The sequence below is a fragment of the Amborella trichopoda genome, chromosome 5 (assembly GCF_054954075.1).
Source record: "Amborella trichopoda isolate Santa Cruz 75 chromosome 5, AtrichopodaSantaCruz75HAP2 v2.0, whole genome shotgun sequence".
In the NCBI taxonomy this organism is placed as follows: Eukaryota; Viridiplantae; Streptophyta; class Magnoliopsida; order Amborellales; family Amborellaceae; genus Amborella; species Amborella trichopoda.
The window spans coordinates 41,742,031-41,886,209 of record NC_142340.1 but is presented as its reverse complement, the minus strand read 5'-3'; the positions used below and the strand labels follow the sequence as shown (position 1 = coordinate 41,886,209).

At 33.6% G+C, this 144,179-nt stretch overlaps 5 protein-coding genes and 1 long non-coding RNA gene across 31 annotated transcripts in view; 3 read left to right on the top strand and 3 right to left on the bottom strand.

Moving 5' to 3' along the window:
• The window catches only part of LOC18424992 (auxin-induced protein 22D), a 2,299-nt gene extending 446 nt beyond the window's left edge, over positions 1 to 1,853 (top strand). Inside the window, exons 1-3 of the mRNA XM_006829543.4 lie at positions 1 to 81; positions 497 to 596; positions 1,526 to 1,853. The exon at positions 1 to 81 is cut by the window's left edge and continues 446 nt beyond it. Coding sequence (XP_006829606.1) covers positions 1 to 81; positions 497 to 596; positions 1,526 to 1,601 — 257 coding nt within the window. The 3' untranslated portion in view covers positions 1,602 to 1,853. The remainder of the gene's footprint in view (positions 82 to 496; positions 597 to 1,525) is intronic.
• Positions 1,854 to 27,403: 25,550 nt separating this feature from the next.
• LOC18424993 (auxin-responsive protein IAA2) lies at positions 27,404 to 35,435 on the top strand. Its single transcript, XM_006829544.4, has 5 exons — positions 27,404 to 28,006; positions 30,081 to 30,283; positions 31,981 to 32,098; positions 34,991 to 35,052; positions 35,128 to 35,435. The coding sequence occupies exons 1-5, from the start codon at positions 27,573 to 27,575 to the stop codon at positions 35,163 to 35,165; spliced, it is 855 nt and encodes a 284-aa protein (XP_006829607.2). The 5' UTR covers positions 27,404 to 27,572; the 3' UTR covers positions 35,166 to 35,435.
• A 374-nt stretch (positions 35,436 to 35,809) lies between these two features.
• On the bottom strand, positions 35,810 to 59,698 carry LOC18424969 (subtilisin-like protease SBT3.5). Of its 15 annotated transcripts, none has more exons than XR_016056327.1 (10): positions 59,586 to 59,698; positions 58,898 to 59,001; positions 58,643 to 58,740; positions 57,692 to 57,847; positions 45,613 to 46,277; positions 45,435 to 45,532; positions 42,755 to 42,982; positions 38,160 to 38,274; positions 37,520 to 37,669; positions 35,810 to 36,536 (listed from the first exon to the last, which is right to left on the bottom strand). XR_016056327.1 is itself a non-coding variant. In XM_088867952.1 (10 exons), exons 2-10 carry the CDS (start codon positions 58,972 to 58,974, stop codon positions 35,965 to 35,967), a joined length of 2,199 nt encoding a protein of 732 aa, XP_088724078.1. In that variant the 5' UTR covers positions 58,975 to 59,001; positions 59,586 to 59,698; the 3' UTR covers positions 35,810 to 35,964. The 15 variants fall into 15 exon arrangements, 9 of the variants coding, with proteins under 9 accessions (XP_088724078.1, XP_088724077.1, XP_088724082.1 ...); XR_016056326.1 differs by having other exon boundaries at positions 58,898 to 58,989; XM_088867952.1 differs by having other exon boundaries at positions 37,520 to 37,709.
• Positions 59,699 to 67,168: 7,470 nt separating this feature from the next.
• Positions 67,169 to 82,195, bottom strand: LOC18424971 (subtilisin-like protease SBT3.9). Of its 12 annotated transcripts, none has more exons than XR_016056324.1 (10): positions 82,088 to 82,195; positions 81,432 to 81,738; positions 81,191 to 81,288; positions 80,290 to 80,445; positions 75,121 to 75,785; positions 74,941 to 75,038; positions 72,713 to 72,940; positions 69,529 to 69,653; positions 68,662 to 68,851; positions 67,169 to 67,844 (listed from the first exon to the last, which is right to left on the bottom strand). XR_016056324.1 is itself a non-coding variant. In XM_088867948.1 (10 exons), the coding sequence occupies exons 3-10, from the start codon at positions 81,264 to 81,266 to the stop codon at positions 67,273 to 67,275; spliced, it is 2,106 nt and encodes a 701-aa protein (XP_088724074.1). In that variant the 5' UTR covers positions 81,267 to 81,288; positions 81,432 to 81,738; positions 82,088 to 82,195; the 3' UTR covers positions 67,169 to 67,272. The 12 variants fall into 12 exon arrangements, 6 of the variants coding, with proteins under 6 accessions (XP_088724074.1, XP_088724075.1, XP_088724072.1 ...); XR_016056325.1 differs by having other exon boundaries at positions 68,662 to 68,847; positions 69,529 to 69,643; XR_016056320.1 differs by having other exon boundaries at positions 81,432 to 81,535.
• Positions 82,196 to 85,754: 3,559 nt separating this feature from the next.
• On the top strand, positions 85,755 to 86,263 carry LOC148782111 (uncharacterized). Its single transcript, XR_016056319.1, has 2 exons — positions 85,755 to 85,880; positions 85,956 to 86,263. It is a non-coding gene; the product is annotated as an uncharacterized LOC148782111 (long non-coding RNA).
• A 510-nt stretch (positions 86,264 to 86,773) lies between these two features.
• On the bottom strand, positions 86,774 to 107,306 carry LOC18424972 (subtilisin-like protease SBT3.5). Its single transcript, XM_088867945.1, is given in 11 exon segments — positions 86,774 to 87,365; positions 88,353 to 88,542; positions 88,993 to 89,107; positions 93,666 to 93,893; positions 96,322 to 96,419; positions 96,500 to 97,164; positions 105,347 to 105,373; positions 105,376 to 105,501; positions 106,249 to 106,346; positions 106,505 to 106,596; positions 107,194 to 107,306. Coding segments are annotated over 11 exon segments (2,286 nt in total). The 5' UTR covers positions 107,269 to 107,306; the 3' UTR covers positions 86,774 to 86,793.
• Between the last annotated feature and the right edge of the window lie 36,873 nt (positions 107,307 to 144,179).

The following is a 144,179-nucleotide window of genomic DNA, read 5'->3' as shown; positions in this document are numbered from 1 at the left end:
GAAAAATGGATCTGAAAATGTTTAATGAGTATTCAGAGCTCTCCAAAGCGCTTGCTGCCATGTTTGGGTGCTTTTCAATAGGTAAGAGCATGCCTTTCATTTTTCTTTTTCTATTTTCTCTGTTATTTGCACGCTTAAAACTTGTCATGAATCCTGAAAGCCAAATAAAATTCATGTAGCTCTGCCCTAATAGTTGGGATAAAGCTCACATGAGGTTTCTATATTTTTTTTCGAGGGTCATATAAATTCTTAAGAAAAAGTGATAAGACTTTTAGGTACTACAATTTATTTTAGGTTTTGGAATTAATACAAATTGGTTTTGAGAGAGAGAGAGAGTCTTCATGGAAATTGAATCTATAATACTGCAATATATATGGGAAAAAGTTAACTTTTGTAAAAATTTGGTTTATCAAGTATTTCTATGAGTAATAATTACGATGATTGATGTTAAAAGATACAGTGCATAATGGTGTACCAATTTTAATGTAATTTTCAGGCATTTCAAACGCAAAAGAGGAGAGGAAAAGCTCGGAATATTTTCCAATTTATGAAGACGATGATGGTGACTGGATGCTTGTAGGAGACGTCCCATGGGAGTAAGTCTCTCTATCTCTCTTTCTTTCGCACTTAATTCTCTCTCTCTCTTATTTCACTTGTGACTCTGGCTCTCTTTCATTCACATTTAATTTTCTCTTATTTCACATGTAAGTCTCTCTCTCTTATTTTACATTTAATTCTCTCTCTTCACATCTCTTACTCCCTCTCTTATTTCACATGTAGCTCACATTCAATTAATTCTCTTTCTCTCTCTCTTATTTCACATTTATCTCTCTCTCTCCCTCTCTTATTCCACATTTAATTATCCCATTAAAGGAAAAGATAGGATTAGCTCTCATATGAACATATGAGCCCAATGGTTCAGATTGAATTTGAACCGATCTAATGATCACAGATGTATAGTAGTGTTTGAATTTTATTTATTTTTCTATAAATTCAAACCACTTGACATTTTAAGTGTGTGTTTTTCTCATCAAAGTGCACCTAATAAAAATATAAAAAAATTATTCGTGAAAACAAAAATGATCAAAATACCTCCCGAAAGCTTTTAGGGATATTTTGATCTATTTATTTTATGTAAAATATTTTTTTGATATTTTTCGAAGATTCAAATATTTTTGATGAACACATGCTTAAAATTTCAAGTGAATTGGATTTGTGAAAAAAAAAACTAAAATTCAAACACTACCGGATATCCGTGATCGTCATATCGATCCAGATTCAATCTGAACCGTTGGGTTCATATGTTCATATGAGCTAGTGGACTAATCCTATCTTTCCTTTTAATTAATTCTCTCTCTTATTTCACATTTAACTCTGTCTTCACATCTCTCGCTCCTTATTTCACATATCTTTATCTCTTTTTTATTTAACATATTGCTCTCTCTCCCTCTCTTTAAGTCACATTCAATTGCTTCTTACTTATTCATTTATATGTTTATTTATTTGTTTATTTATTTTTATGTAGGATGTTTGTTGAATCTTGTAAAAGGTTGAGGATAGTGAAGAATGATGTTAAAATTCGAAAGTTTATTGGAAATTAGAGAGTTTGTCCCTGCTTTTTTTTAGCCAAGAAGCATAGGAGGGAATTTGGCTTCTGATGTATTCATTTTGCCGTCTTTTTTTTGCACATGAAATTAGCAATATACAATTATACTTTGTTGTATTTGTGAATCATTAAAGACCATATGAGAAAATAAAAAGGAATGGGACAAGAAATAGAGAGAAAAAAAGTAACAAAAAGGAGACATATATTTTCCATAATTTTAATGTCATTACTAGTTGTTTGAGGGGCCTTGCTCTTGCTCTACTTGATGCATATTTTAAGCTCAAGTTGTTTTTATTTTTTGCTCTACTTGATGGGTTTAATTCTGAGGTTCATACATTTATAAGTTCTGAAAGTTGATATCTATCGGGAGGCGAAAGGTTATTATATTTCCACTAGTGCATGGAATATATATGCTTCCCCCTCCATCCAGCCGTCCAATTTAGATCAAGTGAGCCACTGACCGTTTGATCTAAGATTTGACGCCTTAGAGTATTTTAATTTTAGTTTTTTTCTACAAATTATAAAATGTAGTATGTGTCATCATCTCAATGGGGCGTATCTAAAAAAATAGTAAAAATAATTTTTTGACAAAATATGATGATCAAAATTCCTCTTGAAACTTTGTGAGGTATTTTGGTCATTTTGTTTTATTGAGGATATTTTTGTTATAGGTTTTATAGATGCGAAAATTCCTCCTGAAACTTTGTGTGGTATTTTGGTTATTTTATTTTATTGAAGATATTTTTGTTATAGGTTTTACAGATATGACTTTAAGGGAGGAGTAGATGCTCACAATTTGATGTAAAAATAGTTTGTAAAAAAATATATAAATAAAATAATATAGAGACGTGACATTGTAATTGGGACCATTTGTGCTGTCGATTCAAAATGGACAGTTGGATAGGGATTTAGAATGGACAGTTAGATAGGGAAACATAGGGATTTTGTGCAGTAGCCCTATAGAGAATATGACAGTTGGAAAGGGAAACATAGGGATTTTGTGCAGTAGCCATATAGAGAATATGATGTCCTTAGAGATTATACAGTATTGAGATGAGTGCAGCTTGATCGTGTTGAAAACTTACCTGAGAATTTTTTTTTTTAATTGTTTTTTTCTCATTTTGATACTCTTTATTTCGCAGTTTTTCTGGTGGATGTGCATCTAGGTTTGTACATGTATCATATTTCGCCATTTTTGAAGGATGGGGTTTCTGTGAGTCCCTAATCTAACGTGTGCTTGTGCGGCCCCCTTCAAAAATCCATCTTATAGATGGATTAAGATTTAAACCTCACGAGATGCATGATTTAGCCATGATAATATTAAATATGGAAAATAAAATCTTTTAATCTACAAAGTATTTTTTGAAGGAAAAAGTTTATATAAGGGTGAGGCCCTAAACAATCAAATTAAGGCACACCTCAAAAATTCATTAAGAAATGTTGTTTTGATGAATAAACTTTAAGAAGTATGGACATGAGAAAAAAAAAAGATTTCAAGCTTTGAAAATAGTGCATATTGTAATGTATTAGACCGTCAATTTTCAAGATATTTAAGTATTCATCGATTTGCTTGACCTATGCTATTTTTAAAATTTTAATTTTATAATTAGAGATAAAAATTAAATTCAAGCTATTATAAAGATTTTTGATACCGAAACAACATATTTCTACACTATTTGAAGGTGTGCCTCATTTTGATTGTTTAGGGCCTTAGCCTTATACAAACGACATCCTTTTCTGAAAATCAATTGGAAGGTGGTCCTGACTTACAAACCCTTTATATTAGTATGAAAAATATAAAGGATTGTATACTATCAAGTTATTTATTTTTTTGGTACAATCACTTTTAGCCTTTGAATGTGAAATCTAATAAATAGAATTGTGTCACAACATTGGAAAAATTTTAGTTTGGACTTTGTACCCAAACAATTGCCACATTCTCAACCACCCGATTTCAAATCTAATAGTTAGTGATGATTGCGACCTCTTTGTATCAAAGTAAATGATCTCATTGTACACATTTCCAAAAATATAATGTGATCGGTCATCATAATAACGTTGAGTGAGAAGTTTATCACCATTTAATCAATGGCATATTGGAAGATGGAGGGAGAGGGGGATATACTATTTAACAAGTTGGTGCGATTCATTCCCAAGCGTCCAACTCACTAATGGAACGGTGATTAACCTCGTAGTCACCATAATGTCTTGGTACAACCGCCGATGCACCTTGTGGGACTATAATTGTACCTCATTTCTCCATGATTTTCAACACGTGTGGACCATAACGCTTCATATCTAATTTTCTAACCTCGAAGATGAATTTTTTTAGAACGAAGGAGATTCGAGGCCTCAAACGATTCTATCTTGATTGTCATTTCAATTTTCATCTCATTAATCTATTTCTGGTGATAAAAATGGATCTGAATATATTTAGACATGTTTTTAAGCCCTCAATGCATCATGCCTTGCATATGCGGCTGCACACAAAGTCCAATCAACGGTTGTAAAAACCAGATATTATACTTTAGGAAAATTGTTTCATGCGGGTTGGATCGCATTTCTACAATATGCAGCCCAAGGTATAAACCATCCATCTTAAAGATGGAAGCAAATAGGTGGTCCATCTAAAAACAATTGAAACTAATAGTCCAAATGTTTTCTTCATAAAATTATTATTTTTATTGATGAAAATTTATTTATTTATTTATATTCATGATTTCCATGTTAGAGATTACATGTCCTTAAAAATTAAGTCTGAAAATCCATCTCAAAAATAGTTTTTTTAAAAATTGGGTCTGAAAATCCATCTCAAAAATAGATTTTTAAGAGTCGACTTCTAGATGGACTCGTAGAAACCGTGTCCTATACTTAACCAGTATATTATGGGTTACTCTCACCGCAAGAAATGGTAGTCAAGTGGGACATAGAGAGAGGCATAGAGGAGATGGTACTCATCAGGAAAAAGTTTAATAATATAAAACTAAGAAATTTTAGTCATATGCAAATTCATAATCATAGTCAAAGCCTTTTCTCAACTAGTTAGGGTCAGCTACACGAATCTTAGTCTATTATTCTGCAAGCACACTAAATCGTATTTTTTTATTGAAAATTCATCGTTAAGATCTAAAAGATATTAATAATTTGTGAGTAGTAAATGATCATCATCATTGTTAAAGCCATTTTTCCAACTAATTGGAGTTGACTACACAAATCCTAATCCACTATTTTGCTCTATTAAGGCCGTACCCTCCTTGAGGCCATAAGAAGGGTGATGACCTTTAACATTCTCTTAACGTATTTCAAGCCCAAGTAAAAAAGGTTTGGTTGTGATAGATAGGCGGCCAATATAAAATTTTATCAAAATTTCTGGTGGTGTTATGAGTAGTAAATAAATATAATAATTTTTGTTATAACTACTACAATAAATAAATAAAATAGTCACTCCTTCCATCCAATATATTTGAGATATTTTCTTACAATCTTGGTATCCAATGCCAAATTGGCACACACCCTAAACGCTTGATCTACTCCAACATTGCTCATACTCATTCTCAAGCAATTGGGTCCCAAGGTAGGTGACCAAGGCACTCTAAAATTAAAAAGAAAAGCATCAAGTTTTTCCTATACTCTCTCAAACGTATTCATCCAAAACAAACTGGCTGTTATCCACTGTACCTAGGATAAAATATAAAATAAGGATTTTAATAGAGCATACCTAAAATGTGGTTCTCTCATATCCCTAAATCTGTAAAACTCTTTATGTCGCATTCTATTGATGCTTGAAGTTCTAAGCCAAGTTAATTTGAACTGACTTTGTTTCGGCCCCAATCTTTCTCAGTCTAGACCTAATTCGGTCCTGATCAAGAAGATTTGAATCCATTATGCTAGGTTCATAGATCCAATAGTGTGAGAGACAAAAATGTGTAGACTGCTGATAATTTTATAGGGAGTAATTTCAAGTCACCTTGTCACATTAACACAATGAAACCATACTTCCAGAAAATCATGGTTGTGGCAATCATGTTTGTGGTATTTGGATGACCCCAAATCTGCAGACACGAAAGATGAGTTGTTGGGTTTCAATGAATTTATAAATGCCAAAGATATCTATAATTAAATGGAAATATTATTTAGACTAACTTTCTTAAGTAATACGAGGGTATTGACTCAAGAATATTATTCTTCCAAGCTTTAAGAGTGTAATTTAGTAGTTGAACATGTGAAAAAATGATTATATTAGGCATGCAACTCAATAATGTTGGTTATGTTTAGGACTGAGAATTTACCTGGTTTGGTCCGAAACCCCAAATTTAGATCCTATGCGGATCTGAGTATGGATCCAAGTTTTGGATCGAAAATTTGATAATTTGGGTTGGATCCGGGTATAGGTGGATCCAATTTGGATCTGGCCCAATTTTTTTGAAATAATATATATATATATATATATATATATATATATATATATATATATATATATATATATATATATATATATATATATATATATATATATATATATATATATATATATATATATATAAACTTTTGTAATTATATTTTAACTTCGTAATATACAAAATTGGAACTGATATGGATCTGGATTCATATCCGAATCCTGTATATAGTTTTGGATCCATATCTAGATTCAAATATTCTAGATCCAAATGGATACAGATCCGAAGTAAACTCTTTGGATCCGAATCTAGGATGATCCAAACCCAATCTAAAAAAATCTCAGCCCTAGTTATGCTTTGACAAATAATAAAGTCCAGAAAACACTTAATAGTTTGCCTAGTTCATTGGAATTTGTTGAGACTACACTATCTTTAAACTACAAAAATCTAATACTTCAAAAACCTAGCTAGTGAGTTGAAGTTTGAACGGGGATGTAGATATTTAAGAAGGACCGATGGACTTCGCATTGTTCAAACTTGAAACCCTCATAGTGGAGAGTCTTCTTACAAAAAAACCTTATCAAAATATGGAACAATAATAAAAGGAAAAACTTCAAAAATAAGAACAAGAAACCCATATACTATGGACTTAAGGATGTGTGTTTCATGTATGGGAAGGTAGAATACTTCAAATCCCAGTGCCTAAAAAAGGTTGCACCCAGAACACCCTTCCATGGTCATTACTACTTGTATGTAGTGATTGATTGCTTGATTGCCGATAGATATGTGGATGACTCGTGGGTGCCAGTTAATACAAATCCATGTCGAGAGAGGATTTTGTGGATTTTAAGGAGTTTAAAGCTAGAGAGCATGTCATCTCTATGGACAGTGATTCCCAGTCTACTGTATTGGGTATTATCACTTATATGTTGGCCACCACAAATGGAAATTTATTTCTTCGATTAGATACTCTTTATGCTCTTATGCATTGTTACGTAATTTTGTCTGGAGGCTTGATGCTAAGGGATATGAAATTCATTTCAAAGATAGAAAAGATTCAATGGGGATTCATATGAAAATTATTTTATAGGAGAAAGCCCGAAGATTCATTTTCTTTTGCTTATGTTGATGTGTGTGATAATGGAAATTTCTTTTTATGATATATGAATTTGGGTCTTATTAATCAAAATAGAATTTCTAGACTTGTTAATGAGGCCTTGGTTCCAAAAATGATGAATTTAGATTTCTAAAATTGTCATCCATCCTTATAGGGAAAATGAGTAGAAACCCTTTGTTAGGGTGACTAGATTTATATATTATTTATTTTGATATTTATGGACCACTTAGTGTAGAAACTCATTGAGTTGTGGAATATTTTATTTCATTCATTGATAATTATTTATAAGTTGGTTACACTTATCTAGTCAGTAGAAAATCCGAAGCACTCAATATGTTCAAAGAGTTCAAATCAGTGGTTCAGCAATTAAATAAAAGAATTGAAATCCTTAAAAAATAAAAAGAAAAATATTGTTCTATTTTGTTTGATAATTTTTGTTAAAAAAAAAGAGGACAATATTCCATAAAACTATACCATATATTCCATAAAACTATACCATATACACTCCAATAAAATGGTATCACTCGAAGTAGTAATACAACACTTTTGGTCATGATGCTATTAACGATGAGCCATGCTAACTTATCATCAACCTTTTTGGGTGAATCATTGTATGTTGATATGTACATATAAAAACACATTACCCTAGATAAGGGGATTCTCTAACACTTGTACAAAATCCATCAAGTCCACAACTAGAGCCTTCCTAGACTTGCCCTAGACCCAAAATGTGGCTTTTGCCCCACCAAAACACCCCCTTTCTAGCCTAAATTGCATTTGGGACCACATCCACACTCCATTCACCCTAAAATACAAACAGGAATTACCAAATAGGTGTGAATCCGACCTTGATTAATTAGCCCTAAAAGACATGCAACCAAAACCTTCTAAATTAAGTCATACCATTAAGTAAAACTTCCTAATTAGGCTAAACCCCCTTTAAAAACTTCAAACTCAGCCTATGTCTGCTCATAATACTCATCAAATCAGCCCTAAACCTAATTGAAGAGTCCTTGCCCTAGATTAGGCCATAATCTACCTTTAATTACTCGAAACCCCAACGACTCAATAATGCACACCTCAAGACATGTGGGCCCACTATGATGGGGAACCACCTTTGGCTAGGGGCCCATTAGAGCCTGTGCTCCTACATAGGTCACATGATCGAAGCAGGGGCAAGGTGAGATTGACGATCCAGATTAGGCCTTCACCTCTCCTAGGTTGTTATATACTTGAGCCAATAAAAAATGCTCATTTGACTGAGTTTTAACCATATTTTTTCGAATTGCTCTGAAACTTTGCCACTGCCAAAAAGAATTCTTCTACCCCTCAAATCTAAAAACCCTAATTTTGAAGCCTTAGACCTTTTAAACCTCTTTGAGACTACAATGGCTAAAACTCAGACGTTTTTTTGGCCCTCAAACCATCAAAAAGTCCTGAAAAGTGGGTTTAGGACCACTCGTAGGCAGAATCTAGACCACTATGGTCTTCTTGGCCTCAAAGACTTCTCTCCGTCTCAAAGAACTTGAAATCGATTTTATCTGATTGAACACTCTAATCACAAAGGAGAATGGTCCCCTCTGTCCGACACACTTTGTGTGCCCCAACTCTGGGTGCCGGGCTAGGCTTACAAGTAGGCCCACTCTACGTTTCCCATTTTCTTTTAGTTTATATTTTGTCAAACTCTTTCTCAAAAGCCTCCCCCCATTTTCTCTGTTGTTCTTAAACTTCTCTTTGGTTTTTGGCGATCTTTAGCTGACATGGCATGTGGCCTGCCAAAAGAGCCTTTCTTAGTCAATTTTTCATAAGCTCATAATTCGAGGAACACTTTCTATCTACCACTGATCGACATTGTTCAAACACTGATTGAGGTGAAGGGATCTTGCTCCCTCCATGCAAATTTGGGTACAAACAATATCTTAAAAGGAGTTCCCGCAATTTCAGTAGTGAAAGCCTTTTATATATTGACATTACTAGAAGTAAAACGCAATTGAATCAATTGAGAATTCGGAGTAGTATTGCTCATGTTCTTTTCCCAAGCCATGAGAGATCCAAGTTATAGGCTAAAACTAAAATATACTTATTTATAAGGTGCTTTGACATCTCTAAGGGTTATAGTTTTTATGATCATGAGACTAAAAGTTGGTTGAGTATTTAGATGTATATTTCGTAGAAGAATATATCAAAATAGATAAATGTAATCTTGTAGATATACATGAGTTAGTAGAAACAAATAAGTGAATAGAAACATGGAAAGTTTTTAACATAAGGTGGGAAATATTGATAACTTCATGGATAGTGGGAGTGATGTCCTTGAACCTCTCTATTGTAGACGGTAGAGAACCTCGGAGGAGTTCTAGAATTACAATTGCACCGCATCACTTTAAAAAATGTCAAAGTTTTATTTACGTAGACACATTAGATCAGTACTAAGACTTAGTTTGTCAAGACATTATTGAACACTCCAATTACAAAGAAGCTATTGATTTTGATGAATCTAATTCTTGAATTAATGTTATGAATGTAGCAACGGATTCTATAACTAAAATCCATGTGTGGGAGTTGGTATTTTTCTAGCGGGAGAAGATCCATTGATTGTAAATGAATTTTAAAAGAAAACTAGAGGATGATGGTAGTATTGATAAACATAAAGCACAACCTGTTGCTAAAGGGTATAACAAAAGAAAGGTATAGATTTTGTTGGTACTTTTTATCCTGTAAAAAAATTCATTCTATTGGAATTTTAATATCCAATGTAGCCAATTTTAATTTGTAAGTATTTCAAATGGATGTTAAAAGTTCCTTTCTAAAAAAAAAATTAAATAAAAAATATACTAGTTACAATCCAAAGAGTATACTATTAAAAGTAAACAAAATAAAATTTGCAAGGTAATAAAGTCATTATATGAATTGAAATAACCTTCTAGTGCTCTGATCAACACTTAGATCTTGCAGTCTAAAGATTGGAAGGTCCTTGTTCAATCTTGAGACATTACATATCTTGCTTATTATCTTTAAATCATGGTAGCATGTTAATTTAGCTTCTTGGTAATGGTTGTAGTTCCTCATATTAATTTTTTCCATATGTCAACGGGGTAAGAACAAAATCTTTGATTCAGTGTTGAGGCTCTGCTACGTTGACCACCCACGTCAAGGGTGCATGACTACTCCTATCATTTTGTTATTTATAATTAAGCGATCATAGAATTGTAATTCTTACATTATTGTTTGTTATTATTATTGTTGTTGTTGTTTATAATTAAGCGATCATAGAATTGTAATTCTTACATTATTGTTTGTTATTATTATTGTTATTGATGTTGGCTGTTTTTGTTGTTAATGATAATTTTTTATTTTTTATTTTTTATTATATTTTATTATACTTTTTTTTTGGAATGTAAGAACTTGGAACCCTTGAGCTTTGACTGCCCTAACCCCGAGGCCAAGAGCACAAAACCCCATTATTGCCCCTAAATATAGGAATAATAGGAAAGAGAAGAAATATGCACCTCTTCCCCATAGATACCTAAAATTTCAAAATATCTAGAGCTCTATACAAATTTTAAAATTGATAAGACATGCCCCTTGTTTCCCAAAACCACTAGGAACCATCTTATCCAAAAGAAATAAAATTTAGTTCCTATTGACCTACAATTTCAAGAAGAGGGTAGTTGCAAATTGGGAAGTCTTATGGTTGTGTGTCACATGGTTCTGATTAGAAAAATCCACCCTTTTTGAGTCTTAGATTTAAACATTGTGTTTGCCTGGTTGACTCCATGATAGACATTTGAGCCCTTTCATGCATGAGAACATGCTAGGGTTTCATTTTTCATTTTTAATTTCATGGTTATCATCATCATTATAATACCCAGAGCTTGATTTTTGTCTAAGATTAGTTGATTATTGTGGTGGCACACCACCCTTTTGTACCCAAAGAGACAATCTCATCGTGTTGTTTTGCACACTTTTTTTTTTTACTGTTAGTGAGTGATTGAAAATCACTGGTCTGACTCAGGAATTGTCCAAATTTTACCAAATTGGAACGCTGGGTCATTTAGGGATTGTATACTATGAGACTATTTAGCTTTGATATAAGGATGCCACAATTACTTGCAATCATCCGATGTGAAATTTGATAGTTTCGGTGTATCACAAAGTTTGAAAAAATTTCTTTTAATGAGCCTGGTCAATGGAATAAATACAACCATCCAATTTCACATCCGATGGTCAAGATTACTTGTGATCACTTTGCACCAAAAATAAATGGTCTCATTGTATACTTTCCAATATTACTACAAAACCAACAAACCATGTTAGCAAACATTTATAATTACTATTACTATTCTTCTTGCATATCATATTTATTAGCATCATCATCAAGGAGAAAGCTTTGCAATTCACATGCATACTTTGTATAGAAATGGAAATTATTTTGTATTCTCATATCGTATTTCTTTTCTAATCATTAAAGAAGGAAAAGGTTAAAATATGACCTTGTGCATAAGTAAAGCCATGTCTCTAAGTGTCATAAAAATTACAGTTTCATCATTGGAAAACTTTCTAATCGATCATCTCGACTTTGAATATTATAAATGTAAAAGAAAAAGGATTTCAAGTATTCAAAAATAATGTATATTGTAATATATTACCTATGAAAAATAGTGTTCATTGAAATATATTACCTAGACCATCCATTTTCAAATGCCCAAAAACTACTAGATCTTTATTATATCTTGAACTATAAATTTCATAATTAGTGGTTGAAATATGTTTTAGAGCAATCATAAGGGTTTTCATGCCCATAGTGTTTTCATAACAAGTTTATGGGTCTTTACTTTTTTTTCATAATGCCTAGGCCTAATGGAAACCACATCGTCTAAACACATCCTCTAAAGAATCAGTCTAAACCAACTAGAAGTTTTGTTCATTAAAGGCTACCATAACATGGATATACATGTCCATGGTCATTTGTGCGTCACATTTAGAACAAGACACTTGTGTCTCACACCTCATAAACCTAGCCACTTTTGTTTTTTTGGCTTTTTTCCCCTTAAAATCTCACAAGAAAAATACTTAATGCTCCCTAAAACTCCACCTTACCCCTTTTTTAAATGGTATAAGAATATGTGTTTTTGAAAAGCTAATTTTAAGATTGATATTTTTGACACTCGTATTTACATCAAACGCTGAACCATAATAGCCAAAAGATTGAACAGAGTAATGATTTTCTTATGATATGCTTCCATTTTCAATACATTTTGAATTTTTGAAAAATCATTACTTTTCTTCCTGGTGTTAAGTGGGATTCTAACTTGGGCATTATTGATGAAGCCGTTACACCCTAACCACCTACCAAAGGAGCTACTTAAATTTTCTCCTTTTTAAATAACCAGCCCAATATAATTGATATGGGAAAAACAAGTCATTTTTTTTTTTCATAAATGCCTACCTGCCTCCTTCCTATACCTCGGATGCCGATACAACTTTTCATTTTCTTATTATGCTTTGAGAGAGAGAGAGACAGAGAGAGAGAGAGAGAGAGAGAGAGAGAGAGAGACGTGCAATGTATATATATCATGGTCAATTTTAAAGAAAAATCCACCATTTAAGGGTCTCAACCTTTAGATTTATTAGAAAAATACACCACTCAAGGATGCCATGTATATATATCATGGTCATTTTCGAAAAAAAATCCACCATTTAAGGGTCTCAACCTTTACATTTATTTGAAAAATCCATCATTTAAGGGTCTCAACCTTAAGATTTTCAAATCTTGTCCTTGCTTAGTTGACTCTTGGGTAGACATGTAAGGACCCCTTGTCCCAAAAGAATACTTTAGAATTTATTTTGTCTTCATGGCCATCATGATTCTCCTCATTATCAAACTATATAGACAATAGAGCCTTAATCTTTGGTTAACTCCAAGATAAACATGAAAACCTCTCTAAGCCAATGAGGTAATGTCACTCTGTTGTTTATCTTAACAATTTTATTGTACGATTTGAACTATTTACTTTTGGGATAAGGTCAAAAACATTCATAGCTGTCGAATGTAAAACCGCGTATTTAAGCACAATTGAGGATGTACCATATGACTGCGCCAGAGTTCTACAAATCTTTTCTAGTACAGTGTGTATAGAAATGACACCTTCAAGCCATTTAATTTTATATGCCGTGATTTGGTCTTTTTTTTTTTTTTTTTGGATACTTTTATGTATAAAACATAATTGTCTCATCGTATATTATTATTATCATCATCATCATTATTATTGGGCCCCGGCCGGTTACCTAAGTTGACCAGTATGAGGCGCATAGAATTGTTGCTAAAGAAGTTAAGTTTGTCATGTTGTCATGATATAATTGAGAATAATTTATTCGATGTTTAAGTTTTGCCTAAATTTGGTTGGCTCCGTACACATAAACGATTCCTCTTGTCCTAAGATAACATGTTAATTTGGACAATACAATAATAATAACAATTGATAAGGATCTTAGAGCTCTTGTAGCCTCACTTGACTCAAAAGTGCACACAACCATCCCCCATGCCCCAACAAACCATGTTATCAATCATGCATAGTAATTAAATGGTAATTACGTAATATTATTGTTAACTATATTTATATCATGGTATAATTATCAATATTTGTGGATTACACCAACATTTAGAGGTTATTAAGCACTGCATGTGGCACATGCAAAGTCAATAAGTGGAAACAAAATAAAGTTTTCAAGTAGTTAGCATGTTTTTAATATTAGAGAATCAATGGTTTAACATTTTTTCTAATCTTTTTAGAGAATCTAACAGACTTATATTAATTTAATGGTGCAAGAGCCTCATGCTAGAATTCCGTATTTGTTTTTTTTTGGGTGATACGAGATTCAACCCTTGGACATTAGTGTATGGCCCTTTGTCCCCCAATCATTATGACCAAGAGACTACCTATTTTTAGATTTCCATAGGCGATAAAATTTAATACTTCCTACTTACCAAACATTTGTGACTAACGATTTGAGAATAGGGCAAAAAGCAAATGTATCCAAATTAATATTGAAGCATACCCTCATTTCCTTAGGATTGGGCATGCGCCGAATCGCATCTATTAGTAGTGTACTCACAAGAATTTCGATCTCTGACTTCATAATGTGACATCTTGAGTTCTATTCTTGCTATATGTAGAAAATTCCTTCCGTACTAAATTGCCCCCTTCTTTTTCCCTCCCTCCCCAAAAAAAAAAATTGTAATACTTAAATGTGTTTTAAACAGATAAATTGGGATTGGACTTGGTCTCCATAATCGAGCAGTTAGTTTTGATTGGATTGCCCGATTTGAGGCATTTAAATAAAAAAAAAAAAAAAAAGAAAAAAAAAATTGGGATAATCAGAGCAATTCTGAATTTTTATTTATATTTATATGCCCGATTAAGGGTATGTAAATGAAAAAAAATCGCTCACCATCTAAATCCTCGATGATTTTCAATGATAACCATTAATTTTCATCGGTTCCAAGAGGCTTTGATGAATGCCATACTCCCAAATTTTAAGAACAGGCGTAATTTCGATGGGCTGTAGATAAGGAAATTGACAGTTTCTTGCCATGACATTGTTTCGGATAGGAAGACAGCGTTCCAGCATGATGTAATGATCCACATGGTCCTCATACCCATTAACAAGGTCATCACCGTCCAATCAATAGGTTGGACGCTAATGGAGGGCAGTGGGCTGCAAATAATCAATTTTTATCCCTATTTTTCTATATTATTGTTGTTTGACACGATTAGATCTTTCATATTGGAAAAATTAGCAGAGTTGTATAAGTTCTGGTAATTTGATGCGCATTAGCTGGATTTCGGTGGTAGGATCGGAATAAGGAGGTTTAGAGTATAGTGTCCGGCTTTAACCACTTGGATGCCGGTCGGTCCCATTACATTTCTACTATCTGCCATAGACCCTTTCTCCGTGAAGGATGCGGTCATGCGGGATCACAGACTCACCCGTCCGAGTCCATGTCCTCTTAGTCTTAGTCTCAAGCTCAAGATCGGTCCAAGTTGTTCAATCCACCAAACTGTTTATTTGTCTTCGAACTCATTGGCTCAAGCTCAAGCTATAGATAAAAGAATGTATATCTGTCTTCTTAGTCTCAATTCAAAAACTACATCCGTCCAATTGTGTTGTGAATTCATCAATCAAACTACACTTTTCATGAATATTTTAAGAAATATATTTTCATCAAATTTATGAATTTTTTGACAAAACTAACACTTTTATTATTAATTTTCAACAAGCAACATTTACAAGTTTTATATCAGGTCGTCAAAGATGACGAGGTCCAGCAAAGAACTCCCTAGTTTGGCAAGACGATCAGCCGCTTCTTTCGCCTTACGGTACACATGAGTAAAGGATACATTCAAAACTACACATATTTGCAAAATCTTCAACCAGAAAAGTTGTAGGACTCATGGCCCCTTTTACTCCCTAGTGCATCACTTGATAACTTTAAGAGAGTCTCCTTCCACCAATATTGCACCAACAATTCCCTTATTGTGTATTATCATCAAACCATGCATAAGAGAGCAAAGCTCGGCCTGATTTGCTGTTGAAATCCCACATGGACTAGCATAAGAGAAAATATTTTGCGAATCTCTCAAAACTCCTCCCACCCCTGCTAACAATTTTATGAAATTTGGCTCTCAAAAAGTGATGGGATCTTCATACAAAAAAAAAAAAAAAAAAAAAAAGGGGAAAAAAAGAAAAAGAAAAGAGGATAACAATAGGCTCTCCCAATTCTTGTATGAAATGTTTACTTTAAAACTAGCTATTTACTGGAGTGGCAAATGGAATAATGGCCCTCACCCTTTGCTTGGGAACTGTTGCTTATTCATGGGAAAAACAACTTTGTCCTATCCCTAGAATCACTTTCATTTCCAATGGTAAACCAGTAGCTTATCTTTTTGAATTATTTCCAATTTGAAACCGGATAAGTATTTCAGCAATTATGTAAGGCTGGCAAATGGGCGGGCAACAGGGGTGGCAATGGGTTGGTCCACTTTGAAACCGGATAAGTATTTCAGCAATTTGAAACAGGGGATCCAACCGGACCCGAATTCACCGAACTTGGACCTAGACTCGAAAATATAGTGTGAGACCCTGACCCGACCCAAAAATTATAATATCTATGTATTTAGTTATATTTAAATATATTGGGACCCAAAAATTTCACCGGACCCGGACCCGAACCAAGACCTGGATCCGGATCCGATCGGACTCGGATCCAAACATTATCCCAAACCCGAATAGTGTTTGGCTCCAAGATTTGAACCCGGACCCTACCCACAGGGTCCAATTTTGGGACCCATACCCGACCCGGATTGGGTCTATCCCCTTAGATCCCAGGTCAAGTCCGGGTCCATTGCCACCCCTAGCGGGCGACCCTAGAGAGCCTGCCAGCTGGGCCCAGACCCCACAAGAGCAGGCCAGCTGGGCTCGAGACCTTGGAGAGATGGCCAGTCAGGCTCGGCCAAAGGGTCGGCCCCATTTTTAGGATAAGTAGCTTGCCTGGACCCGAGAAATTAAAGGTTTTGAAGCTCTAAATTTTTGCATTTTCCCAACTGTTAAGGCAACCCCATCACTGAAAAAATTGACAAAGAGAGTGAACTCAACAATGCTCGTGCAATGGCCCATTACACAACAAAATCCTCCACATAAATGACTATGAACATCATGAAGAGATATGATTCAACTCATTTATACTACCTCCTAACTTATTGTTGAACAAATAAAAGCTCATTTGAGCTGTTATAGGTCTCAGTATAACCCTCTTAAATAGTTATTGCTTAACCAAAAGGTTTGTAGCCTAGTCATTTTACCAATACTTTTTGGTTTTGAACCAATGGGATTGTTCTCATTCAAGAACAGGGGCTTTTCCAAAGTGAAAGCTCTGGTCTGAAATAATAAAATAATTTCCGAAAAAAGTGAAGGGTATTTTAGGTTTTTTAAACTTCTAAGACGTGTCGGTATGCTTCTATTGAGCATTTTCATCGTCCAAACAAGAAATAATTATCAAAGGCCCGGGGGAAATCCACCCCGGTTTGAGAGTCTCCTCCAAGATCAATTATTGTAAGCAATGCTTTTTAACTCGTCTCGGACCTTAGATGGCCCGTGGGAAGCCGAGTAACTTAGAAAATGTTCCAAAAAATAGGAAAATATAAAAAATACAGCACGAGACAAAAAACGTCCACAAATCATTATGAAAAAAAATCCAAATTGCATATACAAATTTTACACATTAATTCTATATTTTTATGTTTATTTTAAATTTTTTTTTACGTAGCTCCAGATGCACCAGGCTCGTCAAGGAGCCGAGTGGACTCGGTTGAGTTTAGGGTTAGAAAAAGTTACAAAAAAAACCCTCAAGACCTCACTTTCTATGCAACTTATCCCCAACCTAACATTGTCTCTCACTTTTTTTTACCAAAAAAACTTTTTATGTAAATACCCCTTAAGAAAAAAAGTTTATTTTTTTTACACAAAAAGGCCCTTCCCGTACACAAAAAAAAATATTCTGACCAGATTTGACGTTGACTTTTGGACCCTAGTAGCACATTACCGGAATGCACCATCGCATGCCGAACCGCCCTTTACAGAAACTTACGTAACGCACCGCCTTAAGACAACTATCAGACTGAAACAGACTACTACTGGACCACCCTATAAATAGTGCTGGAGTCCTGGAATCTAGTAGCATCTACTACCGGATCATTTACAATTACCCAAAATATCTACCGTCGGACCGCCCTTTACAAAGTGTTCTACTGCCGGACGGCAGATAGAGGAGAGAGAGGAGTGGGTCAGGAAAAAGTAAGAGAGAGTAGTTTGAGTATTTTTTTATGTTTTATTTAATTGGGGTGGTATTTATATAAAAAGTGTATTTTGGAAAAAAAAAATGAAAAAAAAAGTTAAGTTGGGTCTAAGTTGCATAGAACGTGTACTGTTGGATTTTTTTAAACTCTTAGGTTTTTTGGCCATAAAGTGCCTGGAATCACGATTGTACTCGGTGATTTTAAAAACATCACGATTGTAAAGACTGTCCTTCACCATGTATCTCTTGGTACAAACAATACATTTCCCGTGTAAAAGATAAAATTGCATTTATCTGTATTTGGAAAATCGAATTTTATAATTACCAAATGCAAACCATAGTTAGTAAGTCGGGTAATAACAATATATCGGTAAATCAATAAATTTGTAATCAACTACATAAGTAAAAAATTTAGGTAAGTTAAAAGACTGAAAATTTCTACTTTGGCTTAAAAAAATAGAGTGAAAAAATTAGATGAGCAATCGAATTACAATTTGCGGTTATTATGATGGTACAATAAAGTCTTTGAATAATAATTTATACCATGACTTGGTAGCATTTATGTTATTTGACGAATAATTTGTCTATGTTTCTATTCAACACAATAATATTGTATGATTTTTCCAGTATTATTAGATAAAATATCCAATGATTTCATTGGGTCATATAATGAAACGACATGACAATCACATTAATTAGTAACATAGATTATATCCAATGTGACCATTTACCTCACAATTACTTACAACCATCAGATGTAAAATCTGATTGTTTGGGTGTGTCGCAATATACAAGAAAGTTTCTTTTGAAGTTTGAGCTTGATCAATGGAATAAACATAGCCATCTAATTTCATATCCAACTATCAAGATTAATTGTGACCACCTTATACCAAAAATAAATAATCTCATTGTATACTTTTCCTAAATCACAAGCACAAATGGAGGTTTATGAGTACCATTAGGGAAAAAGAACAAGAACCTTAGTACAAGATAGCAGTTAACAAAAACTCAAAAATTTATATATTTGAAATAGTGGATCATCCAAATTGTTGAGGTGTATACACCAATGAAATAACATTACTAAAGAAAATGGGGATTGTATACAATGAGACCATTTACCTTATCTACAAGGTGGTCACAATTACTTACAACCATTCGATATGAAAGTTGATAGTTTGGATGTCACAAAGTTTGCGAAAATTTCTTTTGAAGTTTGAACTTGGTCAATAGAATAATTGTAGCCACCGAATTTCACATCCAATGGTCAAGATAAATGTAACCATCTTATACCAAAGGTAAATTGTCTCATTCTATACTTTTCCAAAAAATTAAACCAATTATAATTAAAGGATTTCTTGTACTGAGAATGGGGTTGGGGTTATAGTTGTAGTACCGCTGTCCTAACTAAAGTCTAAGCTTTCATTCTCCCCTAAAGCATTAAAAACCCACCAACAATTTCAAAAACGGGTAGGGGCTCGTCATCCCCACCATAGTTTGAAAAGCCACCCGATCTAACAGGTAACCGCCCGGTTAGATCGGAACAGGCCATGCCGGTTTCGATTTCAGGCGGTTTGGTGATCGGCCGGTATTTTAAAAATAAAAATTCAAAAAAACGTCTATAAAATCCCAAAAATAATGAATTTGATTTGTAATACATTTTTTATACTTTTTACATTATGGTAAATATTAAAAATTATTTTCGTCATTAATACTCACTTCTAAAATCCATTTTTTTTAATTAATTTTCAACTTCATTTCATTTGAATATATTTTGTTTTAATCATTTTTTATATGCTTTTCATATTTTAGTACATTTTTTTACATCTTTTTCATTTTTTTCAACAATTTTTTGGCCGCTCGAGACTTGCTAGGTTAGAACAGTTGAATCAGCCAGTTGATCGGTCCATGTCCGATTAACCGTTCTAGTTTGATTTTATGAACACTGATCCCCATTGAATTACCCAAAAAAAAAAAAAAAAGGCTTTCTCTTACTCATCAATTTGTATGTATGCAAATTCAAATATTTTAATCCTACTTGTTTACAGAAAAGAAGAGCTTTCATTAGTTTACTCTTCTTCCTCTAACTCTATAATTTTTTGTGGCAATATGGTTTTTGGGAGAATATTTATTCCTAAAATACATTGGGAACATTTCTTTTGGTATACGGTTTTTCTTGGGAATATTATGTTGGTGAAAACTTTGACGAAACCTTTTTTTGTTTAAATCAAGAATATTGATTTAATCCCACTCTTCTTGAGCTTATCTCAAAAATATTTTAAATTAACGAAGAGAAGGGAAGTTTTAAGATATTTTAAAAATGAGGACATTAAAATCAAAACAAGGTGGATGTTTTATGAGAAAAAAAAAATACAAAAATACACACACAAATACAAAGAAGTGGGCTAATCCTATCTTTTCCCTCTATATATATATATATATGAAATGATCCTATAAACCCTCCCCTACCCATGTATATAGAACCCCAAAGGATCACCATTAAATTTGGCAAGGATCTATAGAAAAGTCACCCACACCCATGTCACAACTTTTCTATAGATCTGTGCCAACTTTAATGGTGATCCTTTGGGGTCCTACACACATGAGTGTGGAAGGGTCCTATAGGATCATTGCTATATATATATATATATATATGAAATGATCCTATAAACCATCCCCTACCCATGTGTATAGAACCCCAAAGGATCACCATTAAATTTGGAAAGGATTTATAGAAAAGTCACCCACACCCATGTCACAACTTTTCTATAGATCTGTGCCAACTTTAATGGTGATCCTTTGGGGTCCTACACACATGAGTGTGGAAGGGTCCTATAGGATCATTGCTATATATATATATATATATATATATATATATATATATATATATATATATTCCATAAAAAGAAGTGTTTTTTAAAGATTTTTTGAAAAATTCAAACTTCTTTACGGATTTTAAAAAGTGGATATTTTGTGAAAATCCGTGTTTTAATTGGAGACCTTTTCAACTATGACCAAAGTTAGCAAGTCATGAAATTAATAATATTTTGGCCAATCAAAAAATGGGGCTTGGTTCAAAAAATCTAAAGCCAAAATATAGGGCAAAATACAAATCTTCAAAAATTAGGTAAATTAAGAAATCTTGAATATTTCAAATTTGACTAAAAAGATATGGTGAAAACATAAGATATTTATAGAATAGTTTTTATTGGTTTACAACAAAGGAGAGTTTTTATTGGTTTACTCTTCCTCTAGCTCCAAATTTTTTAAGGACATATGGTTTTTGGAAGAATATTTTCTTTAGAATACTTTAGTAGTAATTTTTTCGGAATATGATTTTTCATGAGCTAACATTAATGTTGGATAAAACTTTGATGACAATTCTTGTTAAAAACTATGGATCTTGATTTAGTCCCACTCTTAGTGAGTTATCAGCATATCTCAAAACCAAAACTCAAAATAATTTTAATCAATAAGGAGAAGGAAAGTTTCAAGAAATTATAAAAAAAAACGACATTAAAATCAAAATAGGGAAGAAGTTTTTTAAATTTTCTTTACGTGAAAAGTAAAAAAAAAACAGACATTTACATACGTTCTATTCAAAAACCGTATTGGATCGGCAATCCGACACGGTATATCGGTTGGATCGGCTGGTCTCAGCCTTCAAAAATTTCCAAAAATCACTATAATTTATCAAAAATCTAGATTTTTAGGTTTGTAAAAGAAATAGTAGAAATTGCATTATATTTTTTCATATATATATATATAACGAGAGAGGCCCAAAGTTTACTCTGGCCCTATTGAAAAAATGGGACAATTTGTCTTATACCGAAGAGTTAATGAAACTTAAACGTATATAAAAGCCTCACGGTTGTAGAGTGTGTGCACACTTGAAGGTTGGTGGTGCGTACAATTAGTTGGTGGGATACAATTAATTGGTGGGGACAACGTGAAGGTGATGTCACTTGGTGGGGCTCTATTGGTTAAATGTGTCTTTTGTTTTTAAAAAAATTAAAAAATAGACTTACAAAAAAAAACTTTAAAAAATGTATTTAAAATTTCCCATTCAAATTGGTTCAGACGGGTTGACACATATGGTCGGTTTCTCAAAGAATTGGCGGGTTTGGCAAGAGATCTGACCACACTCGACTGGTTTCAGATATATTGAGAGATCCAGAACAGTATTGATAATTCCTAATATGGATCGGAATTACCAAATTTTCAAACCTTGATTATTTTAATATCTTTTGAAAAATTATGAGTTTTTAATAGACTTAAAAATATCTGATACTTCTTGAAATAATGGTGTTTTTAATCGGAGACTTATTAACCACTGTAACCACCGGTACATTCCCCTCCCCCCTCCCCTTCCTCTCTCTCGTCTACTCTTCTTACTAGCATAGCATAAAGCCATGTGTGTATTTTATTTTCCCATTGGACCGTACTGTACATTACTCCCCTGTGTTAAATATTTCCTTGAGACTTTTTTTTCAGCTTAAAATTTTGCAATCCACTTAAAAATCATTAGATGATTATTTTCAAAAAAAAAAAATTCATTTTAGATTCGTAAACTACTCATAAATATATGGCTTGGGCCTGGCCCCATACCTTATTTCATGAAATGTCAAGCAAGGCTAGGCCAAAAGCCAATAGGGCGTCCTTGGCAAACCTCCCAGTAACTAGGGGAGGCAATTGGGCTGGGTGGTCCTGCCGACCCAATGAGTTGACCCAACATGGTTCGGTTTTGGACTCAAATATTGGACCCAATGGATCAGTCTAGTATCGAAATGATCAGTTAATTCGAGCACGAGTCAAGGTTAACCCCACTTGAGCCAATATTTATATATAATATATATGCATATATGTAATATAATTTACAAAAAAGTATACAAAGAGACAATTCATTTTTAATAAGAGGAGGTCACACTCACTCTTGTCAGTTAAACTTTAAATTAGGTGGCTGAAAGTGTGTTATTGATTAGACTCAAAGTTCAAAACAAAAATTTTGAACTTCATAATATATCTTAAGTCATAAATTTTGACATCTAATAAGTATGAGTAATTGTGATGTTTTTACAAGTATGAGTAATTGTGATGTCTTTACAATAATAGTAAATAGTCTCAATACAATCCTTACTTTTATGTACTATGAGATATGAATAATGATCCTATGAGACCCTCCCACACCCATGTGTGTAGGACCCCAAAAGATCACCATTAAAATTGGCACATATCTCTAAAAAAGTTATAATCTAAGTGTGGGATTTGACTTTTTTAGACCCCTGTGTCAAATTTAATGATGATCTTTTGAGGTCCTATACATATAAACGTAGAAAGGTCTTATAGGATCATTCTTCATAAAATATTCATAATAAAATTTAATCTTCTTTTATCGATACCAGATCTGACCCTATCATGAAGGTTAGATCCAGGTCCAACGACTTGGACCCATATGGCTTTGGAAAACGTCTAGGTGCAGCTAATACTCCTGTTGGATCAAGCCAGATCAGCGTCGGCCCAAACCCATCCGAGTCATTAACACCCCTACCCCAAAAATGTCTCACTTCTTGTCCCTTATAATTGGGTGCGTACGTGTGCATGTGCGCATACGTGAGAGAGATGACGAGGGAAAATGTGTCAGTTATTGACACTATGAGAATGGAAACCAAACCTCATTTTCCCTTGGATCAATGCCACCAAAAAAGGAAAATAAAGAAACACTAATCATAGAAAACAATAAATTAAGGAAGAATAAAATAATGTAAGATAACAAATGGTGCCTTTACTTAGAGATGATGGTTTAGACTAAGTGAAAGATACTTCATGATCGAAATGTTTTCCTTCCAACCAACACATGGAACCCAAAAAAATTAGTTTTGTACAAAATATAGTCCAATATAAATATATTAAGAATTAAATAGTTGAGGTATAAAAATATGCCTTAAATTCCGGCCGCCAAGACCAGTAGTTCAGGCCGGAATCCTAGTCCTGCCACTGGTTTTTGACCGGCAAAGAATCGTTATCCCGACGAAAATTGTGGGTATTAAATAATTAATTGCCTTTTGAGGGCTAACTTATTGAGGGGTTAGATAATCTAAGAATTAATATAAATTATGGCTTTGTCTCAAAAATGGCAACACAATCACATGGTGAGTGTGGGACCAGGCTCGAGCACGTGGTCCATTTGGGTCCGAGCCCATTGACCTAATGGTACCCACCTTTGGCTCTACAATGGCTTGGCTTCATATTCTCCATTCAATGGCTGATACAAAACTACACCTATTTTAATGAGAAAAGGCTGTTCTTTTATTGGTGGGGACCTTTTTATGAATGATTATTAAGTGAAAGATGTCTTTGCCCCAATGATTTTAGACATTTGGCCTTGTCCTTATTATTGTTGGAAAGTATTTGGGATAACCTTAATTTTATCTTTTTTATTTTTTACTTTTTAGAATAGTATCATTTTTTGTGTTTCCACTTTTTTTGTGCTTTTATTTTTGTTAAGTTTATCGTGCTACCATCTAGGTTTTCATTCTCATTGATGCGTTCGAAAACTACTAATTATTTTTAAACACGGGTATGGGCCTACATTCCCTATTGATCTACCAAAAAAAATGAAAAAAATATCTCCATATCTCATATTTTTAAGTTTTATTTTTTGATAAATCCAAGGCTTCAAAAAATATCTTATTACCTTTTGGCTACTTTAAACCTATTTTTTAACCTAAACAAATGTGAGAAAGACATGTTATTTCTAAACTCAATGATTTCTCTCTCTTCCTTTATATACACCATGCTTCTCTCTTTTTCTCGTCCCATGTTTCTCCAAACACCTCTCTCTCTTCCCGATAACCTCTCAGCTCCATGAAACTCTTCTCTCTTTAGAAGTTTGGGAGGATGACTTTTAGAAACGACATGTACTTTAGATTTTTTTGGCTTAAAAAAAATGTTTAAATTAATAAAATCTACAATTTTAATGCCCCAAGATATCTTTTAAAATATTGGATCTATTGTAAAATAAAACTTAAAAATAAAAGATAAAGAGATATTTTCTCAAAAATTTACCATGCTACCAGCACTATAGTGTGTTATACTACTCGTATTCATGTATCATCCAATCTCTATCATGATCGGTAGAGATGATGTGCTCTCATGGGTAGATGGATGACAGTTCTACCATGCGTCCCTATTAAGGAGGACGGTGGAGCATACATATCATAATACAATGTATTACACTACATGTAGTATAGTTGTGATAGTTTACAACTATGTATATGGAATTAGTTTGGACTTAATCGGTTCCAAGATAGTATAGATCTCCGCCTTTTTTCTTCTTAAACCCCTTTATATATATATATTTTCTTTTTGTAAGCCTATTTAATATCTTATTAGGTCCCTTCTATCTCGGGACTACATGAACCACTATTTTTTAACTTTAGATGGGGTTTCTATGAGTCTATCAACATATGTACACATGCATTCCCTCTCTAAATTTCATCTTAAAGATGGTTTTTTATCCAAAATTTTTACGGATGGATGATATAGGCCAAGGTGATGATGTATGTAAATAAAATATTTCTTTTTAGAGTTTTAAATGTATTTTTTTTAGGAATATAGTTTGCACAATCCAAAAGTTGTTTTTTTTCAATGCAATTTACCCAACGTCCATCTTGAAGATGAACGTTTGCGAGTCAGCGCGCTCTTGAGTCTGCATACTCATACAATGTTTTTCCTTTAATTTTTATGTTATTTTATTAATTTTTAACATTTATCTGGATAAGTGAATTAGATTGATTCAAACTTACCAGACCTATTAATCTTTTTTTTAAATTTTTATTTTTATTTTATTATTTTTTAAAATATTTTTGAATCAATAATTATACCGATTTAAACTTGATACAGACTACTCGATCGAACAATCTGACACGGATCTTAATAAAAGATCTCGCACGCCTGTTTGTAGGACCAGATAGATGTATCACTCTATGTGCTTCAAATGTATGTGTGTTGAGTGGTAATTGGTGAAGATTTAGGTTTACACACTCACACTCTGTGGGCACGCGTTCTTGTCTATATGCTGTACTACACAACAAAAGCGACTTTTACAATTCCCATTTTTCGAGCTGAAAGTTGAAGGGATTGTACCATAATTGTCTTTTTCACACAAAGGTAAAAAAGTTTATGTGATATCTATTAGTTCCAAATTTACATGGAAAATTTTGAAAAGATTTTCAAGTGTCTTTTGTTTTCTTTTTTTTTTAAAAAGCGGACCCGTGAGTCGAGTCGTCCACCCCTGATCGCAGTACAGAATGACTACATCGGTGATCTAGATTGTTCTGAAATCCTTTGGATTTGTGATCTAAATAAAAAAATAAAAAAATTAATAAAAATAAAAATAAAAGTTTATAGGGAAGGAATTTAAGGGGGGCGAAAGACAACATTAGATAAGCTTTATAGAAAAAAAGAAAAACAAATGAAAACAAGGCTTTAGGGGTAATCAGGACGGGACCGTACCATTTCGAAATCTATAAGGTCCCAACCAATTTTGCATCTAGATCAAGGACTCGAATTGTAAATTGCCAGATTTTAAAGCACCGGTGATTTTTAAACCTGGAAATTAGGCTTAGACTTAAGTGGTTAGCCACGTTTAGAAGTACTTGAAGTTCGATTTCTACTACTTAACTACCAAAAAGAAAATTTCAAAACTGATACCCCTTCAGCCACTTGTTTTACATTACACGATTGTAACTTGTAATAAAAAATTATCAAACATATACCTCATTTATAAACTATTTAATATTTTGCCTGTTTTTCAATTTTAACTAAGGATCATCTATATTTCGATACATCTATATTTCGATTAAAGTTTTGAAGCTACATTACTTCTTCAGCCACCTATTTCACATCTACATGATTCTGACTTGTAAAGATGAACAAAGAAATTATCAAAAAATATACCCAACTTATAAACTATTGAATATTTTTGTCCATTCTACTGTTTTAACTTTGGATTATGTATACTTTGATAAAATTAAAATAGATAAATTATGACATAGTTCATCTTTTTAATTAGTTTGATAAATTTCTCAACAAACAATCCTATTAAGTAACTCTTAAAATCAAATTTAATAAATTAAATTTGGGCTTAAGCCCCACTTTCTTATCTCTCTAATTAACAGAGTAATTAGACCATAAAAATTCATTATAAAAAATTAAAATCCCTATAAAATAACTTTTTCTCAAAATAACCATTATGCCGTGATTTAAAACTCTCTTGTCCAATACTATTAAAATTGAAGGACATCGTTATCATTACAATCTTTTTTGAACTATTTATGTATAACTGTACGAATCTTGATCTTTCATTTACCGCCCGTAACCGAAAGAAGACAATTTCGCTAATTTATGAAGACACTAGGAGCATTATCGTCATTCACAAAACCAAAGTGGCTCGAACCAAGTCGAGCCGAGCCAATTAAGCGTGTGAACCAAACAAAGCCACACACCCACTAAGTGTCCGGCTCCACGACTCCCAAGGTGATCATGACGTCACGCACGTGGAAGAATCACAACTAATAACAACTGTCTACGCGGCGATTTATGCACCGTCGATCCCGGAATCCAGAACCGCATCTGTTTATAAGTCTCGTCACTTCTCATCAACGGAAAGAGAAGCACAGCACACAAATTCTGAAGCTCTCTGCGCCGGGAAACTCGGAAAAATCGTCGGGAAATTCGAATTCCGGCAGTGATTCAGTGGAAAGATCACCGGGAAACGAGAAGTGCGGCCTTAATTTCATGGAGACGGAGCTCACCTTAGGCCTACCAGGGGGAGGGAGAAACAATTTGGAGCTGGAACTAGCCGGAAAAAGTCAGCCAGTCAAGAGGGAAGCTGAAATCGCCGGAAACAGCGCCGGGAAATGTTTCCCTGCTAAGAGAGGGTTCTCCGAGACCGTGGATTTGAACCTTAGTTTTTCCGGCAAGGAGGAAGCTGAAAAGAAGGATTCAGGTCCTGGAAACACACGAGTGGCCAAGTAAGTGGATTTCAAGTACTTCTTCAAGTGTTTTTGGGGATTTCTTGAATTTTAGTCGGTTCTTTGAACTTTTTTTTTTCGCTGGTGTTGTTGAATTTCAATAAGGATGTCATAAAAGAGAAGGGTGCAGTTTGTATAAAGCCGAGGCTCTAAACAATCACCGTAAAGTACACTTTCAAATAGTATTGAGAAATGCGGTTTTAATATTTAAATCTTTGAAACAACCTTAAAATATGTTTTCATCTTTAATTATAACATTAAAAGCTTTAAAAAATAGTGCAGATTGAGCCGCAAGAAAACTTGAAAATTTTGAAAATCGATAGTCTAAAAATGCATTAAAAGATTAACTATTTCCAAAACTTGAAATCTATATTTTCTTGTGTCCATGCATGTAGAGGTCGCGATGATCAATTTGAAGATATTTGATCATCAAAACAACCTTTTCTAGTGAGGTGCGCCCAAATTTGATTGTTTAGAGCCTCACAGGTATATAAACTTTTTGTAAAAAAGAAATGCGCTTTCATTTGATACTAAACTTTCCTTCTTCATTAACGATGGAATTGAAGTGAAAAGCTCATATTACTCCGGTTTTCACTGTTGGAAAAATTATCTAAATACCCCTATTTCATGAATACATATTAAGACTTCTGGTATGTGTGAAAATGCTATCATAAACGTACTTTTGTGGAAGTATTTTAGCATAAAAAAAAACTCTAACATGTGATTAGATATGAGAGTTTTTTTTAATTTTTGGTGAAAAAAAACATCACCATAAAAAAACTCCGTTGCGTGATTATATTTGGTGAGAAAAAAAATCACCGTAAAAAAACTCCGTTGCGTGATAGGGTGGAGTAGTTCTATCTGAAAATATTTTCACCCATATTTTCAAACATACTAAGTATACGAGGTGAAGTGAAACTAATTCTTTTGGAAATTAACTTAGGCATTTTTCAAAAAAGGTATTTTAGTCCTTTCCTAAAAAAAACCATTGGTGCCACTTTTTTCTAGTTTACCCCAACTGTAGTTTTTCAAAAATTGTTTCGTACCGGCTTGACTGTATTTTTACATGTGTGCAGGCCAGAAGTATAAAGCATTTATCTTTGATTCATCTAAAAACGATTGGAATTAGCAGTCTATATCTTTTTTTAATAAAACTAATATTTTTACTTTTAAAAATTTATTTACTTTTTCATATTCATTATCTCCATACTAGAGATTTCATATCTTTACAAATTAAATCCAAAAATCTATCTCAAAAATATATTTATTAAAGGGCCCGCATTTCCACATGTACGGGATTGGCCCGGGTGCTAACCAGGTTCGTAATTTTTTCCTAGTTGAGGATCAGTTTGGTCTTTTTTCCTCTAGGTGTACCCTTCAGTTAATTGGATATTTGTATCATTTTCAAAGAAAATCAGGGCAAGTTCAAGTAAAAATCAAATGTTGTGGTGCTCAGGGTCATCACCGTGAATTCAGTGGTTGAACGGTCATAGAGAGAGAGACGGACACGTCAAAGAAAAATGATTCAATTGTACGTTCACTCTCTCTACCACCGTCCAAGACACTGGCTAGACGGTGTTGATCGTACAAAAAAAATGACGGTACACGTGCGCCCCGAAAGAGACCAATAATTTGCCAGAGTGGGTTTGTTTTCTTATGTAAAAGTCCACAGAGAGATAGAGACCGCATTAATTTCAAGCGTAAATGCATTGTTCGTTCGTTTTCTCAGGAGCAGTGCACAGAGAGATAGAGACCCCATTAATTTCAAGCGTGTATGCATTGTTCGTTCGTTTTACTGATTTTGTTTTGTTTTGTTCTCTTAAGAACCAGAGAGAGAGAAAGAGAACTGAATTGTGGAGAAAGAAAGCAACATTTTGCTGTGTTCGTTTTTTTGGTTCTCTTAGGAGAGAGATCAATGAATTGTGGACTTTGTGTATAGAGAAAGAAGAGAATAATTAGCTAAAATGAGAGTGTGTTTTGTGTGTGTGAGAGAGAGAATAATTAGCTAAGAAGAGTGTGTGTTTTTGTGAGAGAGAGGATAATTTGCTAAGAAGAGTGTGATGGGAATGGACAGGGTTCAAATAGTGGGGTGGCCGCCAGTGAGATCATCGTTTAAGAAGAACAACAACAGTATCAACAACAACAATGAAATTGCGTCATATGTGAAGGTGGCGGTTGATGGGGCACCGTATCTACGGAAGGTGGACTTGCAAACTTACTCCACCTACCAACAACTCCTCACCGCCTTGCCCAACCTATTCGCCTGCTTCACCATTTGTAAGTCCTTTCTCTTTCTCTCTCCCCTGTGTCCGAGTTGTCCGTGCAGACTCGGTCATCTTTAGATGTGATAATAATAAAATACAAGAACTGACAGAGATTGATTAGTTCCTTCACTCGGCAGTTCTTTTACTCCGCACTTTGTGAAGGCGAGGTAACTCGGAGTCTGAATAGACTCACAATTTGTATTTGTACGCCCTTAATAAGTGAACCCTCTCAAGCTTGAATGTCCATTGCTCCGTGCACCCGGAGCATACTGCTTATATAGCTGAGTGCATTAGAGAGAGAGAGAGAGAACGAGGGAGAGGTTCTTCCTCGCACTTTGGTATCTTCCATAGTTTTTTTTTTTTGGATAAATTAGTTGGGATTACATTTTTGTACTTTTGGAAAGTGTCGATTTTTTTTTTAGAAGTAGAGTAATTTAGGTATGGACTCTAAAATTTTAGATAAAATACAAAATGCTCTATTTATATATAGAAATTACAAATAAGGTCGATCAACCTTTTTTTTTGTATTTGTTTTAAAAAATGCCCCACCTGTCAACTTGAATTTTGATCTTTTTAGTTTTTTATTCGTTTTAGTAGGGCAGTGAATTTTGATCTTTTTAGTTTTTTATTCGTTTTAGTAGGGCAGTGTCTTACTGATCGAGGCATTGTCCTATGAACGAAAAATTTAAATAAACTAAAAAAATTTCCAAATTTGGGTTGACCCGGAGATAGTTTTGGATAAAATAAAAAAAAGCGGGTTGACTGACATTCTTGATAATTTATGCATATAATTGGAGGATTTTGTATTTTACCTCAAGTATTATGTATTCTACCTAAAATTTTAAAGTCTTTACGGAAATCACTTGTATGTTTGCATTGGATTCTCTCAGAACGATTAATTCTCTCACTACTTGGGGATGTGAGGAAGGAGAGAGAAATCAACTATTCTTTGCTTTTGGAGGGATAGTAAACCATAGTAAAAGTAACCGCTTGCATGTGATACATGGTAGTCACAATTAATCTTGATCATTAGATGTGAAATTAGATGCCTGTATTTATTCCATTAATGAAACTTAAATTTCAAATGATAATTTTTTGAATTTTATGACATGTTCAAGCTATCAAATTTCACTTCGAATGGTTGTAAGTAATTGTGACCACTTTATTTCAAAACTAAATGGTGTCATAGTATATACTAATACATTGGTTATAGATCTTCTCAATATTTGGGTTTGAGGTAAAAATTCTCAAATGTAATCTCTCTTGTACTATGTAAGACATGAGAATGGTGCTGGGTTTGAGGTAAAAATTCTCAAATGTAATCTCTCTTGTATTAAGTGAGACATGAGAATGGTGCTGGGGTTGTGATGGTAGTACCTCATGAAATCCCAGTTAAGGTCACAACCTCCATTTTTACTAATACTTTTAAGAGTGATTTAAGGATTTTAAAATTTTAAATAAATACAAAAAAAAGATTTTAAAATTTTAAATAAAATAAAAAATGCTTCAATCATATGCAGAAATTATAAAAAAAGGTCGGTCAAAGTTTTTGGTGGCAAAGATGCCCTTTATAGTTGCTCCTTATTTTTTTTTTGGGTTTATTTATCTAATATTTATATTTTTCAGCTCAAAGCGAGTGGCAAAGATGCCCTTTTTAGTTGCTCCTTATTTTTTTTTTGGGTTTATTTATCTAATATTTATAATTTTCAGGTCAAAGCGAGTATTCAAGTGAAAGTAAATTAGTGGACATATCAAGCGGCACAGAGTACGTTCCCACCTACGAGGACAAGGACGGTGATTGGATGCTCGTTGGAGATGTCCCCTGGCAGTAAGTTTTTCTTTCGGCTAATTATATTGTTTTCATTTACCATTATTAGAAAGATATCGTAATCACTTTTCAGATTTCATTGGGTACGGCTTGTAATGAAGATTGATAATTTTGTTTTTTGAATTTTAAGTCTAGTCTATAATATACTTACAATCACCCGATTTATAATATTATGCATAAGAGATTGTGATATTTTTTGTTAAAAGTAAATGGTCTGTTTGTATATCCAATACAAATTTCAAAAGAAAAGTCGACGAGATTAGGAAAATTTTAGAAAAAGGTCTTAATTTTTTTAAAAAATTAAAAACTAGTAACATATATTATATATTTTAAAATCCCACTTTTTAAAAGCACACATTACTTTTCAATTTTAATTTTTTCTATACGTCAAATTGATCTTAAAATTGGTATGTTGATACTTTTCACATTCAAATACCTATATGTTTTTTGTAAAATATCTCAAAATACCCTAAATATTTTGGTGTATTTTGTCATTTATTATTTTTACTATTTCATTAGATACTTATAAGTGTGTGATGGTGAGAATTGTTAGTGCATCAAGTTTGAGCTTCATCTGTTGAATTAAAAAGTTATGAAACCAAAATACGATTATACTGTGTATATTGGAATATTTTTAAATTTAAAATATTTTCCGTAAGTTTCCCACAAAATTGTCTCCATTAATTTTTTAAAAAATGATGAAAACGATTGAGATGGAAACCCACCTTATTTAAGGGAAAAAAAGAGAGCAAGGAATTAATTGAAAGACACTATAAAAAGGATGGGGTTTTATGAGTCGACCAACTCATATGTACACACTCTAAAATTCATTTTAGAGAAAGATTATTTATTTATAATTTCATCTAGCCAAGATTATCATGAATATAATTTTTTTTTAAAAAATTTAAATATAAGTTTTTTAGTACTTTTTGGTGCATCGTTTATATGAAATCCATGGAGGGTAGACTTTATACAAGGTCCATGGTGGATGTTTATATAAAATGATCAAATTACTTTTATATCCTCACTATTGTTGCAAATATGATTTTAAAAAATAGTGCATCTTGCAACTAATTATCTAGACTGTCAATTTTCAAGATATATATATGTTTGTAGATCTATTTGATTTTAAATATTTTTGGAGTTTAAAATTTTATAATTAAATATGAAAGTAGATTTTGAGATAATTATAAGAATTTTTTACACCAAAATTACATGTTACGATAAAATTTGCAGGTGTGCCTTAATTGGATCGTTTAAAGTTGCAAGCTTATAGAAACTACACACTTATGGGAAAAAGTTTATATAAGGTTGCAACCTCAAGGTGTAGAATTAAAGATGAACCTAAAAATCTATCAAAAAAGGTTGTTTTAATGTTGAAAAACCGTCTAAGTGATCATTTCGGCATTGAGATGTATGTATATGGCAAAAAAGAAAGATTTTGAGGCTCATAAATAGTGCATCTTACAACAAATTATCTAGACCGTCTATTTTCAATATTTATAGATCTACTTGATTTTAACTATTTTTGAAGTTTAAAATTTTATAATTAGATATATAAGTAGAGTTTGAGATAATTCTAAAATATTTTAACACCAAAATTATAAAATTTGGAGCTGCGCCTTAATTGATTGTTTAAAGTTTCTAACTTTAAAGAAACCACACCCATTACGATAATAGCCTTCATATGATTCTAATATGGCGAAATTAACCTTGTGAACCCATTTCATCCCACCTTTGATATGCTGCACGCATATTTCATATATGACAACAACGCCGTTGATATGTTTCTGAAAAGACAAAATGACAATAACGCGCTTGATATTTTTCTTGAACGGCCAAATTACCGCTGTTAATTCGACACCCTGCCTCTCTCCCCAATAATGTTGTTAATAATGTCGGTAGACATCTTCTATATTTTTCATCAAGGTTTTAATAATTTTTTCAAATTTCTATTCCTTGATTTTTAAAATTTTTATTTGTTGATCCATAGTTGTTCTCTAGAGGGGCGAATGGGTCTTGGGGCGGCAATGGAGCCGGACCAAACCAGGACCCGAGGGGTAGACTCGATTCGAGTCTGGGTATGGGTCCAAAAATTGAATCCAGCCTGTCCGGTTTGGGTTTGGAAATATTTTTCCGATCCTATTAGATGGAATATTTAAATATAGTTAAATATATAAATATTTTAATTTTTGGGTCGGATTCGATCGGGTTTGGGGTTGGGGCCATATCATTTTTCAAGTCTGGATCCGATTCGCCCGGTTGCCATCCCTATAAGGGTCACGAAACTATGTTTGTAAACCTCGTTTTACAATAATACCCTTGAATCAAATTACCAAATTACCGTTGTGATAGGACCAATTATCCTTTTGAAATTAACAATTTTATAATGTCCGTATGTGAAAAGCTATAGATTTTTTTTTTGTTTTGAACCATAATGCCTAAACCTCGTTTTACAATAATACCCTTACCCTTGAATCAAATTACTAAATTACCGTTGTGATAGTGTTCTTTTGAAATTAACACTCCTATAATGTCCGTATGAGAAAAGCTATTGTTTTTTTTTTTTTGCTATTGAACCATAATGCCCCAATTAATCGTTTTGGGATCCTTTTCTTTAAATAAAAAATGGGAATCCGCCCTAGCTTTTCTGAGGTTCGGTTCCGATTTGATTCATGTGGCTCAGACAATTTTCGAGATGGATGAGTCCGTATTTATTAAAAATTGAAAACATAATCTAAAGAACAGAAAGTAGAGGTGATCGTGGGGTTCAACCAGTAAGAACTAACTACCTAATCCCGATCTGTCTCAAGAGATTCCAAGTTAGATCGACAAGTTCTGAAACTTCAAAGCATGGAGAGTCTAATCATTTTCTCGCTCTCTAATCTACAGAATGTTTGTGGAATCATGCAAACGCTTGAGACTAATGAAAAGCTCCGAAGCCATGGGACTAGGTACTCTCTCTCTTGCTCTCTCGTAGTCAATTAAAAATGATCCATCCATGAATGTCGAAACTTTGAATGTTGCAGCTCCAAGAACCCCTCAGAAATGCACCAACAACGGGTGAAGAGAGGCCCGAAGGAATGATTCAAAGCATGTACAGAGAATCAAAAGAGATTGGCTTTCTTGTCTATTTTCGTTTGTTTTAAACTTTTGATCTTCTAAACTACAATGTGGCTAAGTAGAAAATAAATTCACATGTACCTGTAATCCATATGAATTAACAGTGTGTTAATATGTGTTGACTTTGGATTGATTTTGTTTATAGACATGCTAAATTCAGTTTATTGTTATCAATAAGACATGATTTATATGGCATTCGCATATTAATCCACCATATTTATGTGCCTCATTTTTGTTACTTTTTTTTTAAGAACTTTTTTTTTGTAGTAGATCTTTCTCTCTCCATGTATGAAAGAAAATAACACATTGTCAATATGTTAAACTGTTGTATTATTGAGCCCTATGCTTCAATAGCGGCACGTGAGATTATTTAAGTGTGTGGTTCACGTAAGGTATCAACCTTAAACAATCAAAATAAGGCACATCCAAAATTCTATTGTTAGATGCAATTTCATTTCCGGAAACTTGCTTGAAAATCTACTTTAGTAGCTAATTATAAAATTTAAAGCTCTAAAATTAGAATAGATCGAGCACATCCATAAAAACACTTAAAAATCTTGAAATAGATCGTCTAGATAAGATGTAGTATTTTTAAGACTTCAAAGTTTTTTGTTCATGTTCATACAACTCGAGGTCGAGATGATCAATTTGAGGGTTTTTCAGTGTTTGAGTAACATTTTCGAATAGATTTTTGAGGTACAACTTATTTTAAAAAGCACTTAGTTAAGAATATTTGTTGAACTTTAATAGATATCTGCATAGGAGTCGTACATCACCCTGCGTACAGCAATCGGGCTACGAACAAAGTGCTCGCCATCACTCCAAATCAAACTCCCAAAGGTATAGTCCCCCTGCATTTGGTGTACCACTGTGAAGGTCACCTTGAAAGGAAGCACTTTGGTTGCATTATTGAAGTATAAAACTGCAGGTTCCACTACTACTTTCACACCAGTAGGAGACAAAACCATAGCTTGGTAGACTGATTGGACCTCACCCACATTGGTAACCTTTCTTGTAATGGTCACTGAAGTTTTAAGCTCAGGAATTACAATAGAGGGTAGGTTTAGATTTGGTATTGAGGGGGGCTCCTTAGGGCAGGAGATTTTTTCTGAGGCGACGAATGAGATGGCAGAATTGTTGTAGCCCATGGCACAGAGGAACATGATATGGTCAGAAATATCCATGTCATAAATGAGACCGGGATCAGCAGCTAGGTTAGGGATCACATGGCCACCACCGTAGTCGAAGGGGTCGGCCACCTTGCGGGGACTTCCCTCTGCTAGCATTGGCTCTTCATTTTTGTCTATTGTTGATGCTTCAATTGGAACGTATTTGCAGTCAATTGATTGTAATATATATTCAAATGATAGATATATGATCATATGCATATACCTGATTCTATGTTTTTTTTTTTTTTTAAATCCACAAGGCATACATTTTTGTATCTCTTAGTTTTTTTAATTTTACAATTTATAATTATTTTTTCTTTAGCACAAGTTAATTAAGGTATATGCTAAAGAGCATGAGGGTCCATGTGGCTTCTAGTGGATTTGCGAGAAGCCATCATAAACATCAAATTACTACCTGGATAGGCCATTTTTTTTAGCAAATAACCAGTAGCTCGTCATTTATTTTTTAGATAAACAAGGGCATTTTACAAAAAGATTGTATACTATAAAATCATTTACTTTTGGCAAGAGAAAAAAAAAAATGAAGAAGAAAAATACCAGTAGTTGCAAATGTGAAATCAGGCAGCTATGTGTGTCATTTTTTCCTTCCAAAACTAAACGAGTGACTCAACCAAACAGGTAAACTCTGGGTTTTTAAGGGGTTAAACAGTTGTCCAAATTAGTGATGAAAAAATTTCAAAGCCAAATTGGATTCCCCTAAGTCAGGTTGGGATCTGGAGCAAAGTGATTACTGTTCGAGGAACCCCATAATTGCTCCAAGTCTAGTAGTTATTAGCTTTCTGTTTCTTTCTTTTTTCTAATTTCATTGTAAAATATAGCTTGATTCAACTAGGGAATGCTCGAGAGCCTAAATCTGAAGCAAACCTTGATGAGTCAGAGCCTGATTCGAGTTTTGAAACACTGGGTCAAAACCAATACCAATTTGAACTGGATCCAACTTGCAACTATGAGGGATTTTCATAAATGGCTTAACATGGTCCTTTGTCGGATGGAGAAAATGATATCAATTGGTATGGGCATCAATGGTTAGGTTGTTGACAATTGAAGCTCTACATCTTAGGTTCAAATGCCAAAATTGATCTTTCATAAGTGAGAGAGAGAGATGCACCAGTGGTGATAAGAGCGGATTTTATTGCAGCAGGAGACCAATTAGGATAGATAGACTTGAGCAAAGCGACTAGGCCGGCTACATGGGGGCATGACATTGAGGTTCCTGACATGAATACAAACTTGTCGCTTGTCGAGTCTGACGTTGGTGCTGCAGCCAAAATGTAGACCCCAGGAGCAGTTATATCTGGCTGTTCCATGAAGAAAAACAAATAGATCTCATACTGTCTCAAAGTTAAATGGGCTTATTCTATGACATTTGTATGCCATTGATTTCATATGATTCACCATGCATGCTTGAAGGTTGCATTCAAAATACAATTGCCTCTTCAACTTTGTTATTTATAGAAATGCATATACGCACCATTTGTTTAAAGTTAATCACTTGTGCAATAGTAGTAGGATGGCTTGAAAATCATGATCTTGAAACCAAAACTAGATTTTGTGATCAAAATTTTTGTATGAGCAATGTCACCATGGTAAAAAATTTAGATGAAAGGGAATCCTTTGCAAAATTTGTGCCTAAACTTGTCCATTTTTGGTATCAAATTGTTGAAAGCACAAGATATTGCTGCTATTGTAACATGAGTATGGTAATTTTTTCAATCACCTTAAAGAGAGAAAAGTGAGCAACCATTTACCTTTAAAATAGCTGGAGATAAGGAATTGGGTCCTCGTGAGGAAAAGATGGCCACTTTGGGTGATTTTATGCTTCCTATTAATGTGTTTGAATGACTTATCTTCACCACTGGAGAACTGCATGCCACTGATCTTTTAATTCGAGTTTCAAAACTTGAACTAGGAATCAACAATTATTTTTAAAATTCATTACACTAGTAGCGAAATTTTCAAGGATTTAATAGGTTAGTAACCCAACTTCGATTAGGAACTTTGAACCCAAGATTGGAATAACTCCATTTCCATTTCAGAGAAAGTATATAAAAATTTCATAAATTAGGTCATATGCATCTTTGTGGATGGCTTGAAATTCTCCTTCGTTTCTCTAGTTATAACAGTAAAGAATAAGTATTCACAATGTTCTTTCTTTGAGGATGATTAACTTAATCCCACAAGGTTTTGGTGGTGAGTAGGGTGATCCTCACTTAGGGTTTAGCTCTCTTTCTTTATGTATTATGCTAAAACATCTTATGCTTTGACGATCCGATAAAAGTTCATTAAATTGTAATATGTAACTAATTATTGAGAATTTTTTTGTTTTGGGTGGAATGAGACTCTAAGCTCATTGTTGTATATCATTAGAGCAGACATGGCTATATTTGTAAACATTAATCTATTGTAGGGTAAGCTCATATGACTACATTGATAAAATATTTAACATAGATTAAGAGGCCATGTATTATGAGAATTTGCAATTTAAAAGTCCATTTAGTAAGGGAACCAAGTTACTATTAGTATATTCATTTACCGTGTAAGCAAGTTCTCGCATTACATAGAACTGCAATGGTGATCATTGTTGGTGTCATTATTGTATCTTGCAACGTGACTATCTTGATAGGAATGTTTCTTGTTGTCACAAAGTCAATAAATAGTTGATCATCTATACAATAACAGATGCTCACCTTACTTCATTATCATCATCAAATTCTTTTCTCAATTTTTTTGGGGTCTGCTATATTTATGCTTGTCTGCTTTTCTGCGCTATTCAGAGTCGTAACCTCAATGAGCCCATAAGTCTCTATATCTGCTCCTCAGTGAGCCCAAAAATATCTATATCTGCTACCTTTACTTCAAAAGATAAAAAGGTATACCACAATGATGTCTAATGGAGTGGTATATTCTTGCCAATAGTTTGAGATACTATTAGAGCAACATGTTTGGGTGCCACTAAAAATCTCTCATAAAAATTTCCAAGAGGTAGAGCCTTGAGAAGGACCTATGCTATTTTGATTACCAGAAGGTCCATTGAAACAACCAATTATCAAGATATGGTGTTCAACAAATCATGCACATATGAGTATAAAGCTCTTTCAGAGGAATGAAATGGGTATAAAAAACCCATGGGTCTTAAGTGAAAAACAAGGAAGTTCTGAATAAGTTATTAAACTGTCTCACCACACGAGAACATTTGGTCAAAGTTTATAGGACAAGTTGACTGTCGAACAAGAACCGTGATCAAAACATTTATAGTTCAAATTCAAATAACAAATGATTCAATCTAAGCGTCATCGGCCTTTTGAATTGAAGAAGGAATGGCTAGAGATCAACAAAAGTTGGACAAAGACTTATGTTCTTCAACCATATCTCTCTTAAAGTCTATAAAACCACTCTAGTCAAAGGGAGGGGATCTTTTGGACACTTCGGAACAAAATTCATCCAGAGGGAACTTAAAACAACAACAAGCTAGTCCACACACAAAGAAGCAAGCAAGCAAGCTTGATTACTAATAGTAATTGCAGCTTAGACTCAACTTTACTAGGTGAGTCTCATTAAACCATTTGGCTTATGTGAGGGTCACTTTTTATACTACATCCTTTGATACAAGGATGGTCCTTGTTTATACAAAATGAACTGGGATGTAAATTAAATAATGTGGCTAAGGTCCCTTAGAAATCCTCCCTAAATCCAATGTTCAACATAAGAAACTCATGATCCGTACCGTAACGATCAAGAATGAGTTTCGTTTTCCCATTTATGTGTTCTGTAGTTTCATTTCAGTTAGAGTCATTTCTTCATTAAAATCTTTCAGGCACACTTTTGGGCAAATCACAGCTGTAGAATGCAACAAATGTTGGCAAGAGTGATAACTATGTGAACCAATAATTCAAAATTCTTCGGCCTTGAATGGGAATCGATTGAGTTGGATCAGAACTAGGTGGACAATTCCGATAGAAAATTCTAGAATCCGCCCAATACATCCGATCATCTGTTTTCCTTATTTCTTTGCGAATTATAACCTAGCCCAACTACTAGCAAAATCAAAATTGGACCCTCGCCGACTTAGGGTCCATTTCCAAATTTTTTTAACACTGACTCCCACTCCCTCTAGGCATGTTCAGAAGAAAAAAAGGGCAAAAAATGTTCTCAAATGATTTTCAAATAGGATTATCATGACTACATGACCAATATAATCAATGCAATATATTTTGCCTTGAATGTCCTTTATAAGAACAAACTATTGAAATGAAGCATTCCTTTGTTGAAGTCCATTATTTGCTTGCCCAAAAACAAATGGACTGTATACCTCAACTATCAATCCTAGAATTGGTTCATAGAGCATGAAGCATATAGGCTCTTATATTTTTATTTGTTTTAATGATATTCTAGAAGGATGGAATTCTAAGATAGAGGGCAAGATAGCTTGTAAAATATGATAGTGAAGAGAAGATAGCTCAAACACATCAGGGAAATGCTTTCTGGACAGCAGGCGATTGAAAGTATTAGAGGTGAATTGGCTCGTTAAGTTAATCAATAAGTGACAAATGTAAGGGCCCATTTGGATGTACTCATTATCACAATAAAGTTAGTCCAGATAATAGGTTATATGTTTTTTAGTTATGTCCATCATAATATATGAGATCACCTTATAGGCATTTATATATATAAGTTTATCTTTTTGAGAAACTGTTTTTACTTTATTCACAAAAATTGCTGAACATCATATGTCATGAGCTAGAAATAACTAAAAATTATAGAAAATCACTAAAAAAAATTAAATAGTTAAATAATATTATGCAATTATGTACCAAACAACTAACAAAATAACACTATTCAGAGTATATATTAATTTTGAAAAATGTTTATAAAAGGTTGAAGCCTTAAACAATCAAATTAAGTGCACCTAAAACATTCATGAGATGATAAATATTTCAATAATAAAAATCCCTCAATTCGATCATCACAATCTCCAGATGTATTGATACGAGAAAACAAAATAGATTTCAAGTTTTGGAAATAGTGCATCTTGTATCAACTATCCCCTCAATTTTCAAGATTTTCAAATGTTCATAGATCTGCTTGATCTACACTATTTTTTAATCTTTTAATTTTATAATTCAAGTTGAAATAAATTTTAAGGTCATCTTAAATATTTTTATACTAAAACAATATATTTTAGTAATATTTGAAGGTGCACCTTAGTTTGCTTGTTAGGGCCTCAGCCTTATACAAACCACATTAACTAATTTTAGATACAATTAAATATTCCATAGAAAATTAAGAGTCATCCAAATAGGACCTAAGAGTTTTTACCAAAAAAATAAAAAATAAAATAATAAGACGATTTTTAACACGAAGGGTACAAAAAGGAAATGACGTACTTGGTGGATAGCAGCATATAGGCGCGGATAGGTACATGCTAATGTCAATCTAAAATTTGCCTTCTAGACATGAGAAGTTCATATATCTTTTAAATAAAGGGGGATGTGTATTTAGGTCACATTGAATATTTTTACATTGAGAAAAAATTAGACAGCACATGTAGAGAGTAGAGATGCAAAGAAGCGTATAAATAAGACACAATAAATTTTTTTTATTAACAAAACAATCTAATGTAATTGAATACTATGAAAGACCTTTTGATGGAGTATCATTGGATTTATTGGAAATCAGAAATAGATTTTTGAATACGGTTTGGAATTGGTTCAGAGTGACGAAAGAGGGGTTTGAGGTTTCTAAAGTTGATGTTTTCTATAACTTGGAAAATTTGATAAATTACCGCTTCCTTAAGATTTGATCGAGATTGATATGGATCTCTCCAATAGAAGGTAGCTTTAAGCTTAATTTTGATGGTTCTTCGTTTGGAAATACTAGGAACGCTGGAATTGGTGGTGTTTGTAGGGGTAGTGAGGGGTCTGTATTATTTTGCTTTGTTGGCCCGTGTGGGGTTGTAACATCTAATCACGCTGAATTGGCTGCCTTATTACAGGGGTGTTTGATATGGAAAGAGAAAAGTTTGGGAAATGGGTTGATTGTTGAAGGGGATTCTCTCAATATTATCAACTGTTGGTCTCTCAATATTATCACCATGTTTGCAGGGAGGCTTTCTTGGCTGCTGATGAGTTGGCTAAAAAAGGGGTGGATCTTGATGGTTTAGTTATTTCCTCTGTTCTACTTTAACCAATTTATTTTTGTTTTGACTTATTGCAATAAAAGTTAAATACTCTTGTCAAAAAAAAAAGAAAAAAAAAAAAAAAAAAAAAGAGAAAAAAAAGAACACTAAGCTCTCAAAATGTAACTGACTCTTTAATAAAACATTATTTCTAAGGAGTGAGCTTACCTGGACTTTTGGATGTAAGAAAGTATCTGAGTGCCAACTTGGTAATCTACTTGAATGCATGGAATTGGTGTGCATGGAGTTAAGAGGTTGTTTGATTGTTGCACAAAGATGGCACCTATTCCCCCCGCTGAAGCAACTGCTTGGGATGCTTGGGTAGTGCTAGGTGCGAAACAGAGAACAACCTTCCCTTTAGCTGACCCAGGCCTTAAAAATCCACTCAAGCATCGCCTGCATATTCTTAGCATTAGAAGGACTCCACTCTTTGAAGTTCAAAAAAGGAGAAAAAGGAAAGAAAGAAAGGTAATTGCTGTGTGTGTGAATGTTATAAATACCCAATGTTCTCGAAACTGATACACAGTTGATTCATTGAGGACATTGGATTTTAGAAATATGAATTTGTATAAGAAAATATATATGATGAGACCATTTATTTTTGATACCAAAAGCTCACAATCATTGTCAACTATGGGATGTGAAATCAAATCGGTGGTGATGTGACAGTAATTAAGCACAATATCCAAAACAAATTTCTCGAAAGCTGTGATATATTTTAGTATGGTAGATTTCATATCCAGTGGCTAAAAACAATTGTGACATTTTTGTACAAAAAATGAATGGTTATACAATCCTTTTACATAAATATCACTCCAACCACATTTTACCAAACAAATATCCTTACCCGTTATAAATTATTTCCTCCCTTTAGGTGTGGTATACAAAGTAGTTAACCTCTTAACACTCAAACCCAGTTCCCCCCAAAAAAAAAGAAAAGAAAAAGGAAAAAAATATAAAAAGGTGAAAATGATTTTGAAAGGGGAAAATTGTTATTAAATCACAATGTTTCTAGAGGTTAAACTTACTCAAAATACTAGAAAACCATAAATCTGCATCCAAAACTTTCTTACAATTTAGGTTCGAAAGTCATTTTTTGAATAGGTTAGGATAATATTTGAAAATACAATGTAGCATCATCATATTAGTATTTACAGTATCCCTCAGTAGACTATGGACAACTCCCCCTTCCTTTCATTCAATCAGTCCCATTTATTGAATACTAAAGGGGACTTTCTCACCTTTTATGGTTTTAAAAAGAGTGAGGTTTGTACAAGTTGCCCACCTCGCAATATATTAGTAAAGTGCATTTCTAGATTTTGCCAGAAGATGTAATTCCGATGTTGAAAACTTTACAATAGATTGAAAATCTGTATTCAACTTTTAAAATTTTTAAAAAAATGCAGATCGAACAGATATATAAATACTTAAAAATCTTGAAAATAGACATTCCAAAAAACTTGTTAGAAGATACACTATTTTTAAGACATGATATTTTTTTATATATCCATACATCTTGAGGTCGAGATAATCAATCGGAAGGTTTTCCAACTTCATAATACTCTTTTGTACTTGATTTTTGAGATGCACCTTAGTTATATCCTACAAAGTTGCAACCTCATAGGAATTTTTTCCTTTAGAACATAGGAAAACTAGTTTGTGAATGAGACAGGGAAGTCCCAACACAGGCTAGGTGTTGGTCCCTCAAGGGACTCTTTGGACTGAGCCAGACTTCAATTTGTGTAATATACGCAGGACAAATGGACCATTCATAGGGTTTAGTAGGCTGGTTTCAACACAGCTTAACTTGGCTAGTTAGACTGAGATTGCAATTAACCCAGGTTTTGAATGGAACAATCAACATTCAGTGGCTAGGTAATTAAAACCAGGTGTCCAACTCAAACAATTGAGCAATTGAATTTAAAACCCAGTACGTTGGCCCCTAGAGTCATTGCTCAAGGTCAGGGAATGTTTTTGTGTATTTTTGTGACAATTTGGCCCTAGGTTAGATGGATGGGAGCCTTGTTGGGCCTAATTTGACATCATTCTACCCAACTTTGAAAAACCTCTAAGAAAAAAAGGGTGCCTTCCTCTTTAAAGAAAGAATAGTAAAAGCATTGCAGTGAGTCTTGGTTTTTTATTATTATAAAGGGTGTAGTTTGTATAAGGCCGAGGCCCTAAACAATCAAAGTAAGGTACACCTTCAAACAGTGCCGAAAATATATCTTTTTAATATCATAAATCTTTATGATGGCCTAAAAATTTATTTAATCTCCAAGTCTAAAATTTAAAGGTTAAAACATAGTATAGATCGAGCAGATATATGAACACTTGAAAATCTTGAAAATTGATGGTCTAGATATGTATTAAAAGATCCACTATTTCTAAAATTTGAAATTTATTTTTTCTCATTTCCATAAATCTTGAAGTCGAAATGATGGAATTGAGAGTTTTTTTTTTTAAGTTCGAAACAACTTCTTTTAGTGATTTTTTGAGGTTTGGGGCCTCACCTTTATATAAACTTGTTATTTTTATAAATGGACCTTAAATCTCTTTAGAAAACATAGTTCCAATATCATCTCCACCTCGATTATTATGGATCTAAAAAAAAAAAAAAGAAAGAAGAGATTTTAGGGCTTAAAAATGGTCAATCTTGCAAACCTTTATCTAGATCCCCGTTTTAGGTGTTTATTTTACACTATTTTTAAAGCTTAAAATTGTGCAGTAGGAACCTTTACAAGGTTTTCCTGAACTTGATCTGCTTTTTTTTATGGGGTTTTAAGCAACATCTTTATCAAAATTTATGTAAATTTTCAACCTTATCAAAACCATCTCCTTCTTTACATACCTAGCTAGAGGTCCAAAGCTACTATTTGTAGCAAGGCTCATTGATTCCTCCAACCCAACAAATGCTTCCAATGTTTTCTCAGTATTCATGGCCTGACCCTACATCACAACAATCAAAATGCTCATGTGAAAAAATTGTTTTCGAAGATTAAGTTGAGATTCTCCAAAAATTTGAATACCAAGAATGTACGATTGTTCCCCAAAGTGATGGCAGTGGGGAATGCGCGATCAATGGTGCTAGCAGCAACTGTTATGATCCAAGGTGCAGTGTTCTTGACTGTTCGAGGTTCAGGCCCTTCATTTCCCCCTGAACATACGACCGTGATTCCCCGAGCCATGGCATGGAATGCGCCAATGGCTATGCCGTCACCTTCGTCCACATAAGAGTAAAGGGGTAGAGTGCGAATGCCAAGGGAAATAGACAGGACATCAACCCCATCATGGATGGCATAGTCAATGGCCTTCAGTATGTCTGCAGCGGACCCGCCTAACGTCCACAAGGCCTTGTACACAGCAAGGCGAGCAAGCGGTGCTCCACCCCGGGCCACTCCAACCGCTAGCCCACGATACGTTGCGGATGCTACTGGAGAGCCCACTGCTGTGGAGGCACAGTGTGTGCCATGGCCATTAATGTCACGAGCAGACACTATCTCGGTAGGGTCAGCAGTGGACACGGGTTCTCCTAGCTCGGCTTCGAGCCCTTTGACGAACCAACGAGCACCGATGAGCTTGCGATTGCAATTTGATGAGTTGAATTGCTGGCCTGGTTGGCAGATTCCCTTCCAACGGCCAGGGATGGGATCCATGCCCTTGTCATTGAAGCTCTCTGACTCAGGCCACACTCCTGGAACACAACTACGTTTTAGTTAGGGGATGCAATTTCTATAAAGCCTAGGCCTTATGAGAAAATGTAAAGCCTCACCTCAAAACCTTGTCCACAAAAATATTTATGATGGCTCTAAATTCTATTCATAATTATTGATTGTAGAATTTAACAAATGGTACATATCTCAAGGACCTATGAACACTTGAAAATGGAGGGTCTCGATGATGTGATACGATGCACGTTATTTTTAGGGATTGAAATACTGTAAATAAAAAACCTATTTATAGTTTGGGATACTTAAAAAAAAATCGTACTTACGGCAAAAACACATCTAAATCATATAAAAAATTTATATAATATTTTCAATTTTTATTAGTTTTTTATTTTTGATATGTACAAATACATATAAATCATATAAAAAAATTTGTATAATATTTTCACTTTTATTACTTTTTTATTTTTGATATGTAGCATGTCTTTTTTGATCAAAACTGCAAGGCAACCTCGGAGGAAGGTCAGCTATACTAATTCTGACTCAACACTACTAATGAATGGATCCAATGAATCCACTTGAAAGAAATTCCTAATTTATCCACTTGGTTTCAAATTTGGAGCCACCCAAAGTCATCTTTCCCTTTGGTTCATACAAGCAAAGGATGAGAAACACAGACAATATTTCGTCACTACAAAAAAGGTGATAGTAATGCCACCATTAACCGCTTAATATAGTAGAAATGCTTGTCCTATCGAGACATAATTTATAACTTGCTATCCTCTTGCCTAGTAGGCAAAGATTTAATTTATAACTTGCTATCCTCTTGCCTAGTAGGCAAAGGTTTAATTTATAACTTGTTATCCTCTTGCCTAGTAGGCAAAGATTTAACTCTTGTGTTAAGTGAAAAGATTGATTCATTCGAATCGACACGACAATCCACAAATTTTACCACTAGGTAATTTACACAAATCATTATTTCTTCTTTCATGGGGGTTTCTTTGTTGTATGCCCTAATTTGCACATAACTCGAGGGTACTCGACTGAATCCCTCACATTGTTTAAAGGGAAAATGACATGGATACTCCTCCCAACCAGATGTGGGGAGGGGATTATCCGTCCAATTCATCAAAGGATCCATGAGGTTTTGGAGACCTGAAGGTCTAAGTTGATCATATTTGTTAAGGAGGCAGACTACATCATTTTCCCTTATTTTTCTTGGTGTCCTTTCAGATACCAGAGCCTCTAGCTCGGCTTATCCTTACGACAGGCTCTAGCTAGTTGAACTGAGCCTCATTGGCGCAATCTGGGTCGAATTAATAATCAAGCGAAATTGGGCTGGGCTGATAGATCGGGCCAGCCCCACCCTGACATTATTTCAATGAATAGACAAAGTGGGCCTTTGGCATGTGGGAAGACATCTTGTTTGAATGAGAGGTGTAAGATTTAACCCCAAGAAGTTCGAAGAAAGTTTTAAACTATTTTTCTTTATTAAAATGCACTAAAAGTTGAACTATTCGGCATTTTACCTTAAGCGTAATCTTTTGTCTTAAAACCTATTTTGATGTATCATCTGATGGGCTACTTGAAATTTGATGAAGAGAATGCTGAACTATGTGTAATCAGATAAAAAAACTGGCGGTAAGAAGTTCAATAGTTCACATTTTAAGTATAGTTTGATAAATTTCCCCTTTCTTATTTTTTATTTGGGGGTTGGGGTGGGGGAGGAGAGGAGGGGGATTGGTGGTATTCCTATATATCTTAAATACACAAATCTTGTTGTAATTTTAGCTTATGACCGTTGAAATAAAACCAGCCAACTCCAAATATTTTGAAAAAGGTTCTAATGATGATGAGGATAACAGTTGGAATAGAACCAAAAAATTATAAGAAACAAAGTTATAAAGGATAGTTCCAATTATTAGTTTTAAAGATGATGATTAGAAGCTAAAAAAATCTGTGTATTGTATATATATAAGGTCATTCTTTTTTTTTTTTTTACAATTAATAGATAAGGACATTCTTGCCCTTTATTTTAGTAGCAGCAGCAGCAATAATAGGGTTGCTAATGAGAAACAGGCCCGTTTCATGATTACTTGGACAAGAACAAAAACTTCTAAAATTATGCTAATGGACATAAGCGTAAATAGTACATATAACTTGATTAAATGAATCAAAGGTCGCGTGTCATGCAGGTCACTATATAAAACGGACTTTTGGCCTCAACTTTTAATTAATTAGGGTTTCGATGGTCAACACTAGTGCTTAAAAAAACGCCGAGCCGAACCGGATTCGCCCTGTTCAACTCGGGAATCGTCATGGACGGATCAAATCGGTGAAAAAAATAGGAATCATCCGGTTTTAGAGAGAACCGGATAGTTCTGCACAGTGACTCGCCGATTCACTGTACGGAATCGGCGAGTCTCGTACAGTGAATCGGCGACAGTGAATCGGCTAGTCCCGTATAAAAGAACACAATTTTTTTTTATTTTTTTCTTGTATTGTAATCCATGATAGATTTTTTTGTAACACTTGATCGATTTTTTTTGTAATCCATGATCGAATTGTTTTTTTTTTTTTTTTATTCTATGATCATGATCGAATTTTTTGTAATCCATGATCAAAATGTTTGTTTTTTTTTCTTGTAATCCATGATCGAATTTTTTGTTTTTTGTTTTTTTTTTTAACCCATGATAGAATTTTTTGTAATCCATGATCGAATGTTTTGTAATCCATGATCGAAATGTTCGTTTTTTTTTTTGTAATCCATGATCGAAATGTTTGTTTTTTTTTTCGTAATCCATGATCGAATTTTTTGTTTTTTGCTTTTTTTGTAACCCATGATAGAGTTTTTTGTAATCCATGATTGAATTTTTTGTAATCCATGATCGAATTGTTTTTTTCTTTTTTTGTAATCCACGATCGAATTTTTTGTTTTTTTTTTTTTGTTTTTTTTTGTAATCCATGATCGAATTTTATGTAATCCATGATCGAATTTTATGTAATCCATGATCGAATTTTTTGTAATCCATGATAGAATTTTTTGTAATCCATGATCGAATTTTTTGAAATCCATGATCGAAATGTTTGTTTTTTTTTCTTGTAATCCATGATCAAATTTTTTGTTTTTTTTTGTTTTTTGTAACCCACGATATAATTTTTTGTAATCCATGATTGAATTTTTTGTAATCCATGATCGAATTGTTTTTTTCTTTTTATGTAATCCACGATGGAATTTTTGGTTTTTTTATGTTTTTTTTTTTTTTGTAATCCATGATCGAATTTTATGTAATCCATGATCGAATTTTTTGTAATCCATGATCGAATTTTTTGTAATCCATGATCGAATTTTTTGTAATCCATGATTGAATTTTTTGAAAATTTGTGATTTTTTTTTTTTAATCCATGATCGAATTTTTTTTTGTAATCCATGATAGAATTTTTTGAAAATTTGTGATTTTTTTTTTTTAATTCATGATCGAACTTTTTTTTGTAATCCATGATAGAATTTTTAAAAAATTTGTGATTTTTTTTTTTTAATCCATGATCGATTTGTTTGAAAATTTGTTAATTTTTTTTTTTAATCCATATTATTCAAAGAGAAAATGAGGGAGATGATGATTCTGTGGCTACCCTATCCCAGCCATATTATTCACATATCGAGTCCCAACAGCATTAGTGTAGGGATGAGCACGACAGTACAGGTGAGCATGAAAGATGGATAAGCTTCGGGGATTTTGGATTGGGAACACAACAAAACACTAACACTCAGAGATTTGGGAATAATCAGACGCCTGCTAATATCGACGATTCGTTTTTAGATTGAATCAATGAATTGTTAAACGAATTCAATGAATGGAACCAGCGTGACCAAGAGGAACAATAACGTCGTCTATCATTTTATTTTTAGATCATATGTTACTAATTTATGCTTTATTGTAGTCCATGTATGTTGATATACTTATTCTATGATAATTCTATGTTTATCCTTTTGTGTGATGTAAATTAAATGATGAATGACGGTTCATGCAGAGAAAGAACATATCAATATTCGCATATTCATTCAAAAACATGAAAATTCTTAATGGAGTACCCTCATTTCTTATTGAATTTCAAAACAACAATATTTATAATGAATTTTAATAATTTTTTCGGATTTTTTTTAAGCTTTATTCAGACAGATTCACCCGATTCTCGATCCGGATCGCCGATTCACCGATCCGAATCGATTTTTTGGGTGCCCGATCCGGGTCACCGAACCGTTTTTTATACCATTGGTCAACACTATGTCTCACTCCCATTTCCGAATGCTAATTGGCAAAACAAAAAGTAAGTAGGGTTTGTTTCTTTTTCTCTCTCCTCCCAAACATTATGAAATGTAAAACATAATTTTTCCAAATGGATTTGTAAATCTTACGAAATTTTAGGAAATTTACAAAATAATACTATTATGTTTTTTATATTAATTTTTTTTGTATTTTTATATATTTTCTATTTTACAATCAAGTCTTAATTTTTCATTTTTTTTTCTTTATTCCCAAACTATTTCTAGCTTAGACATCCGATATCCGAACTGCGGTCTTTCTTTTTGTTTTTTTTTTGGTGAAAAACTCATTTAGATGTTGAACATTCAAATCCACTCGCCCACACCTTATGAGTTTGGACAAGTGTCCGATCCAACCCATGATAAAAAAAGAAAAAGCACAAAAACAGAAACAAGAAAAAGAAGAAGAAGAAGCAGACATGTGGGAACTCAGTAATTTGTCCTATTTTTAGTACAACACTAGTTCAGATAGTGGATGTTCAAACTTATTGTTGGGTTTATGTGGCCTTTAAAGGTTTTATGAGTGCTTGTAAACTGAATTGGTATAGTGGAATATTAACTCAGTGGGAGTGTAGCCGACCGTGGACTATACTAAGCAAACGATGTTTGATGATACCGATATGTGCTTGACGATCTAGGCCAGTCAGTTCGGGAAAACCTATGTTACTTGGGGATAAAGAACAAATCGAGAAGGGTTATAATGGGTTAGCCCTTGATGAGGTCGGAGCATATGCCGAGATGAGTGAGCCAAGGGACTGTGTGACCCTTGTGTGTAATGGTGGCCTACAGAGACAGGGGCCAAAGCCTCATCCATGTGCCATTACACGACATGCATATCGATAGACTTTCGGGAAAGCCAGAAATCCACTTTTTAAGGTGAAGCGTATGCCTGTGTGAGAGATACCCCTATGGGTCATAGAGCTGTGATCGCATCAGGTCTAGATGACATTGATTGATATTTATGGGAAGACCTGTAATCCACATAATAGGATTGCGACCCCTTGGCTCATCGGCCAGACTTTGGTGACCCACTAATGAGCCTCTGCTTGGACTGTGGGTCATGGAAAACACTAGATCGGTCTGATAAAACAAGTGTGGTATGTAATCCGCAGTTGAAAGGTGGAGTGCTCGATGATTGTTGATTCAATTCCTATACCATATGGATCTTTTTCTCATCAAATTAATTTAATTGTGTTTGTTTGACGATAGAAATTATTTAGAATTATTATTTGAATTTTTATGAATCACTGGATATTTTATTTATAATTTCTGGATTAATAAAATTAAAATATTGATTTTACAATGGTTTAAATATTCAAATAATATTCTAAATTTTTTTATTAATTTTAAAAATATAAAAATACCATGGGAGCCCTATTGCTCACATGGGCATATCATATTTCTAGAAGGAGGAGCTCATGAGTGCCTCCCTTGGGTGGCACGCCCCACCCTTATTTTCTTTCCTATTTTTGTGGTTATATGGTATGTGACCATATGGTTGGAAGATATTGACTTGATATATCTTTAAAAGATTTTGTGAAAAGATTGAATAGACTTGTGCTATTTTATAGTATGCATAATATTTTGATTAACTTTATTTTATCTAATTTCTATTGATGGGAAAGTAGTTTAAGAAAAGGGGATAAGGATTCATGTATATTCCATAATGTTGATGACCCATCTATGAAATTGATGATTCAAATATCTCCCCCCACAAGTCACCGTTGATCGACGGTCTAAGTTCAATCTTACAAGAAGAGACAAGCTGAGGAAAACCTTAAGAAACCCTAATCTTGTTCAAACCTATAAAAAAGTGATTGTCTCTACCCAAAATCTTTACACCTTATCTTTCTATCTCTCTCTCTTAAGAAAAGTATCTCTCTCTCATGAGAGCCAAAAAAGGGCGCATGTCCCACTCTCATCTTTAATCTCGCTCTCCCATATTGTGAAAGAACCTAAAAGTTTAGGTTATGAAGTTCTTTTCTCTCTTATCTCTCAACTATGAATTTATGGGTAAGGGTTTTAGGGTTTAGCAAAAAGAGAATCCATATCTCTCAACCTAGGAAGGTAAGGGAATTCACCTAGGGATTGAATCTGTGATCAAAGGGGTTCATGTTCCCTTGGTGTCGCTTGGCCTAAACTTGCTTTCCCGGTTTGAGATTGAAGCAAGATCGTAGATCCCGCACCATCGGATGGTGGTGAATCGGTGTGGGGTGTAATAAGCCCGGTTGAGGTGATCTTCGACACTCTTTTATTTATTTATTGTAATCTTATTTTTTCTTATCAAGCATAGTGCATTGTTATTTTAATGCCAACAAGTTTTAAGATCTTGGTTTTATTGTTATGTTGATTTTATTTTGAAGTATATGTTGCTGTAATAAGACCACTTGTAAGTGATCTTTTGCCAAAACAAAATAGGCAAAATTAAAATAAATATATATATATATATATATATATATATATATATATATATATATATATATATATATATATATATATGTATTATTCCCCGGTAAAAGATCACATAAGTCTTTCTTTCTTTGCTATCAGAGCTATTGATACTTGATGCCATTAGTTATATTTTCTCTTTATTGAGTTTAGATCAAGTTTGAAAATGAGATATAATAAAATAACGCTAATGATTTTTGTGGTCAAGAAATACATCCACGGTTAAGAATTACTGAAATATTCCAACATCGGAAAGGCACTCTGCATAATGGGTATTTTGGGCCATTTAGGAGTAGTGATATGAAAAAGATAATGAGGTATTTTCCTATTACATACTTCAGTGATATTGTGTGTCTTTAAGAGTAGGATCTTCCTGCAAAATTTCAATGGGAGATCCTAAGGGAATTGAGAGTTATGAACTCAACAATGAAGGGTGTCAGTTCTGACCCTACAAAATCCAGGAACTGTCTATTGAGTTGCGTGATTTTTCCCACCAATCATATGATTTTATTGCTCGTTGAAGTTTTATTGTGACTTATTGCAGGGTGTACAAGTGTTGTTTTCTACAATGAAAACTATTTCCATGACTTGGAAGTCATGATTTTATTTATATTCTCAACATAATTTTTTATAGCTCACACTAGGTTTTTAGACTTCCATTATGAGTCTAGTTTCTAATGAAATTTATTTGATAGAGAAATATCTATAGTAAAATAGGAATACAAAATTTGGATTGAAGAGAGGTCATCCAGAATTTTCTGCAGTTTGGACAAACATCCAATCCAACCCACGCTAAAAAAACACACACAAAAAAAGAAAAAGCACAAAAACAGAAACAAGAAAAAGAAGAAGAAGAAGCAGACATGTGGGAACTCAGTAATTTGTCCTATTTTTAGTACAACACTAGTTCAGATAGTGGATGTTCAAACTTATTGTTGGGTTTATGTGGCCTTTAAAGGTTTTATGAGTGCTTGTAAACTGAATTGGTATAGTGGAATATTAACTCAGTGGGAGTGTAGCCGACCGTGGACTATACTAAGCAAACGATGTTTGATGATACCGATATGTGCTTGACGATCTAGGCCAGTCAGTTCAGGAAAACCTATGTTACTTGGGGATAAAGAACAAATCGAGAAGGGTTATAATGGGTTAGCCCTTGATGAGGTCGGAGCATATGCCGAGATGAGTGAGCCAAGGGACTGTGTGACCCTTGTGTGTAATGGTGGCCTACAGAGACAGGGGCCAAAGCCTCATCCATGTGCCATCACACGACATGCATATCGATAGACTTTCGGGAAAGCCAGAAATCCACTTTTTAAGGTGAAGCGTATGCCTGTGTGAGAGATACCCCTATGGGTCATAGAGCTGTGATCGCATCAGGTCTAGATGACATTGATTGATATTTATGGGAAGACCTGTAATCCACATAATAGGATTGCGACCCCTTGGCTCATCGGCCAGACTTTGGTGACCCACTAATGAGCCTCTGCTTGGACTGTGGGTCATGGAAAACACTAGATCGGTTTGATAAAACAAGTGTGGTATGTAATCCGCAGTTGAAAGGTGGAGTGCTCGATGATTGTTGATTCAATTCCTATACCATATGGATCTTTTTCTTATCAAATTAATTTAATTGTGTTTGTTTGACGATAGAAATTATTTAGAATTATTATTTGAATTTTTATGAATCACTGGATATTTTATTTATAATTTCTGGATTAATAAAATTAAAATATTGATTTTACAATGGTTTAAATATTCAAATAATATTCTAAATTTTTTTATTAATTTTAAAAATATAAAAATACCATGGGAGCCCTATTGCTCACATGGGCATATCATATTTCTAGAAGGAGGAGCTCATGTGTGCCTCCCTTGGGTGGCACGCCCCACCCTTATTCTCTTTCCTATTTTTGTGGTTATATGGTATGTGACCATATGGTTGGAAGATATTGACTTGATATATCTTTAAAAGATTTTGTGAAAAGATTGAGTAGACTTGTGCTATTTTATAGTATGCATAATATTTTGATTAACTTTATTTTATCTAATTTCTATTGATGGGAAAGTAGTTTAAGAAAAGGGGATAAGGATTCATGTATATTCCATAATGTTGATGACCCATCTATGAAATTGATGATTCAGATCTCTCCCCCCACAAGTCACCGTTGATCGACGGTCTAAGTTCAATCTTACAAGAAGAGACAAGCTGAGGAAAACCTTAAGAAACCCTAATCTTGTTCAAACCTATAAAAAAGTGATTGTCTCTACCCAAAATCTTTACACCTTATCTTTCTATCTCTCTCTCTTAAGAAAAGTATCTCTCTCTCATGAGAGCCAAAAAAGGGCGCATGTCCCACTCTCATCTTTAATCTCGCTCTCCCATATTGTGAAAGAACCTAAAAGTTTAGGTTATGAAGTTCTTTTCTCTCTTATCTCTCAACTATGAATTTATGAGTAAGGGTTTTAGGGTTTAGCAAAAAGAGAATCCATATCTCTCAACCTAGGAAGGTAAGGGAATTCACCTAGGGTTTGAATCTGTGATCAAAGGGGTTCATGTTCCCTTGGTGTCGCTTGGCCTAAACTTGCTTTCCCGGTTTGAGATTGAAGCAAGATCGTAGATCCCGCACCATCGGATGGTGGTGAATCGGTGTGGGGTGTAATAAGCCCGGTTGAGGTGATCTTCGACACTCTTTTATTTATTTATTGTAATCTTATTTTTTCTTATCAAGCATAGTGCATTGTTATTTTAATGCCAACAAGTTTTAAGATCTTGGTTTTATTGTTATGTTGATTTTATTTTGAAGTATATGTTGCTGTAATAAGACCACTTGTAAGTGATCTTTTGCCAAAACAAAATAGGCAAAATTAAAATAAATATATATATATATATATATATATATATATATATATATATATATTATTCCCCGGTAAAAGATCACATAAGTCTTTCTTTCTTTGCTATCAGAGCTATTGATACTTGATGCCATTAGTTATATTTTCTCTTTATTGAGTTTAGATCAAGTTTGAAAATGAGATATAATAAAGCTAATGATTTTTGTGGTCAAGAAATACATCCACGGTTAAGAATTACTGAAATATTCCAACACCGGAAAGGCACTCTGCATAATGGGTATTTTGGGCTATTTAAGAGTAGTGATATGAAAAAGATAATGAGGTATTTTCCTATTACATACTTCGGTGATATTGTGTGTCTTTAAGAGTAGGATCTTCCTGCAAAATTTCAATGGGAGATCCTAAGGGAATTGAGAGTTATGAACTCAACAATGAAGGGTGCCAGTTCTGACCCTACAAAATCCAGGAACTGTCTATTGAGTTGCGTGATTTTTCCCACCAATCATATGATTTTATTGCTCGTTGAAGTTTTATTGTGACTTATTGCAGGGTGTACAAGTGTTGTTTTCTACAATGAAAACTATTTCCATGACTTGGAAGTCATGATTTTATTTATATTCTCAACATAATTTTTTATAGCTCACACTAGGTTTTTAGACTTCCATTATGAGTCTAGTTTCTAATGAAATTTATTTGATAGAGAAATATCTATAGTAAAATAGGAATACAAAATTTGGATTGAAGAGAGGTCATCCAGAATTTTCTGCAGTTTGGACAAATATCCAATCCAACCCACGCTAAAAAAACACACACAAAAAAAGAAAAAAAAAAAAAAAGAATAAGTCACTTGTCCTATTTTTAGTATAACACTAGTTCATATAGTGGATGTCTGAACTTACTTGGCTCGTTTTTTTTTTTGGCCAAAAGAATGTTAATATATTGAACACTTGATTTCAGTGCTTATGCAAAAACTTATTGGTCTAAACATCCAACCGAAGTCGTCTTTCACTTGACCCGGTTCGGATGTTGGACGTCCAAACTGGGGTTAATATGACAATAAATAAGTAAAGAGGTACTTCGGCTTAAAATATAAAATATACAGAACTTTTTTTAAATGTCAATATTACACTGAATTTTTCAATATCTCTTACTAAACTTGTAACTTTTCTAGTTCTTGATGGTTATCTGAACTTTTACGGTAGGATTCAAGGGATTAGGCTCTTTCTTAGTAAGCACACGATGCATGGCGTGTGAAAGTCTTGATGCATTTTTTAATTAAGATGTAAAAGATAGTATCTTTGATTTTTATTGAGGTTAGACTATTCGTCTTTAATTTTGGGGTGACATATTATTAATATTAAATAATACTAATGGAAAAAGATGTGAAAATTTAAAATAATTAAGGGAAAGTTTGGGATAGGCACAAAAGACGTCGTCAAAGTCTATCCTCGTGCTTGAAATTAGTTATTGACCTAAGTTTTTTAATGAGTAACACCCACACTTATATCATCTCTTTTTTGGGTGCAATAATTTATTTTTCATTTATTTTCATAAGAAAAATTTCTACAATATTTTATTATATTTTTGGAATTGAAAAATAGAAAAGATTTGTATGTGTCAATCTTAAACTATATAGTGGGGCGCAATTCAAAAACTCATAGGAAAGTGGATATAACAAGAAGGATTTTAAGTCTTAAAACTAACCCACCCAATTTTGAGATGGATCAAGAACTTTTGAATCATTGATTTAATTCCCATCCTATCGATGGCAAAAAAAAAAAAAAGGACAAAAGAAGAAGAATAAACACGTGCCTGTGTCAAGAACGCCTACGATGATCCCGTCACCTGAGTTGGCCTTATGAAGAAGGGTTGATGGTAACTTGGGGCTGAGGCCAAGGAAGTCCCAGCTTCTTGTTGTGTGTAGCTCGTACATGTGGTTTGGTATCACACGTATCACACCTTCAAAGCCTACATCATTCACATTTAAAATGCATGTACCATTTCAATAATAACAAAAATAATAATAACAATAACAATAACAATAATTTTCGATGGTCATATCAAAGTGTTCAAGAACACAAAGTCCAAATTTTCCTTTTACAAAAGTTCAAAGAAAATGATCATTCCTTGTATATGCTCTAGATGTCATTCATATATTGGGATGGAAAAACATACAGAAGAGATCATTTACTTTTTATACAAAGAGATCATAAACACTTTTGTCCGTAAGATTTCAAATCAGGCGGTCGTAAGATTGTTATTGACTAGATAATTCTTGAACTTTGTGTGTAATGCCTAGAAGTAATTATGACCTCCTTTTATTCAGGGTCTTATTGAACTTTGTGTGTAATGCCTAGAAGTAATTATGACCTCCTTTTATTCAGGGTCTTATGGTATATGTGGGATAACCTTACCTACATGAAGGCACCATGGCCATTGGAACATCTTACATGGGCTTTATATTCTTAATTCAGAAAATTCTTGTTGTTGATTTATGTTCCTAAGAGTGAAACCAGTGTTAAAAAAATTGAGTCAGCCAAGGTATTCGAGATCTGGCCGAGGCGAGTTATATTTAAAGTTTAAACATATTGTGTATAACTAACTCGCCTCGGTCCATGGCCGAGGCCGAGTTACTCGGATGGGTCCGAGTTGGCTCGTTCGAGTTTTAAAACTATAAGTGAAACATAATAACTGCTGTTAGTACTGATAAATTCCGTTTTCTCCAACGATCCTAAATAAAATTATTTCATCACTTATATTTACCTGAAAGGATCTTTGCTTGATTTTCTGTTAGCCTTGCAGCAAAGCCTGAAAAGCCATGTCTGTAGCTGTACACCATTGACTCCCGAGCTGCTTCTTCGCTACAAAAATATTAAGCGGTAACAACTTTTACATGGAAATATTATCAGGTTAAATTTTATGTTCATTTTAAGTTCGATTCCTACCCCTGAACTGCAAAAGGGAAAAAGAAAAAAGAAAAATCTGGGCAAAGGCAAAGTCGGCAATTTGAAGACACACCTGCCGAGCAGTGTTGTGAGTACGCTATGGTGCAAGTCCCGGACAACATCGGGATCTTCATGGTGCTTCTCTCCCATGTAGACAATGTGCACCTAAAACACCCTCTGTGATTACTTAGCTGTGTTATCTAAACTTAATCCTCACTACTACGGAAAATTTGTAAAGGGATTCTTAAGCCAAGCCATTTCTGTGTGTTGTCTAAGCAGAGTAGTGGCTGATTCATATCTCTGGTTATGACTGGAAATTGGATCGCCCATTGTGCATCTTGCGGTTCTCAAATTAAAAGCCCTGTGTGCTTGTTTGTGTATGTGGTCATATGATCGTGATCGATCAGAACTGTACATAAATTTTTTTTCAAAAAAACATATTTCTCTCAAAAATAAGAGACCCCTGTTTCTGCAAATTTGAAAATTATAAGTCCGAAACAACGGGGGTTCAAGTTGATAGCTCGTGTTGAAGGCACCCAAATTGCAAGCATGAGGTTGTGGGCTCTTCAAACCCAGCCAAATTACCAAAACTGAAAAATAGAAAGGACTATGATCCTTATGTATAATACTTTATCGGAAAATGAAATTACAGTCCATAAATAAGTAAATAAATACAAAAATCGCTAGTCATGAATAAAAATAATAGAACATAGAATGGAAAAAGTGATTAAACCAAGAGTCATTGTAAGGATAATCCTCACATTGCTTGCTGCTCCCACACACTTCAGAAGTTGTGGTACAAGAACTGAGAGAAATAGAAGTTGAAGGAATCCCATCTGGTGTGCGCGCTAGTGCCTGTTCATTCGCTTGTTATACAAGAGAGAAAGTTGCAGCAATCCATTTATAGGCCACATATATCGGTATTAATGTTATAAATAATCCAGAATATACGTGAAGCTTGAGCAGGTGATCAGGAAGAGGAAAACGACCCTTTTGTTTTTATTATTGATCTTTTTTTTTCTTGGACAATTTAGTGGGGAAGCCTTTCCAAAGTTCAAACAAATAAAAGAGAAAGTATGAATATTCTTTCTTTTGTGGTTGGGGGTGGTTAAGATTTACAAAAAGTTAAGAGAAAATAATGCTCATTTTCACTGATACTACCACATGTATTCCACTAACACTGTTGTATTGGTACATGTGATCTACACCATATGAGCTCAGCAATGGATGGTGGAGATGATAGCTTCCAGACCCTGTAATTTTCGGCTCATATGAACGAGCGCATCGCTATTGCCGTCCATTTGTGAGTATTGATGTTGGATCGGACATGACATCACATTGCTAGTATTATGCACTTATCTTTTTCTGGGTAAAGGGAAACGTTTATATGTGGCCCAACAACATAGAAGTTATATGCGATCTTACTTCTTAGCCGTTCGATTAAGCTATGATTGTTCATACCCCAATGTCATGTTAAACATTGATTTATTTTTTATTTTTTTTTCTACAAAATATATTTCGATGAAATTTTTGACGTCCCATCACAAAAGTAGGGCGAACTTGAGAAAAACAAAAAATAAATATTTTTTATAAATCTAAATGACCAAAATACCCTTTTAATTTTTAGGGGTATTCAGATAATTATTCATCATCAGAATTATTTTATTATTATTGTTATCATGTGTGCCCTTATTAGATCTATACTCCAAATTTTGCTTTAAAATAATTATTTTATTATTATTTCAGGCTACTTCGGTCAGAAAAGAAATACCTATATAAAAATATTTTTTTATTTAAAATTTTTCCATTGTATATATATATATATATATATATATATATATATATATATATATATATATATATATATATATATATATATATACACGTTATTTATATTAAATTAAAAAAAAACCCTGAAGTCTTCCCTCGAATCGGCTGAAGCACCAAATTACTTCATTTTTCACACCAAACCGAAAAAAGCTCTAAAGCGAATACGACAACATTGCAATAAATATAGCTTTCTCCTACCCTTTTGAAAAAGCATTTTTCTCTTACTCAAATTTCCAGCATTAACTACTTTCTCTATTTGGAAATCAATTTCCAGTAATAAATACATTTTCCCTTTAAAAATAAAAAAGGCAACTTTAATACTTTAAAATTTTGTTATTTTAATGTATTAAATAGGTGACATCTCATGAAGACTTCGTATTTTCAGGTACCCCAAAGACTAATTTTCTAGTACATTGTTTTGCACAATAATTTTCACCGGTGTGAGCAAATATTGTCTTGAGACGCCAATCCTTTGTGATTTTTAAACCTCAACAACTTGGAAATTTTCATCCGCTGAAGACGCATCGTAGTTACAGGAGACCATTCAATCGAAAAAAAAGAAAACAAGTGATTGGGTGAGATCACACGGGCAAAGAAAAAGCATAGAAAATGAGTGTTTAGACATGGTCAAAGGTAGGAAATTTATTTTTTGCAGCCAATAATTGGTAGTTAATTTATAATAAAATGATGGATGCTTATTTATCCTAGAGGCTTTTATTGGTTCCTGCAAAAAAAAAATTTCTTTAATAAATGACTTTAGTAATTAGTCATTGTCAAATTAATCCTTAGATGTTGACTTCCCCAAACATTTTGTTGAATCATTCTAAAGCCAATTTGTGTCCACTGATATTCAAATTTTCATTAAAAATGGTGGGTGAAGTTGCCTTTTCGATATCTATGGGACTTTAAGCTGAAAGGGCCACGACTACCTCAATTACCTCTTCTAAAAATGGCGCCTAGACTTGGCTCTTGCATGAGCATACTTTTCATTTGTTCCCTTTTATGGAAAATTTGTTGAGGAAGATATTTTGGTTATGCAATTTTACGATCTATTTAAGAATTACATGTTATAAAATATTTACGTACGGACCCTAAAATTCTAGGTAAAATATGAATATTTGCAAAAATTACGAAGGTTGGTCAACCCAATTTTTTTTTCTTTCAAAATTGCCCATTGGTTAACCCTAATTTTGATTTTGATTTTATTTTATTTGGTTTTTTCGTTGGTAGGGTAATGCTTTAAACTAAAACAAATTAAAAAAAAGTCAAAATTCAGGTTGACCAAGGGGTGATTTTGAAAAATTAAAAAAAATACGGGTGACGGACCTTTATAATTTCTACATATAAGTGGAGCATTTGATATTTTAACTAAAATTTTAGGGTCCATACGTAAATCACTCTTTTAAATATAATTTGATCCTAAATTTTAGAGAATATATAATCTTTAACATGGTGATCATTGATATGAAAAAAAAAAAACAAAAAAGACTAGAAACAATAATTATATTAAAAAAATATTTGGATCAAGTTACAATTACTTTTAGATAGACAACCTATTTGCATCCATCTTGAAACTGGATATTATAAAAATACAGTCCGGCCCGCATGAAACAATTGTTCTTTTTTTAAAATTAGCCGGCATAACCTTGCCCAGCCTAGTTAAGCAATGCCACAAGTCAGCATTTGCGGCCATACTAGCAGGCTTGTGGAAAGTTTAGGTTGTTTTAAATAAGAAAAACTTTTATATAGAGACGAGGCTCTAAATGGTTTGTATGCTCTCTTTGTGGCTACAAAAGGGGAAGAGAGAAAATGGGATTTTGTGGATTTTTCATTACTGATTTGCTAGAAATGATGAAGGGAGAGAGAGAAGATGAGGGTTTTATGAGGGAAGGAGAAAAAGGGTAAAACAATACAAATGGTTCTTCAAAGAAACCTATTAACACCTCGACTTAATAGGCTCCCAAATTTTATTATTTTGCACAATGGACTGTTCAAAATTACCATACCCAACATGGTCTATTTATTTGAAAATTTGATGAACTTCATTTAGCGGGTAGAATTAATAAAAATTAGCTAGTCAAACTGGCCAAACATTGTTTGGACTAGTTTTCGATCAAGCTATATTTTTACCTTGGACTAGAATGGTTATCTGTTGACGATCTAACCGGTTAGACCACCATTAAGATCCGGTCTTGATAACTATGATTTGGATTTTGGACTCAATGTTGTCTTGAGTCCAAGCACTATTTCGAGACTCGGCCAAGTAACTCAGCCTCACTCTATAGAAGAGGCGAGTTTGCCCCGAGTACATTATACATGAGTTATTAATATGTTATATATGATGATGTAGTCAATTTTTAACGTAAACATTCAATTAATGCTCTGGTATGCGTGCATTAGTATGGTCCATGACTTACTTCCTTAATGAAATGCTTTCCTTTGGTTTAAACCTTCTATTTTTTTTGGTTAAAGAAAAAACTGGAATTGAAAAAATTATTTAGGAAAAAGATTCAAACATAATACCTCTTACAAAGGGATATTATAAGAGTTTAACACTTTAACCAACACACCATTGAAATTTTTTTGTAACCAAAAAAATATATCTATTATACTACTACCTTCCAAAACAAAAAAAACAAGAAACAAAATTTGAACATGAACGGGTTGAAGATTCAAATCCAAATTATCCTGCATGAAGGAACCCTAAGAGCGGTGGACCTGACCATCAAGTCATTTAACGCTCAATGTTACAAAATTAAAAGTTATAATATATATAAATTAATTTTTATGTTTTTTATTTTTATTTATTTTTAACTTAAACTATACTCGAGAGAGTTACTCTGATCTGCTTGAGTAACTCAGTTCAGACGAGGCCTGAGTACCTTGGCCAAATCAATTTTATGAACACTGAGTCCAAGTCATCCATCCATTGTTGACTGAGTTAGCCACAGGCTTGGCGAGTTTCTATGGTGCCAACCCTAAAATATATAAATTGGCAGTGTTTGGCAAGATGTGACACTTTTATGGAGTTTGAGTAACACAGGAGAGTCGGAGTAGACTGACTCGAGTATAACATCGACGTTAGTAGTTGAACACTTCAAGCTTCAATGCACATTCCTCCGATTACCCGGCGCGTATTACATACGTAGCTGAGTGTATACGAGAGAGAAAAATGATTGCCCTAGTGAGAGGGAGAGTGATAATTCCTTTTTTTTTTTTTTTCATTTTTTTTTAATTTTATTTTTTGAAATGTATATTCTTTTTTTTGGGTAAATCTCTCCCGTACCTTACAACGTTAAAGTTAGCATAAGCCTTTTTTTTTTTTATGGGTGTGGTTTCCATTAGGTTGAAACTTTAAACAATCCAATTAAGGGGTACCTCCAAATTTTATCATAACATGTAATTTTGGTAAAAAAATATCTTAAGATTATCTCAAAGTATATTTTCATATCTAACTATAAAATTTTAAACTCCAAAAATGGTTAAAATCAAGTAGATCTATAAACATATGAAAATCTTAAAAATTGATGGTATAGATATTGTAATGCACTATTTTTGGTATATATATATATATATATATATATATCGATGTCGAGATGATCAGTTAGAGGCTTTTTCAACATTAAAACAATCTTTTCAGATGCATTTTTGAGGTGCATCTGCAATTCTACATTTTAAGGTTGCAACCTTATATAAACTTTTTCCTTTTTTATATTTTTATTTTTGGACAAAGTTTCAACATGATATTTTTTGTAGTTGCTCGTTTTTCTGCTTATTTATATATGGGTGTGGTTTGTATAAGGTTGCCACCTTAAACAATCTAATTAATGCGTACCTCCAAACATTATCATAACATGTAATTTTGGTGTAAAAGATATTTAAGATTATCTAAAAGTCTATTTTCATCTTGAATTATAAAATTTTAAACTCCAAAAATGGTTAAAATCAAGTAGATCTATAAACATGAGAAAATATTGAAAATAGACTGCCTATATTTGAAGTTTTCAGATTAAATTTTTTCCTTTATATATTTCAAGTTTTCAGATTAAAACCAATATTCAAGTGACAACAATTAGTGGACGTATATATACGGCACAAAACATGTCCCTTTGGAAGTAAGTTCTCCTTTCTACAATTTTAGGATGACATAGAAGAGAAGAGTTTCGATGCTTGCCCTAGAAGAATATACTTCTCCCATCCTGTTGTCCAATTTAGATCAAGTGAGCCACTTATCGTTTGATCTAGATCTAATATTTTAGAGTTTTTTATTTTTTTTATTTTTATTTATTTTATTACAAATTATAAGAATATAAACTCTGGTATGTGACATCATCTCAATATGGCTCACCTACAAAAAATTTTAAAAAATATTTGATAACATAGAATGACCAAAATACCCCAAAAGCTTTCAGGGGTATTTTGGATATTTTATTTTACTTGGAATATTGTTTTTATATGTGCCATTTTAAGAGAAGAGTGGATGCCCAAAATTTCATGTCAAAATTTTTTGAAGAAAAAAATTTAAAAATAAAATAGTGAAGAAGCGTGACATTGTGATAGGAGCCATCTCAACCATCTATTTAAGGTGGATGGTAGGATAGGGACAAGTATATATATTTTGTATAGTAAGGGGAATATAGAAAGCTTGTCCAAAATGCAAACAAAGAAAAATACAAAGGTGTGTGATTACCAAAATATTCCTCAATATCTTAGAGGTATTTTTTAATTTATTATGTTAAACTGTGTCTATAATATTTTTATAGGTGTGTGATAAAACTAAAAAGTAAAAAGTATTTTATGCTCTCAAAACGTGGGATTGAAATGTAAAATGTAAAATATTGGCTTATTCTGAAATTTAAAAAACAAAATTTCCCTATAAATTTCCTACTAAATTATCTCCATTATTTTTCAAAAATGATGAGAATGCCTAAGATTGAAAATCATCTTATTTAAGAGAAAAAAAACAAGGATTTAATGAAGAGAAACAATATAAAAATTTGACAAATACGGTATTTATCTGAAATGACCAAATTATGCTTGTAGTTCATTGTAATTGTAAATATTTTTTCGATATCGCGAAATTAACCTTACGAACCCATTTCGTGTGCACCTTTCACGCGTATTTGACATATGACGATAACGCCCTTGAGATTTTTCTTAAAATACCAACTTACCATTGTGAATTTGATGCCCTCTCTCCAGTATTTAGAAATCTTCTATTTTTTTTCATTATAATTTAGAAGCCGGTGACTCGGATTGGGAATTAGTTGGGCCGATTTGGATTCCCCAAGTATTGAGAACCCACCAGTTTTTAATTTATTTTCAATTTTTTATTCTTTAATATTTTTAATCTTTCTATCTGATTCGGATTTGTTCTCTAGAGAGGCAACCGAGTCCCAAACTGCGTTTTTATGCCTTGTTTTAATATAATTTCCTTAACCAAAATACCCCATCAATGACGAAATTGTTGTTTACCCTTTTGAAAATGGCACCTTTATAAGGTCAAGGTGTAGCACTACCTGTGATTTAGCTAGCGGTCTCGATTTCCATTCTAACCAATACTATTGAATCGTAATGTCTGTTTAAAAAAACTTGCAGTTTTCTTTTGCTATTGGACCATAATATCCCAAATATTCGTTTTGAGGTCTCTTTTATTTGAATAGATAATGGGAATCGACCTGAGCTTTATAAAGATTCAGTTACAATTTGACTCATGTGGCTCAGGTGATTTTCGAGAGGGATCAGTCTATATTTATTAAAATTAAAAATATAAGCTAAAGATCAGAAAATCAAAGTGTGCATAATCCCGATCCGACTCAAACGATTTTGAGTCAGATCGACAAGTTCTCAAAATTCGGACCATGGAGCTTCTAATCATTCTCTCATTGTCTCTAATGTACGTAATGTTTCTGGAATAATGCAAACTCTTGAGACTAATGAAAAGCTCCGAAGCCATTGGACTAGGTATTCTCTCTCTCTTATCCACTTAATTCAATTTCTTGTGATCAATAAGACAAGGTTTATATGGCTTTCATTTATTAATCCACCATGGTTGTGTGCTTTTATTATTTTCCTTCTTTTTATTTCTCTTTATTTATTTATTTATTTTATTATTATTATTATTATTATTATTATTATTATTATTATTATTTTTATTATTTCTAATAGATTTTTCTCTCCCCATATACGAAAAAAACTAACAGACATTGTCAATATGTTAAACTGCAGTATTACTTAGTCTTATGCTTCCCCATAAGGATGGTCCTCCAACAGAGGGGGTTAGTTAAGTGTGTGGATTACATGCGGTATCCACCTTAAACAATCAAAATAAGCATTCTCAAATTCTATTGTTAAATGCAATTTCATTTCCGAAAACCCTTATAATGGCTTGAAAATCTACTCCTAAAGCCAATTACAAAATTCGAAGCTCCAAAAATAGAGTAGATGGTAGACCTATGAACACTTAAAAATCTTGAAAAGAAAGAGTCCAAATAATGTGTTACGAAACACAATATTTTAAAGACCAAAAGCCTTTTTATTCATATATTCATACAACTTTTTTCAATAGATCTTTGAGGTACATCTTATTTAAGGTAACACATAGTTTAGAATGCAGGTTCAATATATATCTGCATAGGAGTCATAAATCACCCTGCGTACAGCAATCGGGCTACGAACAAAGTGCTCACCATCACTCCAAATCAAGCTCCCGAAGGTATAGTCCCCTTGCATCTGGTGTACCACTGTGAAGGTCACCTTGAAAGGAAGCACTATGGTTGCTTCATTGAAGTATAACACTTTAGGTTCCACTACCACTTTCACACCAGTAGGAGACTCAACCATAGCTTTGTAGACTGAGTGGACCTTACCCACATTGGTAACCTTTCTTGCAATGGTCACTGAAGTTTTAAGTTCAGGAATTACAATAGAGGGTAGGTTCATATTTGGTATTGATGGGGGGTCCTTAGGGCAAGAGATTGTTTTCGAGGTGACGAGTGAGATGGCAGAATTGTTGTAGCCCATGGCACAGAAGAAGAGGATATAGTCAGAAATATCCATGTCGTAAATGAGACCGGGATCTGCAGCTTGGTTAGGGTTTACATGGCCACCACCATAGTCGAAGGGATCGGCCACCTTGCGGGGATATCCTTCTGCTAGCATTGGCTCTTCATTTTTGTCCATTGTTGATGCTTCAATTCGATTAAATTTGCAGTCAAATGAGGGAAACATGATCATATATGCATATATCTGATACTACGTTTTTTGCAAGAAGCCAACATAAACATTCAACTATTTCCTGGATACGTCAATTTGTTTTTTATAAATAACCATTAGCATGTTATCTATTTTTAGATAAAGCAAGGGCATTTTACAAAGAGATTGTATACTATAAAATCATTAACTTTTGGTAAGGAAAAAAAAAAAAACTTGTAGTCACAAATGTAAAATCAGGTGACGAGGTGTGCGTCATTTTACCCCACTAAATCTAAACTAGTAGCTTGACCAAACATGTAAACTTTGGGTATTTAAGGAGCTAATCAGTTTGTCCAAATTAGTGATGTAAAAATTTCGTAGCCAACTTGGATTCCCTTGAGTCAGCTTAAGGTTGAGAGCCAAGTAATTCCTGTTTCAGGAACCTTATAATTTCTTCGAGTCTCGTTATTTTTAGCTTTTTTTTTTTTTTTTTTTTTTATCTTTTTTTCTAATTTCATCGTGAAATAGAGCTTGATTCAATTAGGGAATACTCGATCCATCGTCAGAAAATCTAAACCAAACTCTGATGACTTAGAGCCTACTTCTACTTTTTGAAACACTGGTCCAAACCAGTATAATTTGAACTTGTTCCAACTTGCAACTATGAAAATGGCCTAGCATGTTATTTGTCGAAGGGAGAAAAAGATGGCAATTGGCATGGGAATCAATGGTTGGGTTGTTGACAATTGTAGCACTACATCCCGGGTTCAAATCCCATAATTAGCATTCCACGAGAGAGAGAGAGAGACTCACCAGTGGTGACAAGAGCAGATTTTATTGCAGCAGGAGACCAATCGGGATGGATAGACATGAGCAAAGCGACTATGCCGGCTACATGGGGGCATGCCATAGAGGTTCCCGACATGAACATAAACTTGTCGCTTGTTGAGTCAGGCGATGGCACCGCAGCCAAAATGTTGACACCAGGGGCAGCTATATCTGGCTACTCCATGAAGCAAAACAAATAGATATCATACTATGTCAAAGTTAAAGGAGCTCATTCTATGATATTGTATGCCATTGATTTCATATGATTCACTATGCATACTTTCCGGTTTCATTCAAAATACAATTGCATCTTCATCATTGTTTACAAATTTAACTAGGATTGGAATGACAACTTGTTAAGTGGTTTCATAGTCATTCCCTTTATTTTTTTTGAACACTTAACAGTTTGTTGTCATTGATTAGAATTCAAAGGTACATCACAATACATGTACAAAATTCATCCCTTACACAAAATGGCGCGATACTTTGCCAAAATCTTGGTTGCATAGCCTATTAGATTTATATTTTATGTACACATTATAAGTGTTTCTTATAGAAATGCAATTAACCACCATCTATTTAAAGTTAATTACTTGTACAGGAGTAGTAGCATGGCTTGGAGTCCATGATCTTGAAACCAAGACTGGATTTTGTGATCATAGTTTTTGTATGAGCAGTTTTGCCATGGACAAAATTTTAGCTGAAAGGCAATCCTTTGCCAAATTTGTGCCTAAACTCATCCAGTTCTTCTATCAAATTTGTCGAAAGCACAAGATTAATTGCTGATATTGTGACATGAATTTGGTAATTTGTTCAATCACCCTAAAAAGAAAAAATTGAGCAACCATGTACCTTTAAAATGGCTGGAGATAAGGAATTGGGTCCTCGCGAGGAAAAGGTGGCCACTTTGGGTGATTTTATGCTCCCCACTAACGTCTTTGAATGACTTATCTTCACCACAGGAGAACTGCATGCCACTGATATCTTAGTTTGAGTTTCAGAACTTGAACTAGGAATTAATAATTGCTTTCAAATGCAATTACACAAGTAGCATAATTTTCAAGAATTTGATTGGTTGGTAACCAAAACTCCGATTAGGAACTTTGTACTCAAGTTTGTAATTCCATTTTCATTTCAGAGAAGGTATAAAAAAATTCATAAATGACATATGCATGTACTTGTCCGAGGATGGCTTTAAAATCTCCTTAGTTTCTCTAACTCTAGCAATAAAGAGTTAAGTATTCACAATGCCCTTTTTTTGCGGAGGATTAACTTAATTCCACAGTTCTAGTATGAGTAAGGTAATCATCTACTAAGTTGAATGCTCTTTATGTATTATGCTAAAACATCTTATATTTTGAGAATCATATAACAGTTCGTTAAATTGTAATATGTAACTCATTATTGGTATATAAAAAAAAAAGGAGAAAAAAAGAAAAAAAAAAAGAAAAAAAGAAAAAGAAAAATGGGTTAGCAATGTGACTCTTAGCACATTGTTGTATATCATTAGGCAAGACATGGCTACATTGATAAATTGTAATCTAATGTAAGGCCATATGATTACATTGATGAAATGTTTAACATAGATTGAGAGCCCATTTCTTATGAGAATGTGCAATTCAAAGCCCTTTTCTTATTAAAGGAACCAAGTTATTTGTGCCCTACAATGACTGGTAAAGTCATACAATGAGTGGTAAAGTCATCACTATTGGAACAAAATCTTATGTCCATGAGACATCTGGGGACAATTATGCCATGATTGGTATAATCATTTACCATTTAAACAGGTTGTCGTACCACGTACAACTGCAATGGAGAATGTTGTTGGTGTCATAATTGTTATCTTGCAACAAGACTATCTTTATAGGTATGTTTATTTTTGTCATTATCATCATAGAAGTACTTTCCCAATTCATTTGGGGTTGGCAACATAAATCTTTGTCCGTTATTTTACTCTATTAAGAGTCATACTCTCAGTGAGGCCATAAATTTCCATATCTGCTCACCTTACTTCAAAAGGTTAAAAAAGTATACTATAATGATGTCTAATGGAGTTGTGAATCCTTGCTAATAGAGTGAGCCACTATAAGAGCAACATGTTTAAGTGTCTTATGCGGCACTAAAAATCTCCCATGAGCATTTCCAAGTGGTAGAGCATTGAGAAGTACCTATACTATTTTGATTACAAGATGGTCCATAGAAACAACCTATTGTGTAAACCCCAAGACATGGTTTTCATCAAATCATGCCCAAATGAGTATAAACCTCTATCAAAGGCATGAAATGGGTTAACCCATGGGCTTTAAATGCAAAACAAGGAAGTTATGAATACATTATTAAACTGTCTCATCACAGGAGAACGATTTGGCTTATGTAAGAGTAATTTTTTTGTTTTTTCACTAAATTCATTAATACAAGGATGTTCCTTGTTTGTACAAAATGAACTTATATGTAAACAAACAATGTGGCTAAAGTCCCTTAGAACTCCTCTCTGAATCCAATATCCAATAAAAGAAACTCAAGATCCTTAATGATCAAGAATGAGTCCCATTTTCTCATTGTTGTGTTCTCTAGTTTTGTTTCATTTAAGGTGATTTTTTCATTAAAATCCTTCAAGCACACTTTTAGGTGAATCACATCCGTAGAATACAACAATGTCGGCAACAGTTACAGCTACGTGAACCAATGATCCAAAAACCTTAGGCCTTGACTTGGAATCGACTGAGTTGGATCGAAACTAGGTGGACAATTTCGATAGAAAATCCCAAAAATCGATCAATAGAAAATGATCCAAATGAAACTTTTCCATTTTCTTTGCTTATATATTATAACCTAGTCCAACTACTAGTAGAATCACAATCGGACCCTCGCCGAGTTGGGGCCCAATTCTAAATTTCTTAAACATTGACTTCTCTAGCCGTGAACAATATAATAAAAGAGAAAAAAAATGTTATGAAATGATTTTCAATTAGGATTATCATGACTACATGAACAATATAATCAATACATTATATTTTTCTTTGAATGTCTGTTATATGAATAGACTGTTGAGATGAACAAAATCTTTGTTGAAGTCAATTATTGGCTTGCCTAAAAACAAATGAACTCTATATCTCAAGTATAATCCTTGAGAATTGATGGTTCATAAAGCATGAAGCATATAGGTATTGCATTTTTGTTTTTAACGAGATAATGATCTTCAAGAAGGACAAAATTCTAAGATAGAGGGTAAGATACCTTGTAAAATATGATAGTAAAGATAAGATACCCTAAAAACATTAGAAAAAAGCTTCCTGGGCTGCGGTGGTTGAAATTATTAGAGGTGAATTGGCTAGCTAAGTTAATCAATACATGATAATTGTAAGGGCCAGTTAGGATGTAATCCTAATCACTGATAATTCATTGTTTCAATGAAGTTAATCTTGATAATAAGTTATAAGTTGCCATCATAAAGTTATTTGAGATAAACTTATAATAAATCACTAAAAAGTTAAATATTGAAATAATATTACCCATAATACAAGATACATACCAAACAACTAAAAAAAATAACAATGTCATCTATATGTATTAATTCTAGATGCAGTTATATATTTCAGAGAAAATTAATTATCATCTAAACATGCCCTAAGAATTGCCTACCAAAAATGAAAAAAAAATAAAAATAAAAATACGGCATTCTTTAACATGAAGAGTACATAAAGGAAATGACATACCTGGTGGATAGCGGACTATTTAATATAGATAAAGATAGGTATATGCTAACGTCAATCTAAAATTTGCCTTTCAGACACATGACGTCATTTAAAGAAAGGAGGAGGTGTAATTAAGTCACATTAAAAATCTTTATGATGATAAGAAATAGACAACCTATATAGAGAGAGTAGAGACGCAAAGAAGCAAATAATGAAGACATAATAAGTTTTTTATTCACATTTCGGAACGACTAAGCATATCGTAATTAAAAAAGAAAAGAAAAGAAATCAAAATGTAAATGATTCTATAATAAAACATTCTTTCTAAGGAGTGAAATTACCTAGAAGTTTGAATGTAAAAAAGTATTTGTGTGCCAACTTGGTAATCTACTTCAGTGCATGGGATGGGTTTGCATGGAGATAAGATCGTATCTGATGATTGCACAAAGATGACACCTATTCCCCCTGCTGAAGCAACTGCTTGGGCCGCTTGATCATTCATAGATGTGAAACAGAGAACAACCTTCCCTGTAGCCGACCCACGCCTTAGATATCCACTCAAGCATTTTCTGCATATTCTTAGCATTAGAAGTGCTCTACTTCCTTCTAAAGTTTAAAACCAAAAAAAAGAAAAAAAAAAAAACAAAAAACAAAAAAAAAGGAAAAGAAAAGAAAAGAAAGAAAAGAAAAAGGAAGGAAGAAAGAAAGAGCAATTACTTTGTGTGAATATTATAAAGGGCAAGCTTTCTATGCTTCCTCTACAGCATAAAACTTATATACTTTCCCTTATCCAACCATCCATTTTGAATGGAGGGCTAAGATTGACCCAATCACAATGTCACATCTCTACACTATTTTATTTTTAATGTTTTTTTTATAAACTATTTTGACACTAAATTTTGGACGTCCAATTTTCTATTAAACTCGTACTAGCGAAAAATATAAAAACAATATTTTCAATAAAATAAAATGAACAAAATACCCTTGAAAACATCAAGGGGTGTTTTGGTAATTTTATTTTATAAAACATTTATTCTTTATTTTTTTTTATAGGTGCGCCCCAATAAGAAGATGGAACATACCAAATTTCATATTCATACAATTTGTATGAAAAAAACTAAAAATAAAATACTTTAAGACATCAGATCTAAGATAAAAAAGTGAGTGGTTCTCTTAATCAAAATTGGACGGCTACATGGTAGGGAAAGCATAGATCTTCTATGTTGTGGGAAATATAAAAACCTTTCCCTATTATAAATACCTAATTTTCTTGAAACTGATACACATTGATCCATTGAGGCCATTGGAGTTTAGAATCATAAATTTGCATTAAGGAAATATATAAGATGAGAACATTTACTTTTGATTAAAGAATGTCACAATTATTGTCAACCTTTGCATGTGACATCAGATAAGTGGTGATGTATTACTAATTAAGCACAAAGTCCGAAACAAGTTTTTTGAAAGCTGTGATATATTTCAATATGGTAAATTTCACATTTAATAGCTAAAAAAAGTAGTGACCTTTTTGTACCAAAAATTAATGGTCTCGTAGAAATCAATTTCTTTACAAAAATATCACTCCAACTAGATCCTACAAAAAAAATATCTTCACACATTATTGATCATCTTTCAAAACTCCAAACCATTTCCAAAAAAAAAAAACACGAAGAAAAAAAAAGAAAAGAAAAATAATGCAAAAATGGTTTCTAGAAGGGACAATTTTTGTTAAATCACAATGATTCCAAAGGGTAAACTTGTACTCAAAATACTAAAAAACAATAAATGTATCCAATACATTCTTACAATGCCTTAAAAATATTAAATAAACAAAGCAGTTGGCTTCGAAAGTCATTTTTTTTTCGAATGGTCCATTTGTCCATTTGTCCATTTCGAATGAGCAGGACAAATGGACCATTCCTATGTTTTAGTAAGTTGGGCTCAACACATCTTAACATGGACAGTTAGATTGAGGTCGCAATTAGCCCATGTTTTGAATGGTAAAATCAGCATTTAGTGTCTAGGTAATTAAAACCAAGAGTCCAACTCTAAGTAATTGAGCTATTGATTTTTAAAACCCATTGCCCTGGCCCCTAGAGTCATGTCATGTGTTTGAATATTTTTGTGACAATTTGGCCCTATGTGAGATAGATGGGGGCCTTTGTTGGCTCTAATTTGACATCATTCCACCCAATTTGAAAGGGTGCCTTCCTCTTTCAAGGAAGAATAGTAAAAGCACTGAATTGAACCATGGATTTTTATTGCTGGACCTTAAATTTCTTAAGAAAACATAGTTTCAATATAAAAAAACTTTCAAATAGAACATCTCCATCTTGATTATTATGGATCTGAAAATAAAAATATAAAATAATAATAATAATAATTTGGGCTTGAAAATGATCAATCTTGTGAAGATTTATTTAGACTTCGTTTCAGGGGTTTACAGATTTACCCTATTTTTGAAACTTCAAATAATGAAGTAATAGGTAGAAATGAATTGGCATGCCTTCACAAGGTTTTCAGCACTTAATCTGCCCTTTTCTTATGAGGTTTTAAGCAACATCTTTACCTGGCCTCATCTTCAACGCTATCATTTGTAGAAAGGCTCTTCGAGTCGACCAACCCAACAAATGCTTCCGATTTTTTCTCAGTATTCATGGCCTGACCCTGCATTAAAAACGATCAAAATGCTCCTTTAAAAAAATTTATATTCGAAGAGTAAATTCAGATTCTCCAAAAATTTGAATACCAAGAATGTATGATTGTTCCCCAAAGTGATGGCAGTGGGGAATGTACGATCAATGGTGCTAGCAGCGACTGTTAAGATCCAAGGTGCAGCGTCCTCTACTGTTTGAGGTTCAGGGCCACTATTTCCCCCTGAACATACAACCGTGATTCCCCGAGCCATGGCATGGAATGCACCAATCATTATGCCATCGGGACCTTCATCCACATAAGAGTAAAGTGGTAGGCTGACACCGAGGGAAAGAGATAGGACATCAACCCCATCATGGATTGCATAGTCAAAGGCCTTCAGCATGTCAGCAGCACTAACAGACCCACCCAACCAGGCAGTCTTGTACACAGCAAGCCGAGCAAGCGGTGCACCACCCCGGGCCGTCCCAACCGCCAGCCCACGAAACGTAGCCGATGTTACTGGAGAGCCCACTGCAGTGGAGGCAGTGTGCGTGCCGTGGTCTACAGAATCACGAGCAGACAATATCTCGCCAGGAACATTGGACAGGGGTGCTCCTAGCTGGGCTTCTAGCCCTTTAACGAACCAACGGGCACCAATGAGCTTGCGATTACAATTTGATGAATTGAATTGCTTGCCTGGTTGGCAGATTCCCTTCCATCGGCGTGGGATTGGACCCATGCCCTTGTCATTGAAGCTCTCTGACTCAGGCCAGACTCCTGGAACACAACTACACAACAGTGAGTGCTTCAGTTAGGGGATGCAATTTCTATATGGCCTAGACCTTATGAGAAAATGTAAAGCCTTACCTCAAAACCTTTTCTACAAAATAATACTTATGATGGCTCTAAAATTAATTTAAAATTCCTAATTATAGAATTAAAAAATAGTACAGATCTCTAGGATCGATGAACACTTGAAAATGAAGGGTCTTGATGATGTGATACGATTATGGAAAGTGAAAACCTTTTTGTGAATACCAAATATTATTTATCCACAATTTTCAACCTCAACCTCAGGAAACACTCTTGAGGTGCTTCAAAAAGGTTCATTGCAGTCTCCTCTTCTCTAAAAATAACATCTTTAACAAAAATGAATGAGGTTTTTATAAGGCTAAGGTTTTATAAAAACCAAATAAAGTTTCACCTCAAATCTTCATCCGGAACGCACTTTTGGCAATCGAAATCTCCATGATGGTTCTAAAATCAATTTTCAATCGAAATCTCCATGATGGTTCTAAAATCAATTTTCAACACTGACAATGGAGCTCAAACTCAAGAAATCTTATGGACATATGAACACTTTTTTTTATTACAAAATAAATGGTCTAAATAATTTATTACAGTATACACTATTTTTAGATCTTGAAATCTTATTATTTTCACAATTATAATATTCAAACTAGGATCATTGATGTGAAGTTTTTTATAATTACTGAATTGCAATTTTCGATGTGTTATGATGTGTGAATCTTTACTTATTTTAGTAGGGCTACAGCCCTGTGAAACCATTTTCCATAAAAAATTGACTCGAACTCTCAACATGCTCCAAATCTCATGCTACCACCAAACTGAGATATAGGACATCCATTTGATTTGACAGTGGATCGTATGGCTTTGAAGCAATTTTCTTCGATCCAAGTTACACGAAATAAAAAAAAAGGAAAAAAAAGAAGCTCGGAGCTCCAAATGAATGATCACCGTCAAAATAAAATCTAGGACGTCTATTTAAATTAGCACTAGACTTGAGGGCCTGTTTTGTTTCCTGAATTAAGATTTACGGGACTCACACTTCAAGAAAATGTGCCAAAAAATCATGTTTGAATGCAATTTAATATAAAAATTCACATTTCTACTGGAATTTGCTATTCCTCCTTTCAAGCCAAGTAGCTAGAAATATTAATTCCATATAAATATGTGGAATTCGACTTATAATTTTTGCGGTAAGTTGTATTGGACAAATTATTGGGGTGTGCCTAAAAGAGAAACGAAATGACTCTTCCTCGCACCTGCATGAAATCCTCTTGCTATAATATATAAATAATATATTTTATAAATATTATATTATTTAATACTATATAATATTAGATTATATACATTAGTATAATGTATAATATATTATCACAATATTATACATAATAGAATACATATGTTACTACAATAATATTATTTTATATTATTATATAATATAATAAAAATGTATAATATTATGTAATATTAAATATGTTTCCATTATATTGTATATTCGATATAATATATATTTATTATCTTATATACAATGTACAAAAATAAAAATGTATAATATTATGTAATATAATCTTATTATAAATATATTTCTATTATATTATATATTCCATAAAATATATATTTATTATATTATATACAATTTACAAATATCATATATTATATTATATGTTATACAATACAAATATGCAGTTCATAAAATAAATATAAAATGCATTATATTATTTTATATGTGAATTTATGCATTATTAATATATATGTGTATTATATATAGTATACATTTATTATGTCGTAATTATATATATATATATATATATATATATATATATATATATATATATATATATATATATATATATATATATATATATATATATATATATATATATATATATATGAGAAATGATCCTATTGGACCCTCTCCCACTCATGTGTGTAGGACCTTAAAGGATCACTGTTAAATTTAGCACGGATCTCCAAAAAAGTCAAGTCCTACACCCATATGATAACCTTTCTAAAGATCCGTGCCAAATTTAATGGTGATCCTTTGAGGTCTTACATATTTGGGTGGGGAAGGGTCCTATAAGATCATTACTATATATATATATATATATATATATATATATATATATATATAGTATTTATATTATATCCTAAAATAATATATATCTATTTATTATATTATGTTTATGTAAGTGTGTGGTTTGTATAGAGATGAGGCTCTAAACAATCAAAGTATAGCGCACCTTCAAATAGTGTCGAGAAATGTGGTTTCAATACTGGAAATCTTTGTGATAATCCCAAAAGATATTTTTATCTTTAAATATAAAATTTAAAGCTTAAAAAATAGTGTAGATTGAGTAGATCTATGGAAACTTGAAAATCTTTAAAATTGATGATCCAAAAATGCATTATAAGATCTACCAAAATTTGAAATCCATTTTTTTTCTCATGTCCACGCATCTTAATATCAAGATGATCAATTTGTGGATATTTGGCTGTCAAGACAACCTCTTCTAGTGAAATAATTGAGGTGGGCTCTAATTCAATTGTTTAGAGCCTTGGCTCTATATAAACTTTTTCCTTTATGTAATATATATATTTTATTATATAATATATAATATATTTTAGTTATATAATAAATATTTACAATACAATATATATTATATAACATTTTTTATGTTATATTATATTTTTAGCAAATAATATTCAAATAGCACTTAAATACCAAACAAGTTACCAAACATATGTAATTCATAATATAATACTTTTTAAACGTGTTAACAAATATGGAGAAAAAAAAGTTTGCAAAAGTTTATCGTGCAAAATGTTTAAATATGTAAATACTTTTCCAAAATATATTATCGATGTTATATTTATAGCAAATAATATTAGACTCACTCCTATTTCCTAATATAATTGGCCAAAAAGTCGGTAGGTTTTGTTCTTCTTTATCTCTCCTCCAAATGAAATGTAAACATAATTTTTGGAAATATATTTTTAAATCTTACAAAATTTTAGGAAACTCACAAAATAATCCCACTATATTTTTATATTAAATTTTTTTAGCACTTTTGTATATTTTCTATTATACAATCAAGTCTTAATTTTTTTCATTCTTCTCTTTATTCCCAAATTATTCCTAGCTTAGACATTGGATATCCAAACTGTGGTCTTTTTCTCCATTTTATTCTTTTTGTTTATTGAAAGAGTCATACAGATGTTGGACATTTGAACCCACTTCCCCACGCCTTTTTATTTTTTTTGTCAGTGAGATGAGATTGGACAACAATGTCCGATCCAATCCACATTAACAAAAAAAAAGAAATGAATAGATGTGGGAATTCAGTCACTTGAATATTTAGTAAAAAAAAAAGTTTATATAAGGTTGCAATCTTCAGTTCAGATGTTGGATGTCCAAACTTATGTCTTACTTGTCATTTTCTTTCTTTTTTTTCTTTTTTTTTTTTTTTTTTTTAGCAAAAAGAATGTTCAGATATTAAAAACGACTGATTTCCATGCTGATGCGAAAAATCTGGACTAAACATGCAATATCCGAAGCGGTCTTTCACTTTCACTTTCACTTGACGCCCAATTCAGATATTGGATGTCCAAACTGGGGGTAATTTGAAAATAAACAACTAAAGAAGCACTTCGGCTTAAAAGATAAAATATACATAACTTTTTCTGAATGTCAAAATTATACTGAATTTTTCAGTAAATTTCCCCCAAAGTTGTGACTCTTTATAGTTCTTGATGGATATCTCAAGTTTTACCCTAGGATTCGAGGGATTAGGCTCTTTCTTAGTAACCATACGATGCATCAGCGTGTAAAAGTCTTGATCCATTTTTTAATTAAGATGTAAAAGATAATATTTTTTATTGAGCTTAGACTTTTCTTCTCTAATTTTAGGGTGACATATTATTAAAACGAGATAGTATGAATGAAAAAATATGTGAAAATTAAAATTAATCAAGGGAGTGTGGAACTGGGGTAGTTTGGGAATAAAAAAAAATCAGGAAAGTTTGGGATGGGCAGAAAATACCACGTTTTTAAAGTGAAAAGTTCATCAGCCAAATCTTATGCTTGAGCTTGAAAATAGATATTAACCTAGGCTTTTTAATGAGTACTACGCACCATTAAACCTTATCTTCTTTGTAGGGCAATGAATTTATTTTTTAGTTATTCTTATGAGAAAAATTTATACAAAAATTTGTTATACTTTTGGAATTGAAAAATAGAAAAGATTTGTATGCGTCAATCTTAAACCATGTAAGTACATAGGAAAGGGTTATTGTGACGCAGGAAAATCCTCCAATTGTTCAGAACATATGGATATAAGAACAAGTATTTGAAATCCTGAAAATGTCGCATCTTGTAACTCAGCCAATTTTGTGATGGATTAAAAACTTTTGAATCATTGATTTAAATTCCAACTTATCGACTTCGGAGTAAAAAAGAAGAAGAAGAAACACAGGCCTGAGTCAATGACGCCTACAATAACCCCGTCACCGGAGTTGGCCTTGCGTAGAAGGGTTGAGGGTAACTTAGGGTTGAGGCCAAGGAAGTCCCAGCTTCTAGTTGTATGTAGCTTGTACATGCGGTTTGGTAGCACACGTACCACACCCTCAAAGCCTGCATCACTCACATTTACAATGCATGTACCATGTCATTATTTAAAAAACCAAAGAAAAAAAGTTTTTAAGTCAAAATAACTTATGCTCCCTGGGGAGCATTTCCTCCATTTACTCCCTTGGGTAAACTTCTTGCCTCGAGTATTTTTAAGACCACAAATTTTGGAACTATAACCTCTACATTCCATCAACCAACTTCAAAGACATTCACCTTAAAAAAAAAGACGTCCTAATATTGAATCTAAAGTGGAACAAAGAAACTCTAATTTTAAATGGTCACATCAAAGTGTTCAACTAAAAAAATCCGAATGTCCGTTTAGGAAAGTGAAAAAAAAAAGGATCTTTGCTTGTATGTGCTCTAGATGTTATTCGGGATGGAAAAGTCTACAAAATAGACTATTTATTTTTTTTATACTGGGAGATCACAACTACTATTGCCTGTCAAATTTCAAGTCAGGTGGTCACAAGAATGACATTGACTCGACATGAAGTTCCAAAGAATAATTCTTAAATTTTATGACACGCCAAGATTTTGACATGTAATGATTAAGAATAATTATGACCTCCTTGTAATAAATGACACGGTCTCATGGTAAGCGATCCGATAACCTTGCCTATGTGATGGCACCACAGCTATTATGAGCCATTCGAATTGCTGAAATGGGCTTTGATATCCTTAATTCTTAAAATTTTTATTGTGATAAGTTTTATTTTCCTCTAATAAAATTATCTCATCACTTATTTACCTGAAAGGATCTTTGCTTGATTTTCTGTTAGCTTTGCAGCAAAGCCTGAAAAGCCATATCTGTAGCTATACACCATTGACTCCCGAGCTGCTTCAGCACTACAAAAATATTAAACCATAGCTGCTTCTATGTTAAATTCTGGGTTCATTCTAAATTCAATCCCGGCAGCTGAACCACAAAACGGAAAAAGAAGAGAAAAAAAAATCTGGGCAAAGGAAAAGTCAGCAAACTGATGTCACACCTCCCGTGCAGTTTCGTGAGTATGTCATGGTGCAAGTCCCGGACAACGTCGGGATCTTCATGGTGCTTCGCTCCCAAATAGACAATGCGCACCTGAAACACCCTCTATAATTACTTAGATATGTTTAGCTAAACTTAATGCTCACCATTATGGAAAGAAGGTAAAGGGGTTCTTGAACCAAGCCATTTCTTTGTGCTGTCTAAGCTGAATAGTGGTTTATTCATATCTCTGGTTATGAATGGAAAGTGGACTGCCCATTGTGTATCTTGCGGTTCTCCAAAGAAAAAGCTTCATACTTCATATGATCCTGATCGATCAGAATTGGACATAATTTTTATTTTTTTCAAAAAACCACATTTCTCTCAAAGATAAGAGCATTATTTCTGCGAAATCAAAAGTTTCAAGTCTGCAACTTTGGGGGTTTGAGATGAAGGCATGCAAATTGCAAGCATGAGGTTGTGGGCTCTTCAAACCCAGCCAAACTACCTAAACTGAAAAATAGAAATGACTATGATCCTCATGTATAATCCTTCATCGGCAAATGAAATTATAGTCCATAAATAAATAAATATGAAATCGCTAGTCATGAATGGGAATAAGAGAACATGGAAAGGAAAAAGTTATTAAACCAAGAGTCATTGTAAGGATATGCTCACATTGCTTGCTTCTCCCACACACAGCTTAGGAATCTGTGGTACAAGAAGAGAGAGCAATAGAAGTTGAAAGAATCCCATCTTGGTGTGCGTGTGCGTGTTCATTTGCTTATTGTACAAGAGAGGTTGATGCAACTATTTATAGGCCACAAATATGGTAATAGGGTTATAAAAGATCACTAATAAAAAATCAATAATATATTTTTTTTGTGTTTGGTGGGGTAACCAGCCCAGTGCCAGTCACAGTTATACGGAACATTCACCCCAAAAAACAGGAAACAAGTGATTTCCACAAATCTTTCCTCATGCATAGGAAGTTCAAAGCTCTACATTCTAAAACGTGAGTAATGAGAATATATTCTAAGGGAAAACAGCCTCGGCTTAATTGGTTAGTGCTTATGATTTGTAAGGCTACGTCTTAGGCTAAATTTCCACTAAGGAAGGGGCCTTCTCCTCACTAATTCACCCCAAAATAAACAAGCACAAAAAAAAACCAGCAAAAACGTATAAAGGTATTTAGATCATACAACAAGGGACCAGCGCTTTTTCTTGGAAGCACTATATTTTGTGGTCTATATCTAAAGAGCACCATTTTCAGTGGTCTCTTTCTCCAGAGCATTTTACACAACATCGTCTGGCAAGCACCATAAAAAACCACCACAAAAACCAACCAGATTGGGGGTCCTACCGCCCTCGATTTCACACACAACATGATCTGACAAGCACCATAAAAAACCATCACAAAAGCCAACCAGATTGGGGGTCCTACCGCCCTCGATTTCACATGATCGAGTCAAAAAAAGATTCCTCGTAGTGGACTTCAAAAGCATTCTCTCTCTTATAATTAGCCCATTTTTCACCAATTCCATCAACTAGAGAGAGACACAGATGAATACTCCAAATAATGAACCTCCTCATCTTTTTGAATTGCATGCTTCTCTTATCCACGGTTACGCTTTAATCATTCCAATGGGGGAATTACCTGTTCTAGATATTGCGAGGCCCATTACATGCACACCATCTTCCCCCCCATCTCTGAAGGGCCATCACATGCACACCATCTTCCCCCCCTCCCCCCTCACTGAAGGGCTACAACTTCATGCTATTATTTCTTCTAGAAATTGCTTGGCGTCCTTGCCACGAGTGAGCGGCACCTGTGATAATATTTGATTAAATGGGGTATTATATAATCACAACCCAGTACTATCATCTCGCAAATTTGGTTGAATTTGATGGGTTCTACCTTAATATTGAAAATGTTAAAAATGGCATCCTTAAAACGTTTAGGGATTGGTTTTCTTCAACCAGTGAGTGGCGAGGAGTTTCTAGGGTCGATATTTTTGTTAATCTTAAGAATCTAGTCTTCTCTTTTACACCAATCTGTCGCCCTCACTATCTTTGGAAACCTCCCCTTGAAGGCTCTCTTAAACTTAGTTTTGATGGGAGGGCAAGTGACCCTCTTCTTAAGCCACATCTTTGTAGAGAGAGAGAGAGGAGAGAGAGTGTTTTTTTTGGGTTTATTATAGTCTCTTAAAGAGAGAAAATCCTATGAGCGATATAAACGTAGACAGAGAGAAAACCTTAGAGAAAAGGGAAAACCTTGAGAGATAAAGTCTCAAAAAACTGTTAGACAACCTAAGAAAGTTTACATCTTGGAAGAACATTGTAACTATTATTTTTATTAGTAGATTTAAAATCTTTCTTCAATGGACGTAGCTTGAAAATATGAACCACGTAAAATCTCATATCAATAAGTTATTTATTTTATTTGCGTTATTGCATGTTTTCTCATACACACGTACATCATTTTGGTATTTTGTGCATAAATATGGGTTCCGCTGCACGCATCGGCAATAGTCGTATGAGAAGGCTCAATTGGGTGAGCCCAACAAATAGTGCATCTTGCAACAAATTATCTAGACTGTCAATTTTCAAGATATATAGATGTTTGTAGTTCTATTTGATTTTAACTATTTTTGGAGTTTAAAATTTTATAATTAAATATGAAAGTAGATTTTGAGATAATTATAAGAATTTTTTACACCAAAATTACATGTTACGATAAAATTTGCAGGTGTGCCTTAATTGGATCGTTTAAAGTTGCAACCTTATAGAAACTACACACTTACGATGGGAATAAGTTTATATTAGGTTGCAACCTTAAGGTGTAGAATTAAAGATGAACCTAAAAATCTATCAAAAAAAGTTGTTTTAATGTTGAAAAACTGTCTAATTGATCATTTCGGCATTGAGATGTATGTAAATGGCAAAAAGAAAGATTTTGAGTCTCATAAATAGTGCATCTTACAACAAATTATCTAGACCGTCTATTTTCAATATATATAGATCTACTTGATTTTAACTATTTTTGAAGTTTAAAATTTTATAATTAGATATAAAAGTAGAGTTTGAGATAATTCTAAAATATTTTAACACCAAAATTATAAAATTTGGAGCTGCGCCTTAATTGATTGTTTAAAGTTTCTAACCTTACAGAAACCACACCCATTACGATAATAGCCTTCATATGATTCTAATATGGCGAAATTAACCTTGTGAACCCATTTCATCCCACCTTTGATATGTTGCACGCATATTTCATCTATGACAATAACGCCGTTGATATGTTTCTGAAAAGACAAAATGACAATAACGCACTTGATATTTTTCTTGAACGGCCAAATTACCGCTGTTAATTCGACACCCTGCCTCTCTCCCCAATAATGTTGTTAATAATGTCGGTAGACATCTTCTATATTTTTCATCAAGGTTTTAATAATTTTTTCAAATTTCTATTCCTTGATTTTTAAAATTTTTATTTGTTGATCCATAGTTGTTCTCTAGAGGGGCGAATGGGTCTTGGGGTGGCAATGGAGCCGGACCAAACCAGGACCCGAGGGGTAGACCTGATCCGAGTCTGGGTATGGGTCCAAAAATTGAATCCAGCAAGTCCGGTTTGGGTTTGGAAATATTTTTCCGATCCTATTAGATGGAATATTTAAATATAGTTAAATATATAAATATTTTAATTTTTGGATCGGATTCGATTGGGTTTCGGGTTGGGGCCATATCATTTTTCAAGTCTGGACCCGATTCGCCCGGTTGCCATCCCTATACGGGTCACGAAACTATGTTTGTAAACCTCGTTTTACAATAATACCCTTGAATCAAATTACCAAATTACCGTTGTGATAGGACCAATTATCCTTTTGAAATTAACAATTTTATAATGTCCGTATGAGAAAACCTATAGATTTTTTTTTTGTTTTGAACCATAATGCCTAAACCTCGTTTTACAATAATACCCTTACCCTTGAATCAAATTACTAAATTACCGTTGTGATAGTATTCTTTTGAAGTTAACACTTCTATAATGTCCGTATGAGAAAAGCTATTGTTTTTTTTTTTTTTGCTATTGAACCATAATGCCCCAATTAATCGTTTTGGGATCCTTTTCTTTAAATAAAAAATGGGAATCCGCCCTAGCTTTTTTGAGGTTCGGTTCCGATTTGATTCATGTGGCTCAGACAATTTTCGAGATGGATGAGTCCGTATTTATTAAAAATTGAAAACATAATCTAAAGAACAGAAAGTAGAGGTGATCGTGGGGTTCAACCAGTAAGAACTAATTACCTAATCCCGATCTGTCTCAAGAGATTCCAAGTTAGATCGACAAGTTCTGAAAATTCAAAGCATGGAGAGTCTAATCATTTTCTCGCTCTCTAATCTACAGAATGTTTGTGGAATCATGCAAACGCTTGAGACTAATGAAAAAGCTCCGAAGCCATGGGACTAGGTACTCTCTCTCTTGCTCTCTCTTAGTCAATTAAAAATGATCCATCCATTAATGTCGAAACTTTGAATGTTGCAGCTCCAAGAACCCCTCAGAAATGCACCAACAACGGGTGAAGAGTGGCCCGAAGGAATGATTCAAAGCATGTACAGAGAATCAAGAGATATTGGCTTCCTTGTCTATTTTCGTTTGTTTTAAACTTTTGATCTTCTAAACTACAATGTGGCTAAGTAGAAAATAAATTCACATGTACCTGTAATCCATATGAATTAACAGTGTGTTAATATGTGTTGACTTTGGTTTGATTTTGTTTATAGACATGCTAAATTCAGTTTATTGTTATCAATAAGACATGATTTATATGGCATTCGCATACTAATCCACCATATTTATGTGCCTCATTTTTGTTACTTTTTTTTTTTTTAAACTTTTTTTTGTAGTAGATCTTTCACTCTCCATGTATGAAAGAAAATAACACATTGTCAATATGTTAAACTGTTGTATTATTGAGCCTTATGCTTCAATAGCGGCACGTGAGATTATTTAAGTGTGTGGTTCACATAAGATATCAACCTTAAACAATCAAAATAAGGCACATCCTAAATTCTATTGTTAGATGCAATTTCATTTCCGGAAACCTGCTTGAAAATCTACTTTAGTAGCTAATTATAAAATTTAAAGCTCTAAAATTAGAGTAGATCGAGCACATCCATAAAAACACTTAAAAATCTTGAAATAGATCGTCTAGATAAGATGTAGTATTTTTAAGACTTCAAAGTTTTTTATTCATGTTCATACAACTTGAGGTCGAGATGATCAATTTGAGAGTTTTTCAGTATTTGAGTAACTTTTTCGGATAGATTTTTGAGGTACAACTTATTTTAAAAGGCACTTAGTTAAGAATATTTGTTGAACTTCAATAGATATCTGCATAGGAGTCGTACATCACCCTGCGTACAGCAATCGGGCTACGAACAAAGTGCTCGCCATCACTCCAAATCAAACTCCCAAAGGTATAGTCCCCCTACATCTGGTGTACCACTGTGAAGGTCACCTTGAAAGGAAGCACTTTGGTTGCATTATTGAAGTATAAAACTGCAAGTTCCACTACTACTTTCACACCAGTAGGAGACAAAACCATAGCTTGGTAGACTGAATGGACCTCACCCACATTGGTAACCTTTATTGTAATGGTCACTGAAGTTTTAAGCTCAGGAAGTACAATAGAGGGTAGGTTTAGATTTGGTATTGAGGGGGGCTCCTTAGGGCAGGAGATTTTTTCTGAGGCGACGAATGAGATGGCAGAATTGTTGTAGCCCATGGCACAGAGGAACATGATATGGTCAGAAATATCCATGTCATAAATGAGACCGGGATCAGCAGCTAGGTTAGCGATCACATGGCCACCACCGTAGTCGAAGGGGTCGGCCACCTTGCGGGGACTTCCCTCTGCTAGCATTGGCTCTTCATTTTTTTCTATTGTTGATGCTTCAATTGGAACGTATTTGCAGTCAATTGATTGTAATATATATTCAAATGATAGATATATGATCATATGCATATACCTGATTCTATGTTTTTTTTTTTTTTTAAATCCACAAGGCATCCATTTTTGTATCTCTTAGTTTTTTGAATTTTACAATTTATAATTCTTTTTTCTTTAGCACAAGTTAATTAAGGTATATGCTAAAGAGCATGAGGGTCCATGTGGCTTCTAGTGGATTTGCGAGAAGCCATCATAAACATCAAATTACTACCTGGATAGGCCATTTTTTTTAGCAAATAACCAGTAGCTCGTCATTAATTTTTTAGATAAACAAGGGCATTTTACAAAAAGATTGCATACTATAAAATCATTTACTTTTGGCAAGAGAAAAAAAAAATTGAAGAAGAAAAATACCAGTAGTTGCAAATGTGAAATCAGGCAACTATGTGTGTCATTTTTTGCTTCCAAAACTAAACGAGTGACTCAACCAAACAGGTAAAGTCTGGGTTTTTAAGGGGTTAAACAGTTGTCCAAATTAGTGATGAAAAAATTTCAAAGCCAAATTGGATTCCCCTAAGTCAGGTTGGGATCTGGAGCAAAGTGATTACTGTTCGAGGAACCCCATAATTGCTCCAAGTCTAGTAGTTATTAGCTTTTTGTTTCTTTCTTTTTACTATTTTCATTGTAAAATATAGCTTGATTCAACTAGGGAATGCTCGAGAGCCTAAATCTGAAGCAGACCTTGATGAGTCAGAGCCTGATTCGAGTTTTGAAACACTGGGTCAAAACCAATACCAATTTGAACTGGATCCAACTTGCAACTATGAGGGATTTTCATAAATGGCTTAACATGGTCCTTTGTCGGATGGAGAAAATGATATCAATTGGTATGGGCATCAATGGTTGGGTTGTTGACAATTGAAGCTCTACATCTTAGGTTCAAATGCCAAAATTGATCTTTCATGAGTGAGAGAGAGAGAGAGATGCACCAGTGGTGACAAGAGCGGATTTTATTACAGCAGGAGACCAATTGGGATAGATAGACTTGAGCAAAGCGACTAGGCCGGCTACATAGGGGCATGACATTGAGGTTCCTGACATGAATACAAACTTGTCGCTTGTCGAGTCTGACGTTGGTGCCGCAGCCAAAATGTAGACCCCAAGAGCAGTTATATCTGGCTGTTCCATGAAAAAAAACAAATAGATCTCATACTGTCTCAAAGTTAAATGGGCTTATTCTATGACATTTGTATGCCATTGATTTCATATGATTCACCATGCATGCTTGAAGGTTGCATTCAAAATACAATTGCGTCTTCAACTTTGTTATTTATAGAAATGCATATACTCACCATTTGTTTAAAGTTAATCACTTGTGCAATAGTAGTAGGATGGCTTGAAAATCATGATCTTGAAACCAAAACTAGATTTTGTGATCAAAATTTTTGTATGAGCAATGTCACCATGGTAAAAAATTTAGATGAAAGGGAATCCTTTGCAAAATTTGTGCCTAAACTTGTCCATTTTTGGTATCAAATTGTTGAAAGCACAAGATATTGCTGCTATTGTAACATGAGTATGGTAATTTTTTCAATCACCTTAAAGAGAGAAAAGTGAGCAACCATTTACCTTTAAAATAGTTGGAGATAAGGAATTGGGTCCTCGTGAGGAAAAGATGGCCACTTTGGGTGATTTTATGCTTCCTATTAATGTCTTTGAATGACTTATCTTCACCACTGGAGAACTGCATGCCACTGATCTTTTAATTCGAGTTTCAAAACTTGAACTAGGAATCAACAATTATTTTCAAAATTCATTACACTAGTAGCGAAATTTTCAAGGATTTGATAGGTTAGTAACCCAACTTCGATTAGGAACTTTGAACCCAAGATTGGAATAACTCCATTTCCATTTCAGAGAAAGTATATAAAAATTTCATAAATTAGGTCATATGCATCTTTGTGGATGGCTTGAAATTCTCCTTAGTTTCTCTAGTTATAACAGTAAAGAATAAGTATTCACAATGTTCTTTCCTTGAGGATGATTAACTTAATCCCACAGGGTTTTGGTGGTGAGTAGGGTGATCCTCACTTAGGGTTTAGCTCTCTTTCTTTATGTATTATGCTAAAACATCTTATGCTTTGACGATCCGATAAAAGTTCATTAAATTGTAATATGTAACTAATTATTGAGAATTTTTTTTTTTTGGGTGGAATGAGACTCTAAGCTCATTGTTGTATATCATTAGAGCAGACTTGGCTATATTTGTAAACATTAATCTATTGTAGGGTAAGCTCATATGACTACATTGATAAAATATTTAACATAGAATAAGAGGCCATGTATTATGAGAATTTGCAATTTAAAAGTCCATTTAGTAAGGGAACCAAGTTACTATTAGTATATTCATTTACCGTGTAAGCAGGTTCTCGCATTACATAGAACTGCAATGGTGATCATTGTTGGTGTCATTATTGTATCTTGCAACGTGACTTATCTTTATAGGAATATTCTGCTTGTCACAAAGTCAATAAATAGTTGATCATCTATACAATAACAGATGCTCACCTTACTTCATCATCATCATCAAATTCTTTTCTCAATTTTTTTGGGGTCTGCTATATTTATTCTTGTCTGCCATTCTGCGTTATTAGGAGTCGTAACCTCAATGAGCCCATAAGTCTCCATATCTGCTCCTCAGTGAGCCCATAAATATCTATATCTGCTAACTTTACTTCAAAAGATAAAAAGGTATACCACAATGATGTCTAATGGAGTGGTATATTCTTGCCAATAGTTTGAGATACTATTAGAGCAACATGTTTGGGTGTGTTTGGTGCCACTAAAAATCTCCAATAAAAATTTCCAAGAGGTAGAGCCTTGAGAAGGACCTATGCTATTTTTATTACCAGAAGGTCCATTGAAACAACCAATTATCAAGATATGGTGTTCAACAAATCATGCACATATGAGTATAAAGCTCTTTCAGAGGAATGAAATGGGTATAAAAAACCCATGGGTCTTAAGTGAAAAACAAGGAAGTTCTGAATAAGTTATTAAACTGTCTCACCACACGAGAACATTTGGTCAAAGTTTATAGGACAAGTTGACTGTCGAACAAGAACCGTGATCAAAACATTTATAGTTCAAATTCAAATAACAAATGATTCAATCTAAGCGTCATCGGCCTTTTGAATTGAAGAAGGAACGGCTAGAGATCAACAAAAGTTGGACAAAGACTTATGTTCTTCAACCATATCTCTCTTAAAGTCTATAAAACCACTCTAGTCAAAGGGAGGGGATCTTTTGGACACTTCGGAACAAAATTCATCCAGAGGGAACTTAAAACAACAACAAGCTAGTCCACACACAAAGAAGCAAGCAAGCAAGCTTGATTACTAACAGTAATTGCAGCTTAGACTCAACTTTACTAGGTGAGTCTCATTAAACCATTTGGCTTATGTGAGGGTCACTTTTATACTACATCTTTGATACAAGGATGGTCCTTGTTTATACAAAATGAACTGGGATGTAAAGTAAATAATGTGCCTAAGGTCCCTTAGAAATCCTCCCTAAATCCAATGTTCAACATAAGAAACTCATGATCCGTACCATAACGATCAAGATTGAGTTTCGTTTTCCCATTTATGTGTTCTGTAGTTTCATTTCAGTTAGAGTCATTTCTTCATTAAAATCTTTCAGGCACACTTTTGGGCAAATCACAGCTGTAAAATGCAACAAATGTTGGCAAGAGTTATAACTATGTGAACCAATAATTCAAAATTCTTCGGCCTTGAATGGGAATCAATTGAGTTGGATCAGAACTAGGTGGACAATTCCGATAGAAAATTCTAGAATCCGCCCAATACATCCGATCATCTGTTTTCCTTATTTCTTTGTGAATTATAACCTAGCCCAACTACTAGCAAAATCAAAATTGGACCCTCGCCGACTTAGGATCCATTTCCAAATTTTTTTAACACTGACTCCCACTCCCTCTAGGCATGTTCAGAAGAAAAAAAGGGCAAAAAATGTTCTCAAATGATTTTCAAATAGGATTATCATGACTACATCACCAATATAATAAATGCAATATATTTTGCCTCGAATGTCCTTTATAAGAACAAACTATTGAAATGAAGCATTCCTTTGTTGAAGTCCATTATTTGCTTGCCCAAAAACAAATGGACTGTATACCTCAACTATCAATCCTAGAATTGGTTCATAGAGCATGAAGCATATAGGCTCTTATATTTTTATTTATTTTAATGATATTCTAGAAGGATGGAATTCTAAGATAGAGGGCAAGATAGCTTGTAAAATATGATAGTGAAGAGAAGATAGCTCAAACACATCAGGGAAACGCTTTCTGGACAGTAGGCGAGTGAAAGTATTAGAGGTGAATTGGCTCGTTAAGTTAATCAATAAGTGACAAATGTAAGGGCCCATTTGGATGTACTCATTATCACAATAAAGTTAGTCCAGATAATAGGTTATATGCTTTTAGTTATGTCCATCATAATATATGAGATAACCTTATAGGCATTTTTATATATAAGTTTATCTTTTTGAGAAACTGTTTTTACTTTATTCACAAAAATTGTTGAACATCATATGTCATGAGCTAGAAATAACTAAAAATTATAGAAAATCACTAAAAAAATTAAATATTTAAATAATATTATGCAATTATGTACCAAACAACTAACAAAATAACACTATTCAGAGTACATGTTAATTTTGAAAAATGTTTATAAAAGGTTGAAACCTTAAACAATCAAATTAAGGTGCACCTAAAACATTCATTAGATGATAAATATTTCAATAATAAAAATCCCTCAATTCAATCATCACAATCTCCAGATGTATTGATACGAGAAAACAAAATAGATTTCACGTTTTAGAAATAGTGCATCTTGTATCATCTATCCCCTCAATTGTCAAGATTTTCAAATGTTCATAGATCTGCTTGATCTACACTATTTTTTAATCTTTTAATTTTATAATTCAAGTTGAAATAAATTTTAAGGTTATCATAAATATTTTTTATACTAAAACAATATATTTTAGTAATATTTGAAGGTGGACCTTAGTTTGCTTGTTAGGGCCTCAGCCTTATACAAACCACATTAACTAATTTTAGATACAATTAAATATTCCATAGAAAATTAAGTGTCATCCAAATAGGACCTAAGAGTTTCTTACCAAAAAAATAAAAAATAAAATAATAAGACGATTTTTAACATGAAGGGTACAAAAAGGAAATGACGTACTTGGTGGATAGCAGCATATAGGCGCGGATAGGTACATGCTAATGTCAGTCCAAAATTTGCCTTTTAGACATGAGAAGTTCATATATCTTTTAAATAAAGGGGGATGTGTATTTAGGTCACATTGAATATTTTTACATTGAGAAAAAAGTAGACAGCACATGTAGAGAGTAGAGATGCAAAGAAGCATATAAATAAGACACAATAAATTTTTTAATTAACAAAACAAACTAATGTAATTGAATACTATGAAAGACCTTTTGATGGAGTATCATTGGATTTATTGGAAATCAGAAATAGAATTTTGAATACGGTTTGGAATTGGTTCAGAGTGACGAAGGAGGGGTTTGAGGTTTCTAAAGTTGATGTTTTCTATAACTTGGAAAATTTGATAAATTACCGCTTCCTTAAGATTTGATCGAGATTGATATGGATCTCTCCAATAGAAGGTAGCTTTAAGCTTAATTTTGATGGTTCTTCGTTTGGATATACTAGGAATGCTGGAATTGGTGGTGTTTGTAGGGGTAGTGAGGGGTCTGTATTATTTTGCTTTGTTGGCCTGTGTGGGTTTGTAACATCTAATCACGCTGAATTGGCTGCCTTATTACAGGGGTGTTTGATATGGAAAGAGAAAAGTTTGGGAAATGCGTTGATTGTTGAAGGGGATTCTCTCAATATTATCAACTGTTGGTCTCATATTTTTAAAACCCCATTGTGACTTAGAGCTGTATGGTTACGGATCATGGATTCCTTGTCCTCCATGGTGGTATTTTTTCACCATGTCTACAGGGAGGCTTACTTGGCTGCTGATGAGTTGGCTAAAAAAGGGGTGGATCTTGATGGTTAATTATTTCCTCTGTTCTACTTTAACCAATTTATTTTGTTTTGACTTATTGCAATAAAAGTTAAATACTCTTGTCAAAAAAAAAAAAAAAGAAAAAAAAAAAAGAAAAAAGAAAAAAAAAAGAACTCTAAGCTCTCAAAATGTAACTGAGTCTTTAATAAAACATTATTTCTAAGGAGTGAGCTTACCTGGACTTTGGGATGTAAGAAAGTATCTGAGTGCCAACTTGGTAATCCACTTGAGTGCATGGAATTGGTGTGCATGGAGTTAAGATGTTGTTTGATTGTTGCACAAAGATGGCACCTATTCCCCCCGCTGAAGGAACTGCTTGGGATGCTTGGGTAGTGCTAGGTGCGAAACAGAGAACAACCTTCCCTTTAGCTAACCCAGGCCTTAAAAATCCACTCAAGCAACGCCTGCATATTCTTAGCATTAGAAGGACTCCACTCTTTGAAGTTCAAAAAAGGAGAAAAAGGAAAGAAAGAAAGGTAATTGATGTGTGTGTGAATGTTATAAATACCCAATGTTCTCGAAACTGATACACAGTTGATTCATTGAGGACATTGGATTTTAGAAATATGAATTTGCATAAGAAAATATATATGATGATACCATTTATTTTTGATACAAAAAGCTCACAATCATTGTCAACTATGGGATGTGAAATCAAATCGATGGTGATGTGACACTAATTAAGCACAATATCCAAAACAAATTTCTCGAAAGCTGTGGTATATTTTAGTATGGTAGATTTCACATCCAGTGGTTAAAAACAATTGTGACATTTTTGTACAAAAAATGAATGGTTATACAATCCTTTTACATAAATATCACTCCAACCACATTTTACAAAACAAATATCATTACCCGTTATAAATTATATCCTCCCTTTAGGTGTGGTATACAAAGTAGTTAACCTCTTAACACTCAAACCCAGTTCCCCCCCAAAAAAAAGAAAAGAAAAAAGAAAAAAAATATAAAAAGGTGAAAATGATTTTGAAAGGGGAAAATTGTTATTAAATCACAATGTTTCTAGAGGTTAAACTTACTCAAAATACTAGAAAACCATAAATCAATAAATGCATCCAAAACTTTCTTACAATTTAGGTTCGAAAGTCATTTTTTGAAAAGGTTAGGATAATATTTGAAAATACAATGTAGCATCATCATATTAGTATTTACAGTATCCCTCAGTAGACTATGGACATTTATTGAATACTAAAGGGGACCTACTCACCTTTTATGGTTTTAAAAAGAGTGAGGTTTGTACAAGTTGCCCACCTCGCAATATATTAGTAAGGTGCATTTTTAGATTTTGTCAGAAGATGTAGTTCTGATGTTGAAAACTTTACAATAGATTGAAAATCTGTATTCAACTTTTAAAATTTAAAAAGCAATGCAGATCGAACAGATATATAAATACTTAAAAATCTTGAAAATAGACATTCCAAAAAACTTGTTAGAAGATACACTATTTTTAAGACATGATATTTTTTTATATATCCATACATCTTGAGGTCGAGATAATCAATCGAAAGGTTTTCCAACTTCATAATACTCTTTTGTACTTGATTTTTGAGATGCACCTTAGTTATATCCTACAAAGTTGCAACCTCATATGAATTTTTTCCTTTAGAAAATAGGAAAACTAGTTTGTGAATGAGACAGGGAAGTCCCAACACAGGCTAGGTGTTGGTCCCTCAAGGGACTCTTTGGACTGAGCCAGACTTCAATTTGTGTAATATACGCAGGACAAATGGACCATTCATAGGGTTTAGTAGGCTGGTTTCAACACAGCTTAACTTGGCTAGTTAGACTGAGATTGCAATTAACCCAGGTTTTGAATGGAACAATCAACATTCAGTGGCTAGGTAATTAAAACCAGGTGTCCAACTCAAACAATTGAGCAATTGAATTTAAAACCCAGTACCTTGGCCCCTAGAGTCATTGCTCAAGGTCAGGGAATGTTTTTATGTATTTTTGTGACAATTTGGCCCTAGGTTAGATGGATGGGAGCCTTGTTGGGCCTAATTTGACATCATTCTACCCAACTTTGAAAAACCTCTAAGAAAAAAAGGGTGCCTTCCTCTTTAAAGAAAGAATAGTAAAAGCATTGCAGTGAGTCTTGGCTTTTTATTATTATAAAGGGTGTAGTTTGTATAAGGCCGAGGCCCTAAACAATCAAAGTAAGGTACACCTTCAAACAGTGCCGAAAATATATCTTTTTAATATCATAAATCTTTATGATGGCCTAAAAATTTATTTAATCTCCAAGTCTAAAAATTTAAAGGTTAAAACATAGTATAGATCGAGCAGATATATGAACACTTGAAAATCTTGAAAATTGATGGTCTAGATATGTATTAAAAGATCCACTATTTCTAAAATTTGAAATTTATTTTTTCTCATTTCCATAAATCTTGAAGTCGAAATGATGGAATTGAGAGTTTTTTTTTTTAAGTTCGAAACAACTTCTTTTAGTGATTTTTTGAGATTTGGGGCCTCACCTTTATATAAACTTGTTCTTTTTATAAATGGACCTTAAATCTCTTTAGAAAACATAGTTCCAATATCATCTCCACCTCGATTATTATGGATCTAAAAAAAAAAAAAGAAAGAAGAGATTTTAGGGCTTAAAAATGGTCAATCTTGCAAACCTTTATCTAGATCCCCGTTTTAGGTGTTTATTTTACACTATTTTTAAAGCTTAAAATTGTGCAGTAGGAACCTTTACAAGGTTTTCCTGAACTTGATCTGCTTTTTTTTATGGGGTTTTAAGCAACATCTTTATCAAAATTTATGTAAATTTTCAACCTTATCAAAACCATCTCCTTCTTTACATACCTAGCTAGAGGTCCAAAGCTACTATTTGTAGCAAGGTTCATTGATTCCTCCAACCCAACAAATGCTTCCAATGTTTTCTCAGTATTCATGGCCTGACCCTACATCACAACAATCAAAATGCTCATGTGAAAAAATTGTTTTCGAAGATTAAGTTGAGATTCTCCAAAAATTTGAATACCAAGAATGTACGATTGTTCCCCAAAGTGATGGCAGTGGGGAATGCGCGATCAATGGTGCTAGCAGCAACTGTTATGATCCAAGGTGCAGTGTTCTTGACTGTTCGAGGTTCAGGCCCTTCATTTCCCGCTGAACATACGACCGTGATTCCTCGAGCCATGGCATGGAATGCGCCAATGGCTATGCCGTCACCTTCGTCCACATAAGAGTAAAGGGGTAGAGTGCGAATGCCAAGGGAAATAGACAGGACATCAACCCCATCATGGATGGCATAGTCAATGGCCTTCAGTATGTCTGCAGCGGACCCGCCTAACGTCCACAAGACCTTGTACACAGCAAGGCGAGCAAGCGGTGCTCCACCCCGGGCCACTCCAACCGCTAGCCCACGATACGTTGCGGATGCTACTGGAGAGCCCACTGCTGTGGAGGCACAGTGCGTGCCATGGCCATTAATGTCACGAGCAGACACTATCTCGGTAGGGTCAGCAGTGGACACGGGTTCTCCTAGCTCGGCTTCGAGCCCTTTGACGAACCAACGAGCACCGATGAGCTTGCGATTGCAATTTGATGAGTTGAATTGCTGGCCTGGTTGGCAGATTCCCTTCCAACGGCCAGGGATGGGACCCATGCCCTTGTCATTGAAGCTCTCTGACTCAGGCCACACTCCTGGAACACAACTACGTTTTAGTTAGGGGATGCAATTTCTATAAAGCCTAGGCCTTATGAGAAAATGTAAAGCCTCACCTCAAAACCTTGTCCACAAAAATATTTATGATGGCTCTAAATTCTATTCATAATTATTGATTGTAGAATTTAACAAATGGTACATATCTCAAGGACCTATGAACACTTGAAAATGGAGGGTCTCGATGATGTGATACGATGCACGTTATTTTTAGGGATTGAAATACTGTAAATAAAAAACCTATTTATAGTTTGGGATACTTAAAAAAAAATAGTACTTACGGCAAAAACACATCTAAATCATATAAAAAATTTATATAATATTTTCAATTTTTATTAGTTTTTTATTTTTGATATGTACAAATACATATAAATCATATAAAAAAATTTGTATAATATTTTCACTTTTATTACTTTTTTATTTTTGATATGTAGCATGTCTTTTTTGATCAAAACTGCAAGGCAACCTCGGAGGAAGGTCAGCTATACTACTCAACACTACTAATGAATGGATCCAATGAATCCACTTGAAAGAAATTCCTAATTTATCCACTTGGTTTCAAATTTGGAGCCACCCAAAGTCATCTTTCCCTTTGGTTCATACAAGCAAAGGATGAGAAACACAGACAATATTTCGTCACTACAAAAAAGGTGATAGTAATGCCACCATTAACCGCTTAATATAGTAGAAATGCTTGTCCTATCGAGACATAATTTATAACTTGCTATCCTCTTGCCTAGTAGGCAAAGATTTAATTTATAACTTGCTACTCTTGCCTAGTAGGCAAAGATTTAACTCTTGTGTTAGGTGAAAGGATTGATTCATTCGAATCGACACGACAATCCACAAATTTTACCACTAGGTGATTTACACAAATCATTATTTCTTCTTTCATGGGGGTTTCTTTGTTGTATGCCCTAATTTGCACATAACTCGAGGGTACTCGGCTGAATCCCTCACATTGTTTAAAGGGAAGATGACATGGATACTCCTCCCAACCAGATGTGGGGAGGGGATTATCCGTCCAATTCATCAAAGGATCCATGAGGTTTTGGAGACCTGAAGGTCTAAGGTTTTGGAGCCTCTAGCTCGGCTTATCCTTACGACAGGCTCTAGCTAGTCGAACTGAGCCTCATTGGCGCAATCTGGGTCGAATTAATAATCAAGCGAAATTGGGCTGGGCTGATAGATCGGGCCAGCCCCACCCTGACATTATTTCAATGAATAGACAAAGTGGGCCTTTGGCATGTGGGAAGACATCTTGTTTGAATGAGAGGTGTAAGATTTAACCCCAAGAAGTTCGAAGAAAGTTTTAAACTATTTTTCTTTATTAAAATGCACTAAAAGTTGAACTATTCGGCATTTTACCTTAAGCGTAATCTTTTGTCTTAAAACCTATTTTGATGTATCATCGGATGGGCTACTTGAAATTTGATGAAGAGAATGCTGAACTATGTGTAATCAGATAAAAAAACTGGCTGTAAGAAGTTCAATAGTCCACATTTTAAGTATAGTTTGATAAATTTCCCCTTTCTTATTTTTTATTTGGGGGTTGGGGTGGGGGAGGAGAGGAGGGGGATTGGTGGTATTCCTATATATCTTAAATACACAAATCTTGTTGTAATTTTAGCTTATGACCGTTGAAATAAAACCAGCCAACTCCAAATATTTTGAAAAAGGTTCTAATGATGATGAGGATAACAGTTGGAATAGAACCAAAAAATTATAAAAAACAAAGTTATAAAGGATAGTTCCAATTATTAGTTTTAAAGATGATGATTAGAAGCTAAAAAAATCTGTGCATTGTATATATATAAGGTCATTCTTTTTTTTTTTTTTACAATTAATAGATAAGAGCATTCTTGCCCTTTATTTTAGTAGCAGCAGCAGCAATAATGGGGTTGCTAATGAGAAACAGGCCCGTTTCATGATTACTTGGACAAGAACAAAAACTTCTAAAATTATGCTAATGGACATAAGCGTAAATAGTACATATAACTTGATTAAATGAATCAAAGGTCGCGTGTCATGCAGGTCATTATATAAAACGGACTTTTGGCCTCAACTTTTAATTAATTAGGGTTTCGATGGTCAACATTAGTGTTTAAAAAAACGCCGAGCCGAACCGGACTCGCCCGGTTCAACTCGGGAATCGTCATGGACGGATCAAATCGGTGAAAAAAACAGGAATCATCCGGTTTTAGAGAGAACAGGATAATTCGGCACAGTGACTCGCCGATTCATTGTACGGAATCGGCGAGTCTCGTACAGTGAATCGGCGAGTCCCGTATGGAAGAACACAATTTATTTTTTTTTTTTTTTTTTTTTTTTTTTATGTAATCCATGATAGATTTTTTTGTAACACTTGATCGATTTTTTTTGTAATCCATGATCGAATTGTTTTTTTTTTATTATTATTCCATGATCATGATCGAATTTTTTGTAATCCATGATCGAATTTTTTGTAATCCATGATCAAAATGTTTGTTTTTTTTTCTTGTAATCCATGATCGAATTTTTTGTAATCCATGATCAAAATGTTTGTTTTTTCTTCTTGTAATCCATGATCGAATTTTTTGGTTTTTTTTTTTTTTTTTAACCCATGATAGAATTTTTTGTAATCCATGATCGAATGTTTTGTAATCCATGATCGAAATGTTTGTTTTTTTTTTTTGTAATCCATGATCGAAATGTTTGTTTTTTTTTTTGTAATCCATGATCGAATTTTTTGTTTTTTGCTTTTTTTGTAACCCATGATAGAGTTTTTTGTAATCCATGATTGAATTTTTTGTAATCCATGATCGAATTGTTTTTTTCTTTTTTTGTAATCCACGATCGAATTTTTTGTTTTTTTTTTTTGGTTTTTTTTTGTAATCCATGATCGAATTTTATGTAATCCATGATCAAATTTTATGTAATCCATGATCGAATTTTTTGTAATCCATGATCGAATTTTTTGTAATCCATGATCGAATTTTTTGTAATCCATGATCGAATTTTTTGTAATCCATGATTGAATTTTTTGAAAATTTGTGATTTTTTTTTTTAATCCATGATCGAATTTTTTTTTGTAATCCATGATAGAATTTTTTTAAAATTTGTGATTTTTTTTTTTAATTCATGATCGAACTTTTTTTTGTAATCCATGATAGAATTTTTTGAAAATTTGTGATTTTTTTTTTTAATCCATGATTGATTTGTTTGAAAATTTGTTAATTTTTTTTTTTAATCCATATTATTCAAAGAGAAAATGAGAGAGATGATGATTCTGAGGCCACCCTATCCCAGCCATATTATTCACATATCGAGTCCCAACAGCAACAGTGTAGGGATGAGCACGACAGTGCAGGTGAGCATGAAAGATGGACAAGCTTTGAGGATTTTGGATTAGGAACACAACAAAACACTAACACTCAGATATTTGAGAATAGTCAGACGCCTACTAATATCGATGATTCGTTTTTAGATTGAATCAAAGAATTGTTAAACGAATTCAATCAATGGCACCAGCGTGACCAAGAAGAACAATAACGTCGTCAATCATTTTATTTTTAGATCATATGTTACTAATTTATGCTTTATTGTAGTCCATGTATGTTGATATACTTATTCCATGATAATTCCATGTTTATCCTTTTGTGTGATGTAAATTAAATGCTGAATGACGGTTCATGCAGGGAAAGAACATATCAATATTCGCATATTCATTCAAAAACATGAAAATTCTTAATAGAGTACCCTCATTTCTTATTGAATTCCAAAAAAACAATATTTATAATGAATTTTAATAATTTTTTCAGATTTTTTTTAAGCTTTATTCTGGCAGATTCACCCGATTCCCGATCCGGATCGCCGATTCGCCGATCTTTTGGGTGCCCGATCAGGGTCACCGATCCGTTTTTTAAACCATTGCTCAACACTATGTCTCACTCCCATTTCCGAATGCTAATTGGCAAAACAAAAAGTAAGTAGGGTTTGTTTCTTTTTCTCTCTCCTCCCAAACATTATGAAATGTAAAACATAATTTTTCCAAATGGATTTGTAAATCTTACGAAATTTTAGGAAATTTACAAAATAATACTATTATGTTTTTTATATTAATTTTTTTTGTAATTTTATATAATTTCTATTTTACAATCAAGTCTTAATTTTCCATTTTTTTTTCTTTATTCCCAAACTATTTCTAGCTTAGACATCCGATATCCGAATTGCGGTCTTTCTTTTTGTTTTTTTTTGGTGAAAAACACATTTAGATGTTGAACATTCAAATCCACTCGCCCACACCTTATGAGTTTGGACAAGTGTCCGATCCAACCCACGATAAAAAAAGAAAAAGCACAAAAACAGAAACAAGAAAAAGAAGAAGAAGAAGCAGACATGTGGGAACTCAGTAATTTGTCCTATTTTTAGTACAACACTAGTTCAGATAGTGGATGTTCAAACTTATTGTTGGGTTTATGTGGCCTTTAAAGGTTTTATGAGTGCTTGTAAAATGAATTGGTATGGTGGAATATCAACTCAGTGGGAGTGTGGCCAACCGTGGACTATACTAAGCAAACAATGTTTGATGATACCGATATGTGCTTGACGATCTAGGCCAGTCAGTTCAGGAAAACCTATGTTACTTGGGGATAAAGAACAAATCGAGAAGGGTTCTAATAGGTTAGCCCTTGATGAGGTCGGAGCATATGCCGAGATGAGTGAGCCAAGGGACTGTGTGACCCTTGTGTGTAATGGTGGCCTACAGAGACAGGGGCCAAAGCCTCATCCATGTGCCATCACACGGCATGCATATCAATAGACTTTCGGGAAAGCCAGAAATCCACTTTTTAAGGTGAAGCGTATGCCTGTGTGAGATATACCCCTATGGGTCATAGAGTTGTGGTCGCATCAGGTCTAGATGACAATGACTGATCTTTATGGGAGGACCTGTAATCCATATAATAGGATTGCGACCCCTTGGCTCATCGGCCAGACTTTGGTGACCCACTAATGAGCCTCTGCTTGGACTGTGGGTCATGGAAAACACTAGATCGGTCTGATAAAACAAATGTGGTATGTAATCCATAGTTGAAAGGTGGAGTGCTTGATGATTGTTGATTCAATTCCTATACCATATGGATATTTTTCCCATCAAATTAATTTAATTGTGTTTGTTTGACGATAGAAATTATTTAGAATTATTATTTGAATTTTTATGAATCACTGGATATTTTATTTATAATTTCTGGATTTATAAAATTAAAATATTGATTTTACAATGGTTTAAATATTCAAATAATATTCTAATTTTTTTTTATTAATTTTAAAAATATAAAAATACCATGAGAGCCCTATTGCTCACATGGGCGTATTTCTAGAAGGTGGGGCTCATGAGTGCCTCCCTTGGGTGGCACGCCCCACCCTTATTCTCTTTCGTATTTTTGTGGTTATATGGCATGTGACCATATGGTTGGAAGATATTGACTTGATATATCTTTAAAAGATTTTGTGAAAAGATTGAGTAGACTTGTGCTATTTTATAGTATGCATAATATTTTGATTAAATTTATTTTATCTAATTTCTATTGATGGGAAAGTAGTTTAAGAAAAGGGGATAAGGGTTCATGTACATTCCATAATGTTGATGACCCATTTATGAAATTGATGATTCAGATCTCTCCCCCCACAAGTCACCCTTGATCGACGGTCTAGGTTCAATCTTACAAGAAGAGACAAGCTGAGGAAAACCTTAAGAAACCCTAATCTTGTTCAAACCTATAAAAAAGTGATTGTCTCTACCCAAAATCTTTACACCTTATCTTTCTATCTCTCTCTCTTAAGAAAAGTATCTCTCTCTCATGAGAGCCAAAAAAGGGGGCATGTCCCACTCTCAACTTTAATCTCGCTCTCCCATATTGTGAAAGAACCTAAGAGTTTAGGTTATGGAGTTCTTTTCTCTCCTATCTCTCAACTATGAATTTATGGCTAAGGGTTTTAGGATTTAGCAAAAAGAGAATCCATATCTCTCAACCTAAGAAGGTAAGGGAATTTACCTAGGGTTTGAATCTGTGATCAAAGGGGTTCATGTTCCATTGGTATCGCTTGGCCTAAACTTGCTTTCCGGGTTTGAGATTGAAGCAAGATCGTAGATCCCGCACCATCGGATGGTGGTGACTCGGTGTGGGGTGTAATAAGCCCAGTTGAGGTAATCTTCGACACTCTTTTATTTATTTATTGTAATCTTATTTTTTATTATCAAGCATAGTGCATAGTTATTTTAATGCCAACAAGTTTTAAGATCTTGGTTTTATTGTTATGTTGATTTTATTTTGAAGTATATGTTGTTGTAATAAGACCACTTGTAAGTGATCTTTTGCCAAAACAAAAGAGGCGAAATTAAAAAAAAAAAAAATTATATATATATATATTATTCCCCGGTAAAAGATCACATAAGTCTTTCTTTCTTTACTATCAGAGCTATTGATACTTGATGCCATTAGTTATATTTTCTCTTTATTGAGTTTAGATCAAGTTTGAAAATGAGATATAAGAAAGCTAATGATTTTTGTGGTCAAGAAATACATCCACGGTTAAGAATTACTGAAATATTCCAACACCGGAAAGGCACTCTGCATAATGGGTATTCTGGGCTATTTAGGAGTAATGATATGAAAAATATAATGAGGTATTTTTCTATTACATACTTCAGTGATATTGTGTGTCTTTAAGAGTAGGATCTTCCTGCAAAATTTTAATGGGAGATCCTAAGGGAATTGAGAGTTATGAACTCAACGATGAAGGGTGTCAGTTCTGACCCTACAAAATCCAGGAACTGCCTATTGAGTTGCGTGATTTTTCCCACCAATCATATGATTTTATTTCTCGTTGAAGTTTTATTGTGACTTATTGTAGGGTGTACAAGTGTTGTTTTCTACAATGAAAACTATTTCCATGACTTGGAAGTCATGATTTTATTTATATTCTTAACAGAATTTTTTATAGCTCACACTAGGTTTTTAGACTTCCATTATGAGTCTAGTTTCTAATGAAATTTATTTGATAGAGAAATATCTATGGTAAAATAGGAATACAAATTTTGGATTGAAGAGAGGTCATCCAGAATTTTCTGCAGTTTGGACAAATATTCAATCCAACCCACGCTAAAAAAACACACACAAAAAAAGAAAAAAAAAACAAAGAATAAGTCACTTGTCCTATTTTTAGTATAACACTAGTTCATATAGTGGATGTCTGAACTTACTTGACTCGTTTTTATTTATTTTTTTTGGCCAAAAGAATGTTAATATATTGAACCCTTGATTTCAGTGCTTATGCAAAAAACTAATTGGTCTAAACATCCAACCGAAGTCGCCTTTCACTTGACCCGGTTCGGATGTTGGACGTCCAAACTGGGGTTAATATGACAATAAATAAAGAGGTACTTCCGCTTAAAATATAAAATATACAGAACTTTTTCTAAATGTCAATATTACACTGAATTTTTCAATATCTCTTACTAAACTTGTAACTTTTCTAGTCCTTGATGGTTACCTGAACTTTTACGGTAGGATTCAAGGGTTTAGGCTCTTTCTTAGTAAGCACACGATGCATGGCGTGTGAAAGTCTTGATGCATTTTTTAATTAAGATGTAAAAGATAGTATCTTTTATTGAGGTTAGACTATTCGTCTCTAATTTTGGGGTGACATATTATTAATATTAAATAATACTAATGGAAAAAGATGTGAAAATTTAAAATAATTAAGGGAAAGTTTGGGATAGGCACAAAAGACGTCAAAGTGATACGTCAAAGTCTATCCTCGTGCTTGAAAGTAGTTATTGACCTAAGTTTTTTAATCAGTAACACCCACACTTATATCATCTCTTTTTTGGGTGCAATAAATTTATTTTTCATTTATTTTCATAAGAAAAATTTCTACAATATTTTATTATATTTTTGGAATTGAAAAATAGAAAAGATTTGTATGTGTCAATCTTAAACTATATAGTGGGGCGCAATTCAAAAACTCATAGGAAAGTGGATATAACAAGAAGGATTTTAAGTCTTAAAACTAACCCACCCAATTTTGAGATGGATCAAGAACTTTTGAATCATTGATTTAATTCCCATCTTATCGACGCCAAAAAAAAAAAAGGACAAAAGAAGAAGAATAAACACATGCCTGTGTCAAGAACGCCTACGATGATCCGTCACCTGAGTTGGCCTTATGAAGAAGGGCTGAAAGTAACTTGGGGCTGAGGCCAAGGAAGTCCCAGCTTCTAGTTGTGTGTAGCTCGTATATGTGGTTTGGGATCACATGTATCACACCTTCAAAGCCTGCATCATTCACATTTAAAATGCATGTACCATTTCAATAATAACAACAATAATAATAACAATAACAATAACAATAACAATAACAATAATTTTCGATGGTCATATCAAAGTGTTTAAGAACACAAAGTCCAAATTTTCCTTTTACGAAAGTTCAAAGAAAATGATCATTGCTTGTATATGCTCTAGATGTCATTCATATATTGGGATGGAAAAACATACGGAAGAGATCATTTACTTTTTATACAAGGAGATCATAAACACTTTTGTTCGTCAGATTTCAAATCAGGCGGTCGTAAGATTGTTATTGACTAGATAATTCTTGAACTTTGTGTGTAAGGCCTAGAAGTAATTATGACTTCCTTTTATTCAGGGTCTTATGGTATATGTGGGATAACCTTACCTACATGAAGGCACCATGGCCATTGGAACATCTTACATGGGCTTTATATTCTTAATTCATAAAATTCTTGTTGTTGATTTATGTTCCTAAGAGTGAAACCAATGTTAAAAAAATTGAGTCAGCCAAGGTACTCGAGACTTGGCCGAGGCGAGTTATATTTAAAGTTTAAACATATTGTGTATAACTAACTTGCCTCGGTCCATGGCCGAGGCCGAGTTACTCGGATGAGTCCGAGTTGGCTCGTTCGAGTTTTAAAACTATAAGTGAAACATAATAACTGCTGTTAGTACTGATAAATTCCGTTTTCTCCTACGATCCTAAATAAAATTATTTCATCACTTATTTACCTGAAAGGATCTTTGCTTAATTTTCTGTTAGCCTTGCAGCAAAGCCTGAAAAGCCATGTCTGTAGCTGTACACCATTGACTCCCGAGCTGCTTCTTCGCTACAAAAATATTAAGCGGTAACAACTTTTACATGGAAATATTATCAAGTTAAATTCTATGTTCATTTTATGTTCGATTCGTACCCCTGAACTGCAAAAAGGAACAAGAAAAAAAGAAAAATCTGGGCAAAGGCAAAGTCGGCAATTTGAAGACACACCTGCCGAGCAGTGTTGTGAGTACGCTATGGTGCAAGTCCCGGACAACATCGGGATCTTCATGGTGCTTCTCTCCCATGTAGACAATGTGCACCTAAAACACCCTCTGTAATTACTTAGCTGTGTTATCTAAACTTAATCCTCACTACTACGGAAAATTTGTAAAGGGATTCTTAAGCCAAGCCATTTCTGTGTGTTGTCAAAGCAGAGTAGTGGCTGATTCATATCTCTGGTTATGAATGGAAATTGGATCGCCCTATGTGCATCTTGCGGTTCTCAAATTAAAAGCCCTGTGTGCTTGTTTGTGTATGTGGTCATATGATCGTGATCGATCAGAACTGTACATAAATTTTTTTTCGAAAAAGCATATTTCTCTCAAAAATAAGAGACCCCTGTTTCTGCAAATTTGAAAATTATAAGTCTGAAACAACGGGGGTTCAAGTTGATAGCTCGTGTTGAAGGCACCCAAATTGCAAGCATGAGGTTGCGGGCTCTTCAAACCCAGCCAAATTACCAAAACTGAAAAATAGAAAGGACTATGATCCTTATGTATAATACTTTATCGGAAAATGAAATTACAGTCCATAAATAAGTAAATAAATACAAAAATCGCTGAGTCATGAATAAAAATAATAGAACATAGAATGGAAAAAGTGATTAAACCAAGAGTCATTGTAAGGATAATCCTCACATTGCTTGCTGCTCCCACACACTTCAGAAGTTGTGGTACAAGAACTGAGAGAAATAGAAGTTGAAGGAATCCCATCTGGTGTGCGCGCTAGTGCCTGTTCATTCGCTTGTTATACAAGAGAGAAAGTTGCAGCAATCCATTTATAGGCCACATATATCGGTATTAATGTTATAAATAATCCAGAATATACGTGAAGCTTGAGCAGGTGATCAGGAAGAGGAAAACGACCCTTTTGTTTTTATTATTGATCTTTTTTTTTCTTGGACAATTTAGTGGGGAAGCCTTTCCAAAGTTCAAACAAATAAAAGAGAAAGTATGAATATTCTTTCTTTTGTGGTTGGGGGTGGTTAAGATTTACAAAAAGTTAAGAGAAATTAATGCTCATTTTCACTGATACTTCCACATGTATTCCACTAACACTGTTGTATTGGTACATGTGATCTACACCATATGAGCTCAGCAATGGATGGTGGAGATGATAGCTTCCAGACCCTGTAATGTTCGGCTCATATGAACGAGCGCATCGCTATTGCCGTCCATTTGTGAGTATTGATGTTGGATCGGACATGACATCACATCGCTAGTATTATGCACTTATCTTTTTCTGGGTAAAGGGAAACGTTTATATGTGGCCCAACAACGTAGAAGTTATATGCGATCTTACTTCTTAGCCGTTCGATTAAGCTATGATTGTTCATACCCCAATGTCATGTTAAACATTGATTTATTTTTTATTTTTTTTTCTACAAAATATATTTCGATGAAATTTTTGACGTCCCATCACAAAAGTAGGGCGAACTTGAGAAAAACAAAAAATAAATATTTTTTATAAATCTAAATGACCAAAATACCCTTTTAATTTTTAGGGGTATTCAGATAATTATTCATCATCAGAATTATTTTATTATTATTGTTATCATGTGTGCCCTTATTAGATCTATACTCCAAATTTTGCTTTAAAATAATTATTTTATTATTATTTCAGGCTACTTCGGTCAGAAAAGAAATACCTATATAAAAGTATTTTTTTATTTAAAATTTTTCCATTGTATATATATATATATATATATATATATATATATATATATATATATATATATATATATATATATATATATATATATATATACACGTTATTTATATTAAATTAAAAAAAAACCCTGAAGTCTTCCCTCGAATCGGCTGAAGCACCAAATTACTTCATTTTTCACACCAAACCGAAAAAAGCTCTAAAACGAATACGACAACATTGCAATAAATATAGCTTTCTCCTACCCTTTTGAAAAAGCATTTTTCTCTTACTCAAATTTCCAGCATTAACTACTTTCTCTATTTGGAAATCAATTTCCAGTAATAAATACATTTTCCCTTTAAAAATAAAAAAGGCAACTTTAATACTTTAAAATTTTGTTATTTTAATGTATTAAATAGGTGATATCTCATGAAGACTTCGTATTTTCAGGTACCCCAAAGACTAATTTTCTAGTACATTGTTTTGCACAATAATTTTCACCGGTGTGAGCAAATATTGTCTTGAGACACCAATCCTTTGTGATTTTTAAACCTCAACAACTTGGAAATTTTCATCCGCTGAAGACGCATCGTAGTTACAGGAGACCATTCAATCGAAAAAAAAGAAAACAAGTGATTGGGTGAGATCACACGGGCAAAGAAAAAGCATAGAAAATGAGTGTTTAGACATGGTCAAAGGTAGGAAATTTATTTTTTGCAGCCAATAATTGGTAGTTAATTTATAATAAAATGATGGATGCTTATTTATCCTAGAGGCTTTTATTGGTTCCTGCAAAAAAAAAATTTCTTTAATAAATGACTTTAGTAATTAGTCATTGTCAAATTAATCCTTAGATGTTGACTTCCCCAAACATTTTGTTGAATCATTCTAAAGCCAATTTGTGTCCACTGATATTCAAATTTTCATTAAAAATGGTGGGTGAAGTTGCCTTTTCGATATCTATGGGACTTTAAGCTGAAAGGGCCACGACTACCTCCATTACCTCTTCTAAAAATGGCGCCTAGACTTGGCTCTTGCATGAGCATACTTTTCATTTGTTCCCTTTTATGGAAAATTTGTTGAGGAAGATATTTTGGTTATGCAATTTTACGATCTATTTAAGAATTACATGTTATAAAATATTTACGTACGGACCCTAAAATTCTAGGTAAAATATGAATATTTGCAAAAATTACGAAGGTTGGTCAACCCAATTTTTTTTCTTTCAAAATTGCCCATTGGTTAACCCTAATTTTGATTTTGATTTTATTTTATATGGTTTTTTCGTTGGTAGGGTAATGCTTTAAACGAAAACAAATTAAAAAAAAGTCAAAATTCAGGTTGACCAAGGGGTGATTTTGAAAAATTAAAAAAAATACGGGTGACGGACCTTTATAATTTCTACATATAAGTGGAGCATTTGATATTTTAACTAAAATTTTAGGGAAAACCTTGAGAGATAAAGTCTCAAAAAACTGTTAGACAACCTAAGAAAGTTTGCATCTTGGAAGAACGTTGTAACTATTATTTTTATTAGTAGATTTAAAATCTTTCTTCAATGGACGTAGCTTGAAAATTTGAACCACGTAAAATCTCATATCAATAAGTTATTTATTTTATTTGCGTTATTGCATGTTTTCTCATACATACGTATATCATTTTGGTATTTTGTGCATAAATATGGGTTCCGCTGCACGCATCTGCAATAGTCGTATGAGAAGGCTCAATTGGGTGAGCCCAACAAAAATAGCGCGTATACTTTGCTCTTGCATGAACATACTTTTCATTTATTCCCTCCTACGAGGAAGATATTTTTTGGTGTGAGATTATTTAAGGATTACCTATTATAAAAATGGTGCATATATTGTGTTCTTGCCCGGACAACTACACACTTCAAACCCACAGTATTATTTGTTTAACCTAAAATATTAATTAAATTTGTATAAGCCCTTAAGAAAAGATAAATTCGAATTTCAAAAAATAAAGAAAGATAGGAATTATGGTGAACAATTAAAGAAGAACCAATATTTTTAGGGTGCAATTTGCATACGGATGCATCCGTAGGTGTAGAGGTAATGTGCACCTTCAAATTTTATCATGGTTTATAATTTTGATGTAAAATGTTTTTAGGATTATCTCAAAATCAATTTTTATAACTAATTACAAAATTTTAAATTTAAAAAATAGTTAAAATCAAGTAGATCTATAAACATATGAAAATCTTGAAAATAGATAGTATAGATAATATGTTGTAAATGCATTATTTGTGAGACTTAAAATCTTTTTATTTTTCATGGTCGTATATCTTGATGTCGAGATGATCAATCAAAGAGTTTTGGGTAGCTTTTTTGAAGCTATCATTTTATTATGAAATGCAAAGGATCTATCATAGGTGTTTTGGGTATTTTGAATGAAAAATGGTCCGTTCTAGCCAAAACGGGTTCCTAGTTGCCCTCAACCAAGCCTGATAGGATAGGTTGGGTCCATGTCTAGGCAAAGGAGATATATAATTTTTATTATATATATTTTTTAATGTACCGAGGGTATAATATATAATGGAAGATATTTATATCTAAGGTTGTAACTTTATACTATAGAAACAAGGTGTACCTCAAAAATCCAATAGAAGAGAGTGTTATGAAGTTGGAAAATATTCCAATTGATTATCTCGACCTCAAGATGTATCGATATAAAAACAAAAAGAATTTCAAGTCCTTAAAATAGTGCATCTTGTAACAAGTTATTTGAACTGTCTATTTTCAAGATTTTTAAGTATTTATCGATTTACTTGATTTGTACAATTTAAATTTTTTATTTCTATAATTAGGATCGAACATGGATTTTCAAGCCATCGTTAGATTTCTGATACCAAAACTACATATTCGAAAAAATTTTGGAGGTGCGTGTTACAGGTATTGCACAAGGAATGCCTCTACCCTAGTAGAAATTGAGCCTAGGTCATAGCTTTACAAATCGTCAAATGCAATACCTAAAGGTCTGTCTTCCTAAAAACTTGGAAATTGAGCTTAAAGACCAGGCAGAATTGGGTGGCTCTTGTCTATATAGAGACCGAGCCAAGGCCTCCCTCTTATCAAGCTTTTGAGCAATTCTTGCACCAACCTTGGCCTCCAACTTTAGCCTGTTTAGAGCCTCTACTATCGCTGGTGTGTCATTGCTCATGACATATTTATTAAAATATATTTTTGAAAAAATGATGATTCTTAATACATTATAATAATCAATATTTATTTATTATAAACTCATTCTTGTAAATAAAGATTTATGAAAAAGTTAGATTATATTATCTAAAAATAATATAATGCATATTCTTTTTATTTAAAAATAATGTAATGTAAATAATTTCCCTTGTTCCTTTTCTTTTTGTACATTTTCTTAGTTTCCTTTTTTGTGTTCATTTTTAATTTAATGTTTGAAATTTATGCTTATAAATCATTTGTGATTGGATATATATCACTTTCATTACAATTCATAATATTATATTGTTTGATTTGTCAAATTTTACTTTGATAAATTGTTCTATTAGATTAGGGGAATGATTTCGTGAATTTTAAATACACAATAACGCAACAATGTATTGGAGTTTTTTATCCCTTTCTTTTTAAAAAAATACCTTTCTAGCCTTTTTTCTCCTTATAAAATGGAAAGTGAGAGAGAGAGAGAGAGAAATACATAAAAAAAAAAAAAAAACTAAAATAAAAAATACAGAGCTTCCCCTCTAATTGATAGCTTTTCCTCTCTTTCTAAAAAGTAAAAGAGGTTCTTAATCAAAAATTCAGGTTCTGCAATCACCAGCCTCACGACAACCCTCCTCTCTGATCTCAAGTTTGGTCTCATCCGCACCATCAATTTTCACTAACATGGTTTTTTCAGGAAATTAAAATTTGGAGCCCTTCTCTCCTCCACATTCTTTCTCACAAAGTGAGTTGAAGACACCAAAATAAAAGCTTTCTATGGCTGTGTTTGTTCGTTATTTTTCTCTCTTTGTGGCTTGTTTGTTGGTTTTTTTCTCTGTTTGTGGGTTATTGGATGGATAGTTTGTACGCTCTATCGTGCCTACAAACCATAAAGAGAGACAAAAGGGGAGGGTTTTACTACGAAATGAGAGAAAGTGTGAAGCAGTAAATATGGTTAACCTAAGAACGACCCTTGACTTAATAAGCTCCTATATCTTTATTATTTTGAAGAATTGATCAGCCAAAATTACCATATACCCAAGATAATGTATTTATTTAAGAGTAATATGAGACCCTTACACATTTATGTGAGTAGGATATCAAAAGGTCACTATTAAATTTTGACACAGATCTCTAGAAAAGTTATCAATAAACCCATTTATTAAAGTCTCACACTCATATGATAACTTTTCTATAGATCTGTGTCCAAATTTAATGATAATCCTTTGGGGTCCTACTCACATGGATGTGGAAGGGTCTCATAGTCTCATTACTCTGTATTAAAAGCTTTCTTGACGTTCATTTAGATGGTCAGATTTATAAAAATCGGGTGATCTAACTGATTAAATATTATTTTGACTACTTTTCGATCAAACTCAATTTTTACTTTAAATTTGACTGGCTATCGATAAGATGATCTAACCGGTCGAACCACCACTGAGATCCAATCTTGATAACTATAATATGGATTCTAAACTCAGCATGGTCTTGAGTCCGAGTCACCTGTACAGAGCTGGGTGAGTTACGCACAAATTTAGCGAGTTTGTACAATGACAATCCTAAAATATAGCAATTGGCAGGGTTTGCCCAATTTCTAGATGCGGCACTTTTATCGAGTTTGAGTAACGGGCGAGAGTCCGAGAGGACTCACTCGACTAGAATATTGAGCGGAAGGGTGTTAGTCGTTGAGTGCATAAGAAATAGATGGATGAATAATTGCTCACTTTTTTTTAAGGAAAACAGTTTATGCAAGTTGGACCGCAGTTCTACCGTCTAGAAACTTAAGGTTCAAATGTTTTTTTACTAAAATTTTTATTTTTAATTTTTAATTTTTATTTATTTATTTATTTATTTATATTTATGATTTTTATGTTAGAGATAACATGTTTTTAAAAATTATGCCTTAAAAATCCATTTCAAAAATAGATTTACTAAGATGCCCGCATTTTTACTATGCAAGTTTGACCGCATAGAAACCGGGCTTTTTTTTAATGTATATTTCTCTCTCTCCTCCATTACCCAATTAGTGAGAGAATACACTGTAAACTTAACAAAAGGTTTTCATTTTCTATTTTTTATTTTTTGGACACGGTTTCAGCATGATGCTTTTTGTAGTTACTCGTTTTTTCATTCTTATTTATATATTCGACAAGGTTTCTATGAGTACTCACATGTAAAAATACATGCCCCTTATAATTTATTTTTAAAATTGAATTTAATCTTAATTTTTAGGTAATATATAATATTAAACATAGAGATTATTAATCTATAAAATAAATAAACTTTAAAAATTAGAAATGATATTTTTTGAAGAAAATATTTGTACCTTTGATTTTACTTTTTCTCTGGATGAATATTATTTATGGGATCCGGTTTTGGTAGACTGTGTAGATCTCCAAGCCCGCAGAGTAAAAGATGTGGGCTTGGATTGCGGGTTTGGACCATAGCTAGCAAGTCGGGGACTTTCAATAAATCGGCTTACCTTAAAATTGGGAAAAAATCTTTTTTATTTTAAAAAGTTGGATGAAAAAATCGGATAAAAAATAAGGATCGACAAAAATACTTCATGTAAAGATACCGCCAATACATCGGACTAGGCTCAAAAAACCGGAGTAAAAAAATGGATAAGTTAAAATATTAAAAATTTTGAAATTCTAAAAATACAAATTATGTTAAAGCCATCAATAACCAATTCATTCAGAAAAACTCTACTAGACTAATATAATTAAGTTAATTATATTAGATGACTCATGACTCTCATCAAGTCATCCAATATTCAATACATAATTAACTAGAAATATTCAAAATTAAACATAAGGCATAGTAGAGTTAAAAGAAAAGTTAGGAGTGTCCTCATCATCATCATCTCCATAGAATAGTTTGTGAAAGTGTAATCCCCAAGTCATGTAGCGATGCATCATATTCATCATCTGGATAAGTGTCCTCATGTTCCACCTTATCGGAAACCTCTTCCGACAATGAACCAAGTTGTTCTAGATTAATTGCATTGCAATCTCGAATTTCATTTTCACGTGATGCAGCCATCATATTCGCGTTCACTTGTATATAAATCAAGTCGGTTGACATAGTTGGTGTCAATCTATTCTTTTTTTTTGGTTTGAGTCACCTCAAAAGCGTACCAATTTCTTTCGCACGTTGATGAGCTACATGGTTGGCTGAAAAACCAAATGGCAACCATTTGAACCAGTAGCATGCTTTCTCCGCATACTTCCCATCAAACTCCTACATAATATGAATTTTTTAGCCACATACTCAATATCCAGTTAAAAGAGGATACGCAAATTTGATAATCGAGAAGATACTTACGAGGATGAGCTGGTGACAATAATCCCAATGCAATACCATCAAATATATTTGAATCCCGCGTATGGTACTTCAACAACGCTGAAAAGAATACAGTTTTTTCTTCTGCCTGGATTATTGAATTTGAAATCAAGGTAAAAGCAGCCTTCACTTCAAGATTATCAAGTTTAACAAACCCAATATATTAAAGTTGGATTAAGAAATGAGGCAGCAGCATGAATGACGCGAATTATATTTCTTTTTCACTAATTCGAGATACCTAGATTCATTGCCATTACAATTTATCTTTAATGCTTCCCTTGCCCTTTTCCATTCCTTCATATAAATATCCCATGGTTGACTCATCACTATCACCCAAACGAACCACCTTGATAAGATGCACTAATATAGTGATTATATCTGTCGCATCATTCCAAAATTTGGAGTTTTGAATTATATCTGTGATTTTTGTACCATTTTCACTTTTGCTATAATTCAGAGCACTCCACTCAGATGATGCAACCATCATTCTCAAACTCTCTTCTACTTGCAATACAGATTGAACCATCAAAATGTTAGTAGCAAATCTAGTTTTACTATACTTTTTTAATTCCTTTCTATTAGTGTGTTTTCTCATTAAATCTAAAACAATGGTATGCCGATACATAAAATCCACTATTAGTTTAGCATCTTTAATGACATTTTGTACCCAAATAATATTTTTATCAATGCCTTTTAGAAGTAAATTCGACCCATGACTAGCATACCGTATTTTATGAATATGAGATAATCTTGATTCTATTAGAACACCAGCAAGTTCATAATTTGATCAATTGTCAGTCACAAGATGAACAATATTTTGTGGTCCTTACTCCTCAATGACTTAAACAATAATCTTTTCAAAAAATAATGCAGTTATGCTATGTTCATATACCTCAAATGCATTTATAAAAATTGATCCCTTCAGACAAGATGCAACAATATTGTGGCCGGTTTTTCATATCCGACTAAAGATCTGACATCAAAGTACATCCTGATTGAACCCATGACTCATTTATTGAAGCTACATATGCATCGACATCTGTCTTAAGTTTTTGTACCAATTTAGTGTGAACAGATGAGTAATTTAGCAATGTGTAGCTAGGACCAAAATTGATACACGCATTTATCATATTGACAAATGATTGTGTATTGATAATATTAAATGCAATATTATTATTCATAACAAATGCACGAGCAACTTCTTTGCCAACAAAATCTTTATTTTTTTTATTCAACAATGATGGTAAAGAACTTTGTTGCAAACAAAAATTGGTAATAAAGGTACTTAAGGTTATCAACATTTTGAGTATATGATGTAATTTTGTTCTTCTTCTTTGGAGGTGTAGAAGATACCACGTGTGTCATAGAAACAACTAAAGCTTGTACATCATCTAGTACCTGAGGACAAGCTTTTATATTATTCACTTTATTATCTTGATAAGTGACATTTGAATCTTGTTATCCCTGTAGAAAATTCTTCACTGTAAAAATTGCAATATAATTTATGCCCTCTTTCTTCACAATACTCCCAAAATGGATCTAACCATTGTATCTTCTTTCCTGTTTTTTAATAAAATAAAAAATAAAAAATATATAAGTCTACACACATTAGGGGTTTATGCTCTTTATAAAAAATAAAATAATAAGTTCATGGTACATACATCATATGAATTTCTTCATTAAATGTTTTAATAAACATCATACCTACTTAGTACATACCAAAAAAATACATATAAATTTTTACATTAAATACTTTAAAAAAGATCATACCTACTTAAATACATACCAAAAAATGTAGACCATATAAATTTTCACATTAAATACTTCAACAAATATCAAACCTACTTACATTTTCACTATCATCTCAACATTTTCACTATCATCTCCACCATACATTTCTTATCAACATTTTCACTATCATCTCCACCATACATTTCGATCTTACCCCATCATCCTTTTATACTTCCCCAAAATGGATATCACTCTCTATCTCATCGACTTTCCAAATTTTCAATTTTCCCCTATTATCTCTTAAAAGATTTTTTCTTTTAATATTGATTATTGGTTATCCAAAGGACATCTCACTCCTTGAGATCCTAAATTTACGCTCTCATTTATCTTTGGAATTTACTCGCTTCTTTCTCACTCCTCACACCTTTGATATTTGCTCCCCTCCAAACAAAAATTGCCAACAAAAATCAAACCCCAAAAACTTCAAGAGAAGTAAGAAAAATCCTTCTCTCAAGAAGTTGAGATCTTTTCCTTTCTCTAAACCATCTCTCATAAAAAAGAAGAGATAGAGAGAAAAAAAAGCATCTCGGCTTGATGTGTCTTCAAGAAGAAAGGGCAAATGACAGCTGTTGAGGATGAGGCAGTGGAATCATTGAAATCATGCTGCATAAAGGTGTTTGCAAGGTAGAAAAAAGGGCAAAAAAAAAACACTGAACAACAAAATTTGAAAGAGCATAAGAAATCCTTAGTTATCCAATGGCTTCCACAAGAACATCTGCTCGCAGAAATCTGATTTTTGAATCTATATGGTTTTTTTTACTCTACATCTATATGATTTTATTTACACAATAATTTTTTTTACACAATGATTTACATGTAAACAGTATTTTTTTTGCACAATAACTACTAAAATGTGCATCATGTTGAAGTTAAAAAATAAAAATAAAAAAATCATAACTTCAATATGAAAATGTGGTTGTGAAGAAGAAGAAAAACATAGCATAAACCCTAAAATAATAAACCCTAAATCCTAACAATATATAAATCCATTGCGAACAAAAATTTCCATTTTCGGTTTTCTTTTGTAGAAATAATATGTTCTTTTAGAAATTACACAGATTAAGAAAACAGTTGTTTCTCTTTCTAAAAAGAATTACAAGTAAAAAACAAAAAAAACGTTTTTTTGGTCCATTTTTTTCACTCCTCGTAAAAAACGCGTTTTTAACGGTATTATGAAAAAAACGTGTTTTTTTGACGAACTTTTTAAAAAAACGGAGTTTGAAACTTTTTCTAAAAATTCGCCGAATTTTTGAAACATTCGGCTATTAGTCGCCGAATTGCTAACTGTGGTTTGGACTCACCAAACAATTATCTCTATTTTATTTTATTTTTTCAGATAAAAGAGAGGATTAAGCTAGTACAAATTGGTGGACATATTGAACGGCACAAACAAGTTGTTTAGATGTTGGAAAACCCTCTAATTGATCATCTCGACATCAAGATGTACAAATATAAAAAGAAAAAAAGATTTCGAGACTGTAAAATAGTGTATCTTGCAACACATTATCAGAACCAACCATTTTCAAGAATTTCATTTGTTCATATATCTACTTGATTTGAGCCACTTTTAAAATTTAAAATTTCATAATAGGTTATCGAGTCAACCTAAAAAATTTTTATATCAAAATTAAATTTATGATAAAATTTAGAGGTACACCTTTATTGAATAGTTTGAGGTTGCAACTTTATGAAAACCATATTTGATATATGACAAACTGAATTGTTTAGGGTTGGAACCTTATGAAAATCATATTTGATATATGACAATAACGACCTTGTTATTTTTCTTAAAAGACGAAATTACCAATGTGAATTCATCACCCTCTCTCCCTCCCCTAATTTAGATATCTTCTGTATTTTTTGTTGAAGCTTTAAAAGTCGGTGATTCGGATGGGGAGTTAATTAGGCTGATATGGATTCCTTTAAATTTCGAGAACCGATTAGTTTTTAAATTTATTTTAAATTTTTTATTTTATATTTTTTATATGTGCTGATCCGGACCTGTTCTCTAAAAGGGCATCCAGGTCACCAAACCGTGCTTTTAAACCTTGTTTTACCATAACACCTTCGACCGAGTGTTTTAAAGGTTGGCGACCCGATCCAAAATTGAGAGATTCAGATGGATATCGCCCAACCCATACCAGATAGGATAAACGAGATGCGGCTGATTCTCCTCATTAAATTGGCACGCGTGCGTGTCGACATCACCCAGACACCTGGGACGCCGTTAAATGGGAACGCGTGCGTGTCAAAATCTGTCATGATTGTACATTTACTTTTGTGTGGGGAAATATAAAACTTTCAGGTGCCACGTTGCACTTCACCTTTGGGTGGAAAATTATTTGTACAAATCTTATTCGTCCGATTCCTGGCATTAAATGCCGACATCACGGTAACGTCTTGTGACATCATGATTATCAAAATCTATCACGATCGTACATCGAATCTTTTGTGCGAAAAAATATAAAATGCTTTATGTCACATTAAAATTATATTAATATTGTTATGTCGAATTAATATAATTATATAAATAATTTTTAATTATTTATTATAATTATATCAAAATTGTTATTATTATTTTAAAATTTTTACTGTTATAAGTATATTAAAACAGTACATAATTTATACTAAATTGTTATATTATTTAATAAATTGTTATTGCTATATATATTATGTTATTTTTATATTTAATATCGATTGTTATTATAAATTAATATATTTATAATTTTTAAAAACATTAAAAAATAAATTATTGTTAAATTTTTATTATTATAATAATTTATTTTTATACAACGATAAAAATTAAATATAAGTTTAAATTGTATTAAGTTGTTATATAAAATAATGAAACAAATTCTCATTATTTTCATATTTTGTTATACAATAATGAAAATTCATAATGTAAATTACTGTTATTTTTTAAAAAAATTAAAAAACTAGATTTTTAAGAAATTATAGTGATTTTTTAAAATTTATTTTAGACCGAAACCGTCATTCCAGCCGACGAGATACTAATTCACTTTATATGGGAAATTGTTATATTTAATCTCATATAATAGAAGTATTTTTTAAAATTTTTAAATTATTTCGATATAATTATAGTATTATAATTAATAATTATACTGGCATTCAGTCATGAAAACAACATCCTAATAATCATCTATTTTTACAAAATAATGAAAGTGGCTAATGCATCACTTATATATTCATTTAGAAACTAAACAGACACTATTTTTAGATATTTATAATGGTTTTTTGAAAAATATTTTAGAAAAAAATGTTAGTATTTTTTGTTTGGAAACAACATTGGTTTTTATTGTTCTTTCCTAATTTACTTTTGTAGAGAGTGAAGATGTGGGTTTGAGTCCCACATTGAAGAGGAGAGACTTTGTTGAGCTATATTTAAGGGCACACATTACCATGCAATATACTCTTAAGTAAAAATTAATAATGTAGTACCCTTATTTCTTATTGGATTCATAAAAAATAAAATTTATAGTGATTTTTATTAATTTTTTTGAATTTTTTTAAGGTTGAATTCGACCGATTCGGCCCATTCCCGATCTGAAACGCCGATTCATCGATCTGGCTGCGTTTTTAAGGTACCCGATTCAGGGCAACGATCTGTTTTTTAAACCACTACCATTAGAAAAATACCCTATCAATTACCAAATTACTGTTGTGATGGGACCAATTATCCTTTTGAAGATGCCTTTATAATGTCCATCTACGAAGGAATGGGGTTAAGGTCAAGGTGGTAGCACCACCTATGACTCAGTTATTGTTCTCGGTTTCCATTCCTACCAATCCTAACTCATTGAAAACTACTAATAGTTTCAAAAATTGCTAACCCGCTACTAACAAATGTTCAAAAAAATAAAAAAAAATAAATGTCCGTTTGAGAAAAGTTATAGTTTTCTATTGCTATGGAACCATAATACCCCAATTAATCATTTTGAGGTCCTTTATTTGAATAAAAAATAGAAATCGGCCCCAACGTTGCCGAGTTTTAGTTCCAATTTGACCCATGTGGCTTAGACGATTTTCTAAATAAATCAATCCATATTTATTACAAATTGAAAACATAAGGCAAATTTCAAGTTAGATTGACAAGTTCTCAAAATTCAAACAATGGGGCCTCTAATCAATTTCTCGTTGTATGTAATCTATAGGATGTTTGTCGAATCATGCAAACACTTGAGAGACTAATGAAAAGCTCCGAAGCCATTGGACTAGATACTTGTTGGAAATTTGCGGAAGTGTTGTTATAATAATTTAATCGAAAAATAGCAAAGAATATAATAGGGGTAAAGAGGAAACAATATTGACTTCAAAGAATTTTACTATTGCATTTGAAGTAGAAGATATAGCAGGTTACAGTAATATAGTGTGGTCTTGAAGACCACACTCACATTTGACACCTTATATTTTTGGCTCTCTCTTTAGCTTTTTTTTTTTTTTTTTTTGACAAATGTTACTACTTTTATTGAATACTAAGGATAAATAAATTACATCGTTAGAAATGACAAGAGAGGGTAAAGAAGAACCAACCTTTGCCAAAGCATCAGCAACAGAGTTTGCTTCTCGATAAACATGAGACCGACATAGAGGAAACTAGATCTAAAATCTACAACCATAAAAGCCGGAGTTCCCATGGCACGTGCTGCTCTTTGTTACACCACCCGATAACATTCAGATAGTCCCCTTCAATCTAACAATTGTTACCACATGTCCTAGCAATAAAAATCTTCACACCTTCAAGTAGCGCACTAAGCTCCGCACAATTTGCAGTTGCAACACCTATTGATCCAACGTAGGACAAGAGAGTGTTACTTAAACAATCACGCACTACACCTCCAATTCCAGCTAAACCGGGGTTACCAAAAGAACTATCATCAAAATTGAGTTTCAAAGTGTTAATTGAAGGCACGGTCCAGATACTTCTCGGTCTACTTCTAACATTACCAAGATTAAAAAGGTTGTACAAGTTTTTCATGACATCCACTTTAGAGATACCCCATCCCTCTTTTAATATAGATAGCCACGACCAAATTGAAATTTTGATACCATGAATTAGTCTGTCAAAAGCCATAGAGGTCTCCTCAAAAGTCATTCTATTTCTTTCTTTCCAAACTTCCCACAATATTGCTCCCTTGGCAATCCTCCATATAATCTTACCCACCTTAAGCATATGAGGTAGGGTAAATTGGGAAACTATCCCCTCCATGGATTGAGGAAGTGCTAGTTTGATACCTAAAACACTGATCAGCTAGTACCAAATTCTTATCGTAAAGGAGCAATGGATAAAAAGATATGCACTGGATTCACCATCAGATTTGCATAATAGGCACACATTTGGTAAAATTTTACCATTTTTTATCAAATTATCAATGGTCCGTACTTTATCCATAGCAACCAACAAAATAAAAACTTGTACTTTGTGGGGTATCGTCCATTTCCAAACTTGAGCAATCTGAGGGCATAACCATCTCCACCGATCGTGAAAAAAAAGACTATAGCAAGATTTAACAGTGAAGACACCATCACTTTCAATCTCCCACACCATCTCATCCCTAGCATTATGCGAAACATAAATCTTATCCAGCATTCCCATTAAAGCACACCATTGAGAAAAAAATGACATTATTCAAACGACTATAGGCCAAATAAATGTTCCAACAGAGATTTTGACCTCTTCTTTCTACAGCCTCACTGACGAGCATATTAGGCCTAGAAACAACCCTAAACAACTCTGGGAAAAAAGACTTCAGAGGGTACTCTCCTATCCATCTATGATGCTAGAAAGAGATTTGGCTACCATTTACTGGATTCCATCTAAAATAACCTGAAATCAATGGCCTACAATTCGCGATCGACCTCCACATCTGAGAAATGTCCTTTCCTCTACCACCCCTAAGCCATACCTCAAATCTATCCACACCATACTTGGAAGTAAGGACTTTGTACCAAAGTTGGTCATTTAAATGGAGACTGCACCACCACCATTTACACATCAGAGCTTCATTCACCGATTTAATTTTACGTATACCCAAACCACCTTCTTTCTTTGGAGTACATACTATATCCCATCTAAGAAGATGAGATTTCCTAACTTCATTATTGGAACCCCAAGAAAGTCCTGCATAATTTTCTCAATCCTTTTCGCAATCAAAGTAGCATTTTGATTACCGACATCTGATAGATCGGGAGATTGGACAGACAGGCTTTCAACATGGTCACTCTACCACCCAATGACAAATACTTGTGTTTCTAGAGATCAAGTCTGGATTGGACCCTTTTGAGCACTTTATCCCAAACTGCCAAAGAGAGTCTTGAGTCAGAGATAGGTAGACCGAGATAAGTGAGAGGAAAAAAGCTCACTTTATACCCCATCACATTGGCTGAATCAACAACTACATTCTCCGCACAGTTTATACCAATTGCACAAGATTTGTTGAAATTAACATTAAAGCCAATTGTGACCTTACGTATTTCCAAGAAACAAACAATATTCTTGACTTGAAGGGGGTCCGCATCACAAAAGATTACAGTATCATTTGCATATCACAAATGAGAGATTACAATATCAGAATTTGCAATGCTGAAACCCTCAAAATGAACCACTCTCTCCACCCTACTCAATATTAAACTGAAGCATTATGCATAAATAGTAAATAAGAAAGGAGAGAGAGGATCCCCTTGTCAAAGATCTCTAATAACTTTGAAAAAGCCGATCGGGTTGGCCTTGAATGACATTGCAAAATGAGTTGAAGAAAAGCAACCAAAGACCCAACTCCATTTTTCACATAACCCATAACTTTCAAGATCTCCAACAAAATTCCCCATTTAACACGATCACAAGCTTTTTCTACATCCAGTTTTACCATCGCCTTTTATTTATATTTATGCATCTCCTCTCTTACCTTGCAAGGGAAGATTTGAGAGAGAGAGAAGAGATGAGATGACGGTGATGGTTCTAAAGAGAGAGAAATTAGCTTTCAACATCTCCCTTAATTTGTCACTCTCATAATATCTCTGAGCTAGATAAATTTGTCAGTTGATTTTTTCTTCGTGAATATGTCTGCAAGCTGGTCATTTATACTGATGAATTTTGGCTCTATTTCTCGTTTTTCTATCAGCTCTCCGATGAAATGATATCGTATTTCTATGTGTTTTAATCAGCTGTGGAATACTAGATTTTTTGTCATTGCAATGGCTAACTGTTGGGTGAGTGTGGCCATTAAAGGCCTCATAAGTGTTTGTAAAATGAAATGATATAGTAGAACATGAACTCAATGGAAGTGTGGTCACTTGTGGACCATACTAAGCAAATGATGTTTACTGATACCGGACTGTGCTTGACGGTCTAGATCAGTCGGTTAGGAAAAACCCATGTTATCTAGGCATAGAGTATAAACTGATAAGTGTTTTAATGGGTCATCCCTTGATGATGTAGGAGTATGCCGGGATGAGTGAGCTTAGAGAATGTGTGACCCATGTCGGTGATGGTGGCCTGTAGAGATAGGGGCCAAAACCACATCCATGTACCATCACACGACATACATATTGATAGACCGTTTTAAGAAAGCAAGCCACCTTTCAGGGTGAAGCGTAAGCATGTGCGAGAGATACCCCTATGCGCCATAGGAGCTATGGTCACATTAGGTCTAGGTGACATTGGTCCGTTTTTAGGGGAGAACCTAAAATCCATAGATTGGGATTGTAAACCCTTGGCTCATCGGTCAGACTTTGATGACCCACTAATGAGCCCCTGTATGGACTGTCGGTCATGGGAAATACTAGGTTCGTTTGATAATGCAAGTGTGGTCCGTAGTCCACAGTTGAAGGTGGAGTGCCCTAGTGTTTAATTGATTTAATTCCTAGACCAAATGGATCATTTTTCCATCTAATGATTTTAATTATGTTTGTTTTATGATATATATGATTTTAGAATTATTATTTAAATTTTTCTAGATCTCTGAATATTTTATTTATCAAATTTGTATTTATAAAATCAGATATATTGATTTTTCATTGATTTAAATATTCAAATAAATTATAAAAATATATTATTAAGTTTTAAAATTACAAGGGGGCCATTGTGTACGTGGGCCCACCATTGCCTAAATGGTGGGCCCATGAGATCCTCTCATGGGTGGCACGCCCCATTTAGAAGCTTTCTATTTTTGTGATAAGTGATGACTTGTAGGCCAAGTTGTTATGTGTTTTGGAAAGGTATTAGCATAAAGAAGCTTTGAATGAATTTTTGAAAAGCATGAGAAGGCATGTGCATTATTTTGGTATGCACAATATTATATTTAGAATTGTTTTATTTAATTTTTATTGATGGAAAAATGGTTTAAGAAATGGGGATAAAGGTTCTAACACCTTCCATAATGTTGATGACCCATCTATGGAATGGATGGCTCAAATATTTTACCCCACAAGTCACCTAAAATCAATGGTTCATATTCAATCTCACAAGAAGAGGCAAGCCAAGGAAAACCTTAAGAAACCCTAAACCTGTTCAAAGCATATAAAAAATATATTTTCTCTATCCAAAATCTCTACACCTTATCTTTCTATCTCTCTCCTAAGAAAGTTTTTATCTCTCTCATGAGAGCCCAAAAGGGGCATGTCCCACTCTCTCATATTTGATCTCTCTCTCCCCCACATTGTAAAAAGAGGCTAAGGGTTTAGACTATGGGGTTTTTCTATCTCTCAACTATAGATTTATGGCTAAAGGTTTTAGGGTATAGAAAAAAGAGAATTCATCTCTCTCAAACTAGGTTGCTAAGGGAATTCATCTAGGGTTTGAGTTTGTGATCAAAGAGGTTCATATTCTATTGGTACAACATGGCTTAAACTTGCTTTCCCGGTTGAGATTGAAGGTTGATCGTTGATCCTGCATCATCGAATGGTGGTGACTCGGTGTGGGGCATAGTAAGCCCGGTTGAAGTAATCTTCAGCATTCTCTTTTTGTTTCTTGTCATATTTAATTATATTGTCTTTATATTTCCAAGCATAAGAATTGTGGATATTTTTTTGTTTAAAGAAAATTGGTTTAATGGCATTAAGGTTTTTAAGATCTAGGATTTGTCAGTTTTATTTTCTTTGAAGCAGGAATTATTGTAATAAGACTACTTGTAAGTGATCTTTGCCAAAAGAAAAGAAAATTGGTGAAAAGAAGAAAAATAAAAATATATATTCCTCGACAAGATCGCATTAATTTTCTTTCATTGGTATCAAATCTATTGATACTTGATGTCATTAGTAATCTTTTCCTATCTACTGAGTCTAGATCAAGCTTGAGAATGAGATATAAAAATGCCAATGACCTTTGTTATCAAGTAATACACCCACTGATAAGAATTATTGAAATATTCAAACACCGAAAAAGATACTTTACAGAATGAGTATTCTTTGCTATTTTAGAGAAGTGATATGAAGAAGATAACATGTATTTTACCCTTGCATAATTCAATGATGGTGTGTCTTTGAGAATAGGATCTACTTGCCAAAATTTTAGTAGGAGATCCTAAGGGAATTGAAAGTTATGGACTCATCAATGACTGGTGTCAGTTCTGACCCTGCAAAATCCAAGAACTGTTTATTGAGTTTCGTGATTTTTCTCACCAACTATATGATTTTATTTTTAGTTGAAATTAGACCATGACGCATAAAATTGAGTTTACTTTCAAACAAAAATAGTTTCATCAAGAAATTTTTTGTGGTTTGAAAGATTTTATCTATTTATTGAAGGGTGCGCAAGTGTTGTTTTCTACAACGAAAAATTATTTCAATGACTTGGAAGTCATGATTTTATTTTCATTCTTAACAGATGTTTTATGGTCTTTACTTAGATTTTAAATTCCATTCTGAGTCTATTTTCTAATAAAATTTATTTGAGAGAGAAATATCTATGGGAAGAGAGCAATAAAAATTTTGGATTAAAGAGAGGTCATCTTTAATTTTCTGCAATTTGGTATGCTCTTTATTGAGAAATGAATATCTATAATTATCAAGCCTATTTAATAAAGTGATAGAGGCTTGTGGAAATACATGTGTTACTATTATGTGTCTATTTTCAAGCAAAATTGATTTGAAAGTGAAACTCTATGAGGGTAGAGAGAAAATACAATTTTATTAGATAGTGTTCATCTTGAAATTTTGCATAATGATTTATTTTGTGACGTGAATGTCACTTCTTTATTTCTCTGAAGAAAAGTATTATTTGGGATTCACGCTAGGATATTATGATTTGGTTTTGAGTCTAGTTTTTTAACACAAAAGATTTCATGAAGAAATTCTCTGAGGATTGAGATAAACAAAATTTTTATGAAAAGGTGCTCAACCTGATTTTTTGCTGAGAAAATTGCATTGTGACGTAAATGTCATTAAAATGAAAACTCACTAAATTGTGTGATTTAGGGATGAAACTGAGCATTATTTCATATATTTTAGTCTATTTCAATATTCAAAAGGATTCGGAGATAAACTTTATATGAGTTGAGAGATATCACATTTTTATCATGAAATGCTTATGTTCAGTTCTGCAATAAACTAAAAGATGTAGCATGTTAAGGCACATCTTTGGATTCCTCATAATAAAGACCTTTTTAGGGCTTATTTAAAAAGTTTTATAGTATGCTATGAATATGATTTATTATAATAAAACTTCAGAGAGAGATAATACAGAGTTGACAAGATATAACACTCTATGTGAAGAGTATTTGATCTGGTAATAGCGGAAAGAAGAAAAAATACAATACCTATAAAAGCATCTTGATTTCCTCGAAATGAAGGGATATATAGAGAGACTTTGTGGTAATATAGAAATGCTAAAGATCAGTGGGAGAATAATGGGATGAAGAAGATTATTTCTTCACGGTGTGAGACAGAGAGAATCCAAGTGCTGAAGAGATGGACACTCAGTGGCATGTGAAACCGATAACCAATATATTCTTCATAAGTTGCGTGCTATTCCAAGACTACAAAAGCTTATCAAACAAGTAAAAATAATGAATCAAGAAAGCCCAGATACCACACTACATGGTTTTGAGGTATAAAATTTATCCTACATTACATGGTAAGGTCATATAGGGAAAGATGATTCAATAACTTTTTAGTTTATGTTTAATATACTTTGATTATATTTTGGCTAATTGTTTTATAAATATGTATAGAGTATATGAATATTAAGTGATAGGTGCTAACAAATTTGAAATAGCCGACTTTTTAATACCATGTGTTTTAGTGCCTCCTTGTGCTATATTATGAACTACTTAAGGTAGTAATATACATGGATATGTGATTTGATGAAGGGCTTTGAGCTCTAAAGATGAAACACGAGAGATGAGTGTGGCTCATTTAAATATGTAAGCACGAAGGGAGTATTTTGACGGAACTCGGTCTTAGTGACCATCCTCCCAATAATGTCTATAATATGATGTGTTGCATGTGATATTGATATCTTGATAAATTCTCCATATTTGCCAAAAAGGAAGTATTTTGTCAAGGCTTTAATAACCATTCTTTAATAATGCTTTATTTTGGATAAAATTATAATATGGTATATATAATTTATTTTTGTGGCAAACTTGACTTTGTAATAAATTAAAAGTGAATGCAATAAAATGATTTATGAAGGCTAAGTATATATTTTAAAATAAATTGGATGATTTGAGAAAAACCTAAGTCTATGAATATGGTTTTGAGAAAACCAAATAGTCTTACAAGGTCCACTAAGTCATTATGAAAATCATTTTAAACTGTCATACTATTATAAACTAATGCTTGTGAATGTATATATATATATACCAAGTCAATTATTTTTTTATTAAAGAGAATTACATGCCTAAGATTACATCAAAATCTTGAATTTCTAGGAGTATTAAATCAACCAATAGTTCCTTTTCTTCTATCTTTTTTTGGCACAAAAAAAAAAAAAAAAAGGGGTTAGCAATGAGCTCGTTGTTGTATATCAATTGGGCAGACATGGCTACATTGGTAAACTTTAATTTACTGTAGGCTAAGCACATATGACTAAATTGATAAAATATTTAACATGGACTAAAAGGCCATGTATTATGAGAATTTGCAATTCAAACTCCCTTTTCTTATTAAGAGAACCAAGTCATTTTTGCCTTACAATGAGTGATGAAGTCATCACTAATGGAAGTTTAAATGCATCTTCCAAAATCTTGTGTTCATAAAACATCAGGGGACCATTATGCAATGATTAGTATAATCATTTACCATGTAAGCGGGTTCTCGCATTACGTAGAACTACAATGGAGATCATTGTTGGTGTCATGATTGTTATCTTGCAACATGACTATCGTTATAGGTATGTTTCTTCTTGTCACAAAATCACTAAATAATTGATCATCTATACAATGCTCACCTTACTTTATCACCATTATGAATCATTGTTCATCATTTTTTTCTAATGAAGGTCATACCCTCAATAAGGTTATAAGTCTCCATATCTGCTCACCTTACTTCACAAGGTAAACAAGTATACCATAATGATGTCTAATGGAATGGTGAATACTCGCCAATAGAGCGAGCTACTATTAGAGCAACATGTTTAAGTGTGTTTGTGACACTAAAAATCTCCCATTGAGAATTTCCAAGTGGTATAGCATTAAGAAGTACCTATGCTATTTTGATTGCTAGATGGTCCATAGAAACAACCTATTGTCAAACATGGTGTTCACCAGGTCATGCCCAAATGAGTATAAAACTCTTTGGGTGATTTCTCCATTAAAATCCTTCAAGCACACTTTTTGGCAACTCCTAACTACAGAATACAACAATGTTTGGCAATGATTCAAAAACCTTCAGCCTTGACTTGGAATCAACTGAGTTGGATCAAAACTAGGTGGACAATTTTGAATGAAAATCTCAAAAGTCACCCAATACACCCAATTTTCAGCTTTCCTTATTTCGTTGTGAATTATAGCCTAGTCCAACAACTAGTTGAATCAAAACCGGACCCTCGCCAATTTAGGGCCCAATTCCAAATTTTTAAACACCAACTCCCTATAGGCATGTACAAAAGAAGAAAAGAGCAAAAAATGTTCCCAAATGAATTTCAAATAGGATTATCATGACTACATGAACAATATAATCAATATATTGTATTTTGCCTTGAATGTCCCATTATAAGAACACAATATTGAGATGAACCATTCCTTTGTTGAAGTCCATTATTGCTTGCCCAAAAACATATGAACTCTCTATTTCAACTATCAATCCCTAAGAATTGAAGGTTCATAGAGCATCAAGCATATATGCTACATTTTTGTTTTTTTGTTAATGATATAGTGATCTTCTAGAAGGGTGGAAGGCAAGATACGTTGTAAAATATGATAGTAAAGAGAAGATAGGCCAAAAGCATTAGAGAAACGCTTTCTGGGTAGCAAGCGGTTGAAAGTATTAGAGGTAAATTGGCTAGCTAAGTTATTCAATACATGAGAATTGTAAGGGCCGGTTTAGATGTACTCATTATCACTAATTATTCATTATTTCAATGAAGTTAGTCTTCATAATAAGTTATCTTTTGTTTAGTTATGTCCATTATAAATAATTTAAGATAAACTTATAAGCAGTTTTACCTATAAGTTTATCTATTCGAGAAGCTGGTTTTACTTTATTCAAAATAATTGTTGAACATCATATGTTCTTAGCCAGAAATAACTAAAAACAGTAAAAAATCACTAAAAAGTTAAATGCGTAAATAATACTATATATATATATATATAAGATATGTACCAAATAGCTAACAAAATAATAATGTTAAGAGTATATATTAATTTCAAATACGTCATCCAAATTGGTCCTAAGACATGCCGACCAAAACTGAAGAAAATAAAATTATAAGACTTAAACGTTAACATGAAATGTACATAATGGAAATGACATAGTTGGAGAAACCTATTTAATATAGACGCGGATAGCCATATGCCAGTGTCAATCCAAAATTTTCCGTTTAGACATGAGACGTCATTTAATGAAAAGGAGAGGCGTATTTAGGTCACATTAAATATCTTTATATTGAGAAGAATATTGACAACAAATGTAGAGAGTAGAGATGCAAATAAGCAAATAAACAACGCAAATAAGTCTTTTAATTAACAAAACAAACTAATGTAATTGAATATCATAAAACATAATGAATAAGTATATTGTATAAAAAAAAGAAAGAAAAACGCTCTAGGCTCTCAAAATATAAGTGATTCTCTAATAGACCATTCTTTCTGAGGAGTGAGATTACCTGGACTTTTGGATATAAAAAAGCATTTGGGTGCCAACATGGTAATTCACTTGAGTGCATGGGATGGGTGCACATGGAGATAAGAGGTTGTTTGATGGTTGCGCAAAGATAACACGTATTCCTCCCGGTGAAGCAACTTCTTGGGATCCTTCATCATTGCTAGTTGTGAAACAAAGAACAATCTTCCCTGTAGCTGACCCATGCCTTAGATATCCACTCAAGCATTTCTTGTATATTATTAGCATCTAAACCTCAAAAAAAAAAAAAAAAAAAAAAAAAAAAAAAAAAAGAAGAAAAAGGAGAGGAAGTAATTGCTCTCTCTCGCTCTCTGCTCTCTGTATGTGAATAATATAAATATCCAATTTTCTCAAAAATGATAAACAGTTGATCCAACAAGGACGTTGGATTTTAGAACTATAAATCTACATAAAGTAATGTATATGATGAGATAATTTATTTTTGATACAAGAATGTCACAATCATTATCAACCATTGGATGTGAAATCATATAGATGGTGATGTGTTACTAATTGAGCACAAAGTTCAAAACAAATTTTCTCAAAAGTTTGTGACACATTTTAATATGTTGTATTTCACACCCAATGGATAAAAAAATTTGTGACCTTCTTGTACCAAAATAAATTGTCTCATCATATACATTCCCTTTACAGTAAAGGAAAAAGTTTATATAAGGCGTCAACCTTGTACTATACAAGTAAGGTGCACCTAAAAAACCCAATAGAGAATGTCGTTCCTATGCTGGAAAACTCTCAAATGGGTCATCTCAACCTCAGGATTCATACATATGAAAACAAGAGGATTTCTAGTCCTAAAAATAGTTCTTCTTCAAACATATTATCTGGACTGTTCATTTTCAAGATTTTCAAGCATTTATAGATATGCTTAATCATCACCATTTTTGAAACTTCAAATTTCATAATTGGGGAAACAATAGATTTTCATATAATTACACGGTTTTGCAGCACCGACACTGCATTTTCAACATAGTTTTAAGGTACAACTTATACAAACCTCGCACTTTCATAAGTATCACCCAAACCAGATCCTACAAAACAAATATCCTTACACATTATCAATCATTTCCTCACCTTTAGTTCCCGTATGCAAAATTGACAACTTCTCAAAACTCAAAACCATTTCCCACAAATAAAAAAAAAAAAAAAAAAAAAGGGGTTTCGAGAGTGGACATTTTTTGTTAAATCACAATGTTTCTAGAGGGGTAAACTTGTACTCAAAATACTAGAAAACAATAAATGTATACAATAAACGAAAATAGTTGGCTTCGAAACTAATTTTTTGAAAAGGTTAGGATAAGATTTGAAAATACAATGTTGCAACATCCTATTAGGATTTATAGTATTCCTCAGTAGACCATGGCAACTTCCCCTATCGGTCCCATTTATGGAATATTAAGGGGGACCTACCCAACCTTTATGGTTTTAAAGAGGGTCACGTTTGTACAAGTTGCCCACCTCATCTCATACAATATCAGTAATGTGCATTTCTAAATTTTGCTGAAATGTGTAATTCTGATGTTGGAAACTTTATGATGGATTAAAAATCTATATTCAACACTAATTACGAAATTTTGAATTTAAAAAAATAGTGTTGGTCGGGATGATATATAAATATTTGAAAATCTTGAAAATAGACAATCCAAAAAACTTGTTTGAAAATAGACTATATTTAGGACTTAAAATATTTTTTTTATATATATATATTCATATAACTTGAGGTCGAGATGATCAACTGGAAGGTTTTCCAACTTCAAAATACTCTTTTCTACCTGACTTTTGATGTGCACCATAGTTCTATAGTACAAAGTTGCAACTTTATATTAATATTTTCCCTTAAAAATAAGGAAAACTAGGTTGTGAATGAGGCAGGAAGCCCAATACAGGCTAGGTGTTGGTTCCTCATGGGACTCTTTAGACCGAGCCAGGCTTCAATTTATGCAATATAAGCAAGCACGAATAGACCATTCCTATGCTTTAGTAGGCTGAGCCCAATAGATCTTAACTTGGCTAGGTAGATTGAGGTTGCAATTAACCCATGTTTTGAACGGTAAAATCAGCAGTTAGTGGCTAGGTAATTAAAACTAAGATTCCAACTCAAGCAATTGAACTATCCCCTAGAGTCATTGCTTAGGGTTAGGGAAAGTTGCCACCTTCATAGGGATGATTTTAAGTATTTTTGTAACAATTTGGCCCCACGTTAGATAGATGGGCACCAACTTTGAAAAAACTGTAAGAAAATAAAGCTGCCTTCCTACTTAAAGGAGAATAGTAAAAGAATTGCATTGAGCCAAGGATATTTATAACTGAACCTTAAAACTCTTTAGTTACCGCACCAGAAAACTTGCAAAATAGATCATCTCTATCTTATTTATTATGGATCTAAAAACAAAGAGAGATTTTACGGCTTGAAAATGGTCAATCTTGCACAGCCTCATTTAGACCCCTATTTCAGGTGTTTACATATCTACACCATTGTTAAAGCTTCAAATTATGGAGTAGCAGGCATAAATGAATTTGCATGCCTTCACAAGGTTTTCCGGAACTTGAACTGCTTTTTTTTTATGAGTTTTTAAGCAACAGATTTACCAAATTTTAAAGGAATTTTCAACCTTATCAAAACCATCTCCTTTATTTACCTGGCCTGATCTTCAAAGCTACTATTTTCGGCAAGGCACATTGAGTCGACCAACCCAACAAATGCTTCCAATTTTTTCTCAATATTCATAGCCTGACCCGACATCACAACAATCAAAATGCTCTTATGAAAAATATGTTTTCAAAGAGTAAATTTAGATTCTCCAAAAATTTGATTGCCAAGAATGTACTATTGTTCCCGAAAGTGATGGCAGTAGGGAATGCGCGATCAATGGTGCTAGCAGCCACTGTTAGGATCCAAAGTGCAGTGTTCACCACTGTTTGAGGCGGAGGTCTAGTATTTCCCCCTGCACATACGACTGTGATTGCCCGAGCCATGGCATGGAATGTGCCGATGGCTATGCTGTCGCCTTCATCCACATAAGAGTAAAGGGGTCGATTGGTACCAATGGAAAAAGACAGGACATCAACCCCAACATGGATTGCATAGTCAAAGACCTCCAGTATGTCTGCATCGGACCCGCCTACCGTCCATAAGACCTTATACACAGCATGCCGAGCTAGCGATGCACCACCCCGGGCCACCCCAACTGCCAGCCCACAAAACGTAGCGGATGCTACTGGAGAGCCCACTGCAGTGGAAGCAGAGTGTGTGCCATGGCCTGTAACGTCACGAGGAGACAATATCTCGCTAAGTCAATAGTGGACATGGGTTCTCCTCGCTCGGGTTCAAGCCCTTTGACGAGCCAACGAGCACCGATGAGCTTGCGATTACAATAGGATGAATTGAATTGCTGGCCTGATTCACATATTCCCTTCCAACGTTGTGGGATCGGACCCATGCCCTTGTCATTGAAGCTCTCCGACTCTGGCCAGACTCCTGGAACACAACGACATAATGGTGAGTGCTTTAGTTAGGGGATGAAATTTCTATAAGGTCTAGGTCTTATGAGAAATGTTGAGCCACCCCTCAAAACCTTGTCCACAAAATACTTATGATGGCTTTAAAATCTATTTACTGATTATAGAATTTGTAGGGTGAAAAAAAAAGGCACAGATCTCTGGGATCTATGAACACTTGGAAATGGAGGGTCTCGATGATCTGATATTGATATATACCGTTTTTGAGGCTGGAAGTACTTGTTTTTTTCTCATCCATATTAGTCAAAGTCAAAATAATTGATGTGATGATTTTTCAATACTGAAACTGCAAACTTAGTTGAGGTTTGAGATGTGAGTTTAACTGTTTTCGTAAGGGGGAGAAACACATGTGAAAGAGGAAATTTGCATTGTTTCCAGTATGTGATTATGGAAAGCGAAAATCTTTTTGTGAATTTCGCGTAATATGTATCCACACTTTTCAACCCGAGGAAACCCTTTTGAGGTGTTTGAGAGCTTCAAAATGGTTCTTTGTAGTCTATCTTCTTGAAAAATAACATTTTTAAAAAATCGACTCGAGATCTCAAAATGCTCCAAATCTCTTGCCACCACCAAACAGAAATATAGGACATCCATTTGATTTGAGAGTGGATTTTATGAATTTGAAGCAATTTTGTGTGATCCAAGTGAACACAAAAAGAAAAAGAAAAAAAAAAAGAAAAAAAAAAGCTTGGAGATCCAAATCAATTATCACTGTCAAATTAAAATATAGGACATCCATTTAAATTAGCAGTAGATAAGGGATTCACATAATTTTTGGAGCTCCAAGTCAAATCAATCTCGAAGAATCCACTCGGGAACTCTCCCTTAAAAAAGTTAAAAAAATCTTCTTTTGGTCAGTGTTGTGAGATAGTTCGGACTCACCCTAGTAAGTTTGGCTTGCTAGGATGGCGAGCCCAAATATCCCTGAGTTGGGTGGTCAATTTGGGGATCTTAGAAAACCAAATTCAACAAAAAAAATAAAATATTCATAAAATATGAAATTTTTAGTAATGTATTAATTTATATCTTGACAAAGATTGGAAAGTATTTTGCCATCAATATTTATTTTTATATTTTCCTTTTTTTGTGAATTATTGCTAAAATACCCCTGGTCATGAATTGATTTTTCAAAATCTATTTGTTCACTACTTTTTTAACCACATTTAGATGTATTTTGTTTAATTTACTTTATAGATATTTTCTTATTTTTTTGTGTTTTTTATTTTTTATTTCTTAACACTTTTTGGCCTTGGCCAGAACTCGACCCAACTCGGGCGAGTTACTTGGACTCGGGCACAGTACTCGGCTTGGGCTTGTGCCGAGCATGTGTCCCGAGTCACTCTTTCGAACACTGATTTCAATTTGTTGCCACAGAAAATTTATATCTGGGGTACCAACTTTAGTAGAGTAATATCTACAAGATTTAGTTCTTTTTCTGAGCATCTTAATTCGAGGATCGGAGGTTAATATTCCTTGGGACACACAAGAAGTTCACACCAAGGTTTAAAAACATGGTTTGATGTTCATCTAGAAATCAGTTCTTGATCGGCGGATCGGCGATATGGCCGAGTGAACTGTCCAATAAGATATATATAAAAAACAGACAACAAGAAAAATTTGAAAAACACTAAAAGTGGGACAGGTTTTTCAATTGGCTAGACTCGGCTGATTCCCGATCTTTTCATTGAACCGGACTGGCCGCATCAGTCTCAATCCGAATTAGCCAGTTCTGGTCTTGTTTGTCATTTTTCCAAATCATTTTTTTTTTGAAAATATTACAAAATCTTTTTACTTCGAAAGAATTACAAACGGATCATACATGAATAAGCTCATTTGCTATAATTGTCTCAGTCAAAGTGACCCCCAAGCTTCGCCAAACCATCCGCAACATCATTCGCTTCCTGGTAGACATGATTAAAAGAGATTGTTAGTCCTCGACACAAGTCCAATCTCGGCCCAAAGAGAATAAAATCTCTACAGTGGTTTTGCATCTTTGTTGCTCCAAATAATTCCGTTATGTGAATCGAGCTCCACTAATACTGCAACCCCCAAAAAGGTTTCTTTATAATATCTCAAGCCTTGTAGTATACCACGAAATTCCACTTCATTTGATGATGCTACCCCACAAGGCCCTACACAAGAGCGAAGAACAACCCCACTTGAATCTTTTAAAAATCCTAAAAAACCGGTTGGACCCAGGTTATCAAAAGAGTTACCATCAAAATTTAATTTTGTACAACCTTCTTATGAGGGATTCCACCTACCCTTAGGCTTAAGCTTTCACGTTTTATTTGTAACTGAGTTTTTCAGATTCACCCATATATCTACCTTAGAAATACGTCAGGCTTCACTTGATATTGAGAACCAATTCCAAACTCCATATGATATGTTTAATCTATATCATTCCCCAGATCTTTCCATCAAAAGTTCTATTGTTTCTTTCCCTCTAAACTTCCCACAAAATAGCTGCTCTAAGTATCATCCACACAATACGACCACATTTTGGTAGTACAGGAACATCCATTTGAAGCAAGAGCTCTCCATGACTCATCGGCATCACCATATGAATTCCCATTTTAATAAAGGTCCACTCCCAAATAGCTCTTATCAAAGAGAAATGAATGAACAACTATTCACAATTTTCATCATCCTCTCGTCGTTTCTTTTGTAAATTATCTACTGTTAGAGTTTTCCCTTGGAGGAGTACCCATAGAAAATCTTGAACCTTATGAGGAAAAGTTATTTTCCACACCCCATTTAGAGAATGTGACAAATCTATATGCATATCATTATACAACAATCTATATGCTGATCTAACCGAAAAGACACCATCATTTTCAACCTCCCATAGCACCACATCTTCTAAACCCCCTCGCAATATACACAGAGTTTCGCTCATGTAACAAAGTTGCAAATTCTTCACTCACTCTATCCGAAACCCTTCCATAAAGAAAAGGCAAGTGCCATACTTTATAATTATTCACCAGAGAACAACAGTCCGCTACCTTGGCTACTTGGTTATTATTCTTGTATACACCTGCAAAACGCTAACTTCATAGTACTATTTCCATGCCATTTGTGATGCCATAAGTTAATATTCTCTCTGTTACCGAGCACCCATCTTACATTCAATGTTACTACCTCTTTAAGTCTCACCACGCCCTTCCAAAATCTGAGGCTTAAATTCTTCTCATTGAAGAGTATGACATTATGGAATCTCTAGAAACCCCGTACTTACCTCTTACCATTAAATTTCAAATTTGATCTTTGCAATCTAATATTCTCCACCATCACTTGGCTAACAGAGCTTGAATGACCAATTTCAGTTTCTTAATCCCAAAACCTCCTTCCACTTTAGGGACACAATTTATTGCAACTTACCAAATGGTACTTTTGCTACTATCTACATTCCCTCATATGAAGTTTCTCATCAATTTTTCAATTTCTTCGTACACCGATGCAGGCATCACCAACAAAGATATCAAAAGAATTGGAAGGCGTGCTTGAAATATATTACCAATGTGATGTGCCCCACCAAAGAAAGAACCTTACTTTTCTATAGGTCAAGTTTCACATAAACTTCCTTTAGAACAGGATCCCAAACTCCTTTAGATAATTTGATATGGGCATACCAAGATAAGTTATAGGAATAGTATCGATCTTACATCCAACCTCCTTAGCAAAAACTAACACCAGATCTCTATCACAATCAATTCCAAGTAAAGAGATCTTCTTGAAATTCACCTTCGAACCCAGAATTTCCTCCCAACACATAAGAAATTTGATGATGGAAGCAATGTCTTCCACATTTGCCCCACAAGAAATCAAGGTATCATTTGTATATTATAAATGTGTTATTGCCCTACCACTCAGAGATACTTTGAAGCCATTAAACCTTCAACTTTTGAAATTAATTGGCTGAATGCCTCCACCATGAGAATGAAGAGAAAAGGAGATAGAGGGTCACATTGTCTTGAACCCCTACTTACTGCAAACTATCATTTTGGTGAGCCATTTACTAAGATTGAAAAATGCACATAAGATAAACAACCCCAAAGTCACCTTCTCCAATTAGGACCAAGCTCCATACATTTCATAACTTCCAACAAAACCTGAGCCCTACTAATCGTCCATCACTCTAGAGTGGATGCATTCTTGTGTAACAAAAATGCTATATGTGATAATCCTATCTTTCATAAAAGCTGAATGTGGCCTTTGATAATGCGAGGTAAAACCACTTTTAATCTCTCTGCTAAAACCTTTGCTAAGATCTTATATACACTGCTCAATAACAGTTCTTCCAGTAAATCTCTTCCAATTTCAAAAGTTCATGCATTGACTGTTGTAATTGCTTCATTTCAATCTCCAATTGCGCCCTGATAAGCACATTAAGCTGGACTTCTTTATCAATCTATTGTAATCTATACATAATTGCTTGAAGATTGTCTTTAATGTAAAAATTATTGTTTTTTTGCCATTCCAATAGTTTGTGTTTCACATTAAGAAGCTTTTTAAGTAATATGTATTCAGCCCATCCATGAACAATGGTGTTTGACCACGTTCTTTTGACCAACTCTAGAACCTCATTCTCTTCAAGCCATGTCAAATCAGTCCTGGGCCCACATCATTCATTTTCAGTATCAAGAATTATTGGAACATGATCAGATGAGACAAGAAAGGAAGAGCCTTAACATTCATCAGAGGAAACAATCTCTCCCAATCTCCTGAAATAAAGAATCTATCGAGGTTGCTCATAATCAAATTGTTAGGACGATTGTTAGAATAATGTGTATCGAGCTCCACCGATAGGAATGTCCAGCAACCCAAGATTCAAAATGAAATTGTTAAATAATCTAAAGTAACAAAAAAGTAAATTAAAGCTGAGAGGACCTTCTACCAAATTATTGACAAATTGATTTTGGAGTTTTGAAGAATAGGGACAATATACATGATATAATAACCATCTAGAAGATGAAAAAGGACCCTAAACCCTCAAAAATTTGCAGGCCCAAAACCCCAAATCTTTCTAAGGTCCCAAAAGATGTGGCAGCAAACTTTGTTTCTTGTAAAACACACACGTCCAGCTTATGTTTTTTAACCATCATAAGAACTTCGTCCTTTCTACTGATCCCCCACTCCTCCACACACACACATTCCAGCTTATGATTTTTATTTCTTACTAAGGCAGTTGGAGCAAGCTGGCATACGTAGGAGAGGAGGAGGTATCTTCAAAGTCCGAAGGCACCGATATCGGGTTTATTTAATTACTGCTAGCAATGGCTTCGGAAACACTCCTGCTAGCAGATCTCCTAGCAGCAAATCTCTAAGAAGACCTTGTAGATTTTTGCCCGCCCCCGCCCTTCAACACACTCTTTCCTTTGGCCTTCCTAGAAGAGGACTTCCTGATTTTCACTATCTCCCCTGCAACTTTATCTGCTCAGCTTTCGCATCATTTTCTTTCTTCCGCAGCTTCTCAGCAACCACCACAATTGGTATGTTGAAAGATGCAGACATATCCCTCGAAACATTTTTGAAATTTAAAGGGTCCTCAAGCAAAGGCATATCCACTATTGGCACATCCATCGTCGGCACATCTACCATCGGCACAATGACCAATATTTTGATTCAACTTCACAGGTTGTTCTGCACTCCCTCCGGCATAAGCACTCCCTCCCTAATTCGTCCATACTCTTACCTCATCCAAAACAGTAATCAGATCTCCCTGCTCTTCTGGGGGGAGTACGCCCCATGGATCGTCCTAGGAGCAACCGGCTAGCCGCCACACAAAAGGGGAGCAGCCTCTTTGGATTCGTTGTAGTGAAAAAGGAAGAAAATAACCAGAAGGTTCAGTGATCAAAGAGAAGCGGCAATTTTGTTAAAGCAAATGGAGATAAAGAGATAATTTCTTCATACGGTATACTATACAATATCGAAATCAATCCTTGCCCCTAAACCCCCCCCCCCCCCGACCTTTGGCTCATCATTACCCAATGGAATTCCACTTTGTAATTCCATCAACTATTAAGAATTACTTTCCATCAGAGTAGACTTTAATATCCAAGCATGATCACTCACTTTTTATTTCGAAATCGATAGCAGTCTACCACGAACTCTCTGATGTTCAAAACTAAAGTAACATCAAGCATTGATTTCATAAAAGAAGCCATCCTATTATAACCAAAGCCTTTATACCAGGAGCAAAAGAAAGATTCCAAGCTCCGCAAGCCCAATCACCATGGCCAAAATAGTCATTCAAAGGGGGAGTGAAGGATCCTACTACAACCAACCTGAGAAGCTCCCCGAATCGTTTCCTTCAAACATCGTCCCCTACCTTCACACAAAGAAAACCCCTTCTGGGAGGGTCATCTTCCTTATTCATCTCTATTGAACCATAGAGTTCACAAAAATACTATCTGGCTCACTTATTTCTTGGGTCTCAATCTTGCTTAGACCCACAACACATACGGAGGGAGAGTGGTTTACACATACATAGATCCACTTAAAAATGTTTAATGCAAGGTTAGGCTTAGTCCAAGTCGTCCCTTGCTAGAACCCAACCCAATCACTTAATCATGCCCGGCCTAGCCTAGCTCAATAAGTGTTGGGCCCAATACTTCGAGTCCAAACCAAGACTAATTTGCTAGAGAGTAGCCTAGCCGTACCCAGGTTACATTAATCAGGCTGCACCAGCCCAAGCCAGTCATAAGGGCCTTGGAACCTTGGTTTTATTTATAAGCCAGGACTGGCCCCGTGCTTGAGGCAAGTTTCTCAGGCCTCGGTTGAGTCCTGCATTGGGCTAAAAGGCCTAAAAAAAATTAAAAATTAAAAGGAAAAAAATTGAAAAATATAAAATAAATATAGAATAAATTAAATGAAACCTGAAACAACTTTTAAAGAGTTAAAACAATCTTTAAAAGGTAAGGGAAAAATAGATTTAGAAAAATAATTTATAGTTTCTAATATTTTAAAAATTATATATATATATATATATATAAAAGAATAGTGTTGGCAAAAAATACTCACCAATCGTTTTCAAATACATCTAAATCATTTAAAAATTTTATAATATTCTCAGTTTTTTTTACTCTTTCTATTTTTGATATGTACCATTCCGCTTTTTTGTCAAAATTGCATTGTTGTCAGGAAGGATAGCTATACTAATTCTGACTCAATGCTACTGATGAATGGCTGCACTTGAAATTTTTATTTTTATTTTTATCCACTTGGTTTCAGACTTGACGCAACCCAAAGTCATCTTTTTAAAATCAAAGGATTAGGATTACATACATTTTTTATCATTATAAAAAGGATGATAGTAACCCCACCGCTACTCAATACGATAAAAATACTCGTCCTACCAAGAATGATTCATTTGGATCAACATGAGAGCCCATAACATGATTATTACTCACTCGTTGAATCATTAAATTTTCTTTCATGGGGTTTCTGTTTATATGCCCTAAGTTGTACATAACTAGAGGGTACTCGGCCAAGTCCCGTCACTTTGTTTCAAGAGAAAAGGACATGGATACCCCTCCCAACAAGATGTAAGGAGGGGATTATCCATCCTATTCATCAAAGGTAGAAGGGATCCATGAGGTTTAGGAGACCTGAGGGTCTAAGTGGACCATATGTTGTAAGAAAGCAGGATTACATCATTTTCCCTTATTTTTCTTGATGTCCTTCCAGATACCCAAGCCCTAGCCCTGGCTAATTGGGTGGGTCTGAGCTGATAGACCGGGCTGGCCCCACCCCGACACTATTTCACTGAATAGACGAAATGGGCCTTTGCCACGTGGGAAGACATATTGTTTGAATGAGAGGTGTAAGGATTAACCCCAAGAAGTTTGAAGGAAGTTTTGAACTATTTATCAAAATGCACTAAAAGTAAAATTATTTTCACCTTAGGTGTGATTTGATGTCTTAAAACCTATTTTGACGTATCATCTGGTGGGCGGCTACTTGAAATTTGATAAAAGAGAATGATGAACTATTTGAAATCAGATTAAGAAAAAATATAGGGAAGAAGTTGATCATTTGATGGGCTACTTGAAATTTGATGAAAAATATGATGAACTATTTGAAACGAAAAAAATAATGAACTTATTGAAATCAGATAACAAAAATAAAGGTCAGAAGTTGAATAGTTTAAATTTTAATTGTAGTTTGATAAATTTTCCCTTTTGTCTTATTTTTTTGGTTGGGGATGACGGGGGTTGGGGTGGGGGAGGAGAGGAGGGGAGGGGGAATGATCATATTCCTATGTATCTTAATGGCCGTTTGGATACCTGAAAATATATTATATGTGAAACACATTATTAGTGTAATACATTACTAGAGTAATACATTACCTAGAAATGAATTATTGTTGTTGGGTAGCATTTAGATACATCTTGTGAAATACGTTGCTATTATTTGGCTACATCTAGAAGAAATCTGATAAATATATTACTGTCATTTTGGCTTGCAAATATTTCATGAATTTTACTTATAATAATGTTTTTTTTTTTTATACAGTTATTAATATTTTCTTTTTTAATATAAAATATCAGTTGAATATAAACCAGAGTATTCATGTACTAATCCCATAGGGATGGCAATGGGTCGGGTTAGGTCTGGGTCCGACTTGACATAGAACTAGACCCGAAAAAAAAAATGGGATCAGGACCCAACTGGACTTGATTGGATCTAACCCAAAAAATAAAAAATAAAATAAAATAAAATAAAATAAAATAAAATAAAATAAAATAATATATATATATATATATTTAAATATTAATTAAATATTATACATTTGGGTTGGGTCCACATGGACCCAAACCCGGACCCTAATAGTATTTGGGTCCAATATTTGGACATACCAAGACCCGGGTCAGGTCTGGACGTCAAGTCTCAGGTTGGGTCTGGGTCTGAATCTGGGTTCATTGCCGCCCCTACAATCCCAAATCCAAATTCTTCTTATAATCCAAAAACAAAACTGGGCATAAATGGGCCCAGTTATCCATTTCATCCACCCTTGTTGAAATCCCCAAAATGGGCCCAAGGTTGTTGAAACCAAAAGAAAATGACCCCACTTAGCCATTTCATCCACCAGCCTTGTTGAAAACCCCAAAATTCCAAGGTCATTGAAACACAAAGGAATCCAATGTGTGTATTAGAGAGGGAGGATGGTTTTAAGCGGACCGAGAGAGGAAGGGTGTTTTTAAGCGGGCCTCAAGTGAGAAGGTGGAGTTTATAATTTAGGTGGGTCGGTGGGTTTCATTTTACTCGTCACGTTATGTAATCAATTTTTTAGCCTCTAGATGTGTTAATCAATTTCACGATTTTTGAAACAATGTTAGGAGTCACATTTTCATTTCCTGAATACTATATGCATACCCAAATGCAAAAAATGCCAAATTTTCTTGTAATCCATTACCTCGTAATGGTAATACATGTACCCAAACGGCAACTTAGAAACACAAATCATGTCATAATTTTAGTTTATGACAGCTGGAATAAAGCCAGCTGACCTTGAATAATTGAGAAAAGGCACTGATTGTTGGAATAAAACTGATATCGAGATTAAAAGAAAAAAATTCAAAATAATAAAAGATAACTCCCATGATTAGTTTTTAAATATGATGATTAGAAGTTAAAAATTCTATTTATTTTTAAAATATAAGGTCATTTTTCTCCTTTATTTTAGTAGCAGCAACCGCAATAATAGGGTTGCAGTTTCCTAAATAAGTGGGCCAAACATGACCCTTTCACGATTGCTTGGACAAAATAACAAACACTTCTAAAACTATGCTAATGCACAAGAGCGA

Coding starts and splice junctions, on each gene's coding strand:
- LOC18424993 (XM_006829544.4), top strand. CDS start 27,573: ATGCACCGTCGATCCCGGAATCCAGAACCGCATCTGTTTATAAGTCTC. Junction 32,099..34,990: donor GTTGGAGATGTCCCCTGGCA/GTAAGTTTTTCT, acceptor TCTAATCTACAG/AATGTTTGTGGAATCATGCA. Junction 35,053..35,127: donor CTCCGAAGCCATGGGACTAG/GTACTCTCTCTC, acceptor TGAATGTTGCAG/CTCCAAGAACCCCTCAGAAA.
- LOC18424969 (XM_088867951.1), bottom strand. CDS start 59,660: ATGGGATTCCTTCAACTTCTATTTCTCTCAGTTCTTGTACCACAACTT. Junction 58,990..59,585: donor GTGTGGGAGCAGCAAGCAAT/GTGAGGATTATC, acceptor AGGGTGTTTTAG/GTGCACATTGTCTACATGGG. Junction 38,275..42,754: donor TCTTACATCCAAAAGTCCAG/GTAAGCTCACTC, acceptor AGTGGCATGCAG/TTCTCCAGTGGTGAAGATAA.
- LOC18424971 (XM_088867946.1), bottom strand. CDS start 82,189: ATGAACACGCACACGCACACCAAGATGGGATTCTTTCAACTTCTATTG. Junction 81,536..82,087: donor GTGTGGGAGAAGCAAGCAAT/GTGAGCATATCC, acceptor AAGTAATTATAG/AGGGTGTTTCAGGTGCGCAT. Junction 69,654..72,712: donor TTTTACATTCAAACTTCTAG/GTAATTTCACTC, acceptor CTAAGATATCAG/TGGCATGCAGTTCTCCTGTG.